This window comes from Agelaius tricolor, unplaced genomic scaffold (assembly GCF_023055355.1).
Source record: "Agelaius tricolor isolate 1412-34295 unplaced genomic scaffold, bAgeTri1.0.p SCAF_31, whole genome shotgun sequence".
NCBI classification, from domain to species: domain Eukaryota; kingdom Metazoa; phylum Chordata; class Aves; order Passeriformes; family Icteridae; genus Agelaius; species Agelaius tricolor.
The window spans coordinates 3,463,465-3,601,754 of record NW_027269291.1 but is presented as its reverse complement, the minus strand read 5'-3'; the positions used below and the strand labels follow the sequence as shown (position 1 = coordinate 3,601,754).

At 45.3% G+C, this 138,290-nt stretch overlaps 13 protein-coding genes and 1 gene segment (V, D, J or C); 4 read left to right on the top strand and 10 right to left on the bottom strand.

The window, feature by feature from the left end:
* The first annotated feature begins 22,187 nt into the window (after positions 1–22,187).
* On the top strand, positions 22,188–32,012 carry LOC139601520 (T cell receptor alpha chain constant-like). The segment is given in 5 exon segments: positions 22,188–22,246; positions 26,268–26,531; positions 27,817–27,864; positions 30,539–30,648; positions 31,093–32,012. Coding segments are annotated over 4 exon segments (369 nt in total).
* Positions 32,013–40,848: 8,836 nt separating this feature from the next.
* DAD1 (defender against cell death 1) lies at positions 40,849–43,388 on the bottom strand. Its single transcript, XM_071450652.1, has 3 exons — positions 43,132–43,388; positions 41,531–41,681; positions 40,849–41,036 (listed from the first exon to the last, which is right to left on the bottom strand). The coding sequence occupies exons 1-2, from the start codon at positions 43,340–43,342 to the stop codon at positions 41,551–41,553; spliced, it is 342 nt and encodes a 113-aa protein (XP_071306753.1). The 5' UTR covers positions 43,343–43,388; the 3' UTR covers positions 40,849–41,036; positions 41,531–41,550.
* Positions 43,389–48,075: 4,687 nt separating this feature from the next.
* LOC139601542 (olfactory receptor 6E1-like) lies at positions 48,076–49,015 on the top strand. The gene is given in 2 exon segments (XM_071450670.1): positions 48,076–48,534; positions 48,536–49,015. Coding segments are annotated over 2 exon segments (939 nt in total).
* Positions 49,016–56,027: 7,012 nt separating this feature from the next.
* LOC139601611 (cathepsin G-like) lies at positions 56,028–58,899 on the bottom strand. Its single transcript, XM_071450755.1, has 5 exons — positions 58,598–58,899; positions 57,994–58,147; positions 57,354–57,495; positions 56,983–57,237; positions 56,028–56,444 (listed from the first exon to the last, which is right to left on the bottom strand). The coding sequence occupies exons 1-5, from the start codon at positions 58,746–58,748 to the stop codon at positions 56,265–56,267; spliced, it is 882 nt and encodes a 293-aa protein (XP_071306856.1). The 5' UTR covers positions 58,749–58,899; the 3' UTR covers positions 56,028–56,264.
* A 4,676-nt stretch (positions 58,900–63,575) lies between these two features.
* Positions 63,576–66,744, bottom strand: LOC139601670 (cathepsin G-like). The gene is made up of 5 exons (XM_071450848.1): positions 66,149–66,744; positions 65,542–65,695; positions 64,904–65,045; positions 64,530–64,787; positions 63,576–63,987 (listed from the first exon to the last, which is right to left on the bottom strand). The coding sequence occupies exons 1-5, from the start codon at positions 66,297–66,299 to the stop codon at positions 63,808–63,810; spliced, it is 885 nt and encodes a 294-aa protein (XP_071306949.1). The 5' UTR covers positions 66,300–66,744; the 3' UTR covers positions 63,576–63,807.
* A 1,072-nt stretch (positions 66,745–67,816) lies between these two features.
* On the top strand, positions 67,817–76,978 carry LOC139601667 (olfactory receptor 10A5-like). Of its 2 annotated transcripts, XM_071450846.1 has the most exons (5): positions 67,817–68,300; positions 73,122–73,243; positions 74,681–74,765; positions 75,069–75,167; positions 75,982–76,978. In XM_071450846.1, exon 5 carries the CDS (start codon positions 75,982–75,984, stop codon positions 76,930–76,932), a length of 951 nt encoding a protein of 316 aa, XP_071306947.1. In that variant the 5' UTR covers positions 67,817–68,300; positions 73,122–73,243; positions 74,681–74,765; positions 75,069–75,167; the 3' UTR covers positions 76,933–76,978. The 2 variants fall into 2 exon arrangements, with proteins under 2 accessions (XP_071306947.1, XP_071306946.1); XM_071450845.1 differs by lacking the exon at positions 67,817–68,300 and adding an exon at positions 68,638–69,045 and having other exon boundaries at positions 75,069–76,978.
* Positions 68,302–70,567, bottom strand: LOC139601668 (cathepsin G-like). The gene is made up of 4 exons (XM_071450847.1): positions 70,378–70,567; positions 69,626–69,924; positions 69,252–69,509; positions 68,302–68,713 (listed from the first exon to the last, which is right to left on the bottom strand). Exons 1-4 carry the CDS (start codon positions 70,526–70,528, stop codon positions 68,534–68,536), a joined length of 888 nt encoding a protein of 295 aa, XP_071306948.1. The 5' UTR covers positions 70,529–70,567; the 3' UTR covers positions 68,302–68,533.
* Positions 76,979–79,642: 2,664 nt separating the features above from the next.
* LOC139601686 (olfactory receptor 4D9-like) lies at positions 79,643–86,532 on the bottom strand. The gene is made up of 4 exons (XM_071450874.1): positions 85,248–86,532; positions 81,405–81,780; positions 80,885–81,031; positions 79,643–80,285 (listed from the first exon to the last, which is right to left on the bottom strand). The coding sequence occupies exons 2-4, from the start codon at positions 81,769–81,771 to the stop codon at positions 79,774–79,776; spliced, it is 1,026 nt and encodes a 341-aa protein (XP_071306975.1). The 5' UTR covers positions 81,772–81,780; positions 85,248–86,532; the 3' UTR covers positions 79,643–79,773.
* Positions 86,533–88,119: 1,587 nt separating this feature from the next.
* Positions 88,120–93,622, bottom strand: SDR39U1 (short chain dehydrogenase/reductase family 39U member 1). Of its 3 annotated transcripts, XM_071450768.1 has the most exons (6): positions 93,564–93,622; positions 93,016–93,122; positions 92,604–92,686; positions 91,472–91,593; positions 90,287–90,430; positions 88,120–90,069 (listed from the first exon to the last, which is right to left on the bottom strand). In XM_071450768.1, exons 1-6 carry the CDS (start codon positions 93,592–93,594, stop codon positions 89,654–89,656), a joined length of 903 nt encoding a protein of 300 aa, XP_071306869.1. In that variant the 5' UTR covers positions 93,595–93,622; the 3' UTR covers positions 88,120–89,653. The 3 variants fall into 3 exon arrangements, with proteins under 3 accessions (XP_071306869.1, XP_071306870.1, XP_071306871.1); XM_071450769.1 differs by lacking the exon at positions 91,472–91,593; XM_071450770.1 differs by lacking the exons at positions 91,472–91,593; positions 93,564–93,622 and adding an exon at positions 93,480–93,502.
* Positions 93,623–96,781: 3,159 nt separating this feature from the next.
* LOC139601541 (olfactory receptor 9S13-like) lies at positions 96,782–97,726 on the bottom strand. The gene has a single exon (XM_071450668.1). It carries the CDS (start codon positions 97,721–97,723, stop codon positions 96,782–96,784), a length of 942 nt encoding a protein of 313 aa, XP_071306769.1. The 5' UTR covers positions 97,724–97,726.
* Positions 97,727–99,744: 2,018 nt separating this feature from the next.
* LOC139601540 (olfactory receptor 6Y1-like) lies at positions 99,745–103,310 on the bottom strand. The gene is made up of 3 exons (XM_071450667.1): positions 102,397–103,310; positions 100,377–100,426; positions 99,745–99,797 (listed from the first exon to the last, which is right to left on the bottom strand). Exons 1-3 carry the CDS (start codon positions 103,308–103,310, stop codon positions 99,745–99,747), a joined length of 1,017 nt encoding a protein of 338 aa, XP_071306768.1.
* Positions 103,311–105,884: 2,574 nt separating this feature from the next.
* On the bottom strand, positions 105,885–111,056 carry LOC139601687 (olfactory receptor 6B1-like). Its single transcript, XM_071450875.1, has 3 exons — positions 110,959–111,056; positions 108,208–108,283; positions 105,885–108,120 (listed from the first exon to the last, which is right to left on the bottom strand). The coding sequence occupies exon 3, from the start codon at positions 108,029–108,031 to the stop codon at positions 107,072–107,074; it is 960 nt and encodes a 319-aa protein (XP_071306976.1). The 5' UTR covers positions 108,032–108,120; positions 108,208–108,283; positions 110,959–111,056; the 3' UTR covers positions 105,885–107,071.
* A 3,691-nt stretch (positions 111,057–114,747) lies between these two features.
* LOC139601539 (histo-blood group ABO system transferase 2-like) lies at positions 114,748–123,860 on the top strand. Its single transcript, XM_071450666.1, has 5 exons — positions 114,748–114,894; positions 116,931–116,999; positions 118,862–118,900; positions 120,588–120,722; positions 123,143–123,860. The coding sequence occupies exons 1-5, from the start codon at positions 114,803–114,805 to the stop codon at positions 123,858–123,860; spliced, it is 1,053 nt and encodes a 350-aa protein (XP_071306767.1). The 5' UTR covers positions 114,748–114,802.
* Positions 123,861–134,950: 11,090 nt separating this feature from the next.
* On the bottom strand, positions 134,951–135,994 carry LOC139601688 (olfactory receptor 10C1-like). The gene has a single exon (XM_071450876.1). It carries the CDS (start codon positions 135,992–135,994, stop codon positions 135,056–135,058), a length of 939 nt encoding a protein of 312 aa, XP_071306977.1. The 3' UTR covers positions 134,951–135,055.
* Positions 135,995–138,290: the final 2,296 nt, after the last annotated feature.

Below are 138,290 nucleotides of genomic sequence, written 5' to 3'. Positions count from 1 at the left end.
TTTTTGCTCAATGTTGTAGATAGAAAAAAGATGAAAAAGATCATACTAGTGATATGAGCTTATCATTGTTGTTGCTACAATTGAAGGGATGGGACTGTAGTGAAGTTAAGAATTATTTATTGCTTAGATAAACATTTATCTTAGAGGCTGTGAGATTTTGGAGGATTAAGTATTTGGCTATATTTCAAGAGTAGTCACAAGTTTCTTTTTTACAGGGTAATATAGAACTTTCTAAATTCATACACAGTTGCCACAGAATTTATTTTACTTTTCTAACCTATTACCTTTACTTGCTTTTGTTGTACTGCAGATACTTTTATTTAATGGGCTGCTAACTCACATGCACACAGTGGCTTCTATTCTAACCTCTAAACTCTGAGTTTACTTTATACAATTACAATGCTATAGACTCTTCACTATCTTACTCAATACAGTTTCTCACTTACTTAAGGCATATTCTCACCTACAACTATAGAAATATAAACTTATTATTTTGCTGCTTAATATCTCTGTATTGTATCTCTACATCAATCTAAGCTTCTTCTAGGGCTGCAGATCAAACCCTTCAGTGTCTGTGGATATTTCTGTTTTTCTGATTCCCACATGAGCTGAAGACAAGTCTAGTGGAGAATGTCTTCAATTACCCTGTCAGTGATCTGTCCTTCCTTTCAGATACCAGTGTGGGCTCCTGGCCACATTTTGTGCCATGGCCATGCCAGCAGGGGTTGCTTTTCTCTCTCAGCTTGTGCATGAGCTGAAAACTGCTGTGTGAGCTGTGGCACAAGCTCACATTGGCAAAGGGACACAGATTCCAGTTTCAGCTGAGAAGTGCACAAATTTCTTATTAACTCCTTCCATGTGGGTCAAAACTGTCCCATGGCCAGTGAGATTTTCAGGATACCCTTTCTAGGCTGGAGGTTCTTCAGTTATGGGGTGACATGTCCTTTCTCTATTCTCTCTTCTCCTCTCTCTCTCTCCTCTTTCTCTTCTCCTTCTCTCTCCTTCTCTCTCCTTCTCTCTCCTTCTCTCTCCTTCTCTCTCCTTCTCTCTCCTTCTCTCTCCTTCTCTCTCCTTCTCTCTCCTTCTCTCTCCTTCTCTCTCCTTCTCTCTCCTTCTCTCTCCTTCTCTCTCCTTCTCTCTCCTTCTCTCTCCTTCTCTCTCCTTCTCTCTCCTTCTCTCTCCTTCTCTCTCCTTCTCTCTCCTTCTCTCTCCTTCTCTCTCCTTCTCTCTCCTTCTCTCTCCTTCTCTCTCCTTCTCTCTCCTTCTCTCTCCTTCTCTCTCTCTCCTTCTCTCTCCTTCTCTCTCCTTCTCTCTCCTTCTCTCTCCTTCTCTCTCCTTCTCTCTCCTTCTCTCTCCTTCTCTCTCCTTCTCTCTCCTTCTCTCTCCTTCTCTCTCCTTCTCTCTCCTTCTCTCTCCTTCTCTCTCCTTCTCTCTCCTTCTCTCTCCTTCTCTCTCCTTCTCTCTCCTTCTCTCTCCTTCTCTCTCCTTCTCTCTCCTTCTCTCTCCTTCTCTCTCCTTCTCTCTCCTTCTCTCTCCTTCTCTCTCCTTCTCTCTCCTTCTCTCTCCTTCTCTCTCCTTCTCTCTCCTTCTCTCTCCTTCTCTCTCCTTCTCTCTCCTTCTCTCTCCTTCTCTCTCCTTCTCTCTCCTTCTCTCTCCTTCTCTCTCCTTCTCTCTCCTTCTCTCTCCTTCTCTCTCCTTCTCTCTCCTTCTCTCTCCTTCTCTCTCCTTCTCTCTCCTTCTCTCTCCTTCTCTCTCCTTCTCTCTCCTTCTCTCTCCTTCTCTCTCCTTCTCTCTCCTTCTCTCTCCTTCTCTCTCCTTCTCTCTCCTTCTCTCTCCTTCTCTCTCCTTCTCTCTCCTTCTCTCTCCTTCTCTCTCCTTCTCTCTCCTTCTCTCTCCTTCTCTCTCCTTCTCTCTCCTTCTCTCTCCTTCTCTCTCCTTCTCTCTCCTTCTCTCTCCTTCTCTCTCCTTCTCTCTCCTTCTCTCTCCTTCTCTCTCCTTCTCTCTCCTTCTCTCTCCTTCTCTCTCCTTCTCTCTCCTTCTCTCTCCTTCTCTCTCCTTCTCTCTCCTTCTCTCTCCTTCTCTCTCCTTCTCTCTCCTTCTCTCTCCTTCTCTCTCCTTCTCTCTCCTTCTCTCTCCTTCTCTCTCTCTCCTTCTCTCTCTCTCCTTCTCTCTCCTTCTCTCTCCTTCTCTCTCCTTCTCTCTCTTCTCATCTCCTCCTTTGGACTTCCAAGCAGGATTTTCATCCACAAATCCCAGAGTGCTGGCATTCAGCCCTATCTGCTGGGTGCCCAGTGGTGCCAGGAGCTGGGCAAGGTTTTTGTTAGGGCAGGAAATGCTGTGTGAGCTCAGGATCAAGAGGTTATGCCCCAACCTTTGGCTCTGGCACCAGGCTCACTGTCAGGCCACGTGAGTCCAGCTCTGCTGCTGTGCTTTCTGTGCTTTCTGCTGCCTTTCAGCTCATTCCTTGGGGGCTGAGAGCAGCAGCCTGGCTGGGCCTTTGGCAATCTCTGTGTGTCCCTGGCCAGGGGTGACTTTGCCTTCAGGGAGTGCCCAGACCAAGGCTCCTTGCTCTGCCTGTGACTGTGGGATGACTTTGGGATGATTTAGGGATGCACCCAGTGGCCACACTCCTGCTCCTACGGCTCCAGCTGCCCTGGTCAGGCTGTGCTGTGCCACTGCAGCCCAGGGAGGCACAGGAGCCAGGACAGGGCTCTGTGTCCCCTCTGCTGCCCCTGTGAGCCAGGCCATGGCTGGGCAGAGCCTGGGGCAGAGCTGCTGCTCTCAGGAGGCTGCTGGGGCTTTTTGTTAGGGCAGGAAATGCTGTGTGAATTTGGATCTGGCAACAACAAGCTGACCTTTGCCTCAGGGACCAGACTCTCCATCCAGCCCAGTGAGTGCTCAGCTGCCAAAACAAACCAACACACTCCATTTTCAGAAGGCTTCAAACTGTTTTTATTGTAGCCTGCATGCTTTTTGTATATTGTTACAAAGCTCATACCTTCACCCTTTACTCATTGGTCATGAGAGACAAAATGCTCATTGGAAGAGGCAGTTGCAGGTTTCTCTTTTTTATCCTTCTTTCTTCCTTGGTTTCTTGTCTTCTGTGTCTATGTCTTGGTTTTCCTACTTTGGTAGGAAATTCTTTCAGGGGTAAACATGGATCCTCTTCTCAGAATTCTCTCTGCCTCACAGAAGTCACTGTGAAACTTCTTGAACATTCCTGTTCTTCTGCACTTTCAGATCATGCAGAGCAGTCAGGGCTGTGGGATAGAGACAGGGAGGGTTTGTGTTTGCCCAGCTCTGGCAGGGCTGGGCAGAGCCTGGGGCAGAGCTGCTGCTCTCAGGAGGCTGCTGGGGCTTTTTGTTAGGGCAGGAAATGCTGTGTGAATTCAGGCTCTGGCTCCAAGCTGACCTTTGGCTCAGGGACCAGGCTCTCCATCCAGCCCAGTGAGTGCTCAGCTCTCTGTGTGTCCTTTGTCCAAAGTCCTGGAGTGTCCCCTGCACAGTGCTCCACACATCCTTGGTGTGTCTGAGCCACCTTTGTGAGGGCAGGGAGATTTCAGCTGCCATTTCATTGCCTGTGGGTGCTGCAGGGCCGTCTCTGGGATGGGAACCTGCAGGAGATCCCCACTCCTTGAGCCCAGAGCAGGAGCAGCAGCCCCTCAGCCAGGGGCTTGTCCTTGCAGCTCCAGCAGTGCCCTTGGGGCTGCAATCAGATCCTGGTAGTTCTTCCCTTCAGGCTCTGCCTGCATCCTCCTGGCATTCAGCAGCTTCTGCTGGGCCCTGGGTGCCCAGTGCTGCCAGGAGCTGGGCAAGGTTTTTGTTAGGGCAGGAAATGCTGTGTGAATTCAGGCTTTGGCAACAAGCTGACCTTTGGCTCAGGGACCAGGCTCTCCATCCAGCCCAGTGAGTGCTCAGCTTTCCTGGGCCTCCTCTGGCCCAATCCCTTCCCTGTCCCCTGGGGCACCCTCTGGGCTCTGGGGCTGTGGGAGGGACAGAGCAGATTGGCAGCAGAGCACAGAGGCTCCTTCATTCATTGCTGCTGCTGCTGCTGCTGGGAACCTTCAGCAGAGGCTCGGAGATGCTGGCAATGCACAGAGACTCCCCTTGCACAGGGAGCTGCACTTGCAACAAGGGTTCAGGAGTGGATTTTCCCTTCTTCTGGGTACCAGCAGAGCCTCTGAGCCTGTTCAGTCTGACAGCTGTGCCAGGGCTTGGTCCAAAGGCATTTGGGGGCTGACAGGGACAATTTGTGATTCAGTGTGCCCAAAATGATGCTGTGCACAGAAATCCCCCCTTTCCCTGTGCAAAGGGAGCTGTGCTTTCAGTGGGATCCCACAGCCAGCCAGTGCCTGGGGAAACTGGGGTGAAATGCTCAATGTAGTTTCTCTTTTTGTTGGAAAATCTCCTGGATAATTCATGCTTTGAATCTGTGCAAAGGATTGGACAAACCCAGAGGCAAAACAATTTGCTTTCCTTGCTTTAAAACCCGGGGAATTGAGCTTTCTTCTCTTTGGGGTTTTTTTTTTTTTTTTTTTTTTTTAATCCTTCATTGATTTTATGTAATTATTCTGGGAGAGGAATGCTGTGGTGTAATGACTGCTCTAGACAGGCTTGAAAGACTGCCTGGCTTCTCTTTGCTTGCCCTGCAAATCCCAGACTGCAGAGCAGCTGAGGCAGAAGGAAAAGCTGGATTGGGCACTGAAACAGCCCCAGCCCCATCTTTCCCTGAAGCAGCTGCTGCATTTTTGGGTCTTTTCTCAATGACTGGGGCACACAATATCTGTGGATTTGACTGCTGGCCTGCAGGGTGGTTTTTGTTGGCTCCTTTCTCACTGTGTGAATGATGGCTACAAATTCACCTTTGGGAAAGGGACAAAGCTGCTCGTGAAACCAAGTAAGAAACAGGTTTATCTGGATTTCCCTCATTGATGGTGGGTTTAGGGTTTGAGCAGCAGAAGGGCTGACAGGGACAATTTGTGATTTATGTGAGCAGGGACAATTGGAGATTTAGCTGAGACAGGGACATTTTCCAATGTAGAGTCTCAATTTTGAGACCCTCATATACATAAGAGCTAATAAATATTTAAGGCCACACAAGAAATACCATCTCACATATTTAATTCAGGTGAGACAGGGACAATTGGTGCTTTAGGTGAGCCAGGGACATTTTGTGATTGAGGTGAGCCAGGGACATTGTGTGCTCTGGCTGAGCCTGGAGTGTGGGGCAGGATGGCCCAGCTCAGCAATTGCTGCTTTCCCTTCCTTTCACTGCCTCATTCAACTCTGCTGGGAGAGCCAAATGTGCCTGGCAGGGCTGGGCAGAGCCTGGGGCAGAGCTGCTGCTCTCAGGAGGCTCCTGGGCCTTTTTGTTAGGGCAGGAAATGCTGTGTGACTTCAGGATACAACAAGCTGACGTTTGGCTCAGGGACCAGGCTCTCCATCCAGCCCAGTGAGTGCTCAGCTGCCAAAACAAAGTAACACACTCCATTTTCAAAAGGAATCAAACTGTTTTTATTGTAGCCTGCATGCTTTTTATCCATTCTTACAAAGCACTTTACTCATTGGTCATGAGAGACAAAATGCTCATTGGAACAGGCAGTTGCAGGTTTCTCTTTTTTATCCTTCTTTCTTCCTTGATTTCTCGTGTTCTGTGTCTATGTCTTGGTTTTCCTACTTTGATAGGAAATTCTATCAGGGGTAAACATGGATCCTCTTCTCAGAATTCTCTCTGGCTCACAGAAGTCACTGTGAAACTTCTTGAACATTCCTGTTCTTCTGCACTTTCAGATCATCCGGAGCAGTCAGGGCTGTGGGATAGAGACAGGGAGGGTTTGTGTTTGCCCAGCTCTGGCAGGGCTGGGCAGAGCCTGGGGCAGAGCTGCTGCTCTCAGGAGGCTGCTGGGGCTTTTTGTTAGGGCAGGAAATGCTGTGTGAATACAGGATTCAACAAGCTGACCTTTGGCTCAGGGACCAGGCTCTCCATCCAGCCCAGTGAGTGCTCAGCTTTCCTGGGCCTCCTCTGGCCCAATCCCTTCCCTGTCCCCTGGGGCACCCTCTGGGCTCTGGGGCTGTGGGAGGGACAGAGCAGATTGGCAGCAGAGCACAGAGGCTCCTTCATTCATTGCTGCTGCTGCTGCTGGGAACCTTCAGCAGAGGCTCAGAGATGCTGGCAATGCACAGAAACTCCCCTTGCACAGGGAGCTGCACGTGGAACAAGGGTTCAGGAGTGGATTTTCACTTCTTCTGGGTACCAGCAGAGCCTCTGAGCCTGTTCAGTCTGACAGCTGTGCCAGGGCTTGGTCCAAAGGCATTTGGGGGCTGACAGGGACAATTTGTGATTCAGTGTGTCCAAAATGATGCTGTGCACAGAAATCCCCCCTTTCCCTGTGCAAAGGGAGCTGTGCTTTCAGTGGGATCCCACAGCCAGCCAGTGCCTGGGGAAACTGGGGTGAAATGCTCAATGTAGTTTCTCTTTTTGTTGGAAAATCTCCTGGATAATTCATGCTTTGAATCTGTGCAAAGGATTGGACAAACCCAGAGGCAAAACAATTTGCTTTCCTTGCTTTAAAACAGGGGGAATTGAGCTTTCTTCTCTTTGGGTTTTTTTTTTTTTTTTAATCCTTCAATGATTTAATGTAATTATTCCATGAGAGGAATGCTGTGGTGTAATGGCTGCTCTAGACAGGCTTGAAAGACTGCCTGGCTTCTCTTGCTTGCCCTGCAAATCCCAGACTGCAGAGCAGCTGAGGCAGAAGGAAAAGCTGGATTGGGCACTGAAACAGCCCCAGCCCCATCTTTCCCTGAAGCAGCTGCTGCATTTTTGGGTCTTTTCTCAATGACTGGGGCACACAATATCTGTGGATTTGTCTGCTGGCCTGCAGGGTGGTTTTTGTTGGCTCCTTTCTCACTGTGTGAATGATGGCTACAAAGTCACCTTTGGGAAAGGGACAGAGCTGCTTGTGAAGCCAAGTAAGACACACGTTTATCTGGATTTCCCTCATTGATGGTGGGTTTAGGGTTTGAGCAGCAGAAGGGCTGACAGGGACAATTTGTGATTTATGTGAGCAGGGACAATTGGAGATTGAGGTGAGACAGGGACATTTTCCCATGTACAGTCTCAATTTTGAGACCCTGATATAGATAAGAGCTAATAAATATTTAAGGCCAAAGAAGAAATACCATCTCACACATGTAATTCAGGTGAGACTGGGACAATTGGTGCTTTAGATGAGCCAGGGACATTTTGAGATTGAGGTGAGCCAGGGACATTGTGTACTCTGGCTGAGCCTGGAGTGTGGGGCAGGATGGCCCAGCTCAGCAATTGCTGCTTTCCCTTCCTTTCACTGCCTCATTCAACTCTGCTGGGAGAGCCAAATGTGCCTGGCAGGGCTGGGCAGAGCCTGGGGCAGAGCTGCTGCTCTCAGGAGGCTCCTGGGCCTTTTTGTTAGGGCAGGAAATGCTGTGTGAATTTGGATCTGGCAACAACAAGCTGACGTTTGGCTCAGGGACCAGGCTCTCCATCCAGCCCAGTGAGTGCTCAGCTGCCAAAACAAACCAACACACTCCATTTTCAAAAGGAATCAAACTGTTTTTATTGTAGCCTGCATGCTTTTTATCCATTCTTACAAAGCACTTTACTCATTGGTCATGAGAGACAAAATGCTCATTGGAATAGACAGTTCAGGTTTCTGCTATTTATCCTTCATTCTTCCATGGTTTCTTGTGTTCTGTGTCTATGTCTTTTCCTACTTTGGTAGGAAATTCTTTCAGGGGTAAACATGGATCCTCTTCTCAGAATTCTCTCTGGCTCACAGAAGTCACTGTGAAACTTCTTGAACATTCCTGTTCTTCTGCACTTTCAGATCATCCGGAGCAGTCAGGGCTGTGGGATAGAGACAGGGAGGGTTTGTGTTTGCCCAGCTCTGGCAGGGCTGGGCAGAGCCTGGGGCAGAGCTGCTGCTCTCAGGAGGCTCCTGGGGCTTTTTGTTAGGGCAGGAAATGCTGTGTGAATTCAGGCTATGGCTTCAAGCTGACCTTTGGCTCAGGGACCAGGCTCTCCATCCAGCCCAGTGAGTGCTCAGCTTTCTGTGTGTCCTTTGTCCAAAGTCCTGGAGTGTCCCCTGCCGAGTGCTCCACACATCCTTGGTGTGTCTGAGCCACCTTTGTGAGGGCAGGGAGATTTCAGCTGCCATTTCATTGCCTGTGGGTGCTGCAGGGCCGTCTCTGGGATGGGAACCTGCAGGAGATCCCCACTCCTTGAGCCCAGAGCAGGAGCAGCAGCCCCTCAGCCAGGGGCTTGTCCTTGCAGCTCCAGCAGGGCCCTTGGGGCTGCAATCAGATCCTGGCAGTTCCTCCCTTCAGGCTCTGCCTGCATCCTCCTGGCATTCAGCAGCTTCTGCTGGGCCCTGGGTGCCCAATGCTGCCAGGAGCTGGGCAAGGTTTTTGTTAGGGCAGGAAATGCTGTGTGAATTTGGATCTGGCAACTACAGGCTGACCTTTGGCTCAGGGACCAGGCTCACTGTCAGGCCACGTGAGTCCAGCACTGCTGCTGTGCTTTCTGTGCTTTCTGCTGCCTTTCAGCTCATTCCTTGGGGGCTGAGAGCAGCAGCCTGGCTGGGCCTTTGGCAATCTCTGTGTGTCCCTGGCCAGAGGTGACTTTGCCTTCAGGGAGTGCCCAGACCAAGGCTCCTTGCTCTGCCTGTGACTGTGGGATGACTTTGGGATGATTTAGGGATGCACCCAGTGGCCACACTCCTGCTCCTATGGCTCCAGCTGGCCCTGGCCAGGCTGTGCTGTGCCACTGCAGCCCAGGGAGGCACAGGAGCCAGGACAGGGCTCTGTGTCCCCTCTGCTGCCCCTCTGAGCCAGGCCAAGGCTGGGCAGAGCCTGGGGCAGAGCTGCTGCTCTCAGGAGGCTCCCGGGGCTTTTTGTTAGGGCAGGAAATGCTGTGTGAATTTGGATCTGGCAACAACAAGCTGACCTTTGCCTCAGGGACCAGACTCTCCATCCAGCCCAGTGAGTGCTCAGCTGCCAAAACAAAGCAACACACTCCATTTTCAGAAGGCTTCAAACTGTTTTTACTGTAGCCTGCATGCTTTTTATACATTGTTACAAAGCTCATAACTTTACCCTTTACTCATTGGTCATGAGAGACAAAGTGCTCATTGGAACAGGCAGTTGCAGGTTTCTCTTTTTTATCCTTCTTTCTTCCTTGGTTTCTCGTGTTCTGTGTCTATGTCTTGGTTTTCCTACTTTGGTAGGAAATTCTATCAGGGGTAAACATGGATCCTCTTCTCAGAATTCTCTCTGGCTCACAGAAGTCACTGTGAAACTTCTTGAACATTCCAGTTCTTCTGCACTTTCAGATCATGCAGAGCAGTCAGGGCTGTGGGATAGAGACAGGGAGGGTTTGTGTTTGCCCAGCTCTGGCAGGGCTGGGCAGAGCCTGGGGCAGAGCTGCTGCTCTCAGGAGCTCCTGGGGCTTTTTGTTAGGGCAGGAAATGCTGTGTGAATTCAGGCTATGGCTCCAAGCTGACCTTTGGCTCAGGGACCAGGCTCTCCATCCAGCCCAGTGAGTGCTCAGCTTTCTGTGTGTCCTTTGTCCAAAGTCCGGGAGTGTCCCCTGCACAGTGCTCCACACATCCTTGGTGTGTCTGAGGCACCTTTGTGAGGGCAGGGAGATTTCAGCTGCCATTTCATTGCCTGTGGGTGCTGCAGGGCCGTCTCTGGGATGGGAACCTGCAGGAGATCCCCACTCCTTGAGCCCAGAGCAGGAGCAGCAGCCCCTCAGCCAGGGGCTTGTCCTTGCAGCTCCAGCAGTGCCCTTGGGGCTGCAATCAGATCCTGGTAGTTCTTCCCTTCAGGCTCTGCCTGCATCCTCCTGGCATTCAGCAGCTCCTGCTGGGCCCTGGGTGCCCAATGCTGCCAGGAGCTGGGCAAGGTTTTTGTTAGGGCAGGAAATGCTGTGTGAATTTGGATCTGGCAACTACAGGCTGACCTTTGGCTCAGGGACCAGGCTCACTGTCAGGCCACGTGAGTCCAGCTCTGCTGCTGTGCTTTCTGTGCTTTCTGCTGCCTTTCAGCTCATTCCTTGGGGGCTGAGAGCAGCAGCCTGGCTGGGCCTTTGGCAATCTCTGTGTGTCCCTGGCCAGAGGTGACTTTGCCTTCAGGGAGTGCCCAAACCAAGGCTCCTTGCTCTGCCTGTGACTGTGGGATGACTTTGGGATGATTTAGGGATGCACCCAGTGGCCACACTCCTGCTCCTATGGCTCCAGCTGGCCCTGGCCAGGCTGTGCTGTGCCACTGCAGCCCAGGGAGGCACAGGAGCCAGGACAGGGCTCTGTGTCCCCTCTGCTGCCCCTGTGAGCCAGGCCATGGCTGGGCAGAGCCTGGGGCAGAGCTGCTGCACTCAGGAGGCTCCCGGGGCTTTTTGTTAGGGCAGGAAATGCTGTGTGAATTTGAATCTGGCAACAAGCTGACCTTTGGCTCAGGGACCAGGCTCTCCATCCAGCCCAGTGAGTGCTCAGCTGCCAAAACAAAGCAACACACTCCATTTTCAGAAGGCTTCAAACTGTTTTTATTGTAGCCTGCATGCTTTTTATGCATTCTTACAAAGCACTTTACTTATTGCTCATGGGAGACAAAATGCTCATTGGTACAGGCAGTTGCAGGTTTCTCTTATTTATCCTTCTTTCTTTCTTGGTTTCTTGTGTTCTGTGTCTATGTCTTGGTTTTCCTACTGTGGTAGGAAATTCTTTCAGGGGTAAACATGGATGCTCTTCTCAGAATTCTCTCTGGCTCACAGAAGTCACTGTGAAAGTTCTTGAACATTCCTGTTCTTCTGCACTTTCAGATCATGCAGAGCAGTCAGGGCTGTGGGATAGAGACAGGAAGGGTTTGTGTTTGCCCAGCTCTGACAGGGCTGGGCAGAGCCTGGGGCAGAGCTGCTGCTCTCAGGAGGCTGCTGGGGCTTTTTGTTAGGGCAGGAAATGCTGTGTGAATTCAGGCTTTGGCAACAAGCTGACCTTTGGCTCAGGGACCAGGCTCTCCATCCAGCCCAGTGAGTGCTCAGCTTTCCTGGGCCTCCTCTGGCCCAGTCCCTTCCCTGTCCCCTGGGGCACCCTCTGGGCTCTGGGGCTGTGGGAGGGACAGAGCAGATTGGCAGCAGAGCACAGAGGCTCCTTCATTCATTGCTGCTGCTGCTGCTGGGAACCTTCAGCAGAGGCTCGGAGATGCTGGCAATGCACAGAGACTCCCCTTGCACAGGGAGCTGCACTTGCAACAAGGGTTCAGCAGTGGATTTTCCCTTCTTCTGGGTACCAGCAGAGCCTCTGAGCCTGTTCAGTCTGACAGCTGTGCCAGGGCTTGGTCCAAAGGCATTTGGGGGCTGACAGGGACAATTTGTGATTCAGTGTGTCCAAAATGATGCTGTGCACAGAAATCCCCCCTTTCCCTGTGCAAAGGGAGCTGTGCTTTCAGTGGGATCCCACAGCCAGCCAGTGCCTGGGGAAACTGGGGTGAAATGCTCAATGTAGTTTCTCTTTTTGTTGGAAAATCTCCTGGATAATTCATGCTTTGAATCTGTGCAAAGGATTGGACAAACCCAGGGGCAAAACAATTTGCTTTCCTTGCTTTAAAACATGGGGAATTGAGCTTTCTTCTCTTTGGGGTTTATTTTTTTTTTTTTAATCCTTCAATGATTTAATGTAATTATTCCATGAGAGGAATGCTATGGTGTAATGACTGCTCTAGTCAGGCTTGAAAGACTGCCTGGCTTCTCTTTGCTTGCCCTGCAAATCCCAGACTGCAGAGCAGCTGAGGCAGAAGGAAAAGCTGGATTGGGCACTGAAACAGCCCCAGCCCCATCTTTCCCTGAAGCAGCTGCTGCATTTTTGGGTCTTTTCTCAATGACTGGGGCACACAATATCTGTGGATTTGTCTGCTGGCCTGCAGGGTGGTTTTTGTTGGCTCCTTTCTCACTGTGTGAATGATGGCTACAAAGTCACCTTTGGGAAAGGGACAGAGCTGCTTGTGAAGCCAAGTAAGAAACAGGTTTATCTGGATTTCCCTCATTGATGGTGGGTTTAGGGTTTGAGCAGCAGAAGGGCTGACAGGGACAATTTGTGATTTATGTGAGCAGGGACAATTGGAGATTGAGGTGAGACAGGGACATTTTCCAATGTAGAGTCTCAATTTTGAGACCATCATATAGATAAGAGCTAATAAATATTTTAGGCCAAAGAAGAAATACCCTCTCACACATGTAATTCAGGTGAGACAGGGACAATTGGTGCTTTAGGTGAGCCAGGGACGTTTTGAGATTGAGGTGAGCCAGGGACGTTTTGTGATTGAGGTGAGCCAGGGACATTGTGTGCTCTGGCTGAGCCTGGAGTGTGGGGCAGGATGGCCCAGCTCAGCAATTGCTGCTTTCCCTTCCTTTCACTGCCTCATTCAACTCTGCTGGGAGAGCCAAATGTGCCTGGCAGGGCTGGGCAGAGCCTGGGGCAGAGCTGCTGCACTCAGGAGGCTCCCGGGGCTTTTTGTTAGGGCAGGAAATGCTGTGTGAATTCAGGATTCGACAAGCTGACCTTTGGCTCAGGGACCAGGCTCTCCATCCAGCCCAGTGAGTGCTCAGCTGCCAAAACAAAGCAACACACTCCATTTTCAGAAGGCTTCAAACTGTTTTTACTGTAGCCTGCATGCTTTTTATGCATTCTTACAAAGCACTTTACTCATTGGTCATGAGAGCCAAAATGCTCATTGGAATAGACAGTTCAGGTTTCTGCTATTTATCCTTCTTTCTTCCTTGGTTTCTGGTGTTCTGTGTCTATGTCTTTTCCTACTTTGGTAGGAAATTCTTTCAGGGGTAAACATGGATCCTCTTCTCAAAATTCTCTCTGGCTCACAGAAGTCACTGTAAAACCTCTTCCCCATTCCTGTTCTTCTGCATTTTCAGATCATGCAGAGCAGTCAGGGCTGTGGGATAGAGACAGGGAGGGTTTGTGTTTGCCCAGCTCTGGCAGGGCTGGGCAGAGCCTGGGGCAGAGCTGCTGCTCTCAGGAGGCTCCCGGGGCTTTTTGTTAGGGCAGGAAATGCTGTGTGAATTCAGGCTATGCCTCCAAGCTGACCTTTGGCTCAGGGACCAGGCTCTCCATCCAGCCCAGTGAGTGCTCAGCTCTCTGTGTGTCCTTTGTCCAAAGTCCTGGAGTGTCCCCTGCACAGTGCTCCACACATCCTTGGTGTGTCTGAGGCACCTTTGTGAGGGCAGGGAGATTTCAGCTGCCATTTCATTGCCTGTGGGTGCTGCAGGGCCGTCTCTGGGATGGGAACCTGCAGGAGATCCCCACTCCTTGAGCCCAGAGCAGGAGCAGCAGCCCCTCAGCCAGGGGCTTGTCCTTGCAGCTCCAGCAGGGCCCTTGGGGCTGCAATCAGATCCTGGTAGTTCTTCCCTTCAGGCTCTGCCTGCATCCTCCTGGCATTCAGCAGCTTCTGCTGGGCCCTGGGTGCCCAGAGCTGCCAGGAGCTGGGCAAGGTTTTTGTTAGGGCAGGAAATGCTGTGTGAATTTGGATCTGGCAGCTCCAGGGTGACCTTTGGCTCTGGGACCAGGCTCACTGTCAGGCCACGTGAGTCCAGCACTGCTGCTGTGCTTTCTGTGCTTTCTGCTGCCTTTCAGCTCATTCCTTGGGGGCTGAGAGCAGCAGCCTGGCTGGGCCTTTGGCAATCTCTGTGTGTCCCTGGCCAGGGGTGACTTTGCCTTCAGGGAGTGCCCAGACCAAGGCTCCTTGCTCTGCCTGTGACTGTGGGATGACTTTGGGATGATTTAGGGATGCACCCAGTGGCCACACTCCTGCTCCTATGGCTCCAGCTGGCCCTGGCCAGGCTGTGCTGTGCCACTGCAGCCCAGGGAGGCACAGGAGCCAGGACAGGGCTCTGTGTCCCCTCTGCTGCCCCTGTGAGCCAGGCCATGGCTGGGCAGAGCCTGGGGCAGAGCTGCTGCTCTCAGGAGGCTCCTGGGGCTTTTTGTTAGGGCAGGAAATGCTGTGTGAATTCAGGCTCTGGCTTCAAGCTGACCTTTGGCTCAGGGACCAGGCTCTCCATCCAGCCCAGTGAGTGCTCAGCTTTCCTGGGCCTCCTCTGGTCCAATCCCTTCCCTGTCCCCTGGGGCACCCTCTGGGCTCTGGGGCTGTGGGAGGGACAGAGCAGATTGGCAGCAGAGCACAGAGGCTCCTTCATTCATTGCTGCTGCTGCTGCTGCTGGGAACCTTCAGCAGAGGCTCGGAGATGCTGGCAATGCACAGAAACTCCCCTTGCACAGGGAGCTGCACTTGCAACAAGGGTTCAGGAGTGGATTTTCCCTTCTTCTGGGTACCAGCAGAGCCTCTGAGCCTGTTCAGTCTGACAGCTGTGCCAGGGCTGGGTCCAAAGGCGTTTGGGGGCTGACAGGGGCATTTTAGGTGATTTAGGTGAGACAAGGACATCTTTTATGTGTAGTCTCTATTGTGAGACTGTAATATAGATAAAAAGTGATAGACATCTAAGGCCAAACAAGAAATGGTTGAGCAATGCTGCCAGGCGGTGGGGAAGGTTTTTGTTAGGGCAGGAAATGCTGTGTGAATTCAGGATCTGGCTATGGCAAGCTGACCTTTGGCTCAGGGACCAGACTCTCCATCCAGCCCAGTGAGTGAGCATCTATTGTATTTGTGGGGTGCCCTGATGAAGGAAGGAATGCTGAATCTGACTCCATCAGAAGGCTAATTTATTACTTTATAATACTTTATTATCATAATGAATACTATACTAAACTATACTAGAGAATATAGACTTGGATACTTACAGACTGCTAAAAAGATAATTATAAAATTTGTGACTCTTTCCAGAGTTCCAGTTTAGCTTGGCCCTGATTGGCCAAAGAATCAAAACAACTCACACAGGAATCTAATTAAACAATCACCTGTGGGTGAACAATCTCCAACCCCATTCCACAGGAGCAAAACAGAGGAGAATCAAATGAGATAAGAATTGTTTTCCTTTTCTCTGAGGCTTCTCAGCTTCCCAGGAGAAAAATCCTGGGCAAAGGGATTTTTCAGAGAATGTGAATGCCACAAGAAGCTTTCTGGGAAAGCCTTGCCATGGCTGGCACTTGTCTCTCATGGCTGCCCAAAATTCAGAAAGGCAAAGGGAGCTGCTGCTTTTCATACAGGAGCTGGGAACAGATGTTGCCTCGGGCAGGGAATGGAGCCTGGTGTGTCAGGAAGCTTTGCTGGTGCCTGGAACTGCAGGTGCTTTGTGCTTGAGATCAGGTGCAGGGCTGGCAGAGGAGTTTTTGCAAGGAAATGTGCCAGGGTGTAAATGTGGCAGCCAGAGTCAGTTTTGGCAAGGGGACAGTGCTCTCAGTCCTGCCAGGTGAGCAAGCCCTTGGCCTGGGAGGTGGAATTCCTTCATTTCTCTCTTGTTTTTGGTTGTTTGGAGTGGCACAGCTTTGGGAAGCACAATGTTGGCAGCCCTGCCATGGATTTGGGTGACCTACATGGGCCAAAATTGGGATGTGCCAGACTTGTCTGCCTTTTTCCCCTTGTCATTGTCTGTCTTGTAGAAAGGGAAAAAAAGTCCATATGATATAGATAATAATTGTAACATTTCCTGGTTTATAAGCAGCAGAGGATTGTATCTTTCAAAGTCACGGAATGGTAGAAAATAGAAATGGAAAAGGTTATCCAGTCAGTTTTGCTCACAACATGAAATCCAGCCATACAAAGCATCTTTCAGGCCTTTATCTGATTTAATTTTAAGTACTAATGTGGCTTTTATCACTTGCCATTGGAAACCATCTTTAGTGGTGTTTGTGCTGTGGATGAGGAAGGTTTTCCTTGCAGTGCTGGAATACCCCTGGCACTGCCAAGATCCCTCCTGGAGCTGGGATCTGGGCTGCTGGCAAGGTGCCCTGTGCCAGGGACCCTGCTCCAGGGGGTTCTTCCCTTCCCTTTGCCCTTGCAGGGCAAGCAGCCTTTGGGGCAGGGATCCCAAACTGCCCCCTGATAACTGAGGGGGAGCTTCTCCCCATCTCTGCCAGGTTTGGTGACCCCAATCCAGTGCAGTTCTCCCCAGGGATTGAACAGAGAAACGGGGTTTGGGCAGAGAGAGGCCAGAGGAGATCTCTGGAAATCTGCTCAGAGCCCCTGGCAGGGGCAGCCCCGGGGCTGAGGGGATCCCAGCCCATTTTGTAATGAGCTCTCACACTGTGTGAGCTCTACAAACTGGGGAAAACCAGTCTGGGGGAGTGGAACCAGACTTCTCATTGCCCCAGGTGAGTTGTCTCCCCTCTGAGCCTAGGTGGACCCAACAATGTAGACATTGACACAGACAACGCTGAGCTGCACCAAGTACAGTGGATTTGTGGAGAAATTTGGGCTGGTTTTAGTGTTCTGAGGAAAGAAGTGGGAGACTTTGTGCTTATCCAGTGTGTTCTGGAAATGTGTGAGTGCTGGGGAAAATCATTATTGGAAAAGTGACAACATGTAGGTGAAATGCAAGAGCAGGGATGTGTAAGACTAAATAAGATTTCTGAGATTTGAGACACTGAGATTTTCAGCCCACTCAAAAATAGGGGTAATGTTTGCAAAGGGGGAGGAAAATGCAGTTCAGGCTGTTGCAGCAGCTCTAGCAGTGACCTCTGGGTTACTGCTGGGAGCTGTAGAACTGGAGCCACAGCCCAGAGAGAGAAATGGGAATGACACGAGCTGTGGGTGTTTCCTGTTAGTTGTGGGGACTGGGAGGATGTGTTTGGACACTCCTTGCTAAATTTAATGGTTTAGGGGTGAACATAGCACTGCTGGGGTATGGGCTGGACTTCATGGTCTTAGAGGGCTTTTCCAACCTTGTGGTGGCGTTCACAGGGGTCCCAGAATGAGGGAAGAGATGAGAATCTTGACTCCATGTTTCAGAAGGTTGATTTATTATTTTATGATATATTAAAAGAAAATGATATACCAAAACTATACTAAAAGAATAGAAGAAAGGATTTCATCAGAAGGCTAGCAAGGAAGGGAATGGAATGGTAATAAAATCTTGTGACTGACCAGAGAGTCTGAGACAGCTGGACTGGGATTGGCCATTAATTAAGAACAACCACATGAGACCAATCACAGATCCACCTGTTGCATTCCACAGCAGCAGATAATTATTGTTTACATTTCCTTTCTGAGGCCTCTCAGCTTCTCAGGAGAAAAGATCCTAGCAAAGGATTTTTCAGAAAATACGTCTGTGACATAACCTGAACAATTTTGCTTGAGATCAGGTGCAGGGCTGGCAGAGGAGTTTTTGCAAGGAAATGTGCCAGGGTGTAAATGTGGCAGCCAGAGTCAGTTTTGGCAAGGGGACAGTGCTCTCAGTCCTGCCAGGTGAGCAAGCCCTTGGCCTGGGAGGTGGAATTCCTTCATTTCTCTCTTGTTCTTGGTTGTTTGGAGTGGCACAGGTTTGGGAAGCACAATGTTGGCAGCCCTGCCATGGATTTGAGTTTCCCACATGGGCCAAAATTGGGATTGGGAGGATGTGTTTGGACACCCCCTGCTAAATTTAATGATTTAGGGGTGAACCTGGCATTGCTGGGGTATGGGTTGGGCTTCGTGGTCTTGGAGGGCTTTTCCAACCTGAACACTTCCAGGTTGCTAAGATTCCAAGTGTGAATCATTACAATATGAAGTGCAGCCTGCACTTCATGATGGAGGGTGGACATTGCAAGAAGAGAGAGCAGGAAGGTGACACAGCCTGGTGGGACTCAACAGCAGCAGTCAGGAGGCTCCAAACACAGCCTGGGAGGTTGTGTGTGCACACAGGGATGGACACAGGTGCTGCTGCTGCCCGGAGAGAGGGGACAGAGCACACAGATGATGAATTAAGCAGGCAGAGGGAAGGGGCTGATTTATGCTGAGGTGGTAGAGGTTCACCAGTAATGGTGAACATCACCGGATCACCAGCCAGTAATGTTGGTGAGCATGTGGGGAGCTGCTGGAGGGTAAGAGGGCAGGAGGGCTCTGCAGAGGGATCTGGACAGGCTGGATAGATGAGCCAGGTCCAAAAAGTTGAGGTTTTGGTTACAATGCATTATTTACTTTTCTTTGCTGAGCATCTCCATACAGTAGAACCAATCTATACCTTAACTATTATCTATAGCCCATCATAATTACTGTAATTACCATATTCATGGTACTGTTCTCCAATCACTCAAAGTCAGTACATCACAGTTTAAGCTGGAAGTTGTTTTTCAGTTTTCTTGCAGTGGAAAATTCTGAGACCTTTTTTCTACTTGCCACATCGGCAGGCTTGTTTGCCTATGCTCTCTTTCTGCTTGGTAAAAACATCTTCTTGTTTGGGGTGGGCTTATCCTTTGCTCTAAGCCATAAAAACCCCTGGGCTGGATTGGGAATGGTGTGGCCAGCAGGAGCAGGGCAGAGATTCTTCCCCTGTGCTCATCAGTGATTGGGCAGCACCTCGAGTGCTTTGTCCAGTTCTGGACCCCCAATTTAGGAAGGACATGGAGGGGCTGGAGCGTGTCCAGAGAAGGGCAACAAGGCTGGGGAGGGGTCTGGAACACAAGTCCTATGAGGAACTTGTGTTTGTTTGTCCTGGAGAAAAGGAGCCTCAGGGGAGACCTCATCACTCTCCACAACTCCTGACAGGAGGGTGCAGCCAGGTGGGGTCAGGCTCTGCTCCCAGGTGACCACAGACACAAAGAGAGGACACAGCCTTAAACTGCACCAGGACAAGTTCAGGTTGGAAATCAGCAAAAAATTCTTCACTGAAAGAAGAAAAATTCTTCACTGATTGAGCACAGGAATTGTCTGCCCAGGGAGAGGGTGGTGTCACCATCCCTGGAGGGTTTAACAAAGCCTGGATTGGCACTCAGTGCCAGGGTTTAGCTCATGAGGAGATGTTGGGTCACAGGTTGGACTTGATGATCTCCAAGGTCTTTTCCAACCTAATTTATTCTGTCATTCTGTGAGCTGCTTCCAACAAAACCTTGCCATGTTCTCCAGCCTTCACCCAGCACACACCCATCCCAGGGCACCATTTTGCAAAGGGCTGTGTCACAGTGTAATTCTGATGGTTACGGCAAGTTTACCTTTGGAGCTGGAACCAAACTGGTGGTTTCTCCAGGTATGTCTGAACCCAGGTAGAGTTCGCGTAGAATTCAGGTAGCAGTTCTTCTTTCAGCTGACAAATTATTTTGCCTATTTTGCCAACCCACAATGTTTTAGCAACAGGACAATGAATTTTCAGTTGGTGTTAAATGATTTCCATGGCTGCAAGGATATTTTCCCCTCTCTGCTCCTGAGAATGAACATGGCAGAGGTTTTACATGTGCAAGAGGATTTGTCTTGGGAATTCAACAGGAATTGGGCTCCTACATCAATCTCCTCAAGCAGAGGAGAAGTGAAATGGTGAAAACTGGCACAGACCAACAAAATTCAGAGGGGTGAAGCTGGTTTCAGAGGGTGGTGTCACCATCCCTGGAGGGTTTAACAAAGCCTGGATGGGCACTCAGTGCAAGGGTTTAGCTCATGAGGAGATGTTGGGTCACAGGTTGGACTTGATGATCTCCAAGATCTTTTCCAACCTCATTTATTCTGTCATTCTGTGAGCGGCTTCCAACAAAACCTTGCCATGTTCTCCAGCCTTCACCCAGCACGCACCCATCCCAGGGCACCATTTTGCAAAGGGCTGTGTCACAGTGTAATTCTAGGAATTATGGCAAGTTTACCTTTGGAGCTGGAACCAAACTGGTGGTTTCTCCAGGTATGTCTGAATCCAGGTAGAATTCAGGTAGAATTCATGTAGAATTCAGGTAGAATAAGTTCTTCTTTCAGCTGGCAAATTATTTTGCCTATTTTGCCACCCCACAATGTTTTAGCAACAGGACAATGAATTTTCAGATGGTGTTAAATGATTTCCATGGCTGCAAGGATATTCTCCCCTCCCTGTTCCTGAGAATGAACATGACAGAGGTTTTACATGTGCAAGAGGAATTGTCTTGGGAATTTGTCAACAGGAATTGGGCTCCTACATCAATCTCCTCAAGCAGAGGAGAAGAGAAATGGTGAGAGCCAGCACAGACCAGCAAAATGGAGGTGATGATCTCCAAGATCTTTTCCAACCTAATTTATTCTGTCATTCTGTGAGCTGCTTCCAACAAAACCTTGCCATGTTCTCCAGCCTTCACCCAGCACACACCCACCCCAGGGCACCATTTTGCAAAGGGCTGTGTCACAGTGTAATCCTGGGAATTACAACAAGCTTACCTTTGGAGCTGGAACCAAACTGGTGGTTTCTCCAGGTATGTCTGAATCCAGGTAGAATTCAGGTAGACGTTCTTCTTTCAGCTCATGAGTTATTTTGCCTATTTTACCACCCCACAATATTTTAGCAACAGGACAATGAATTTTCAGATGGTATTCAGAGCAAGTGATTTCCATGGCAGCAAGGATATTCTCCCCTCTCTGCTCCTGAGAATGAACATGGCAGAGGTTTTACATGTGCAAGAGGATTTGTCTTGGGAATTTTTCAACAGGAACTGGGCTCCTCAAGCAGAGGAGAAGTGAAATGGTGAAAACCAGCACAGACCAGCAAAATGCAGAGGGGTGAAGCTGGTTTCAGAGGTGGTGTCACCATCCCTGGAGGGTTTAACAAAGCCTGGATGAGCACTCAATGCCAGGGTTTAGTCCATGAGGAGATGTTGGCTCATAGGTTGGACTTGATGATCTCAAAGGTCTTTTCCAACCTAATTTATTCTGTCATTCTGTGAGCTGCTTCCAACAAAACCTTGCCATGTTCTCCAGCCTTCACCCAGCACACACCCATCCCAGGGCACCATTTTGCAAAGGGCTGTGTCACAGTGTAATTCTGATGGTTACGGCAAGTTTACCTTTGGAGCTGGAACCAAACTGGTGGTTTCTGCAGGTATGTCTGAATCCAGGTAGAGTTCGTGTAGAATTCAGGTAGGAGTTCTTATTTCAGCTGACAAATTATTTTGCCTATTTTGCCAACCCACAATGTTTTAGCAACAGGACAATGAATTTTCAGTTGGTGTTAAATGATTTCCATGGCTGCAAGGATATTCTCCCCTCCCTGTTCCTGAGTATGAACATGGCAGAGGTTTTACATGTGCAAGAGGATTTGTCTTGGGAATTCAACAGGAATTGGGCTGCTACATCAATCTCCTCAAGCAGAGGAGAAGAGAAATGGTGAGAGCCAGCACAGCCCAGCAAAATGCAGAGGGGTGAAGCTGGTTTCAGAGGTGGTGTCACCATCCCTGGAGAGTTTAACAAAGCCTGGATGGGCACTCAGTGCCAGGGTTATTCCATGAGGAGATGTTGGGTCACAGGTTGGACTTGATGATCTCCAAGGTCTTCTCCAACCTAATTTATTCTGTCATTCTGTGAGCTGCTTCCAACAAAACCTTGCCATGTTCTCCAGCCTTCACCCAGCACGCACCCATCCCAGGGCACCATTTTGCAAAGGGCTGTGTCACAGTGTAATTCTGGGAGTTATGGCAAGTTTACCTTTGGAGCTGGAACCAAACTGGTGGTTTCTCCAGGTATGTCTGAATCCAGATAGAATCTACATAGAATTCATGTAGCATTCAGGTAGAATAAGTTCTTCTTTCAGCTCACAAATTATTTTGCCTATTTTCCAGCCCCATAATATTTTAGCAACAGGACAATGAATTTTCAGATGGTGTTAAATGATTTCCATGGCTGCAAGGATATTTTCCCCTCTCTGCTCCTGAGAATGAACATGGCAGAGGTTTTACATGTGCAAGAGGATTTGTCTTGGGAATTCATCAGGAACTGGCCTGCTACATCAATCTCCTCAAGCAGAGGAGAAGAGAAATGGTGAAAACCATCACAGCGCAGCAAAATGCAGAGGGGTGAAGCTGGTTTCAGAGGGTGGTGTCACCATCCCTGGAGGCTTTAACAAAGCCTGGATGGGCACTCAGTGCCAGGGTTTAGTCCGTGAGGAGATGTTGGGTCACAGGTTGGACTTGATGATCTCCAAGATCTTTTCCAACCTAATTTATTCTGTCATTCTGTGAGCTGCTTCCAACAAAACCTTGCCATCTTCTCCAGCCTTCACCCAGCACGCACCCATCCCAGGGCACCATTTTGCAAAGGGCTGTGTCACAGTGTAATTCTGGGAATTATGGCAAGGTTACCTTTGGAGCTGGAACCAAACTGGTGGTTTCTCCAGGTATGTCTGAATCCAGGTAGAATTCATGTAAAATTCAGTAGTTCTTCTTTCAGTTCACAAATTATTTTGCTGACCCACAATATTTTAGCAACAGGACAATGAATTTTCAGATGGGATTCAGAGCAAGTGATTTCCATGGCTGCAAGGGTATTCTCCTCTCTCTGTTCCTGAGAATGAACATGGCAGAGGTTTTAGATGTGCAAGAGGATTTGTCTTGGAAATTTTTCAACAGGAACTGGGCTACTCAAGCAGAGGAGAATTGAAAAGGTGAGAGCCAGCACAGACCAGCAAACTGCAGAGGGGTGAAACTGCTTTCATAATGCTTTAGGAGGTAAAAAGGACTTTTCTTGTATGTGGATAGAAATATTTGGAAATAACCAGGTGCATAATATATTTGGACATAAAAAATGCACATATTGGGTCAGTGCTGTGGAGATCCTTGAGCTGTAACTGTGGAGGTGGGTTTCTGTTTATAAACAGAATATAAAGAGAATATAATTCTATAATCACGAGGTAGGGAGCTCAGGAGTGACACCAGGTTGATGTCACAGCCAACTTGTGTTGATTTACCTTGTCCTGCAACATCCAAATGAAGCTTGGAGCACATTAGAAGTGAGTGGAACTGGTGGAGAGCAGCAGGACCAGCCTTAAAACTGAGGGTGGGAGAAATATTTGGATCGAGGGGAAATAGGGCAAGAAGCAAAGTTAATTACTGAATGGCTTTAGTGGAAGGATGGAAAAGTGACCCTTACCTCATTTATTTTTTCTGTAGAAAAAAGGATGGATAGAAAAATGTGCTTTGACTGTGGCTGCCACAAATGTATGACAAAAAAAAAATTCCCCCAAAATCCTACACCTCTTCTCTTGTTTGAAACCCTTTGTAAAAGGAAAGTCACACTTGCCAAGATATTGATATTTGTTGTAAATGTACCAAATTTTCCAAATTTCTTTACAGTATATTTAGGATTGTTTAATATCTAAATTGAGTGAATTTACACCTGAAAAGTAATGTTTCCATTTTTTTTTTAAATGGCAGTGATTCTAAAATCATCTCATGGCATGATTTTATTCTGAAAGTTAAAAAACAACAACATAGGGAAAGAATTCCTTCTGGAACCTGTGAGGAAAATAATTTTATTTTAAATGACCCTCCTGACCATCTTCAAAAACATCTGAGAGAAATGGGAATCTCAAGTTTATATGGAGCCATCAGCAAGCTAAAGGAGCCATAAATCAGAGCTCTGAGTTCATGTAGGTGTCTCCAGATTTTTTTGTGGTAAATTTACCATAGATTTACCATTATTTACCATATCTGTGTCCAGCTGCTCCAGAGTCCCACTGGAGGAACATTCCTAACATATCCTGAAACCTCAGCATTCAGTGGCAGAATGAGCAACGAAATTGCTCAAAGAAATTGCTCACCAAAAAGAGCTTTTTACTCAAAAACTTAAATGGCAGCTTTATTGGAATCACTCTGGACTAATTCAGATGGCAAATCCAAGAGAATGGGATGATGGAGGTTTCACTGCACCATCAGTCCCTAGGGGATCTGTGCAGTAAAACAAATAAATAAATTTAAATAAATAAACTAAATTTTGTAAATAAATAAATTTTAATTTTTTCTGGTAAATAAATTAATTTTTGAGAGAGGAATCTGACTGGCAGAATAAATAAATGAGGAGTAAGATGGAGAATAGAAGTTGTGGTGCAGGTGGCTTTCTGGAAACAGTGGGACAAATATGATTGAGGGGAATATTAAGGAGAGTGTGTTTGGGAGAGCAAAATGCAAAATACCACAGGAAAAGAAAGTCAGGAGGTGGAAAAGTCCCAGGTAGATGGATCTGTGCGTTCACAGAGATAAACAGGATTTTTGGTGGAGCATTTAATTGTTGAATGCTCCATTTAATGATGTTCTGGATATTGTAGAGGCCTTTGCTATTGTGTAACTCTGGGGGTAATTACAAATTCACATTTGGATCTGGGACGAGGCTTCTGGTTTTGCCAGGTACATTTACCCTGATTTTTTTACTAATTTTCAAGTTTGTTAATACACACCAAGATCTGGGGAATGGCAGCTGTCAAGGGCATTGCCCACCTCTAAACCTCAGGAGGACATTGCTATGATGTCCCTTCTCTTCCTTTCAACAATGTTAAGAAAATATTTTGGGGGTCAGAAGGAGCAATTCTGCCTATCTAATCCACTCTCTGAGATGGATTAACCCAGCTGTGTGACAATTTCAAAACAAAAAGACTTCAAGTGGCTGCTCAGGAACCTCCTGAGAACCTTTGTCATTTCCACAGCCTGCTCTTCCACCTGGAAGAATTTATCCTTATCCTTTATCCATCTTTATCCTTCAGTAAAGATGAAATTGGGCAGCATGGAAAGCTCAGAGCATCATTATTTACTTCTCACTTTCCTCTAAAGAGAGGTGATAAATAGAGGTGATAAATAAACAGCATCTCCAGCACAGGCACCAGTTCATCAAGCCAGAATAACAGGTCACAGGGCTGTGGTTAAAGTAGATGTTTTTTTACCAAAATTATCTCAAACCTTCATAGCAGTGGGCAAACAAACCAAGGAACTTACAGGAACTGAACTGCAGCACCAGAGCAGAGGCAGCCACCACTCTGAGTAAGAACAGGAAACTAATATTTTGCAAAAGTGCTGAAGCTTCCTGTGAAAAACAAGACTTTATTGTTTTGTGTGTTCAAGATCAAAGCATTGCACAGATTGAAAAGGAGAAAAACACCCTAATTCGGAGTGAGGTAGATATTTATCTCTTCAGAAAGCACAGTACTGGTGATGAGAGAGAAAGAGAGCAGGCTGACAAATTCGTCCTCTTCTCTTTCATTTCCATGTACCCCATGGCAGTGACCTGCCCTGGCTCATCTGTGTTTTATACAGGGATTTATCATCAGACTTTTTACAAGCTCCTGCCTTCCTCTCCCTAACAAACCGTCAAAAAATTTCTAAAAACCAACTGGGAGCAGGGGAGGTGAGGGAGTTCCCAGCAGACATCAGGCTGGGATGATTTTAGGCCATGATTTAGTCCTGGCCTGGTGACAGTCTAAATCATGGACTAAAATCATCCCTAAATCATTCCTGGCCTTTTCAGATGCTCCAGGAATTCTGCCTGGCCTCTCTGTGTCTCCCACACAACAGAAGCAGCTTCTGCATCATCTGCTGTAGATGCTTTGGCTCTCTAAAGGTGTCCTGGCACGAGATCCCAGTGATCAGGCAGCTTCCCACTGGAATTATGGAGAATCTCCAGCTCAGGGGCTCTCTCCACTGTCACACACACCATGGTGACAGAATCCAGTGAGTTGTCCCCAAGAGGAATGGCTGGGTTGGGTATGGACATCCAGGTGTGGATGTCCATGAGCCTTTTCAGGTGTTCCAGGGATTCTGTTTGGCCTCTGTGGCCTCTGTGTCCCCCACACAATAGAAGTGTCACAGACATCTTTTATGGAAAATCCTTTCCTTAGGATTTTTCCTCCTGAGAAGCTGAGAGGCCTCAGGAACAAAATGTAACCAATGGTTATCTGCTGCTGTGGAATGCAACAGGTGCATCTGGGATTGGGCTCATGTGGTTGTTTCTAATTAATGGTCAGTCACAGCCCAGCTGGCTCGGACTCTCTGTCCCAGACACAAGCCTCTGTTATTCATTCTTTCTTTTTCTATTCTTAGCCAGCCTTCTGATGAAATCCTTTCTTCTATTCTTTTAGTATAGTTTTAATATAATATATATCATAAAATAATAAATCAAGCCTTCTGAAACATGGAGTCAGATCCTCATCTCATCCTCAGACCCCTGTGAACACGGTCACACAGAGGCAGCTTCTGCATCATCTGCTGTAGATGTTTTGGCTCTCTAAAGGTGTCCTGGCACCAAATCCCAATGATCAGGCAGCTTCCCACTGGAATAATGGAGAAATCCTGCATTTCCAAGTGGCTGTATGTAAGATTGTAGGAACTATGGATGTGTAATCTGACCTAAATCTTCTTTTCTCCTCTTTGCAGAAGTGACTCCATCTCCCTCGGTCTACAGGCTGACCTCCAAAGATGCCCAGGGTCTGGAAATGTGCCTCATCACAGATTACTCCCCTGAGAAGCTCACTCTGAGCTCAGCTGAGCAGCAGACATCTGCAGTGGTGGGGGTGGCCACTGATGGGGACAGTGAGGAGTCCAGCTACCTGTGCACCTACTGGGCCACGAGGGATCAGCTGCACTGTGCTGCCAGCCACGAGGGCTTTGGAGAGCTGGAGGGAGAGGACCCTGAGAGTGGTGAGGGCATTTCTGGGGCTGTCAGCAGGGTTGAGCTGCTCTGTGCTCCCACAGGACAGGGGAATGTTGCTTTCTTGCCTCTTTCCTTGCCAGATTAATCCATTTTCTGACCCAGAGATGGGGCAACTGAGAGGTGTTTTAAAAGCTTTTATTCTATTTTCAGTCTCATGTGAAGGGTGAGACAATACAGATGTTATAATTCACATTATGACAATCAGAAGCTAATTATTTCCTAATTATAGTACATTATAAGTGTTTCTTGGCCTATCAGCTTTTGCCACACCACACTCTTTGTAGTAAGACCCACAAAGGGTAATTTTAGATTATTTGCTTAAATGCCTTAAAGCAAATAATCTCAAATTACCCCTCGTGGTTCCTACTACAATATATCTTTCATAGTTCTATTTCTGTAAAGTATCCAGTCTTTTTTGTAAGGCCACCTTTTGAAACTTGTTTGGAGAATTTTCTATAAATTCATTTCCCGCACTGTAAGCCTCTGGCAAGCAATAGTTCCTTCTCCCAAGAAATTTAAGTATTACTTAATCTCTCAAGGCTGAATTGGGATTTTTCAGCCTGGAAAAGGGAAACATGATAAGCATTTCTTGGGGAATCAGGTTTTTGCCACACCATGCTGTAAATGCCTTAAATCCAATCATCTAAAATTACCCCTTGTGGGTCCTACTACAATGCATTTTTCATAGTTCTATTTCTCCAAAGTATCTAATCTTATTTATAAAATCATCCTTTGAAACTTGTTTCTAGTTCCATTTCTCTCTCAGCAATGTCTGTCCTGTCCCATGGCATTTCCAAGTCAGCATTTCTCACCTCCAGGTTTGCACACAGATTCCCACTGTGTGAGCCTTCTGCCAGGCTTGGAGAATTCCCTACAAATCCATTCCCCACATTTCCCCCTCTCTCGTGAACAGAAAAAGCTTTTTTGATGGTTTTGATTATTGTCTCTCCTTTGTTTATTGTCTCTCCTTTTTTTATTGTTTCTTCTTCCTCCTTGGTGGAAACAGGATTAAGGATCAGCAGACTGGTACAGTCATGGCAGAACACACTGTGGGGGGACAGAAAGCTTGAAATCCCTTTGTCCAAAGGGACATTGAAGTTTAATTAGATCATGTTTTATGCTTGCCCTGAAAAAAAAAAAGAGAAAAGAGTGTTTATGGGAGGGTTTGTTGGCCAGAAATCCTAATTTAGTCCTTCTAAGCAGAGCTATCACCATAGACCTCTGAAGAAGTACATTTTTGTTATTAATCAAATTTATTGTCCCTCTCTGCAGGTGCCAGTGCTGTCTGTGTCACAGGGCTGTCCCTCCACTTCAGGACAGGTATGTAACACAGCATTTTAGGAGAAAAGTTTGCCCTGACTAAAGTAAATGTCTTTCTGTCACCATTGAGTCAGAGATGACACAGAGTTGTATCAAAAGGCAAAATCCCATTTATTTTCTCCTCTCCCCTTTTATACCTTAGTTAGCTACAGGTGGAACTGATTGGTCATTAATCAACAGTGTGGAAAGCCGGGGCATCCAGGGAATATTTCTGTGTCTGCTCTGGGCTGCCCCAGGGGAGCACTGACTCTGACCCTCATGCATGGAGAAAGTTTCCTGAACATCAGCATGGACTGGAATCCACAAAAGTGTGGAATAGATTATAGAGAGCAGTGTGGGTGCATCACTTGGTGAGATATTGAGGTTTTTAGGATTTTTAGTGTGTAGTGGATGGAAGGAAGATGGAGGGCACAGGGTGTTGTCCTGGGTTTCTTCTTCATGCTGCTTCTTCCTCCTTCTCCATGGGCTTGGGTGGCATTTTGTAATTGGGCGGAAAAATCCACATTGGGATCAGTTATTGGGTTAAAAAGGAAAACAATCCAGGTGTCAGTTCTTAATTGGATAGTTTAGTCTTAAAAGATCTTGTACCAAGAGATTGTTGGCCATTTAGTGCTTTGCTAATGAAAAGCTGCCGAGCTCACAGTGGTGAGACTGTTTTACTGATAAGAAATAATAAACACCTGAGTTTGAACATTAAATACCATCTCAAGTGCCTTCAATCCAGACCCAGAGAAACCAATAAATACATTTCACATGATTGGCTAGTTAACAAGACACCCATTTGTAAACAACCTTATGAGGAAAACAGCAAAACAGATTGTTAAAAATCACCACCTGCAGATTGTTTCATATCTGACTATCACTGCTTTTCCCCAGCTCCCTAAAGCTTCCCAGGCCAATTCATGGGAAATTATTATATACATAATATAATATATTATATACATTTTATATATATATAAAAAATATATATAATATAATGTAATATAATAAATATAATATAATATAATATAATATGTTTTAATATATGTATATATAATACAATATGATATATGATATTATATAATATGATATATAATATAATATAATATAATATAATATAATATAATATAATATAATATAAGCTTATCTGGCTTACTCTCTCTCTGACCAGACTTCTCTCTCTCATCTTCCCAAGTTTTTGCTGGTTTTCCCTGCTTGCAGAATTCTTTCTGAAGCAGCAAAACGACAGAAAATTTCCCCAAAAGGGCCCCTACAGATTTTAAACATCAAGGCTGAAAGTTGTGGTGTTCGTGCAGCCTTGCTGATCCAAGCTGATAATTTTATGCAGTGTAGTCATGCTTTTGCTCTGACTCACCACAGAGCTGCTGCTGCTGCTAAAGGTTTAAAATCTTGAGAAAAACATCATTCTGCTGCCCACCCCAGAGCAGTTCCAGGTTCTGCTATGAGTCAGCACCGCTGCATTTCAGCTGTCAGAGGAGCTGGGTGATTTTGGGTGCACAAACACCTCGTGGAACAGCAGCTCACAGGCGGTTTCTGTGCTCAGGGGTGCTGAGGGCTCTGGGGATGCTCACAGTTCAGTCCCAGAGAGAGAAAAAACAGATAAACTTTCCCAGGAATTGTTCTGGGGAGTTTTGAGAAGGCTGAGAGAAAGAATTGAAACAATCTCGCAGCTGGTGTTTGGAACAGTTGATTTCTCGTAAGATGTTTTCCAAAGGCTGTCGTCTTAATTAGCCAAGGGTGTTGATTAAATGACCAATCAGGGCCACCTGTATCAGAATGGTGTGTAAAAGAATGGATTTCTAATGAAAAATGTACAAAAGAATGGGTTTCTAATGAAAAATGTACAAAAGAATGGGTTTCTAATGAAAATGTATAAAAGAATGGGTTTCTAATAAAGAAGATATAAAAGAATGGGTTTCTAATGGAGAATATATAAAAGAAAGGGTTTCCAATGAAGAATATATAAAAGAATGGGTTTCTAATGGAGAATATATAAAAGAAAGGGTTTCTAATGGAGAATATATAAAAGAAAGGGTTTCTAATGGAGAATATATAAAAGAAAGGGTTTCTAATGGAGAATATATAAAATAGAGTTTCTAATGAAGAATATATATAAATATATATTTAAAATAAATATATAAAAGAAATAGAATCTATTTCTTTTATATTATTATATAAATAATATCTTTAAATATTATATAATTGTATATTTATATATTATATCATGTATATATTTATACAATATATATTTTTCTATAATATATAATATAGATTTATATTATTTTCAAATACTAATGGTTTTGTAACTTCAGATTAATATAAAATTCAAATAAGATTGTGTTGTATGATTAAAATCTGAATTGTTTTCCCCCTGCCCATCTTCAAGAAAATTTAGCAGGGGGAAGGAGAGCTCCCCAGCATCCTGGGTTCACAGTGCACAGTATTTAAAACCAGAGTGGCTTATTGGATAATTAAGTGGTTATTGAATGGAAGAAATTAAAGTTTCTGAGTCCTCCTCCCTCTCTCATTTCCTGCCCTACCAGCTGACTCCATGACACAATGGAACAACTTGGTTAAAAAGAGCTTTTAAGTCCTCTCAAAAGGACTTAAAATGTGGGACATGAGGATGTCTCAGTGCTCTTTCAACTCTCATTTTCTGGGTTTTTTTTTCCAGATGAGCACTTGAACACCATGTCTCTGTCACAGCTGGGCCTCAAAGTCGTTTTAATGAAGGCAATAATTTTTAACGTGCTGATGACCGTGCTTGTGTGGAAGAAAAAAAAGGTGAGGATGCTTGGAGGGGGAGGTCAGAAAACATCTGGATTGGCTCTTCAGCTGTGAATGCTCCTTCCCTCTGGAACAGCTATTTTTGCAGGCTATCCAGACTTCTTTTGTCTGCCAGCAGTAAAATTCCTCCCTTCCTTTGGCCACACCATTCTCACCACCCCTTCAAGTTCTGTTCCTGGTCCATAAGAAAATATTTTCCCTTTCAAGACATTTCTCCCTTCTGTTGGTGCATCCATCCCTTCCCTTGCCTGCATTCACCCATCAGATTTCTCCCCTCACCTGCCTCCAGCTGGGACAGCTCAATGATTATTGACTTTAATATAAATTCTAATATATCAGCTTTTCCCAGCGTCTGTTTTACTCTTGCCTGGACACTTCAGCTCTGCAGTTGTGCAGCTGTCACCTAAATAATGATTTAACAAACCTTTGTTTTTGTTACAGGACTGAGGGGAACCAGCTGGGGCAGTCCTGAAGTGCCAAACCCATCAGCTTTGAGAGAGCATCGTGAGCAAGAGGGAGCCCAGGGAAATTCCTTGTGCAAGGGACACCCCCCTGCTGCTCTTACACATCACACCAGCCATCTGGTTCTAAATTGCTTCATTTGCATTGCTATAAAAGTGCTCAAAATGAAACATTTCCAGCGTTCTGCCCTCTAGATGTCTGGGTCATTCACCATCAAGTGCCTCCTTTGCATGAAGCACACTTTGCTATAATTTTACATTGCCATTAAAATGGCAACTTCTGCCTGGAGCAGTGCTGTGTGTTAAAAACTGCAAGCTAAATATCACCTGAATGGGAAATTTTCCTATTTTGGTAGCTTTAGGGTGCACCCCCAGAAACCTTTCCAGGTGCAAAAGAAACCCTTTGAAAAGCAAAGGGAGGCTGACTCAGGATGCACTGTCCTGCCACCCTTTGCTAGATCAGAGCAAAATATCCCATTTTTTCCCTAAAGGATGAGCTGCAAGTTTCCCAGAAGTCTCAAATTCAGTGAAATTGGGACTTCAATGTCACGGAAAAAAAAAAAAAAAAATTAATTATTTTTTAAAGTCTATCTGACCATAACATCTTATTTTAAACCAGTTTAAGATGCTTTGTGTTTAGTAAAAATACAAACCACTTTTGTTCTTTTTGTTTACTTCTAACAACCTGAGGTTTCCCAAGCTCTTTTTGTAACAATTGCATAAAAATGTACTGAAATATTTCCCTGTCCATGTGTGCCCACCTTGGAACTGTGCTTGCCTGTGGCATCTGCATGCTGCTAATCCATGAACTGTCCTGGCACCCATCGGATGTCTTGGCATTTCTTGAGGCTGTTATCAAACAATTCTTATAAAAAATGAGAAACTTGTTTGTCTTTTTTATTTGTTGTTTGAGGCATTGCTTCACCCTTCCAGCTGAGCTTTTTTTGGGGCGGGAGGGAAGGGATTGGATCCAGCATGGAGGGTGGGAATAAAGTGAATAAAGTCCTTAGGTAGGACATCTGTGCTGTGGGGAGAGAGAAGGGGGAGCCCCTCTGCCCCAAGGGGAGGCTGGGCTGGTTGGAGACAACAAAATCATGGCTTGGTCCCACTCAGGGTCACACTGAAAGAACAGGAGAAAGGATTTCATCAGAAGGCTGGGATGGAATGGAATGGAATGGAATGGAATGGAATGGAATGGAATGGAATGGAATGATGATGAAATCTTGTGACTGACCAGAGAGTCTGAGACAGCTGGACTGGGATTGGCCATTAATTAAAAACAACCACATGAGACCAATTGAAGATGCTTTGGGGTGGAGACAACAAAATCATGGCTTGGCCACACTCAGGGTGTGGTGGTGTTTGCAGGGGTCCCAGAACGAGGGAAGAGATAAGAATCTTGACTCCATGTTTCAGAAGGCTGATTTATTATTTTATGATATATATTTTATATTAAAATAAAATGATATACTAAAACTATACTAAAAGAATAGAAGAAAGGATTTCATCAGAAGGCTTGCAAGGAAAAGAATGGAATGATAATAAAATCTTGTGACTGACCAGAGAGTCTGACACGGCTGGACTGTGATTGGCCATTAATTAGAAACAACCACATGAGCCCAATCCCAGATGCACCTGTTGCATTCCACAGCAGATAATTATAGATATATATTATATCTATATATTATATATTATATAATATATTGATATATAATATATATTATATATATTATATATATTATATATATTATATATATAGATATATATAGATATATAGAGAGAGATATAGATATTATATATTATATATATATATTATTATATATTGTATATAATATATACAGATAATTATTGTTCACATTTTGTTCCTGAGGCCTCTCAGCTTCTCAGGAGGAAAAGATCCTGGCAAAGGATTTTTCATAGAAAATACCATGGTGGCACTCAGGGAGCTGGTCCCAGGTCCAGCTTGGTGCTGCTGTGGGGTGCACAGGGCCCTGAGGGGATCCCGTGTGCTGTCCCCCACTCTGGGGGCACCTGCTTTGCAGTGGTGACACCAATGGGCCCCCCTTGCCTCCAGGTTCTGTCTGTCCCTGGCAAAGCTGGAGGGGAAATGTTCTCCTTTTGTGACATCAATTTCTGCAACATCTTCTGATGCCTTTAGGACTACCTAAACACAGAGGCCAGACAAAATCAAGGGAATAAAAAGTGGTTCTATTTACTGAAGGTACATTTTGGGCCCCCAGGTGCTACACCCAAAAATGGACCATGGGCCACAGATTTTCACACTTTTATAAGTTTGGTCCATTTGCTTATTGGGGGTTAATCTTCCAATTACAGCTTCAGCTAATGAAGTCATTTACCCCCAGTTTTCTCCCCCAAATCACTTTTGTTCACATCTCTCATGGCCTGAGGCAGTGAGGTGTCCTTGATTCCCAATTGCTGTGTCTGACCAGAATGGGAGAGCAGCAGCTCACACTGGATGATGGAGTTTAGAGTTCTACACTAAAGAACTGCAGGATTACAAATCGGTGAAAAATATAAAAGCTAAAATCCTAAGGTGTCATACTTGAGACAGAGACAACACAAAGCCACACTCCATTTTCAGAAGGCTTCAAACTGATTTTATTATGGCCTGCATGTTTTTCTACATTCTTACAAAGCTCATAAGTTTACACTTTACTCATTGGTCACCAGAGACAAACCAAGTGCTCATTGGAACAGGCAGTTGAATTTTCTCTTATTTCTCCTTCTTTCTTTCTTGGTTTCTGTGTCAGTGACCTTGGTAGGAAATTCTTTCAGGGGTAAACATGGATCCTCTGATCCAACTGCTCTGTGGCTCACAGCAGTCACTGTGAAACCTCTTCCCCATTCCTGCTCCTCTGCACTTTCAGATCATCCAGAGCAGTTGGGGCTGTGGGACACAGGGAGGGTTTGTGTTTGCCCAGCTGCCCAGACCATATTTGGATTATATAACAAGTCAGAAGTCATTGTATTTCACGGATTTCCAACCAATTCACCTCATCCCAGAAAATTTCAGGGATGTGAAAGAAAACTTTCCATACTCACTTTTAGCATCACTTTTTAAAATTAATCACCATAGTAAATTTTTTATGTTGCACTTCAACTCACTCCCAAATGAAAGGGCAAGACTTAAGGACTGTGCTGCTTCTATTTCCACACCTGAGGTTTTCCTCTTCCAGGTTAAACTGATCCCAGGGACAGGATTTGCCAAGTGGGAGATGAATTAAATATTTTGACTAAAATGGCTCCAGGCATGTGACCTGCAAAGCCCTGGATTTGCAAGGTCTGCTCCAAAGCTGTGAAAAATGCATATTTTATTATTGGCTTTTGGCAAATATTAAAATGAATATAATATTTGCTTTATGTTAGAAAGTAATGCAGTATTAATTTTCTTAAGTAGTGTGCTAAATATAGTTTTAAGTTATAACAAAATGTTAAAATATGTAAGAAACTTTATTTAAATAGACACCACTATGCTATGTAAGATACTTTATTTAAAGAGAGGACTCACACCGAGATAGCAGCCACAGGACACCTAAATCTTTCAGAGAAAAAGAATTTATTTTATTACTATTAAATTTTACAATTTTAAAACCAAGTGATTGGTGTTTTTCACAAAAGCCACTTGCAGATATCAAGCTGCCAATCTCCCACCACCACAATGTGCCCCCCCTTCCCTTCATTTTCTTGTTTATTTCAAGCTACAAAAACCACAGAGCAAAGCAAAGCCAGGAAATAACCCAGCAGGACAGGATGTGTGTGAAAAACACCAATCTCTTGTTTTTGAAATGTTAAAAGTTTAATAGTAATAAAATGGTTAGAAAAATAGTAATATATTTAGAGTAATAAAAAATTGGACAATTTGGATTAGGACAATATGACACAATAAAAACAAAGAGTTATGGACAGTCTGGGTACCTCTTTCTGAGCAAAATAAGCCTAAAAAGGGACCCACGTTAACAGAGGATTAACCCTTAAAAACAACAGCCTGTTGCATATTCATACACCTCATCCATGGTGTATAAATTCCATTCAAATACAGGATTCTGTCTGGGCAGTGTCAGCTTCTTCCTCTGAATCCTAAGGTGTCTTCAGGGCTGAGCAAGGTGGGAAGAAGTTCATTTCTCCTGATAATGGAGCAATCAATTCCTTTTCTCTGAAAGATTCAGGTGTCCTGTGGCTGCTATCTGGTGCGAGTACCTCATTCCTTTCTTTAAAAAAATATCCCACGTACATAGTTTCTATTTTAACATTATGTTATAACCTAAACTCTATTTAACACACTACCAAAAAAAATTAACGGAGCATAACTTTTTGACATAACAGAACATTTGCAAAATATTTGCAAAGCTTGAAAAAATATTTGAAAAAAAAAAATTGAATGTTTGCAACGAGCCAATCACAAACCACCCATTTTTCACAGGGTGGCCCAGCTGGGGCAGGAAGAGGCCACAGCACGAGTTCCATGACGCCACAATCGAGATCTGGGTCACCACTGGTGCCCGCCTGCAGCCCACCACAAAAACCACTTCCTCTGGAAAGTGCAGCACCAAGGGCCTGGGGGCGGCACGTGGCAGGCAGGGGAGAGGCTGTGGAAAAGAACAGCAGACGTTAGACCACAAGGCAAAGTGGAATGAAAACTCACCACAGCCTGCGCCTGCGGAGTTGTTTTGGGCACAGCAGGAAGGATGGAGCTATGAATAGAGTGGGCAGGAAAAGGAGGGCAGAAATGCATTATAAAGTGTGTGGGGGGGTGATGACTCTGGTTTTAGCTTTTCTGGTTTTCAGTGGTACTTCTGTGGTAGTGCTGGAAACAGAAATTTTGAATAAAAGGCAAAATAACCAATGTGAAAAATGTGTATTTTATGATTGGCTTTTTGCAAATATTCAAATGGATATTATATGTTATGTTAGAAAGTTATGCTGTATTAATTTTTTTAGTAGTGTATTAAATAGAGTTTTAGGTTATAACATAATGTTTAAATGGAAACTATGTATGTAGGATATTTTTTTAAAGAAAGAAATGAGGTACACTGAGATAGCAGCCACAGGACACCTGAATCTTTCAGGGAAAGAGAATTTATTTCTCTATTATCAGAAGAAACGAACTTCTTTCTGCCTCACTCAGCACTGAAGATGCCTCAGGATTCAGAGGAAGAAGCTGGCACTGCCCAGCCAGAATCCCGTGTTTGAATGGAATTTATGCACCATGGATGAGGTGTATGAATATGCAACAGGCTGTTGTTTTTAAGGGTTAATCCTCTGTTAACGTGGGTCCTTTTTCGGGCTTATTTTGCTCAGAAAGAGGTACCCAGACTGTCCATAACTCTTTGTTTTTATTGTGTCATATTGTCCTAAATCCTAATTGTCCAAATTATTATTACTCTAATTATATTACTATTTTTCTAACCATTTTATTACTATTAAACTTTTAAAATTTCAAAAACAAGTGATTGGCATTTTTCACACAAAACTCTTCACAGAGAAAACCTGAGCCAGGGGTAAGAGGTTCTTGCTCCTGCTAAAACACCCCACAAAAGTGATTAGTTCCTTTTGTTTTCTCTTTTTCTAGTGAATTGCTCAGGCAGGACCTTTTGGCCTAAGGATAGCCTTAAGTTAGAGGTGAAGTCCCCAAGGTCCTATGAGGTGTCTTTTTACTAAATTGAGCAGAGAAACTTCTGGGCTTTTCTTCCTTTTTAAGGAGACAAAGGATGATTTAGTCACTCTGTCAACAGGGGACACATTCCTACACATGAGGGGATAAAAGGTTTAGCCAAAGAATAAGAAGGGCCAAGGTTTGAAACCTTCTGAAGTGCTGTGGTGTTACCCTGTATGGGCTGAAGCTTTCTGATGCTCTGTGCTGATATTCTGTGTGTCATGGTCATCTCAACTGTGACATGGGCTGTGACAAGTCCCTGCCTGCTGTCCCTGCCCTGCTGCCACTGCAAACAACTCCAGGAGTGCTGGCACGAGTTCTTGTCCCTGACACAGAGCCAGACTCCATCACCCAGGACAGTGAAAACCCTGACCCCTCACATCTCACAGCCTGTGTCAGGAAAGAGGTTTTGGCTACAGGTTGCAAAATCAACCTGGAAATGTTAAAAAGGTGATAAAGAGGAGCCAAAATAGAATTCTGAGAGGTCCTGAAGCCATCAGAGAGCCAAAGTTCCAACTCCTCAGTGCAGCACACAAACATTTCCATGCCATGGAGCCTCAAGGCTCTCAAGGTTTTACCTCCCCAGCGTTTCAGCTGCAGAGAAAACCAGACAAGCACAAAGCAGCATCAGCTTGAGAACAGAACCTCCTGAAGGTTCTAGAGAGGCCTGAACAGACTGGATCAGAGGGCAAAGCTCCAGGGCATGAGGTTCAAGGGCTGCTCCTGCACTGGGGTCGCAGCAGCCTCTGCAGCTCCAGGTGGGGAGGGGAGGCTCAGGAGCTGCTCAGGAGGAGGGACCTGGCAGTGCTGGCTCCAGCTGCGAGCCAACAGTGAGCCCAAGCGGCCAAGGGGGCCAACAGCAGCCTGGCTTGTACCAAAACCAGCGCAGTGATCGCCCCTGTATGTGCTGGGGAGGCTGCGGTTCCAGTGCTGCTCTCAGTTCTGGACCCCTCACTTTAAAAAGGATTTTTTTTGAGGGGCTGGAGTGTGTCCGGTGAAGAGCTGTGGTGGTACCAGTTGTTGGCTTTTCTGGGTCTGGATTGAAGGCATTTGACACAGTAATTCGTGTTCAGACTCAGGTGTTTATTACTTCTAATCAGTAAAACAGTCTCACTGCTGTGAGTTGGGCAGCTTTTCATTAGAAGGCACAAAATGGCCAACAATCTTTTACAAGGTCTTTTAAGACTAAATTGTCCAATTAAGACCCAACACCTCGATTATTTTCCCTTTTAACCCAATAACTGATCCCAATGTGGATTTTTCTGCCCAATTACAAAATGCCACCCAAACCCATGGAGAAGGAGGAAGAAGCAGCATGAAGAAGAAACCCAGGACAACACCCTGTGCCCTCCATTTTGCTTCCATCCACAACATACTAAAAATCCCAAAACCACAATTTCTCACCAAGTGATACACCTACACTGCTCTCTATAATCTATTTCACACTTTTGTGGGTTCCAGTCTATCCTGAAATCTGGGAAACTTTCTCCATGAATGAGGGTCAGAGTCAGTGCTCGCCTGGGGCTCAGGGCACCCCAGAGCAGACAGAGAAACAATCCCTGGGTTTCCACAAAGAGCAACCAGGCCCACAAAAGGACTAGAAAATATTTCTGTTCTGGGGGGTGGCTGAGGGAGCTGGGGTTGCTCTGTGGAGAAGAGGCGGCTCAGGGGGGCTCACATCACACCTGTAGTGAGGTGGGGTCAGTCTCTTGTGCTGTGCCTGCAGTGAAAGGACCTGGGAATGGCCTTGAGCTGAGACAGGAGAGATTCAGATCAGATCAGGGGGGTCAGGCCTTGGAAGGGCTGCCCAGCGAGGTGGTGGAGCCACCACCCCTGGGGTGTGGCCACATTTCCCTTCCCAGAGAAAAGCAAGGCACGAGTTTGTGGTGGTGTTTGCAGGGGTCCCTGGAGGAGGAGGGAAGAGATGAGAATCTTGACTCCGTGTTTCAGAAGGCTGATTTATTATTTTATTATATATATTATATTAAAAGAAAATAATATATTAAAACTATACTAAAAGAATAGAAGAAAGGATTTCATCAGAAGGCTAGCAAGGAATGGGAAGGAATGATAATAAAATCTTGTGACTGACCAGAGAGTCCAAGACAGCTGGACTGGGATTGGCCATTAATTAGAAACAACCACATGAGACCAATCCCAGATGCACCTGTTGCATTCCACAGCAGCAGATAATTATTGGTTACATTTCATTTCTGAGGCCTTTCAGCTTCTCAGGACAAAAACCCTAGCAAAAGGATTTTTCCGAAAATATGTCTGTGACCACTTCCCAAGGATATTTCCTGGGAATCACAGCCAGGAACCTCAGAGAAAGAAAATCCAATTCTTATCTCATTTGCTGCTCCTGTGGAATGTGTTCTGGAGATTGTTTACCCAAGGTGATCACTTGATTGGATTCTGGTGATGGTGTTTTGTTTCATTGAGCAGTTGGATCCATGTGTGGGTGTCAGGACTGTCAGCAGATGGGGTTTTGAGCAGTTAGTCAGAAATAAGTATGATTTATGGTTATAGTATAATGTAATATAATATAGTTTTAATAAAGTGAGTGTGCAGCATTCTAAAGCCTTGGAGTCAGATGCCAATCATTCCCAGAGTTGGGGTTCTCTGATTTTACCACACTGGGCTGTTCAGGAGGTGCCAGGATCTGGCACTGGGTGATGAGGTTTGATTACAGTGGCACTGCTGGGTGTCACAGGCATCTTCTATGAAAAATCCTTTCCTTAGGATTTTTCCTCCTGAGAAGCTGAGAGGCCTCAGGAACAAAATGCAAACAATGGTTATCTGCTGCTGTGGAATGCAACAGGTGCATCTGGGATTGGGCTCATGTGGTTGTTTCTAATTAATGGCCAATCACAGCCCAGCTGGCTCAGACAGAGTCCAAGCCACAAACCTCTGTTATCATTCCTTCCTATTCTAGTCTTAGCCAGCCTTCTGATGAAATCCTTTCTTCTATTCTTTTAGTATAGTTTTAATGTAATATATATCATAAAATAATCAGTCAAGCCTTCTGGAACACGGAGTCAATCCTCATCTCTCCCCTCACCCTGAGGGGGATGAACAGGGTCACAGGTGGGTGCATGGCTGGACTGGACAATGCTCCAGCCCTGGCTCTGTGGTTCTGAGGGGGCAGCTCCTCCCTGGCCCCAGAGCCCTGCCAGCCCATCCCACAGCCCTGTGTTTGTCACAGTGCAGGCACACTGACCCCACACATCACCCTCAGGGAGCCTCAAAGGCCAGCTGGGACACCCAGGTTAGAGAAATGCGGTTTTTGTTGGCAAAAGTATCTTTTGTCCCCTTAAAAAGGAAATAAGCTTAGCAGTTTTTCTCTTCAATTAGGTGAAAAGACATTTCATAGGGCTTAGAGGACTTCACCTCAAACTTAAGGATGGCTAATTGGACAGGAACCAAAAAGTTTCACCTGAGCAATTTACTAGAAAAATAAGAAAACAAAGAAAAAAAATCACTTTTGTGAGGTGTTTTACCAGCAGCAAGAACCTCTTGCACTTGGCTCAGTTTTTCTTTGTAGTTTCGTTATTTTGCCTTTTAATAAAACCTTTTTGTTTCCAACACTACCACAGAAGCCATCCTGCTGATTTTATGCCTTCTAAAGTAGCTGAGCTATCTTGGGTGTGAAATAGATCTCCAAGAGCTTATGAGACCTGGCTCAAGAAGACCCCTGTTTCTCCAGGTGTGTCCCCTGTGTCTCTGAGGCTCTGCAGAAACTGGGGATCTGCTGGAGGACACTTCCCTCCCTTTGTGACCACCAACCACAGCCTCAGCTGAATTTTCCACAGATTTGAAGCCCAGGGCCAAGATGGCAACAGACTCTGGGAGATCAAAAGGCAGGAAAGAGGGAGATGAAAAGGGTGGATGACAACTGAGTTTCCATGACCACTTGTTTCTTGCTTTCCTCCAAAACTGGGGCACAGGAAAAAAAGCCTGTTGGGTAGAAAGGAAGGGAGAGAGGTAAAAGCAGGGAGTCATGCCTAAGAGGGAAGCAGGATGCAGGAGAAGCTCTGTGTTTGTCCCCAGAATGGAAAAGGCTGCAGTGTCATAAAGGTTTTATTGATGGAAAGGATCACAGTTACACAATGAGGCTGCAGACCCCTCCACAGGACACTCTGAGGGGGGGAAATCTTGAGCCCTGCATCCCTTCTTCCATCAAAGAAGAAGGTGAGAGTGAGCTGGGCACTTCCCCATGCCAGGCTTTGCCATCAGGAGCAGTTCAAGACCTGGAAAGAGAGGAGACAACATCAGCAATGTCACTGCAGAGCAGAGGGGACAGAGCTCCCCCAAGCCCCAGTGATCCTGTGGCACCTTGCAAGAGAAACAACAGGGAATGTCCCCACTCCCAGCACCCAACTGTCCCTGTCCCCTGCTGCCCCATCTGCAAACAACTCCAGACCTGAACCCCAGCCATGCCTCAGCCTCACAGAGCCCAGGACTTGGAGCTCCCAAAGCTTCTTCCCAAAGAAGAATGGGGAATTTCTCTCCTAAGAGAGGAATGTGGGTAGGTTTCTGTAGCTGTCTTAGTTAACTCTTTAATTACAAAATCCAAAAAAGGGTTAAAATCAGAGATAAATCCTCACTCTGTGCCAACCCAGAGGCCAACAGCTCAGCTATGATTGGCCAGAGGAGCTCAGGGGACTCCTGGATTTACTCTCATTCTAGCTCTCCCCAAAAGCACTGCAGTGCTGTGGTTGCCCCTTTTGTGACCCCTCAGTACCTGTCAGGCTCTCCCAGAGCTCAGCCAACAAAATTGATGACGACGAGATGGAGAATGGTGTTGGCAAAGAGGAAATCAGCAAAGGCCCGCTCGGGGGAGATGCCCTGGAACTCGCCCTTGTTCTGGGGGTTGATCTGGATCCGGAGGCAAACTGCACAGCAGAGCAAGAAGGAGCCATCAGTGAGCACAGGAGGAAATCATGGAGGAAAGAAAAGCCTTCCTGGGGCAGCCCAGCCCAGGATGGGTCACTGTTCCCTCAGGGAGAAGTTACTCCATAGATCCTAGAGAGGAGCAGGACACTGGCAGGGAATTTGGATGGGGCTGTGGTGGAGTCAGTGCTCCCACAGCACCACACACACCACAGGGCACCCAGATCCTGAGGGGAACAGGCTCAGAGCAGGCCTGGACTCACACAAGAGCGTCCATATTCCTCTGTTCTCTGCTGGGTGTGCCAGAAACACAGAATGATTTGGGCTGGAAGGACCTTAGAGATCTCATTCCAATCCCAGGGACACCTTCCACTATCCCAGGCTGCTCCAAGCCCCACCTAAACTCACCCTGGATGCCTCCAGGAATTCAGGCAGTCTGGGCACTTTGTGCCAGGGCCTCTCCACCCTCACAGGGAACAATTCCTTCCCAATATCCCACTATCCACCCATCCCTGCCCTCTGGCAGTGGGAAACCATTCTCCCTTGTCCTGTCACTCCAGCCCTTGTCCAAAATCCCTCTCCAGCTGTCTTGGAGCCCCTTTACGCCGTGGAAAGGGCTCTCAGATATCACTGCAACCTTCTCCTGTCCTGAACACCCCCAGCTCTTCCAACCCTGCACAGAAACAGGGCGGCTTTGGGGTATTCTGGGCAGCAGCACCGTGCAGGTGCCCCAGCGGGACTCTCAGTCCCTCTGAACTGCAAGGACAGCCGGGGGACAACGCTCCGGGCCGGCCCTGCAGCTGCAGAGCAGGGGAGCGGAACGGGGAGCTGGGAAAGGCCGGGGGTGCTGAGGGCCCCGGGGCTCCGCGGGCAGGGGAATGGGGAGCTCGGGAAAGGCCGGGGGTGCTGAGGGCCCCGGGGGTGCTGAGGGCCCCGGGGGTGCTGAGGGCCCCGGGGGTGCTGAGGGCCCCGGGGGTGCTGAGGGCCCCGGGGGTGCTGAGGGCCCCGGGGGTGCTGAGGGCCCCGGGGGTGCTGAGGGCCCCGGGGGTGCTGAGGGCCCCGGGGGTGCTGAGGGCCCCGGGGGTGCTGAGGGCCCCGGGGGTGCTGAGGGCCCCGGGGGTGCTGAGGGCCCCGGGGGTGCTGAGGGCCCCGGGGGTGCTGAGGGCCCCGGGGGTGCTGAGGGCCCCGGGGGTGCTGAGGGCCCCGGGGGTGCTGAGGGCCCCGGGGGTGCTGAGGGCCCCGGGGGTGCTGAGGGCCCCGGGGGTGCTGAGGGCCCCGGGGGTGCTGAGGGCCCCGGGGGTGCTGAGGGCCCCGGGGGTGCTGAGGGCCCCGGGGCTCCCCGCTACAGGGCCAGCTCTGAGCGCTGCTGATTCCTGAGGCTCCCCGCCACCTCCGGGCGGAGGCTCAGGGTGAGCCCGACCCGCGCCACGGCCGTGAGGGGCCGGCACTGACCGCCCAGGATGAAGCTGCCGACGGCCGAGATGAAGCCGCTGAGGAAGGAGTTGAAGGGGAAGGTGCCGACGCCGAGGCAGTATCCGAACTGCAGCGCGCCCGTGAGCAGCACGTAGAGCAGGAAGGCGTCCAACGCCTTGAGGCGCCCGGCGGTGCCGCCGCCGTACTCGGACAGAAAGCGCCGCGCCACAGCCCGCACCGAGCCCGCCATGACCGCCGCCTCTCGCTCTGCGCATGCGCCGCGTCGCCCGCCCGCACCGCGCAGGCGCGTACTGACGTGGCGGCGAGCTATAGGGGAAATTGCGCATGCGCTCAGGTGTTCGCGGTGTCCGCACCCCTGTGCTTGCAAAGAGCCAATAAGAGCGTAGAGCTGGCTGTTGCTGGGCAGATTAGAGAATTTTTCTTTCCAAAAGCCAATCAGAGCCCGGCGCTGCTGCTGGGGGCGGGGCTTTGCCTGAGGCGGCTCGGCTGAGGGGGTGTCAGGGATACCTGGCTGAGGGAATGTCTGGGGCTCCTCGCCGAAGGAATGTCCAGGGGGATTCCTGGCTGAAGGAATGTCCTGGTGTTTGTGGCCGAAGGAATGTCCAGGGGGATTCCTGGACGAAGGAATGTCCTGGTGTTTGTGGCCGAAGGAAGGTCCAGGGGGATTCCTGGCTGAAGGAATGTCCTGGTGTTTGTGGCCGAAGGAGTGTCCGGGGGGGGTTCCTGGCTGAAGGAGTGTCCAGGGGACACTGATTCCCCTCCCGGGTAAAAGCAAAACGATCCCAGTCTGCCTCCTGCTGTTGGAAAATGATACGAAATTTAAATTTTTTTTGTAACTTTAGTCAGTTTTTTGTTCCCCTTTGCCGGGGGAAAGGAGTTGAAGTTTCTTTTCAAAGGATTGTCACTCAAGGTGTGATGAGCTTAACATCTCAGCAGGCTGGGAGCAGCACAGAAAAGACACAAAAGATAATGACCATTAATGAACATCAACTCAAACCTCACCCCGGCATGGTCAGAGACACCTGGTCTGAGAAAAAATGAGAGAACCAAGGAATGAGGACCTAATTAACATCAGAGCCCAACAGATCCATAACCAATGGGAAACCAAATGCTAAGAGCTGCATAACTTGAAACCAACGAACACTGAACAATGAATTTCCATGGGGTTTGACTGTATAAGTATCTGAAAAATCCAGTAAAAAGTGATGTGTGATGGAAGGATTTTCTCTGCACACCCAGACAATACGTTGTTGAGATATTGGATGCAAGACAGATGATCAACTTTGGACCTGGTTGGCATAAGAGATTTGATAACAGGATGCCTTGGCAAGAGCAAACAGAACTTTGAGGATTAAATGAAGATTCAATCAGAGAGGTTTACCAGAAAAGAAAATTTCATTAAACTCTGCAAGCAAGAAAAGTTGTAATATGCTTGTGTATGCAATTTTAACCTAATCATTGTAGTAAACATTGCTAGTCTTCCTAAAAAAGTATATAAGCATTGGTAGTCCACAATAAATTTGGATTCTGATCACCAAATCGGTATTTTCTGTCTCTCTTCATCACCAACAATGTGTGGATGAAATTCTTTCTGTTGCACATCCTGGCCAGATTAAAGTAATGCCTTCACTCTCTAACACTAAATATGTTGTTGGAGGGTTTTTCTCACAGTTTCAGTGACACTGCAAGGAAACCATAAAAAAAAAGTCTTTGATCCCAACAGTCACACAGATCTGATGGGCCTGAGGCTGGGTTGTGGAAATCACTTTGGCTGTGCGAGGTACAGCAGCTGTTCCAGGCCAGGGTCAGCTCTGAGGCGTTGGCAATTATCACAGAATTATTTTATGAAAAATCCTTTGCTAGGATTTTTTTTCTCCTGAGAAGCTGAGAGGCCTCAGAAACAACATGTAAACAATGATTATCTGCTGCTGTGGAATTCAACTGGTGCATCTTTGATTGGTCTCATGTGGTTGTTTTTAATTAATGGCCAATCACAGTCAGCTGGCTCAGACTCTCTGGTCAGTCTCAAGATTTTATTACCATTCCATTCTATTCCTTTCAAGCCTTCTGATGAAATCCTTTCTTCTATTCTTTTAGTATAGTTTCAATATATTATTTTCTTTTAATATAATATATATCATAAAATAATAAATCAGTCTTCTGAAACATGGAGTCAAGATTCTCATCTCTTCTCTCGTCCTGGGACCCCTGTGAACGCCACCCCAGGCAATCCTCTGTCAGCCACCACTCCCTGCTGAGTTTATGTTGGATCAATCCATTTTCTGACCCAGAGATGGGGTAACTCAGAGGTGTTTTAAAAACTTTTATTCCATTTTCAGTCTCATGAGAAGGGTGAGACAATACAGATGTTATAATTCATGCTATCACAATCAGAACCCAATTATTTCTTAATTACAATACACCATAAGCGTTCCTTGGCCTATCAGCTTTTGCCACACCATGCTGTAAATGCCTTAAAGCCAATCATCTAAAATTACTCCTCATGGCTCCTACTACAATGCATCTTTCACACTTCTATTTCTCCAAATTATCCAGTGGTATTGTCACTGGATAATTTGGAGAAATAGGACTGTGAAAGATGCATTGTAGTAGGAGCCATGAGGAGGATGTCAATGCCATCTTCTGAAACTTTTTCCTATTTCCATTTCTCTCTCAGCAATGTCTGTCCTGTTCCATGGCATTTCCAAGTCAGCATTTCTCATCTCCAGGTCTGCACACAGATGCACACTGGGTGAGCCTTCTGCCAGGCTGATCTGGCACTAAATTCTTGCTGCTTGGCACTTGTGAGAGTGTATTGGGACAGCTGTGCACAATATTAAAAAAAACCCCAAAGGTGTTATTAGGATGGTGTGAGTCCAGTGGAGGACAAGCAAGTTTATCAGAGAACTGGGGCACACCACACCTGAGGAGAAGCAGAGAGAAGACAAAGTCAAGAGGAGTCCACTGAAGGGGACTCAGAGACGAGTTAGAGCCAGACCACTCACAAAGGGCTTCAAGTAAATCTTTTCTGCACAAAAATCACAAGGGGAGTTGTGGCACTGCAGGGAAGTTTATACATGCTCTGTTTGGAGATATCCACACTTACTGAGAGAAGGGCATGAGCAACCCTGTCCTGCTTTGATTTCAGCAAGGACTGGACCTCCAGAGGTCCTTCCCAATCTCATTTTCTCTGTGGTTTGATTATACTCTTGCTGTTCCTTCACGAGTGTTTTCCCACAAGGTGTTTTTTCAGATTTTGATACCTAATTGGTCCCTGAGGTTTGGCACAGTGAGGAAACACAGGACTGTAATACCCTGCCACTATTATATAAAGGAGCTGAAGAGAGAGGAAATTTTTTTTTGCCAGAAATCAATTGTAAGACTAAGTTAAGGAGGAACAGAATCAGACTCAGAATTCTCTTTGTAGCATCCTGGATTGTGGTGGATATACTGGTAACTACCTGGAGCATTTCTTAGAGTTTGGGTGTAGTTTTCTGAAGAAGAGGGAAAGTTTAAAGGAGCATTGACTTGGAAAACTGAACTTTTAATCTTCAAACTAAAGTAAAGGCCTTTAGCTGTTACTGAGGGAGTTTCTTGGCTTAGGGGACCTCTCTCAATTTCAAGATAATATCAGTCCATCTGTGGCATTGAAAATATGTCCTATATTTAATATAGTTTGTTAGAAGGAAGTTTTCTATTGGTGTTTTTTGAGAAACAACCATAAGATGATGGAAATAAACTCCTGTGTTTTGCTTGAAAAGGGCTCTAAGGGGAAAGATTTGGTGGGAATAGTGCATTAAGAAGAGTTGTACCATCCCAGTTTCTAGCTATCCTTTTGTTGAGCATTTCAAGAGGAAAATTTGAGTGTCTTGTTTGATATGGGTTATCAGCTAAATAAGATGGGCTTGCTTTTCCTGGAAATTCATTGTGTTGTTGTTTACTTCAGTCATTCAGAAATATCTGCAATGAGCCTGAAATTCATCTAAACCCAGATTAAAATATCCAGATAACATAATAGATTATATGAGTGCAAAACAAGACAGGGCAAGGAGGGCTGGTGACTGGGAGGAAGAATTGAAAAACCACAGATGGGATCTGGCAACCTGCAAGAACAAACTGTGCTTGAAGGGGATCAGACAGAGGTTCCAGGTCTCCCTTCAGGAGGTGATGCCATGGTGGAGTTTGGCAGCAGAGCCACGGACAGGGTCACTGGGCAGAGAACACTGAGCTTGGGTGGGGGGCTTGGACACAGGGGCTCTGAAGAAGAAGGATCAGCAGCAGAGCTGATGCACTGCAGCTGTGGAGCTGAGGGTAAGCAAACAGGCAATGCCCTCACAGTTGTTGCCATTCCCTCTGTGCCACTGGTGCCTGCTGTAACATCCAGCACTGCTCTGTGCATTTTGCCTTCTCTCAGTGGTAGCCAGAAGCCTCAACTTTACAGCATTGCTGTCTGTCTGCCTCTTCTCTGAAGAGTCTCTGCCTCTCTCTCTTTCCCTGCCTCCTTTTAACTGCAGTAATTTGCTCTTTTTACAATATTAATGTTTCCTTGCACCAATCTGACCTGCTTCAGAGTCAGTCTGTGAATGATTGCATTCCTCTGTGGTAAGTCTCTGGACACAGCAAAGTTCCCATTCTGGGCATTTGGCTCCTTTTTTTGGTTTGTTGGAGGGTGGATGTTGTCAGATCATTCAGAGAGACCCAATAACAGCTTCTGCACCTCTCAGGAATTGTTTTAACTGGAGTGAGGACTCAGTCTTACAAATGAAGCTTGGGACTCCTTTGACATGACCACGATTTTTAATATGTGGTTTCTGTGGCTGCTGCAGTCTTTTACAAGAGGTTTGTTGCTGGTATTGCCCTGTAATGTTAGCAAAGCCAAACTGACACATGTTCAGCTGTTTTCCAACAGTTCCCAAAACAGGTTTTCTTCTTTTTCTTGCCAGCTTTTTCAATGGTGTCTCAATGAACCACACAGCTGTAGTGGAGTTTGTCCTCCTGGGACTGGCTAACAGCCGCCAGTGGGAGATCACCCTCTTTGTGCTCCTTGGCATTGCCTACCTCTTGATCCTGCTTGGAAACATTTCTGTCATCAGCATCACTCTTACCAATAACTTCCTCCAGACCCCCATGTACTACTTCCTCAGGAATTTTGCCCTTTTGGAAATCACCTTCACCTCCACCTTCCTTCCCAGCACCCTGTACAGCCTCCTGACAGAGAGGAAGACAATTTCCCTGCCTGGCTGCTTCCTCCAGATGCTGCTTTTCTACTGCCTGGGTACCTGCACCCTTTTCTACATGGCAGTGATGTCCCTGGACCGCTATGTTGCCATCTGCCACCCCTTGCACTACCCAGCCATCATGAACAGCAGATTCTGCCTGCAGCTGATCCTGGGCTGCTGGGCACTGACTTTTCTCCTGATGTTTTCCCCCCACCATCATGACAGTGCAGTTGCCATTCTGTGGTCCCAATGTCATGAATCACTTTTACTGTGATGCTTCCCTGTTGCTGCAGCTGTCCTGCACAGACACAGGCTTCATCGAAGAGCTGATGTTCATTATGCTCATCATCATCCTCCCGGGTACCCTGATAGTAACTGCTGTTTCTTATGGCTGCATTATTGTCACCATCTTGCTTATTCCATCAGCAGCAGGCAGGAGGAAGGCATTTTCCACATGCTCAGCTCACCTCATCGTGGTGATGGTGTTTTACAGCACCTGTATTTACAGGTACATCCGCCCAGCCCAGCGAGGTGGGCAGGACTCTGACAAAGTTCTGTCTTTGTTCTTCTCCGTGCTGACTCAAACAGTCAACCCTTACATCTACTCACTCAGGAACAGGCAAGTCAAGCAAGCTTTAAAGGAGAAAATTCTGAAGTTTTCTGGCTCTCTGAGGCAGATGTGAATGGTGGAGTCTTGTGTTTTCTGATAATAAAATAATAATTATTCTGATAATAGTAATTTCTCATCATAAAATAAATATAAGCCAAGGTTTGCTTATCCCTCTCTTACTAATGGTTGCTTCATATGATCCCACCTTTGTCCAGAGTGGCTGCTTTTCTTTTATACTAGATGTGCTCTAACACAAATTTCACTGTGATATATCCAGGTTTTGACTGCCAAAATCTGTTCCTATAACATAGATCTTCCCAACCAGCAGTCTGGCTGTCCTCCAGTATGTTTGCAGGAAAGATATTCAAGGGAGAAGCTGAGAAGCAATAAAGCTGCAGAGAGCAGCAGTAGTAAGTCTGGTGTACAAGATCCTCATAGACATTGTAAGTGGCAAGAGAGCTGGGATCATCTATTGAAAAGTTTGAGAGGATTGGTAGAGAAATTAAGAACAAGTCAGTTGGAAGGAAATGAAGGAATCTGACCCCATGTTCTTAGAAGGCTAATTATTATATTATATTGTATTGTATTATATTATGTTATACTAAAACTATACTAAAGAATACAGAAAGGATACAGGCTGAATGATACTAATGAAAAACTCATGACTGTCTCCAAAGCCCTGACACAGTTTGACAGTGGTTGGTCATTAAGTAAAAACAATTCACATGAAACCAATGAAACCATCACCTACCACATTCCAAAGCAGCAAAACACAGGAGAAGCAAATGAGATAATATTGTTCTCCTTTTTCTCTGAGGCTTCTCAGCTTCCTAGGAGAGAAATCCTGGTGAAGGGATTTTTCCAGAAAATATGATGGTGACAGTGGAGTAGCCCATCCAAGTATCTGAATTGTTTCCCAGGTGCAACATCTGTATTGTGAATTAAAGATGCTGATTTCAAATGGTTTGTGCTTTGTAGATGTTATGTAATTCCTCCTGTTGGCAATGAAAATATGCCAGCACAGAAAGGATTTTCTGATCTTCTGTTCCCTGGTGTCAGCTTTGCCTCAGCGTTTCCCCCCTTGCTGGGATGGGTTAGTCTGAGTGAGTAACCAAATTCCCACTCACACCTTCCACCCCACAGTGGGAAAAGAGGAAAAACAGAAACAAAAACTCTCATAGATTGAGATAAATACAGAGAGATGGTTTGCTAATTTCTACCAGGAGTGAAACACACTGGTTTTGGGGATGACCAATGTAATTTATAGCCAACTAAGATAGTTTAGATTGTGAGAAACAAAATGAAATACTAAACACCTGAATAAACAAGTTTGTTCATTCATTCCAGAGTACTCCAGCACTGTGCCCAGCACACAGGGTGGGTGGGGAGGGTTATGGTCAGTGCATGTGGGTCCTCCACAGGCTACAGAGATCACATTGAGCTACCAAGCCACAAAACAAGTACAGAAATACCATTCTTATTAATATTCTTGTTTTTAGAACTTCAGCTTCCACAAAGCTGTGTTTACAATCACTACCACACACACTGAACCCATCAACAGAATTCCTTGTCCTCCCTCTAATTCAGTAGAGATAATCCTTGATCCCAAATACAATAATCCTTGATCCCAAGCACAATTCATGGAACATTTTGTTTCAGTCTTAGCTGTAAAGGCATTTCCAGGTTTGGGGCTGGCTTTGGCTGTGTGTAGTGAATCCAGGAATCTCCACCAGTAATTTTGACAGATGTGTGGATAGTCAGGGGAACTTGGAATGGTCCTTTCCACTTTTCCTTGAGTGGTTCTTCACTCCAAGTCTGGACATATCCCCAATCTCCTGGACAGTGCGAGTGTGGTTCAACATCCAAGGTCACTGATGATGCCAAAACAATAAACCTATGCAAGGATGAGAGTGTTCTTTCCCAAAGTTTCCCAAACCCCCTCAAATTGTGGTTCCTTACTGTATGTTTTCCCCTGGGTATAATTACAGCCTGACATGTGCCAACAATTAGGGCTCTCAAAGCACTGAATAATCTTCTCAGGTTTTTACGCTGTTGCTCCTCCACTGCTCATCTACTGTCTGACAAATAGAGAAGTGAAGGATACTCTGAGCAAAGTGATCAAGAAATGTGAATAATTCCTAAAGCTTAGGGAACTGTAAGCATTTTTTCCCTAAAAGACAATGAAAGAAAATAACATTCTTGAGGAAAACTTCTCATTACATTTTTAGCCCTCAGAGCCTGTGACTAATAATACTTACCCTTGACTCTTTACTATCAAATTGGCTAATCTGAGTGACTTTAACTGCCCAAAGTGAGGATGAGGCACTTTTCTGTGGAAAAGGGTTGTCTCTTTATGAATTGCACCAGTTGCCTGGGTGTCCAGTTCAGATTTCATCTCAGCAGTGATTCCCCAAATCAGCCGATTGCAATCCCACTCCTCTGCACAGTGTCCCATTTCACTCTGTGATTCAGGACAGCTGAATCTTTAGATTTAAGGAATAGTTTTTTTTAGACACCTAAAGATAGATCTAAAGATGAATGAAATCAAATTCAGAGGGAACAATCCAATCTCTTGTCTAAAGTAACTATACCAACATGACTAGAATTGTCTCAGTGGATGTGAATGCTACACAGCTGCAAGTGGGCATATTTTTTCAAAAGTTAAATTACATGTGGTAAGTCTTAAGTGGTTCCACACTTTTATACATTTCATATTCATATTAGTTTGTAATTGACATCTCAGCTGTTTTCAGCCATTTATATGAACTTCAAAACTTTTCTTTTCTAGGCCAAACACTGATGGCAGAAGTTAACACAAGTTCTACAGACATGCAGAATTTACCAGCATCCTCTTTAAGGTTTATCTCACAGAGCAGAGAGGGATGGGACAGAGGACAGGGTCTGGGGTGCTGCATTTAAACCTGCATGTTTGAATGCAGGGCTCACCCAGAGCAGGGTGCAGGGAGGGAGCTGGGAGCTGGGGTGGCTGCTGGGTCCAAAGGGGTCGGCACTGTGTGATGCAGTCACTGGGTTGCAGTGAGTGATGCAGTGACAGGGATGCAGTCACTCTGTGCAGTCACTGTACATTGCAGTGACAGTGTTGCAGTCACACTGTTGCAGTCACTGTGTTGCAGTGACAGAGATACACTGTGTGTTGCAGTCACAGTGTTGCAGTCACACTGTTGCAGTGAGTGATGCAGTGACACTGATGCAGTCACTGTGCAGTCACTGTGCATTGCAGTGACAGTGTTGCAGTGACTGTGTGTGTTGCAGTGACATTGTTGCAGTCACACTGTTGCAGTGACCGTGTTGCAGTCACTCTGTTGCAGTCACTCTGTTGCAGTCACAGTGTTGCACACTGTTGCAGTGACAGTGTTGTGGTGACAGTGTTGCAGTGACTGTGTTGCAGTCACACTGTTGCAGTGACTCTCTTGCAGCCACACTTGCAGTCACAGTGTTGCAGTCACAGTGTTGCAGTGACTCTCTTGCAGCCACACTTGCAGTCAGTGTTGCAGTCACAGTGTTGCAGTGACTCTCTTGCAGCCACACTGTTGCAGTCACTGTCTTGCAGCCACACTTGCAGTCACAGTGTTGCAGTCACTCTCTTGCAGCCATGCTTGCAGCCACACTGTTGCAGTCACTCTCTTGCAGCCACACTTGCAGTCACAGTGTTGCAGTCACTCTCTTGCAGCCACACTGTTGCAGTGACAGCTCTGGGCTGAGCCCTGCAGCTGACACCTGCAGAGCAGGCTCTGCCTCTGCCCATGGCTTGGCAGAGCAGGTTTGTGTCCATGCCATTTCCTTTGCCCTGCCTGGGGTGATGCTGACAGAAAGCACCACCTTGGCACTGCCTGGGCCCTGCTCTTTGACTTCTGAGAGGGAACGCTGGAGCAGGAGACGTTTGAGGCTTGCTGAGCTGTCTGTAATCAAAGTCTGAGAGTCTGTGCTCTAATGAGCCCTGCTGGGAACACTTTGTCCAACTCTCTCAGCTCGCACTGGGCTCTATTAAAGCTCACAGTAAGTTTGTTCCTGCTCCTGCCTTGTCATTTCCTCAAGGCACTTTGCCAGCTTGTGCCACAGCCACGAGGAACTGGGAGGTGGCACCACGGTCCTGCAGGGGCTCATTAAAAAGCTGACAGCCATAATGAGCTCTGTGGTTGTTCCTGTGCTGGAAGCATTGTGTGGTTAATTAGGGAGCTCCCAGCGGTGTTTCAGTGAATACCTACAGCTTAATTTCTGTTTGTCTTTTGTTCTAATTACCTGTGACAGGGAGAATGGAAATGGAAACATTTTAATAGGGAATTAGTCCTGTTTATACCCTGGTGGGAATCAGGCAGAGAGAGGAAAATATCTTTGGGACCAAGCAGGGAGAGACCTGAGTCAAAGTTTGATTCATGTGCTGGCAATAAGACAATTCTTATTCCAGCCTCTTCTCCTGTTTACTGCAACCCACAGAAGTGCCAAAGGCTTTGTTTGTAAAGCCTTTCTCTGCTCTAATTAGCACTACCTTTACTTGCTGTACTAATTATACACAGAGACAGAAGCAATATTCATCGCCATTGCAAAAGGCTTTCAAGGTCTTTTGCAATGAGTGAAAGAAAAAAATTCCTAATTAACAAATAATGTCATATATTTTACTTTGATTCCCCTGCACTCCAGTTTTCCCAGGACATGAACCCTGAAAAGAACTGGCTCAGTGGGAAGATGGACAGGTCATAGAAATTTTCAGGCACAATTAAGAATAAGAAATATTAAACAATAAATGAAGAAAAACCAAATATCTACCTGGTGATCAAGATGAGTTGTGTGACTCAAATGTCTGTACTGGGGCCTGTTGCAATACTGCAAGGCTAATAAAATAAAATTATTCTTTTAAATTAAAAGACAGTAGATAAACCACTTAGTTATTAGAATATATATAAAGAAGATGATTAGCATCTTAATTATTAGATTAGATATAAGAAAGAAATGTTTGATGATGAGGGTGTCAAAACAATTAAATGGGCTGCCCAGAGAGCTTTAGATGCCCCATCCCTGGAGACATTCAAGGTTGGGTGGTGCTCTGAGTAACTTGGTCTAGCAGAAGGTGTCCCTGCTCATTGCTTAGGGGTTGAATTAGATGATCCCTTACTACTGAAATTATTCTAGGATGCTGTTTCCAACAGCTTGAGGGAGGTGATGCTTCCCTTCTACTCAGTACTGATGAGATGGCACCTGGAGTACTGTGGGTCCTGAGCTCCCAGTAAAAGAGACTCAGATGTGCTGGGGAGAGTTCAGCAAAGGGGCCTGGAGATGATGGAGGGACTGGGACATCTCTCCTACAGGGAATGCCTGGTACAGCTGAGTTTTTACCCTGGAAAGAGCAGGTTGTGGTGGGACATTACCCATGGATGTAAATCTCTGAAAGTAGGATATAAGTAGGAGAAATACAGGAGTGGTGTGCAGTGACAGGACAAGAGGCAATGGGCACAAACTGACACTTGAGAGGCTCTGTCTGAGCATCAGCAAACACTTTTATCTGTGAGGGTGACCAAGCACTGGTACAGCTTGGCCAGGGAGGTTGTGGTGTCTCCATGCTTAGAGATGTTCCAAAACCACCTGGAACTGGTCCTGAGCAATTGGTGCTTTAGGTGGCCATGCTTGAGCAGGGGCATTGGACCAGACAACAGCTGAAGGTCCCTTCCCATCTCGATCATTTGGTGTGACTCTAGGGCAGTGTCAGTGTGCAGCAGAGTAGAAAACAGCTCCAGTTGATGCTCTGGTGACCATCTGCATGCAAGGTTTCCTGTCCATGACCAGTTGTTTGCAGACAGTGTCTTCAGGGTGAGGAATGCTACAGTGGTTGCACCACAAAGGCTACAGTGGTGACAGCTCTGGGGTGATACCATCAGAGCAGGAAAGGGAGCTGGTGGTGAGCAGGGATGTGGTGTTCAGCAAAATGACCACCAGAGCAGGAAAGGGAGCTGGTGATGAGCAGGGATGTGGTGGTGAGCAGGGATGTGGTGTTCAGCACAGTGACCACCATGAGAACAGACCAAGGGCTGCCTTCACACTGCTCTGACACCAGACACAGTTCCAGAGGTGTGACCCACCTCAGGCCAGGGTTAAGCCACTCAATGAAGCTGGTGGTGCTGGACACAGCACCCCAAGTGTGCCTCACAGGGCTGAGCAGAGGGGCACGGTCCCCTCCTGTGAGCACACTCTTCCTGATGCACCTCAGGATCCTTTTGGCCCTCCTGGCCCCAAGGGCACACTGCCAGCTCATGGTCACCTTGTCACCCACCAAAAGCCCCAGGTCCTTCTCTGCAGAGCTGCTCTCTAGTAGGTCAGCCCCCAGCCTGGTACTTGGGGTCATTCCTCCCCCAGTGCAGGACCCTACACTTGTCCTTGTTGAATTTCTTTAGGTTTCTCTCTGCCCAACTCTCCAGCCTGTCAAGATCTCACTGAATGACAGAACAGCCTCCAGTTCTGCATCATCATCAAACATACTGGGGGTACATTCTGTGCCTTCTTAGATAAATGATCAGGAAAAAAAACCCTAAAAGAAATGCAACTCTTCCTCACACAAGTGACCAGGCTTGTTTCTGCAATACTGCTTTGACCTCATTCATATTTGACATTTTCTATCCCATCACCATCACCACACCACAAGGGCACCTCCTGGCCCAGCCAGGTCTGATCAGCTGATCCAGTGGGAGACAGTTTCCAGTTCTACCCACAGGCATTTTAGAGGTGTAAAGAAAATGCTTCACCTGGGGTTCAAGGAAATTGAAAGGGAAACAGGGTGTAAACAGGCTGGCTGGTCTTCATTCTGTCTAAGCATCCTGAGAGGGTTTCAGGTTGGTACTAGAAACCCACCTGATCTCCCCTTGCATGTGGAGATGCCTGTTTCTGAAAGGATAAATGTTCTGTACAGGCTGTACCTGCTGGCTGGACTGCAAGGGGCTGATGGAGACAAGGGGAGCATTTGGGGACTGAGACTTGTCCTGCATGTCCCACCTATGCCCAGGTTCCCCCAGAATGTCACCTCCTCATTCTCACACTCAGGGTTTGAATCCAGCTCCCAAGAAGGCTGCAGACACAAGTGAGTTTGAACATGCTTTTATTGATGGCCAGAAGCAGAGCTGGAGCAGCAGTGGGAGGAAGGGAGCAATGGGAAGCTGGGTGTACTTGGGAGCTGCATTTGTAGCTTGCCACGGAGACTCAGTGCCAAAGCTGTGCCTGCACCACAGGGGCTTCTCTGACTCCACTCCAGCTGCCCCTGGGAGCTCCTGAGCACCAGCAGGTGTTGGATGCATTGTGGAGAAGGGGCACTGAGCATTTTAGTCAGAGAATGGAAAGCAAGAAATTGCCTTGCGTGAAAACTTCTTCAGCTGCTTACGGATCCAGGGCTCAAAATACGAGATCCTGGTGAATACCTCAGGGAAGAGGTCCTCATCATATCCATGAGAAACAATGCCATGAGCCTTCTCATTGCAGACTAATGGGCCACCAGAATCACCCTGTGCCATGAAAGGAGTGAGAGGGGTCAGACATGCCACAGCTCAGCTCTCCCTGCCTTAAGCAGCAAGTTTCCTCTTCCCTCCCTCCAGGGGAAGAACCTCCTCTTCCAAGCACCTCCCTCCCTCCAGACCCAGCTCCCAGCCTTTGTAGCTGCCTCACTGCTCCTCTAAGCCACCCATGAAACAATTCAGGCCTGGAGGCTCTCAGAGATTGAAAAGCTCTAAAAGAACATTGACTTTGGACATGGGGAAATAGCTAAGCCATCAGAGCAAGGATATCACAAGGAATTTACACCCCAAAGCACTGGTTAGGCTGGGTAGAACATCCCCAGGTAAGTAAAAAAGCAACTGTTGCTGATAGTTGGAAAATGCACCCCAATCCAGGGAGCACATCAGCTTCAGAGCTTCTGTGAGGACCCTCAGCTCATCATTCTGAAGGTCCTGGTTCATTGGGGTGTCCTTTTATTTTCACCTGGGAACTAAGCTGAATTTCCATTGCCAACCTCCTCCCAAGCTTGCAGCCCAAAACAATACTTACCTTGTAAGATGATTTTTCACAGTTTTCATCACCAACACAGATCATAGAGTGACGCTCGTAGTCACTGGAAAAATGACATCTTTTCTCATTTTGCACCTCCAGTTCCACCTCCCTCAAGACATCACTCCCCGGTGGTTTCGTAGATGTCCAGCCCCAGCCAGACACATTACATTTAGTTCCTTCTCCCACACGTTCATTTTTCTTGGGAATGGAGATACATTGCACATTCTTGTTGATCTTGGCTATTTTCTTCAGCTGTCAGGCAGAGAGAACATGGGGTGAGAACCAGCAAAGGATTAGGAGCAAGTCCAGAGTTTGGGGAGGTGAGCAGGGGGAGATCCCTCAGGCAGGAAGGATCTGTTGGGCCATACCTTCAGCAGCACAATGTCATTTTTGAAGTCATCAGGGCAATATTGAGGATGGATGACCAATCGTCCAACAGGAATCTCCTGCTGGCTGTCTTCTTCGTCCATTATGTTGTGGGCTCCCAGAGTCACAGTGACGCTCACTATGCTGCCAGGAAACACCAACACATCCCAGCTGCATTGACAGGAACAGCCCCAGGGCAGGTGGCTGAGGGAGGTGGTGTTTGAGAAACCCCCCCAGAGCAGCTCTCAGCAAGTTCTCCTCTCTCACCTGGGCTCCTTCCAGAGCCCAGCTCAGGATCCCTCACCCCACACTGACACAGGTGGCAGCTGCCCCGTGCTGAGCACAAAGGGAAGCAGGGCAGGGGAGGCACTGGAGCCCTTCTCCAGCAGCAGCAGCAGCAGCAGCTCTAAGCCATGGGAGGAACCATGACCCTGGAGACCCCTGTGAGCATTCCTGTCCCCAAGGACACTCAGCCCCAGTCAGGCAGACAATTCCTGCACTCACAGAGGAGAGCTCAGCTCCAGAGATCCCTGCTCTGCCTCAAGAGACACAGGGCACTGTTTCAGCCCAGAGCAGGGCTGAGACCTCAGGGACAATGTGAGACTGTGAGAAATCACCTGTGCAAGAACAATGGAGTCTTACTCTTTTTCATCCACACAGTGAGCTGCTGAGAGCACTGCGTCTGGGCGAATCAGGAACCCTCCACAGTAACTGGGTCCTGAGCCACTTTCAATTTTTAAATAAGCCATGTAGGGTCTGGAGTGGGCTTTAACTTCTCGTCCACCAATGATCCTTCCTGCAACAGAGATAGGAAATGTTAATATGAATGTTAAATATGAATGTTAATATAAATGTTAATATGGTGGTGTTTCCTGTCAAGTTTGGGGCTGCATGAAAGGAAAGGCTCATCCTCTAATGCCAGGTGCCAGTGATCCCAACAATTCTCCTTCCTGGGACTGTCCAAGGCAATGGGGCTGCCCAAAGGAGAGAAAGACAAGCAGCACTGACTGGGGTCTGACCAGCCCTGGCTCTGGATGACTCAAATGCCATCAAGGGCACAGCTCTAGTGCCTCTAATGCCTCACTGGCTTCAGGCCCAGGCTGAGCTGGGAGATGAGAGGAGAGAGGAAAGTGGGAGAGCAGAGACAGGAGAGAAGGTGAGGCAGGAGCCTTGCCTGAGACTGAGTGCTCAGAGCCCATCTGTGCCCTTGCATCTTCCTGCCCAAGGCCCATCTCTGTGTACTCACCAGCCCCAGCCCAGGGCAGAAGGACAAAAGCATTTGTGAGCAGGAGGAGCAGCAGCATCTCCCACCACTGTCCTGATGAGACAAAGCAGTAGCTGTGGCCAGGCAGGAGACAGGTACAGAATGGCAGGTCCAGAACCTCTATATATGTCATGTGGAGCTGACACAGGAAACCTCAGCCTGCCTCTAGCTGTGTCATTTACTGTTTTGTTCTCACAACCCCCAAACTGTGGCTTGGTGAGGGGCTCATGTCACGTTCTCTGCGCTTTTGTCACAATCTTCTCAAAAAGCTGGAGAGATCTGGGCTGGTTCAGAGCACCCACAGTGCACAGGGAAAGGGTTGTCTGTTGAATGCATATCCCATCAGAGACCTTTGGAGAGAGCCCCTGGGACCCTGCATGTGGGGTGCTTCCACCTGGATTTTATTTTCTTTTTGTTTTTTGTTTCCCCCTGTCCTCTGATAGCAATGGGGAGAATTGGCCAGGGACAGGCAAAGTTCCTGTTTTTTATCAGAGGGGCTGACTGCCATCAGAGATGTCCTTGGGAAATCAGAAACCACCAGTCAGGGTCACTAAGGGACAAGGCCAGTGGAGCCCCATCACCTCAGCCCTGGTGTTCTAGGGAATCTATCACTTCCATGGTGATGAGCAAGTCTGAGGTGCAGCTGGGGAGTCATTCTGTGAGCCCAGTCCAGAGCAGCAGGTGCTCTGGGCAGGTGCAGTGTGGTATTTTTGGGGTCCCCCGTCATGGGGAGGAAATGATGAATCTGACTCCATGTTCTCAGAAGGCTAATTTATTATTCTATGTCACAATATTATATTAAAGAATGCTATACTGAAACTTTAGTACAGAATACAGAAAGGATACTTACAAAAGCTTAACAAGATAATAATTAAAAACTCATGACTCTTTCCTCAGAGTGCGACACAGCCTGACCATGACTGGTCATTAAATCAAAACAATTCAAATGTTGGATAAACAATCTCCAACCACATTCCAGGGCAGCAAAACACAGGAGAAGCACATGAGATAATATTGTTTTCCTTTTTCTCTGAGGCTTCTCAGCTTCCCAGGAGAAGAACTCCATGTGAAGGGTTTTTTCCTGAAAATATGACAGTGACATTTCACCCTTTTTGTATAATTAAACTGAAAAGATACTGTGTTTGTAATTCTTCTGCTGGGCCCTTGCAGAAGAGAGAACAAACACGTCTCGAGAGGTTTATCCATTGCCAATCAAAACCTCCATCAATTGCTGATGTGGAATCATCACGGAGATTCTTTACATGTAGAACATCAACTTCTATCATATCACTAAAACAAGGCTTACAATATAGAAAATGCAAAAGACAATGTAAAGAACTGTTCATTGTTTCAAGTCCAAAGAGCTGAGTTTCAGGAGAAAGTCCATTGACTGGAGATGTTGCTCTTTGACATCCCTGAAAGGTCCTTTTGGTCATGAAACAGACTTGCAGAATCCTGAAACAAAAACTGCTAAAGAAAATCAACAATTATTAAAAATCCATTGATAATTGTCAGCCAATATTGAGAAAATTTCTGGGATGCCGTTGTTATAAAATTGACTCAAAACGAGCAATTTCCAATCAAAGAATTTATTAATTATTGAAGCAGTTATACTAAGTAAGCAAAGGCTCAGCGCTGGGCGACAGGGGAGTCTCAGCTCCACCTACTGCTGCACCAACTAGTTTCTGATTCAGTCCTTTTATCCTCTCCATCCTTCAGGAGTCCATGTTATCTTGGAGTTCTCTGCGCCTGTGCTGGTTGTTGCTAGAGGGTCATCCTTCTGTCTCCTGGTGGTCGGTGATAAAAGGCTGCGGAGTCTTCCTCAGCTGCGTCTTCTTCACCCTATGTCTTTATTTGGTGACTTCTCCGTGGAAAATTACCAAAATCTTATGATTAACGCAATATGTGTCCTATCAAGCTTAAGCAAGCAAATATCCTACCTTGCAGACTGTTTATCTGCCCCTGCCCCTTCCCCAGCTTTTCCCTGGTCGTTATCTCTGTGAGTTATCTGCTTGTACCATTTGTCAGCGGGAAAGGTTTCCCTGCTGGGTGTTAATCTGCCCCTGCCCTTTCCCCAGCCTTTCCCTGGTCGTTATTTCTGTTAGTTATCTGTTTGTACCATTTGCTGGGTGGGACTATGTGTGGGCTCCTGCAACTCCTTCCCTGGTATCCTTGTAACTCCTATCTCATGAAGTAGTACAGAAATAGTCAGCAGACAACTCTTGTAACACACTGGTCTCTTTTTCGTGATGAACAAAATGTAGTCCTTCATCTCACCGTGGCCACAGCCCTTAATTGAACCACTTGGGCTGGGGCTGATTCATGGCTTTGAATACTTTGACCTGATAGCTCTTTCCACCTATTTTATTTTATTTTATTTTATTTTATTTTATTTTATTTTATTTTATTTTATTTATTTTAACGTAGAATGATCAGCAGCAGCAGAGGTTTTAGGACCCTGCAGGGGCCCCGGTCCTGCTGGATGGACCAGGAATCCCAGACCCGGCCCACAGAACGGTGGCCCCGGTTCGGTTACGGGGATCAAAGCCCCCAAACCCGGCAGCGGTGGGGCGGAGGCCCCGGCCCAGAGAAACGACCCAAGCGGCCCAGAGCCGGCCTGCAGGGTGGGATCTGTGTTCTCACAGCCCGCCCCCACCATGCTGCCAGTGCCTTGGCAGCAGCAGTGACCGAACACCTCCTCCCCGCAGAGCCACTGGTGCACGCCGGCGGCTGGGAAGGAGAAGCCTTCCCGGGGATCTCCATGCCGGATCTGGGGTCGTCTTTCCCCAGAACAAGCGAACAACGCTCGCTTTCCGCTGTTTCTCTCGCCCCCGCGGTGCAAACATCAGTGTTGCTGCTTTCTGCCCCTCAGCACCACCGCCATCCCGTCCGGCCTTGGGGCCAGAGGCAGCGCCTCAGGGAGCCGCCTCCCTCACGCTGCCGGGGCGCACAGGGGGAGAGTCAGGCATTCCAAACGCCAGCGAGACACCCCCGACGAAACACGAATCACCCCGCGTCAAACACTGTGTCCCAGAAAAACACCGAGTTGAAAGTTTTCAGCAATCAGCTGTCGAGCTGTGCTGCCTGCACTGAGGCACAGGCCGGCCGCAGGGTCCGACGCAGACGCTGACAGGGAGGACGGAGTCCCTGAAGGCGGTGGGACCGCCGGGGGTGCTGGGGGTGCTTCCCCTGCCAGGCTTGATGCAGAGAGAGCGGCCACCGCAGACACGGAGGCGGTGGCCACGTCTTCTCCTGGTTACGGGAGCAGCAGTGCAGGCACAGTTTGTCACACGGCTGAAGCATTGCTTAGGAGCACACCAGAATCTCTGAGGGGCCGCAGGGCCGCGGGCAGGGCCTGCAGGCGGCTCCAGAGATGGTGGAAGCGGCAGGGCAGGCGGCGCAGCCGTCAGCGGGGCCTGTGGGGCTGGCGGGGCAGGCGCTGCCGCAGATGGAGGGTGTCTGTCTCAGCCCTGGGAGGGGTAAAGGAGGTGGCAGAATCGGTGCAGGGTCGGTCCCCACCAGCACCATCTGCACTGTTGTCATGAATGCAATTCCCGGCTGCGATGCACAGGGACGGGGCCTGCTGTGCAGCGTGGGGCTGCCGGCTGCCTCTCTCGGTAGGGGTGTGTTAAAAACGCCAATCACTTGTTTTTAAGATTTTTTAAAGTTTAATAGTAATAAAATAGTAATTAAAATAGTAATACAATTATAATAATAATAATTTCGACAAACTGAATTAGGACAATATGAGACAATAAAGACAAAGAGTTACACACGTCCGGGTACCTTTCTCTGGGCAGCACAAGCCCAAAAAAGGACACCCGTTAACAAAGGATTAACCCTTAAAAACAATAGCCTGTTGCATATTCATACACTTCATCCATGATGCATAAATTCCATTCAAATACAGGATTCTGTCTGGTCATCGTGAACTTCTTCCTCCAAATCCTAACAGCGCCTTTGAGGTGGGAAGAAGTTCATTCCTTATGATAAGAGGGCCATAAATTCTTCTTCTCTGAAAGATTCAGGTGTCCTGTGGCTGCTATCTCGCTGCGAGTCCTTTCTTTTTAAAAAGAGTATCCTACATAGCGTAGTTTCTATTTTAACAATTTTTATAACCTAAAACTATATTTAACACAGTCCTTAAGAGAATTAATACAGCATTGCTTTCTAACACAACACATATAATATTCATTTAAATATTTGCGAAAAGCCAATCATAAAATACATGCATTTTTCACAGGTGGGAGCGGGTCCGCACCGTCCCAGAGTGGGCGCAGGGGAATTCCACAGTAGAGCCGGCCGGGATCTCCCTCCGTGGCCGCTGGGGCATCCTCAGGCGGGCAGAGAGCAGCGGGGGCACGGCCCCTCTCTGAGACAGGCTGCCGTCACTCACTGCTGCGGTGCCTGGCACCCGGGGCAAAACAGTGAGAGACTGCGCTGCCGCCGGAGCTGCACATGATCCACAGAAGCAGAAACAAACTTCTCCTCAGCCGTGGGCAAAGCCTCACCTCCCCGGGATGCAGGGGCGATGGGAACCAGCAGTTTCTCTCCTTGGATGGATCCTTCTTCTGCTGGCTCTGGTGGGGAGGGTGGTAACTCCCCACACGAGGTGAGGTGCCCCACCAAATGGGCTCTCTGCCACAGAACTGAGAAAAGCGCTGTAAACGCTGGATAAATTCAGGGCAGCCCAAAGCCCCATTCATATTTCTCCCAGAAATAGGGATCCATGGACTCCCAGACTGGTAGGTCCAAGGAGCATGTCAGATCTATAAAAACCCCACAAAATTTTGCCCATCTGATAAACTGATAGAAATATCTTTTCACCATATGAAGAGATACTCAGGGACTGAGACCTGTCCTGCATGTCCCACCTATGCCCAGGTTCTCCCAGAATGTCACCTCCTCATTCTCACACTCAGGGTTTGAATCCAGCTCCCAAGAAGGCTGCAGACACAAGTGAGTTTGAACATGCTTTTATTGATGGCCAGAAGCAGAGCTGGAGCAGCAGTGGGAGGAAGGGAGCAATGGGAAGCTGGGTGTACTTGGGAGCTGCATTTGTAGCTTGCCACGGAGACTCAGTGCCAAAGCTGTGCCTGCACCACAGGGGCTTCTCTGACTCCAGCTGCCCCTGGGAGCTCCTGAGCACCAGCAGGTGTTGGATGCATTGTGGAGAAGGGGCACTGAGCATTTTAGTCAGAGAATGGAAAGCAAGAAATTGCCTTGCGTGAAAACTTCTTCAGCTCCTTACGGATCCAGGGCTCAAAGTACGAGATCCTGGTGAAAACCTCAGGGGAGAGACGGCCACCACATCCATGAGAAACAATGCCATGAGCCTTCTCATTGCAGACTAATGGGCCACCAGAATCACCCTGTGCCATGAAAGGAGTGAGAGGGGTCAGACATGCCACAGCTCAGCTCTCCCTGCCTTCAGCAGCAAGTTTCCTCTTCCCTCCCTCCAGGGGAAGAAAGAACCTCCTCTTCCAAGCACCTCCCTCCCTCCAGACCCAGCTCCCAGCCTTTGTAGCTGCCTCACTACTCCTCTAAGCCACCCATGAAACAATTCAGGCCTGGAGGCTCTCGGAGATTCAAAAACTCTAAAAGAACATTGACTTTAGACATGGGGAAATAGCTAAGCCATCAGAGCAAGGATATCACAAGGAATTTACACCCCAAAGCGCTGGTTAGGCTGGGTAGAACATCCCCAAGTAAGTAAAAAAGCAACTGTTGCTGATAGTTGGAAAATGCACCCCAATTCAGGGAGCACATCAGCTTCAGAGCTTCTGTGAGGACCCTCAGCTCATCATTCTGAAGGTCCTGGTTCATTGAGGTGTCCTTTTATTTTCACCTGGGAACTAAGCTGAATTTCCATTGCCAACCTCCTCCCAAGCTTGCAGCCCAAAACAACACTTACATGGGAAGTTATATTTTCACTGTTTTCATCACCAACACAGATCATAGACTGATGCTGGTAGTTTCTGGAAAGCTGCTCACATACTTCCTCATTTTGCACCTCCAGTTCCACCTCCCTCAAGACATCACTCATCACCTCTTCCTCAGATGTCCATCCCCAGCCAGACACTGTGCATAAATCTCCTACTCTCACACGTTCATTTTTCTTGGGAATGGAGATACATCGCACGTTCTCATTGATCTCGGCATTTTCCTCCAGCTGTCAGGCAGAGAGGACACGGGGTTAGAACCAGCAAAGGATTAGGAGCAAGTCCAGAGTTTGGGGAGGTGAGCAGGGGGAGATCCCTCAGGCAGGAAGGATCTGCTGGGCCATACCTTCAGCAGCACAATGTCATTTTTCCCAACTTTACGGGAATATTTAGGATGGATGACCCATTTTGCAGCACAGATCTTCTGCTGGCTACATTCTTCGTCCATTATGTTGTGGGCTCCCAGAGTCACAGTGACGCTCACTATGCTGCCAGGAAACACCAACACATCCCAGCTGCATTGACAGGAACAGCCCCAGGGCAGGTGGCTGAGGGAGGTGGTGTTTGAGAAACCCCCCCAGAGCAGCTCTCAGCAAGTTCTCCTCTCTCACCTGGGCTCCTTCCAGAGCCCAGCTGAGGATCCCTCACCCCACACTGACACAGGTGGCAGCTGCCCCGTGCTGAGCACAAAGGGAAGCAGGGCAGGGGAGACACTGGAGCCCTTCTCCAGCAGCAGCAGCAGCAGCTCTAAGCCATGGGAGGAACCATGACCCTGGAGACCCCTGTGAGCATTCCTGTCCCCAAGGACACTCAGCCCCAGTCAGGCAGACAATTCCTGCACTCACAGAGGAGAGCTCAGCTCCAGAGATCCCTGCTCTGCCTCAAGAGACACAGGGCACTGTTTCAGCCCAGAGCAGGGCTGAGGCCCTCTGGGACAATGTGAGACTGGAAAAAATCACCTGTGCAAGAACAATGGAGTCTTACTTTTTTATATCCATACAGTGAGCTGCTGAGAGCACTGCATCTGGGCGAATCAGGAACCCTCCACACTTACTACTATTTGTCTTATTTTGAACGTCTAAAAAAGCCATGTAGGGTCTGGAGTGGGCTTTAGCTTCCTTTCCACCAATGATCCTTCCTGCAACAGAGATGGGAAATGTTAATATAAATGTCAAATATAAATGTTAATATAAATGTTAATATGCTGCTGCTGTTTCCTGTCACGTTTGGGGCTGCATGAAAGGAAAGGCTCATCCTCTAATGCCAGGTGCCAGTGATCCCAACAATTCTCCTTCCTGCAGCTGTCCAAGGCAATGGGGCTGCCCAAAGGAGAGAAAGACAAGCAGCACTGACTGGGGTCTGACCAGCCCTGGCTCTGGATGACTCAAATGCCATCAAGGGCACAGCTCTAGTGCCTCTAATGCCTCACTGGCTTCAGGCCCAGGCTGGGCTGGGAGATGAGAGGAGAGAGGAAAGTGGGAGAGCAGAGACAGGAGAGAAGGTGAGGCAGGAGCCTTGCCTGAGACTGAGTGCTCAGAGTCCATCTGTGCCCTTGCATCTTCCTGCCCAAGGCCCATCTCTGGGTACTCACCAGCCCCAGCCCAGGGCAGAAGGACAAAAGCATTTGTGAGCAGGAGGAGCAGCAGCATCTCCCACCACTGTCCTGATGAGACAAAGCAGTAGCTGTGGCCAGGCAGGAGACAGGTACAGAATGGCAGGTCCAGAACCTCTATATATGTCATGTGGAGCTGACACAGGAAACCTCAGCCTGCCTCTAGCTGTGTCATTTACTGTTTTGTTCTCACAACCCCCAAACTGTGGCTTGGTGAGGGGCTCATGTCACGTTCTCTGCGCTTTTGTCACCATCTTCTCAAAAAGCTGGAGAGATCTGGGCTGGTTCTGAGCACCCACAGTGCACAGGGAGAGGAAAGGGGTGTCTGTTGAGTGCAAATCCCATCAGAGACCTTTGGAGAGAGCCCCTGGGACCCTGCATGAAGGGTGCTTCCACCTGGATTTTTTTTTTCTTTTTGTTTTTTGTTTCCCCCTGTCCTCTGAGAGCAATGGGGAGAGCTGGCCAGGGTCAGGCAAAGTTCCTGTTTTTTATCAGAGGGGCTGACTGCCATCAGAGATGTCCTTGGGAAATCAGAAACCACCAGTCAGGGTCACTAAGGGACAAGGCCAGTGGAGCCCCATCACCTCAGCCCTGGTGTTCTAGGGGATCTGACAAGTCCATGGTGATGAGCAAGTCTGAGGTGCAGCTGGGGAGTCATTCTGTGAGCCCAGTCCAGAGCAGCAGGTGTCCTGGGCAGGTGCAGGGCTGGCTGAGACACAGCTGGAGCTCAGGTGAGGACCAGGCTCAGGGTGTCCCCATGAGAAGGGAGCAGCCCTGCCTGGGCCCTCTCTCAGTCCTCCCTGGCAGCTCTGGTTCGGTGCTACAGCCTGGAAGGGACTCAGCCCCTGTTTCCATGAGCCTCCTTTGGCCATGAGCCAATGAAACCTCCAGGATCTGGGGCTTTCCCGCTCTAGGCTATGTTTACATGTGTCCCCCCAGAGCCCTCCTAGCTAGCCCGACAGTCCCTCCCTGGATTCCATCCCCTCTTGCGTTAACGCCACTGTTTTTCTCTTTTGCGCACTCTCTGCCACTGCCCCCTCTTTGAGCCTCGTGGCTCCGCCTGTGTTCTGCTGGCACCTGCATGGGGCAGCTCTTTGCAGCCAGCACCGCTCTCTGCCGCGGGAAAGAAGAACACCCACGGGGTGATGTCCCCGATCCTGGCCTTATCACCGAGCGATGCAGGACAGTCCGGATAGCTCAGTCCCTGTGGGAGACAGAGTGCCCGGGTACCCAGTCAGCTCGCAGCCGCCGCAGGCTGCCCTGAGCAAGCTCAGTGATTTCAGCTCTTTAGTGATTCTCAGCTCTCTCAGGATTTCAGCTCTTTGCTGCCTTGCTAGGGCGCCTTTGGCTGAGGCAGAAGCAGAGGCGAGAGAGGAGAAGGAGAGGTCCTGGCGGTTCCACAGCGATGGTTTATTGAGGAGTCTGCGAAGGGTTCCAGCGACGGCTCTTCTTCTGTTGAACGGGCTAAACCCGCCCCTTTTTATAGGGTATGGGGGGATCCAAACCTGTCCAATGGTAAGGGTTAGGGAAAAGCGACCTATGAGGTTACAGAGATAAGCATTGGGGTGAGGGGTAGAAGAAGACAGAAGCTTATTTTGCTGTCTCATCATGACTCAGCAGCTCCTGCTGTTAAATCTCAATCCTCCGTGGAGCTCTCCTAAGCTCCATGGCGTGTGCTACAGTGTGGCATCCGCTGCCCCGCTCCTGCCCTGGGAGAGATCGCTGCCGCTGCCGCTGCCCACGGCTGTTGTGTCCCTGCCTCGCCTCGGCGCTGCTCCTGCCGCGGGAAGGAGCAGCTCCTGTGCCGCGCTGCCGATGCCACGCGGCGCCACCCCGGCACCGCTTCTGCGTGGGAAAGAACTAAAGGAGCTCGAAGAAGAAAGAAAGAGTCCTTCCTTTTTTCCTTTGCACTGTTCTTCGGGGTTGGGTCCACATTTACCGGATGCCTCTGGTGGTTTAGGACCCCAGCCAGTGGCTGCACCGCGATCCTGGCTGCCAGCAGCAGAGGCAGGGCACGGCCACTCCTGGCACGTGTGCCAGTCAACCCCCACGACCAGGACACAATGTCAGTCACCTCCTCATTCTCACACTCAGGGTTTGAATCCAGCTCCCAAGAAGGCTGCAGACACAAGTGAGTTTGAACATGCTTTTATTGATGGCCAGAAGCAGAGCTGGAGCAGCAGTGGGAGGAAGGGAGCAATGGGAAGCTGGGTGTACTTGGGAGCTGCATTTGTAGCTTGCCACGGAGACTCAGTGCCAAAGCTGTGCCTGCACCACAGGGGCTTCTCTGACTCCAGCTGCCCCTGGGAGCTCCTGAGCACCAGCAGGTGTTGGATGCATTGTGGAGAGGGGGCACTGAGCATTTTAGTCAGAGGATGGAGAGCCAGGAATATCTTGGAGTGAAAACTTCTTCAGCTGCTTACGGATCCAGGGCTCAAAATACGAGATCCTGGTGAATACCTCAGGGAAGAGGTTTTGTTCACGTGCATGAGAAACAATGCCATGAGCCTTCTTATTGCAGACTAATGGGCCACCAGAATCACCCTGTGCCATGAAAGGAGTGAGAGGGGTCAGACATGCCACAGCTCAGCTCTCCCTGCCTTAAGCAGCAAGTTTCCTCTTCCCTCCCTCCAGGGGAAGAACCTCCTCTTCCAAGCACCTCCCTCCCTCCAGACCCAGCTCCCAGCCTCTGTAGCTGCCTCACTGCTCCTCTAAGCCACCCATGAAACAATTCAGGCCTGGAGGCTCTCGGAGATTCAAAAGCTCTAAAAGAACATTGACTTCAGACATGGGGAAATAGCTAAGCCATCTGAGCAAGGATATCACAGGGAATTTACACCCCAAAGCACTGGTTAGGCTGGGTAGAACATCCCCAGGTAAGTAAAAAAGCAACTGTTGCTGATAGTTGGAAAATGCACCCCAATTCAGGGAGCACTTCAGCTTCAGAGCTTCTGTGAGGACCCTCAGCTCATCATTCTGAAGGTCCTGGTTCATTGGGGTGTCCTTTTGCTTTCACCTGGGAACTAAGCTGAATTTCCATTGCCAACCTCCTCCCAAGCTTGCAGCCCAAAACAACACTTACCTTGTAAGTTGATTTTTTGTGGTTTTCATCACCAACACAGATCATAGACTGACGCTGGTAGTTAGGGAAAAGCTGCTGACACATTTTCTCCTCTTGCACCTCCAGTTTCGCTTCTCTCATCACATTAGGCTTGTTTCCTGTCACAGATGTCCAGCCCCAACCAGACACTGTGCATAAAGCTCCTTCTTTCAAACGTTCATTTCTCCTGGGGATGGAGATAAACTGCACATTCTTATTGATCCTGGCCCTTGGCTTCAGCTGTCAGGCAGAGAGAACACGGGGTTAGAGGCAGCAAAGGATTAGGAGCAAGTTCAGAGTTTGGGGAGGTGAGCAGGGGGAGATCCCTCAGGCAGGAAGGATCTGCTGGGCCATACCTTCAGCAGCACAATGTCATTTTTCAAGTCATCAGGGGAATATTTAGGATGGATGACCCATTGTCCCACACGGATCTTCTGCTGGCTCCGTTCTCGGCTGTTTATATTGTGGGCTCCCAGAATCACAGTGACCCTCACTGGTCTCCCTTTTTTATGCACACAGTGAGCTGCTGAGAGCACTGCATCTGGGCGAATCAGGAACCCTCCACAGTAACTAGGTACTGAGCCATTTTGAATTTTTAAATAAGCCATGTAGGGTCTGGAGTGGGCCTTAACTTCTCGTCCACCAATGATCCTTTCTGGAAGAGAGATGGGAAATGTTAATATGAATGTTAAATATAAATGTTAATATAAATGTTAATATGCTGCTGCTGTTTCCTGTCAAGTTTGGGGCTGCGTGAAAGGAAAGGCTCATCCTCTAATGCCAGGTGCCCGTGATCCCAACAATTCTCCTTCCTGCAGCTGTCCAAGGCAATGGGGCTGCCCAAAGGAGAGAAAGACAAGCAGCACTGACTGGGGTCTGACCAGCCCTGGCTCTGGATGACTCAAATGCCATCAAGGGCACAGCTCTAGTGCCTCTAATGCCTCACTGGCTTCAGGCCCAGGCTGAGCTGGGAGATGAGAGGAGAGAGGAAAGTGGGAGAGCAGAGACAGGAGAGAAGGTGAGGCAGGAGCCTTGCCTGAGACTGAGTGCTCAGAGTCCATCTGTGCCCTTGCATCTTCCTGCCCAAGGCCCATCTCTGGGTACTCACCAGCCCCAGCCCAGGGCAGAAGGACAAAAGCATTTGTGAGCAGGAGGAGCAGCAGCATCTCCCACCACTGTCCTGAAGAGACAAAGCAGTAGCTGTGGCCAGGCAGGAGACAGGTACAGAATGGCAGGTCCAGAACCTCTATATATGTCATGTGGAGCTGACACAGGAAACCTCAGCCTGCCTCTAGCTGTGTCATTTACTGCTTCTGTTCTCACAACCCCAAACTGTGGCTTGGTGAGGGGCTCATGTCACGTTCTCTGCGCTTTTGTCACCATCTTCTCAAAAAGCTGGAGAGATCTGGGCTGGTTCTGAGCATCCACAGTGCACAGGCAGAGGAAAGGGTTGTCTGTTGAATGCATATCCCATCAGAGACCTTTGGAGAGAGTCCCTGGGACCCTGCATGTGGGCTGCTTCCATCTGGATTGTTTTTTGTTGTTGTTGGGTTTTTTGTTTTTTTGTTTCCCCATCCCCTGATAGCAATGGGGAGAGCTGGCCAGGGTCAGGCAAAGCTCCTGGTTTTTATCAGAGGGGCTGATTACCATCAGAGATGTCCTTGAGAAACCCTGGGCAGGTGTAATGTGGTATTTTCAGGGTCCCCCATCGTGGGGAGGAAATGATGAATCTGACTCCATGTTCTCAGAAAGGTAATTTATTATTTTATGTTACTATATTATAGTAAAGAATGCTATACTTAAACTATACTATAAAGAATAGAGAAAGGTTACTTGCAGAAGGCTAACAAGATAATATTTAAAAACTCATGACTCTCTTTACAGAGTCCGACACAGCGTGACTGTGATTGGTCATTAAGTCAAAACAATTCACATGAAACTCAGCAAACAACCATCTGTTGGATAAACAATCTCCAGCCACATTCCAAAGCAGCAAAACACAGGAGAAGCAAATGAGATAATTATTGTTTTCCTTTTTCTCTGAGGCTTCTCAGCTTCCCGGGAGAAGAAATCCTGGCAAAGGGATTTTTCCTGAAAATGTGATGGTGACAGGTGCAGGGCTGGCTGAGACACAGCTGGAGCTCAGGTGAGGACCAGGCTCAGGGTGTCCCCATGAGAAGGGAGCAGCCCTGCCTGGGCCCTCTCTCAGTCCTCCCTGGCAGCTCTGGTTCGGTGGTACAGCCTGGAAGGGACTCAGCCCCTGTTTCCATGAGCCAATGAAACCTCCAGGATGTTCCCAATTTTACATGGCTTTGATCTAGAGAAAGCCCACAAATAAATCCTCCAGAGCACACTGGCATTGCCCCTTACCCTGTGTTCTAAAAGGACCATGGGCTGTAGTGCCTGTCCTGGGGATCCTCCTGGAAGCTCTTTGGGGGAAGGTACAATTTCAGAAGGAATGGAAGATCTGGAAAATTCACATGAAGTCCATCTTCAGAGTGATTTTTTCCTCTCTGCTGACCACACAGGGTGATTGGCTCAGGAGATCACCAGCATTTGCCTGCCATCAGATGGCTACAGAAAAGAAACCTCTGTTTGCTACCCTCTCTTGTGTGGGTAAGAAGCAAATTCTGCGAAATTGAAAGGTTCAGTCACTGATACCGAATGAAGAAGCTTAATTTCCCCTCTCACTTCAATCTCCTTTTTGTTATTGATTCTTTTTCCTTTGATGTAAATTTGGTTCTCATATCAGTCTTTTCCCAGACCAGTTGTCTCTGACCACATCAGAGGGTGATGCTGCTCACAGCTGGAAGGAAGGAAGGAAGGAAGGAAGGAAGGAAGGAAGGAAGGAAGGAAGGAAGGAAGGAAGGAAGGAAGGAAGGAAGGAAGGAAGGAAGGAAGGAAGGAAGGAAGGAAGGAAGGAAGGAAGGAAGGAAGGAAGGAAGGAAGGAAGGAAGGAAGGAAGGAAGGAAGGAAGGAAGGAAGGAAGGAAGGAAGGAAGGAAGGAAGGAAGGAAGGAAGGAAGGAAGGAAGGAAGGAAGGAAGGAAGGAAGGAAGGAAGGAAGGAAGGAAGGAAGGAAGGAAGGAAGGAAGGAAGGAAGGAAGGAAGGAAGGAAGGAAGGAAGGAAGTCACTAAAAATTGAAGAATGAGCTGTGAGAGGCTGGAGTTGAATGCAAACTCTCCCAGCAGAGACAGCACTGCCTCTAAAGGCACCAGTCCAATTAAACAAAGGCAGCACCAGGCTAATTCTGCCCTTGGAGTCACACATCCCTTGATGCTGCTGCTCAGCCCTTTCAGGTTAACAATCAGTCCCCAGCTGGTGAGGATGCAGAGCTCACAGCCCTGGGCATGTAAGAGAGGAGATGCCTGTGTGTGTGTGCAGGAGTCCCTCGGGTCCCACTTTGCAGACAGTGAGCGAGGGCTCCATCCAGAACAGCATTTCAGTGCTGGTGTGAGGATGTTTGCTACATCCCCTTGCCCACAGAGGGAGCACAGCTCTGAACAACCATCCCTGACAGCTCTGGAATCAGATTAAATCAACCCCACCTCTAGGGGATTTAGGGATTTCAAGAGACTCTATTTAAGCAGCAGAGGCAGCTCAGCTGTTCCCTTTATGGGCAAAAAATAGAAATGCTTTGAGGCCTCTCAGCTTTCAACTGAGTTGAAACAAATCTAACAAATTCCCTTTCCTCCTCTCTGTGAGACAAGTCCTTGGCTGACTTTCTATGGTATATGCCATGTGCTAATGTCAACAGATTATTCCAGTTGTGACAGAAGACTGTCTGCATTTAAAATAATTTGAAATCATTTATAAATAATTAAAATAATTTCAAATAATTTTTAATCTGCAGTGTAAGCTGACAGTAGGAATCATCAGCCCAACACCTTTCCCAATGTAAGAAAACAAGGGAAATACTTCTATCAAAATTGGAATGAGCCATTTTGGAGGCACTGGATAGCAGAATTGCTGCAGGTAGGACACTTTGCTTCAACATGTCTACTGTGAATGAATAAAGGAAATCCAAGGAAGAGCTCAGGCCAAAACTTACTACAAAAAGAAGTTTACTTGTTTTTACACAAATTACATAAATTGAGGGTTGTTTCTGGGAGGTGTTCTGAATTAGGGAATAAAAGATGAACTGTCAGTAAAACAGTGGCTGCTGTGAGTGTTTTTGACTTTATTAAAGAGCTAAAGATCACAGCAATAGTTTAAAACTTTCACATGGGCTTGGAGGGCAGAATTAGGTGGTTTCCACTTCAGCTACATGGATCTAACAAGTTAACAGCAGTGGGAATGTGTGCTGATAGAGACTGCAGGGAGCTTTTCATGTCATTCTCTATCTGTCATGCACAGGCTCTGTTGAAATACCACTCCAAAAGTGTCCTTTCATCCCTGTGGTAATGGAAACAGCCAAACCCAGAAAGATCCCTTTAAAATACATCAGAGCATCCAATATCTGAGAATATTGGGAGTTGCCTTATTGTGCTTGTGTGTTTTTAAGTAATCTGTGGCTCCAGGATCCACAGCTTTGTGTTTAGGTCATAAAACCCAGGGGTGGAAGATGTCCTGTGTCAGTCACAGACAGAGCGGTGCCACCACATTTCTCCTCACAGAGAAGAGCAAGGCACAATTCTCCCCAAGAATATTTCTGGGTTTCACATTCTCTGAACCTCAGAGAAAGGGAAAACAATTCATATTATTTGCTGTGTCTGTGTTTGTGCCAGAGTAGAATGCAATGTGGAGATTGTTTACCCACAGTGATGGTGATTTGTGTCCTTGGCCTGTCAGAGCCAGGTGTGTGTGTGTGTGTCAGGACTGTCACTGACAGCCACGAGATTCTGTGCAGGGTGTGCAGAGTGAGTGCTTGGCAGGTTCACTTTAGATGTAATGTTATATAGTGTAATATAGTATAGAATAATAAAGTATAATAATTGATTAGCTTTCTGATAAGATGGAGTCAGATGCATCATTTCTCTCTCCTTGTCAGGGGGAGGGAATATAGTGTAATATAGTAATAATATAATGTAATATAATAATAATATAGTGTAATATAGTAATAATATAATGTAATATAATAATAATATAGTGTAATATAGTATAAAATAGTGTAATATAGTAATAATATAGTGTACTGTAGTGTAATATAGCAATAATGCAATATAGTGTAACATAGTAATTGTGTAATATAGTATAGAATAATATAGTGTAATATAGTATAATATAGTGTCATATAGTATAGAATAATAAAGTATAATAAAGTAATTAATTAGCTTTCTGATAAGATGGAGTCAGATGCATCATTCCCACCCCTTGTCCGAGGGAGAAAGTATAGTGTAATATAGTGTAATATAGTACTAGGGTAATATAGTATAGAATAATACAGTATAATAAAGCAATCTCTTTGCCCAGGATTTTCTCCTGTGAAGCTGGGAAGCCTGAGCTTCACCTGTGTTTGCTGCTCTGGAATGTGGTCTGGAGATTATTTATCCAACATGTGAGTTGTTTTAACTTAATGGCCAATCATGGCCAGCTGTGTCAAGGCTCTGAGGAGTCACAAGTTTTTATTATTCATTCTTGTTAAGCCTTCTGTCTGTATCTTTCTCCTTCTTTAGTATAGTTATAATATAATGTAATGTAATATAATGTAATGTAATGTAATATAATATAATATAATATAATATAATATAATATAATATAATATAATATAATATCCTTCTAAGAACATGGAGTCAGATTCACTCATCTCTCGCCTCATCCTGAGGACCCTCACAAACTCAACAGATCTTTTCTCTTTCAGTGCCTCAGTTTCCCATCCTGGGCAGTGAGAAAACAGAGCAGGTCCAGCACTTTGTGATCATCCCTCACACTGCAGCACTTCTCAGGGTAACAAGGCCATGTGAGTCATGAATGGCTGGTCCTGAGCTTCTCCCTCTGCATTTCCTCATCATTCCCCATGGGTACCTCTTGCCTCGAATGATTCCTTCTTCCTTTGCCTGCCTACAGACAGGATTTTTTGTTTGGTTTACTTTGGTGCTGGTTTCTTTGCTCTGTGGGTGTTTTTGTGGATGGGAGCTGGCTTAGGGCTTCCCTTCACAGCTTCTGCTTGCTCCATTTGGGAGTGCTTTGCCCACAGCTGGGCTCTTGGAAGCATTTCTGTCCTCCTGGCAGCTGGGGGTTGATGTGAATGTGAGCCAAAGCCTCCCACAGCCTGAACTTCCCTGGCTCTCATCTGAAGTTGGGTTGCTCTGAGCTTCAGATGTCCTGGAGGGAGGCTGCCTGCGCTGTCAGCCCACTCAGGAGGAGAAACAGAGTGCAAGGAGCACTGCCCACTGCTCCCTAAGGCAGCACAAGGGTTTTTCTTTCTTTCTGTGGTCTGTGGGTGTTTCAGTTGTCACCTGGGCGTTCCCCTGACTGCAGGAAGTGCCTGTGAGCACAGACCTGACATGTGGGGGAGAGCAGATCCTCAGCAGCGAACCCTGCACCCAGGATGGAGCCACCCCTTCAATGCCAGCTCCTCTTGGTCAAAGGCTTGGTGACACCACCAAACAATGACACTTGGAGGGCACTGGCACCACTTCCTTCTCAATGTGCTCAGCCCAGCCTGCTCTAGGCTTCCTCCCTTTGATCCAGCAGATCTCCAGGCATCCCCAGGAGGCTCCTGGCTGGAAGCAGTGTGATCCTGGTCTGACAGTCTGTCTGATTCCTCCCAGATGGAGCCAGCAGAGGAACAAGATGCAGGAAACCACACCCTGCTGAGTGAATTCATCCTCTCTGGGTTGTCCAGCCACCCAGAACTCCAGCACCTGCTGTTCTTCACAATCTGCTTCATTTACAGCATGACTCTCATCGGGAACCTCCTCATCTGCATGGCCACAGCTCACCCCACCCTCCACACGCCCATGTACTTCTTCCTCCGCGTCCTGTCCTTCCTGGATATTTCCACAGCCTCAGTGGTCGTCCCCAAGATGCTGGTAAACATCCTGTCAGAGGACAGGAGCATCTCCTACCTGGGCTGTGTCACACAGCTCTACTGTGTGGTTTCCTTGGCATCCACTGAGTGGTACCTGCTGGCAGCCATGGCCTACGATCGCTGCGTGGCCGTGTGCCGCCCGCTGAGGTACCCGGCCATCATGAGCACCAGGGCTTGCCTCTCCATGGTGCTGCTCTCCTGCTGCAGTGGCCAGGTGGTGTCGGTGCTGCAGACAGCCTGGGTGTTCAGCCTGTCCTTCTGTGGGCCCAGGAGGATCAACTACTTCTTCTGTGACATCCCGCCGCTGGTGCTGCTCGCCTGCGCGGACACGTCGCGCTACGAGCGGCAGCTGATCTCAGCCACGGTGCTCGTCATCTTCACGCCCTTCTGCCTCATCCTGCTGTCCTACACCTGCATCATCTCCAGCATCCTGAGGATTTCCTCTGCAGAGAGCAGGCACAAGACCTTCTCCACCTGTTCCTCACACCTTACTGTGGTAACGCTGTACTGCGCCAGTGGGACTTTGATTTACTTACAGCCAAAATCCAGTAATTCACAGGAGGCTAAGAAAGTCCTGGCTCTCATATACACAACTGTCATTCCCACTTTAAACCCCCTGATTTACAGCCTGAGGAATAAAGAAGTGAAAGAAGTACTAATCAGAGGGATGGCTGTGTTGATGAAGAAATAAAGATTTTCTTGTCCATGAATGTGTGGATTAAAAACCTTATTTCCAATTTTGGTGAGTTCTGATGGTTTACTAGCTCAGGGGAAACTACAGGCACAAAGTTCTGTTTCACACTTGTAAATGTTTTGCCTTTATTCTTTGCTTCAGAAGCAAATAATTTGGAATTTCTATCTCCATCTCTTCCTTAGGAGTACAATATATATACCAGACATTTCTTCTGAAGCAGAGCACTTCCCATGTTGTATTCAGGTATCCAGGCTGCAGCTCCTCACTTCCATTGCAGGAGTTCTCCTCACCCTCTTACATTTTTTTAAAGTGAATTTTCCAGGCTAAGCACACACGAATTGATAGGGACTCCATGTTTTGCTCTGCCTTTTTTTCCCCCCTTTTTATATGTTTTCCATTCCTTCTGGCAGAAAAGAGATCCACTGAATGACAGTGATGAGGAAATCAGTTCACTTCTTTCAGAGCCTTGTGTTTTTCATTTAAGGTGTGGGGAAAGGGAAAGAAAGGAAGATTAACTGATGGCCATTCCTTATTTCCAGCAAGAACTCAGCATTTAATGCCATGCAGTGCCCACACCCTCCAAGCACTGCGGAGTCTGAGCCATGGGATAAGAACATTCTGCAAGTCCCAGCTGGAGAAATTCATCCAGGCATGAAAAGAAGCATTTCCAGAGGATTAGCTGAGCCACAGGATTAGCACACAGAGAAAAGGGCTGCTACAACCTGGGAGTATTTATTTGGGAGGGTTTTGCAGTTTATTCTGGATACAAGAAGTGCTCTGGCTTGGTGAATAGCCTGGGCCAGAGCCTGCAGCATTCAAACTGTGCTTTCCATACTGAGGTCAAGAAAAAGAAATCTTCACTACCAATGTGGCCATGCTGACCTCTGAGGCCTCTCTGTTTCATCTGACTGGCCATAAAGGCAGAAAAAGGCACTAAAATTGAGTCTAATATTCTTTTTTTGGTTTAGTTTGCTTGTAAAAGAGGAAGGCAATGTAAGACATCTCAGGATGAAGTCATTGCCTGACTTCAGAAACTTCACAACAACGAGTTAATGACAGAGTGTTAATTGCATTTGGCAATGTTATTTCTTAGACTCCTCTAGGGAACTTAACTTGTCTCTGGATTGTTGAAACACTTTTTCCTTTATAATTGGAACACTGGAGAAAGAGTTAATGAAACTTCATTTACATTTCTACAGACTTTGCTTCTGGGAGCTGATTTACTTTTACCTCTCTAAAAACAGAGAATATTTTTTTCTTGTTTTATTACTCAAAAAGATAACACTGAAAAAAAGCATTTCTTTTAAAAAGTAGTTTAATCACTAGTATAATAACAGTAGTGTTAATCACTTCAAGGGACACTGCATTCCAAATGGTTAAAGCTTTTAATTTGCCTTTTTAGAAGATGTTTCAGACTCTGGTCCAAGGAGAAAGAGACATCCACAATCACTCATCCATTTGGAACAAACCTTTTTTATTCCTGCTGCAGTGCCCTCTCACCAAGCACTATCAGCACCTTTCTGTTTTTCCTGAATTCATCTCTTCTCTTTCCTGTTTCCACGTGTGCACGAAGGATGCCCCAAACAGAAGCTGGGGTGGTAGGAAACAAGGCTGGTTTCTGGCTGGTGTAAATCAGAATTTCACCCCTAGCAAGGAGCCCTGATTTTTGGTCCCTAAGAAGCACAGCCATGGGTTTTGCTAGAGCTGAGCTCACACTTACACCATCCTGTCTCCTCTATTAAAAAAGGGAAATTCTGGTTAAATTGTGTCATTCAGTGCATCACAGCTTCACAAACAGACCAGGGCAGAAGTTTGTGCCTGGGTTCATCTCCCCAGCCCCAATATGTGAACTATTGATTCTAGCACTTTTATGGAAGACTGCATTTTAAAAAAATCATATATTTTAACATGTTAATTTCTTTCTATTAATTATTTTCAGAAGTCTGTGTGAAGGGGTATTTAATAACTAATTAATTCACTTTTTCTGGCAAAAATTGGTACTGATTTAAATGGGTTGCTGAGCTCAACATGCTGCCACAGTTTGTGGTTCTGTCAAATCACCTCCTGCCATGGGTGCACTTGATCTCCTTAAGGAAGCTCCCAGAAAACAGCTGAATTAGTCATTAGTTGTGTGTTGCTGGTGCAGTACTTGATTCTTCACTTTAGAACCACATAATGAAGTTTGAGCATTGTTGGAATGTGCTTCTTTAGTTCAGCTCTTGACAATAAAGGTCAGCGTTGAGCTTAATTTTTTATTTGCATTACAAGGGGATTATTAATATACATGTATCTATGTAGTATAGAGAAAGAAAGAAAGAAAGAAAGAAAGAAAGAAAGAAAGAAAGAAAGAAAGAAAGAAAGAAAGAAAGAAAGAAAGAAAGAAAGAAAGAAAGAAAGAAAGAAAGAAAGAGAAAGAAAATTGTTGGATTTATTGAATTTTTGAATGAATAAATGATCTGGAGAATTCTAGCAATGGCTTCTAGAGACCACATGGTTCAGGAATTATATAAGTTACAAGAAATAATAAATACAATAAATAATTACAAATAAATTCACGCATCTTAGAGCTTTAACTAAGGCACCTGAGTTAGCACTCCAGAGCCACAGCTGATGCCACAATTCTATAATTATCCCCCCTGGAGCCAGAAACAACCAACACACTGAAGAGACAAAGAAAACTTTATTTAATGTAATATAGTATAGTTTATTAAAGCAATTGTTCAGCATTCTGAATCAATAGAGTCAGATACCAATCATTCCCAGAGTCAGGGGCACCCTACATTCTTTTATACAGGAATATCAGTGATGAACTTATGAGCATCATGAGCACCAGTTTTGTCATGGGAACACCAGATTTGATGACTTTGGATCTACTGTCCGCTCTGGTTTCTGTTTTCCTGCTGACAGAAACATTTTGCCCAGTGTTCTCCTGATGGCCTTTTTCATCTCAGTGTTTCTGAGTGTGTAGATCATTGGGTTCAGCATTGGAGTGACCACAGTGAAAATGACAGAGGCCACCTTGTCCCCAGGGGATTTCTTATAAGGCTGGGCATAGGTGAGGATGCAGGGGATGAAGGTTAAGCTCACAACAGTTATCTGTGTTCCACAGGTAGACAGAGCTTTTTGCTTCCCTTCTGTGATGCACGTCCTTATCTTCAGCAAGATGCCAATGTAAGAAATAATCAAGATTACAAAAAGGCTGATGAGGATCACTCCACTGTTAAACACCATCTGCAGCTCAGCCACGCGAGTGTCAGTGCAGGCCAGTTTGATGACCTGGGGGATATCACAGTAGAAATTGTCCAGTACATTTGGGCCACAGAATGGCAGCTGCAGGAGAGGTGTTGTGGCTTGTTTTATGTCTGTTAAGTTTTCCCCCCAGTTATTATGTTAATGGTTCTGCCCAAAGTTCCAGTTTATGTCAATCTCTGTACCCCTCCCACGTTACTATGGTTTCCCTAATGTATCTGGTTTGTTCCCCTCCTCTGGCTACCTGCCTGTCACTCAGCACCCCTGCCTCTTTTTCCAGAAGCTTCTGGCTAGGGTGTTGGGTGATTGGTTCAGGGGCCAGGGCCCCACCCGCAACTGTCTCCTGTTGGCTCCCTGCTAGTGTCAGTCTCAAATGTATCTTCCCTACCCCTCTTCTGATTTGTTGTCCCGAACCCCTCCCTTTCCCTTTATAACCTGAGGTTTTCCCTGCCTTGGGGCTCCGGACTTCTGCTCCCTATCCCTCCGCATTCCCTTTCCAATAAACCTCCTACCCTAAGAAGCCGAGAGTCGCCCCTTCTTTGTATCCTGCAGCCTTGGGGTTTCTACACGCGGCCACCCGCCCTCAAGCAAAACATCGCTTAGGCACAGGGCCTGGACTTAGTGTCTGGGAAGTGCCTGACTGGCTGGAGGCTGGCTGGACTCTCTCTCTAGCCTGGGCATTCAACTATCCACCGGCCACCGCTCCAGAGAGGGCCGGTTTGTGTAATGGAATGAAGAAATCCACCCAGCCATGCAGCTGCCACCAGCCCTGTGCAGGTGCTCCAGTTCATGATGGCCACGTAGCGATCCACCACTGTCGTGAGCGGCGGGAGAAATGCGACACACCATATGCGTGAATAGCAAATCCCAAAGTTTATTGAAAACCCACACATATTTATATTGGTGTTAATGAAGCTTATACATATTGCAAAAGCTGAGCTCATTATTGGTTAAAGCACACTTAGCTCAACCACACCTTCTATCTTCTAACAATTATTTTGCTTCTATGTTTGCATTCTTCTAACTTCTCTACCTAAGATAACTACATTTTCTGGCAAGCGATTTTCTCCCCCGTCTTCCCGTTTCAGGGAAGGTCACTGTGACCTTTGTCAGTAATTGGGCACTGGTTGCTCAGTTCCCAGCTTGTATCCCCTATCCTTATCCATTGGTATCACATCGAAATGTCCTTTCCCAGCTTACCAATTATCCAAAAAGCTCTCTACACACCACCATTGCCAGGAGCAGAAACGCCAAGGCACCCGCAATGAAATGGAAGAAGAACATCTGGAGGAAACACTGGTGGAAGGAGATGACTCTGTGCTGGGCGAGGAGGCCTGACAGCAGCTTGGGAGTGTTGACTGAGGAATCACTGACGTCAAGGAAAGCGAGGTTGGCCAGGAGAAAGTACATGGGGGTGTGGAGGTGGTGGTCCACAGCCACAGTGGCCATGATGGTGACGTTCAGCAGCCAGGTCAGTGCATAGATGAGAAAGAAGATCCCATAGAGACAATACTGCACCTTGTGGCTCTGTGTCAGGCCCAACAGGACAAATTCTGTCACAGTGGTGGTGATGTTCTTTGATTCCATTCTTTATCCCTGCACAAACAAGAGCACTAAAGATGAGTATAAATGGGTGTTGGACTATAGAATTATTAGAACACAAAATCATAGGATAATTTATGATTAATCCAGGAGGGATTTCTGGAAGTCATCAAGTCTCACAAATTCTGTGAACTGTTCAAGTATATAACCAAACAAAACAAAACAAAGCAAAACAAAAAAACAAATTCCCTTACATTCAGTGAGAACTTAGGATGTTCCAGTTAGTCTCCAGTTAGTTGCCTTTCATCTTGTTGTACATCTCCAGGAAGGCTCTATCTCCTCTGTATCCTCATCTCATCAGCTAGTTATACACAGAAATCAGGTTTCCCCTCAGCCTTCTCTCCTGTATGGGTGAACAAACCCAGTTCTCCCAGCCTCTCCTTGAATGCCATGTACCCAGCCCAGTGATTAATTTGGAGACCCTCCAAGGACGTCAGTCCAGTGTATGTATGACTGTCCTTCTTGTCCTGGAGTGCTGGCCTTGACCCAGTCCTGCACTGGGCAGGACTGGGATCATTCCCTGCACTGAGCAGGGCTGGGATCAGTTCCCTGCTCTGAGCAGGGCTGGGATCAGTTCCCTGCTCTGAGCAGGGCTGGGATCAGTTCCCTGCTCTGAGCAGGGCTGGGATCATTCCCTGCACTGAGCAGGGCTGGGATCATTCCCTGCACTGAGCAGGGCTGGGATCAGTTCCCTGCACTGGGCAGGACTGGGATCATTCCCTGCGCTGAGCAGGGCTGGGATCATTCCCTGCACTGAGCAGGGCTGGGATCATTCCCTGCTCTACCTGGCCAGACCTTTGCTGGCAGAGCTGAAGCTGTCCCCTTCTATGACAGAAGGACACATTCCCATCTCCTGTTCAGCTGCTTGTCTGCCAGGGTCATTATCTGTGGAAGAGATTTGACAGCAATTTCTGTGAGCCAGAGAGAAGTTTGAGAAGAGGATTCATGTTTACCCCTGAAAGAATTTCCTACCAAGGTCATTGACATAGAAACCAAGAAAGAAAGAAGGATAAATAAGAGAAACCTGCAACTGCCTATTCCAATGAGCACTTTGTCTCTGGTGACCAATGAGGAAAGTGTAAACTTATGAGATTTGTAAGAATGTATAAAAAACATGCATGCCATAATAAAACTGGGTTTGAAGCCTTCTGAAAATGGAGTTGCTTTGTACTGTCTCTATCTCAATTATGACAATTATCTACAAAGCTGCTTCCTGGCCTCTGGCCTCTGCTGATTGCACAGGCTTGTCCTTTCCCAGAAGCAGGATGAGATATTTACTTATGTCAGACTTTATAACATTCACACCAACCTATTTCTCCCAACTGTCCCTACAAATACCAGCCCTGCCATCCAGTGTACTGACTCCTTTCCCCCATTTTCCTGTCCTCAACTCCTATCACCACATGAATTTGAGTAAAGTCCCTCTCTATTTCTTTTGTAGGCCACTTCCTGGTGCAGGAAGGCTGCTGAGAGGTTTCCCCAGAGCTTTCTCTTCTCTCCATACATTAAATAACCCCAGCTCTGTTCTCACAGGGGAGGTGCTCCAGCCTCCTGACCATATCTGTGGTTCTCCTTGATCAGCAGGTCCATGGTCCATCTGTGCAGGTCCATGTGCTCCTTTAGCTTGGGGCCCAGAGCTGGACACCATTCTGCAGGAGGGGTCTCAAGAGAGGGGAGCTTGGGGGTGGAATTATCTCCCTGGACTTGCTGGCTTTTGATGCAGCCCAGGGTATGATTAATTCCTGGGCTGTGAGTAGACATTGACAGGACACACTGAGTTTTTTATCCACCAAACACCCTTTAAGTCCTCCCTTTCAGGGCTGCTCTCAATCCCTGCACTGCCCAGCCTTGGGATTGGCCTCACCCCCAGCAGGACCCTGTGCTTGCCCTTGCTGAACTTTCTGAGGTTTGCCCACCTCTGTCCTGCCAAGGTTCCTCTGTAGGAACCCTTCCCTCTGGAGCATCAACCACAGCACTGAGCTGGGGGAGCAGCACCTCTGCCTGGAATGCACCTCACCCAAAGCAAGGACCTGCAAGTTAGGCTGGGCTGAAGCTTCTCCAGGGAGCTGCAGGGGCTCTCTGTGTAAATACAGACAAGAGTCACCCACACAGGACCTGCCTTTGCTAATCCTCCTCTCCCACCTTTGGGCTGGCTGGGCAGGTAAGCCCACATTAGGCCAGGTGATCTGTGCACTAAAAAATAAGTCAGGATAGGGGCGGTGGCTGTCTCAGCTCCCATCAGAGTCAAGGAGTTTGCAGAGGGAGTGGGAATGTGCTCACCCTAAAGGTAACATCACTGTGGCCATGCTACTCCTCCTTATGGCCCCATGGACAGCTCAGTCTCAACCCCAATTTCTTCCCAAGTTCTGGTCTTCCCTTATGTTAGATTATTACAAAGATCTCTGCATCACAGTGCTTTTTCAAACCTCTTTTCAGTCAGATAAATGGCATATGGATAAATGAGTTAAAAATCACAGTGTCTCAGGTTTTAGAAAATGAATGTTGTAATATTCAGTGAATTTGGAGACACTGGGGAAGTTCTAAGAGAAGATGGCAGCTGCTCACCTGCACCCACAGCCCAGGATGACTGAGCCATTTCCCTGATGGGAAGTTACTACCTCTACTTGGCTGCTGAAACAAAAATCCGATTTCTTACAATAAACCACAACTTTTTTATTTTCCCCTATAAACTGTTAAACTATTCCCAAAATGGAATTTCAGAGAATTGTAGAAACAAGAACTTTCTGCACATTTCCATTGCCTTTGGTGAATACTCTGCAGGGATACTGTAATTTTTTCCATAACAGTTTCCTCCTTAATGTCAGTGAATAATTCCATTTTAAATCCTTACATATTTAATCCTATTTTCTGCTTGAAAATTGCAGATTTTTTTTTCCCCAGATCCAAAAAGGAAAACCACTTTTGGTAGGAAATCACATTTTCTAACAATCCACAGTTAATGCTGTGGATTCTTTGTTCTCATTTTCCATTACAACAATAGTATTTTCACAGAAGCTTGGGGGAGAGAAAGAGCAATTTGCTTTCAACTCTAATCCAGCCTTTCTCTTTTGCCTCAGTAATCCCCCTAACACAAAAGTGAGATTGAGCTCCAGCAAAACCTGAAATACAGAAATGCTGAGACAGGTATGATTCATGCCTGCCTTCCCTCAGACCTCTCCCAACACATGGGGAGTGTCTCTGAAGCTGACTCTGTTAAGTAAGATTATATATTAAAAAAGATAAACAAGCATTTTCAGGTCATTTCCTCTTTCACAATATAATCATTGCCACAGGCAGCAAGTGGAATTATTCATCCTTCCAGTATTTTTGGCAGAAAGAGCAAATACCTTCAGCAAACTCCTGTTTCTGTGATCCAACTTCACACAAGCTACAAGAAGTCATTCTCAAATTACAAGATAAAACAGCACAGCTCTACTCAGAGGAGATGATTGCAAACCTACCTCCAACAGAAGACTCCAACAACCTTCCCTTATAGGATTCATGATGCCTTTGTTAAGGGAAATGATGGGATTCAAAAAGAAAGCAAAATCCCAAATCACCTTGCACTTCTGGTCATTCAAAAAAGAATAACAATAATATAATTAGCAAAACTAGATTTTCTCACCATGGGGCTAATTAAAAAGTTCTTGTAGTGCTTCATGTCATGTGCATCAGGACACGAGCAGTAGTAGGAACCTTGTGGTAATTGGAGCAGAACTAAAATGGGAATTTTCATGGCAGTGTAGTCACTCCTCCCATTTGCAAGATGAAAAAATGCAAATTATGACTCTCCCAACCACAGACTCTCAAGTTATAACTCTCACAACTTGCTGCCTGGAGCTTGTGTTCAACTGTGCTTTGAAATAAAAAAGTTCAGTCATTGCTACAGGATTGTTTATCAGTAAAGCCTTCAGGGCAGTGATTAAAACACTTCTCTGCTCCTTTACAAAGAGAATTTTTCTGGTTATACAATAAAAACTTGGTCTACACATACACAAAGGGGCACAGGTGCCCACCAGCAGGTAGAGAAACCAGAGAGAAACCCAACCAGAGAAATGGACACTGATCCAGCTCTTCAAGGGCTGTCCCAGGAGATCCAACAGCCCTGGCTGGGTGTGGGACCTGTTCCAATGGGAGCAGCTTTGGGGTCAGCTCACAGCCTGGGGCAGAGTTAATGCCCAGGAGATAAAGGACCCATTATGGGATGGAGGGAGAAAAGCATCTGAGATGGCTGCAAGGTTTGCTAGGGATGTTTAGGGGAGGAACCACACTTGTCTGGCCATGCCCTGCTGCTGCTCAGTGCAGGATTTCCTGCCTGGGTAGGGATCTCTATTCTGTGTGTCCATGGTGCCACTGGGCTGCTCGGCCACCTGGGCACACTGAGCCATTGTCACCCAGCACGCCCAGGTCCTTCCAGCTTTCCAGGCCCTCCTCCCTGAGCCTGGAGCACTGCATTGTTGCAGGGTGATGCCATTTCCTGGTTCACCTATCCCACCCCCCCAGGTGTGCCAACCTTTCCTTTCCCCTTTGCCCTCCTGCTGAGAGCTGCCCATCAATCTTAACATCCCAGCAGGGTCGTGGTGTGCTTGGCAGGAGTTCAAAGGTGCCCCTCAGGTCCGGGCTCATTGGCCTGTCCAAGTGTCTTTGTCCCTTGAGCCTTCCCCTCCTCACACCTGGCTGGTGGCTCACCTGTGCCTTCCCCTCACCTGTGCCTTCCCCTCACCTGTCCCTTCCCCTCCCCCTGTCCCTTCCCCTCACCTGTGCCTTCCCCTCACCTGTCCCCTCCCCCTGTCCCTTCCCCTCACCTGTCCCCTCCCCTCACCTGTGCCTTCCCCTCACCTGTCCCCTCCCCTCACCTGTCCCTTCCCCTCACCTGTCCCCTCCCCTCACCTGTCTTCTCCTCCCCCTGTCCCTTCCCCTCACCTGTGCCTTCCCCTCACCTGTCCCCTCCCCTCACCTGTGCCTTCCCCTCACCTGTCCCTTCCCCTCACCTGTCCCTTCCCCTCACCTGTCCCCTCCCCCTGTCCCTTCCCCTCACCTGTCCCTTCCCCTCACCTGTGCCTTCCCCTCACCTGTGCCTTCCCCTCACCTGTCCCTTCCCCTCACCTGTGCCTTCCCCTCCCCCTGTCCCTTCCCCTCACCTGTGCCTTCCCCTCACCTGTGCCTTCCCCTCACCTGTCTTCCCCTCACCTGTCCCTTCCCCTCCCCCTATCCCTGGGGCTTAAAATCCAGACCATGGGGTCGGGATTCTGTTGGGAGCTGTTACCAGATTCAGAGTCTGTCATCCTGGAATAAACTCTGGATTAAAACTCTACGATAGAATCCTCTCCTTCCTCTTCACCGTCCCCTGAACCTTTTCCACCAGAGGTAAACTGAGTTCCTATTTTGCCTGGATTTGTTCTGAGTGCCCAGCTGCAGCACCCAGCTGGCCAAAGGTGTCTCAGGTGAAACCACCACAGCTGCCGCCTTCGGTCCAACAGCAAGGGTCAGACAGAGCCAGGCAGGACACACCCAGAAATATTGGGATTAATATTTCATATAATGCATGGATTTGCTGTGACCCAGGTGCAGGACCCAGCTCTTGGCCCTGATGAGCCTCCTAGCACTGGCCTTGCCCCATGGGTCCCCAGACCCCTCTGCAGAGCCTTCCCACCCTCCCAAAACCACCATCCAGGCTGGTGGCTGCCAGCTTACCAAGAGTGCACTCCACCCCCTGTCACTGTGATATTTTATGGAAAATCCCTTTGCCAGGATTTCTTCTCCTGGCAAGATGAGAAGCCTCAGCTTCTCCATGTTTTGCTCCTCTGAAATATGATTTGGAGAATTGTTTACACAGCATGTGAATTGTTTTAACTTAATGACCAATCCCAGTCCAGCTGTGTTGTGACTCTGGTCAGTCATGAGGTTTTATTATTCATTCTTGTTTAGCCTTCTGATGTCTCCTTTCTCTTTCTTTAGCATAGTTTTAGTAGATCATTTTCTTTTAATATAATAAAATAATAAAGCAGCCTTCTGAGAACTTGGAGTCAATTCTCATCTCTCACCTCGTCCTGGAACCCTCACAACACCACAATTGGTGAATACAACCCCCCCTTCCAGATCACTGGTGAAAGACACAAAAAAGGACTGGTGCCAGTACTGAGCCCTGGGGAGCAGCAGTTCTGATGGGCCACCAGCTGGGTTTAACCCTTCCCCACCTGGCACTCAGCTGGCCAGGCTGGTTTGTACCCAGGGGAGGGAATGCCCATCCAGGCCAGGAGCAGCCAGGAGAGCACTGTGGAAAATCGAGTCAAAGGTTTTACTCAAGTCCATGGTTCAGTGGAAATTAAGGGGTACAAGGAAGGGAAATACCAACTTTAATTAGGGAAATCAGTGTCTTACAATTAGTGATAGAATGTGTAAAGCAGATTAACAATACAAATGGTGCAGAACTACCACTGCTACAGAAAACTCTGAATTAAGCCTTGCTGTCCTTAATACCATGTTGCAATTTAGCAGTCAGGCCAGAGCCAGCCCCAAAGCAAGGCAGCAGTGCAGAACACTCAGCTCTGCCAGAATGAGACCCAAACTCCAGGACCAGCCTGCTCACAGATGTCACACAGATGTCCCCAGCATGTACTGAGCAGAGACAGGAGGGTCATCTACACTTCACCAAGACTGATCCTTCAGCTGCTCTGACTACAGCATGGCATAAACCAGGAATGAGTGGGCTGCTGTTGTTGTGGATGGCAAAGAGCAGGTCTTTATCTGCCTCAAGTGCCTTTTCATAGAATCTTCTAGCCCCAGCTTACATCACAATAGGAGAATTTCTCCAGAAGTACTGCTGTAATAAACTTCACTGCTCTGTGGACTTAACACCCTGCAACCCACTTTGGGATATGGAAGTGGGTCAAGGGAAGCATGTGGATACATTTTCTGTCACTGTGAGGTGATGAAATTGCAATTTGCTGTACAAGGGAAGAGGTACTGCTTCCCAAGGCAGAGCAGGCAGCTGGGATATCCTCAGTGCCCAGGGAGGGAACACCTGAACACCAGCACCACCTCATGGGATCAGTGAAAGAAAACCACCCTGGTCTGAGGTGAGCACAAGGAAGGGAATAGAAATGCTCCTGTGGACTAAAGCTGAGACTAAAGCTCACACAGGCATGTACCACCCAGCTTTCCTGAGCTCAAGCTTAGATGGGCACTCAACCAAGGCAAAGCAGTCCAGGGGGCACAATCTGATTGTCACCCTTTCCTCTAGAGGCTGGCAAAGCAAGGTTCTCCCTCATCCCTGCCACAGCACAAGGGGAATGGAACCCTGGAAGGGTGTAACTCTTTGGATTAGACTCAGCTGAAGGTACTGACACATCAACCTGCTACCAGCCACAAGAGAGGGCAGAGTCTCCAAGCAATTTGTATTCAGCACCCTAAGATGCATCTTCTCCCACAACCACCAAGACCAAGAAAGAGACTTTAGCTCTTCTGCTTTGCCTGTCATCATGGGGAAAAACAGGAAGGGCAACTTCCAGTACCATGGAGGAATTCCAACAGCATTAGGACCTGTTTCCTGCTGCCACATCTCTCAGGGGAGAAGACATGACACCCCCAGCTGATTTGCCAGACCATGCAAAGGGAAGATGGGCAATTCCACAGCCACAGTCCTGTGAGGGGCTCCTGCCCTTCCCCAAATGCAGGTGATGTTAACATTCAGGTGGCAGTAAGAGGGATGATTCCTGAACTGGGGATGCACACAGTGAGATACGGGGGAAAGGACTGCTCACCCCTTCTGTATGTGGATGGGGAAGTGGCAAGGGGCAGGGCTCCCCTCTTTGATGGGCAGCCACATGAGCTCACACCATCAGGGCCCAGCCCAAGCGGGGAGGCCTCAAGCCACAATGTCCTTCAGAGCTGCAGGCAGCTCAGGGAAGATGAAGCTGTAGCCGCTCTCCAGGGTGCGTTTGGGCAGCACCCTCTGTCCCTCCAGCAGCATGGCTGCCCTCTCTGCCCCAAACACGGCCCGCACGGCCCAGGCGGGCACCGGCAGCAGCGCCGGCCGGCCCAGGGCTGCCGCCAGCTCCTGGGCAAAGGTGCCATTGGAGGTGCCAGGCGAGGATGGGGCAACGCCGTTGAGGATGCCTCGCACAGACTCCTTCTCCAGGGCGTGGCACACGATCCCAGCCAGGTCCTGGATGTGGATCCAAGGGAAGGGCTGCAGTCCAGAGCCCATGGGGCCTCCGAGTCCCAGGCGGAAAGGCAAGAGCATCTGAGAGATTGCGCCGCCATCGCGACCCAGCACTACACCTGTGGGGACAACAGAGTGACACCAGGTGCCCCTGCCAGAGGGCAAAACCCCCTCCACACCCACACCTACCAGCAGGAGAATCCTTAAGGGGCTGACTGGCTGGAACAGCACCCCAGCAAGGAGAGACAGAAGAACTGGTGCCCCTTACCCAGCTCTCCCCACTCCTGCCCCAGCAGTAAAGCAATCACCATTAATAAGCATGATGACCCATCTCACCTGATCTCACCACAACACCACGAGTTGGGCTCCCAGGGATGAGAGCTGCAGCCTCCCACGAGCTCACCAGGCGGGAGAAGAAGTCAAAATCCCCTCCTGCACTGTCTTCAGTGTACTCAGCTGTGGGGCTGGGGCGGTAAAAACCTGCAGGGTGACAGCAGAAAGGGGCTCAGGGTTGAACGGGCACACCAAGCCCCCCCTTCCCCATCAGACCATCTTCTCTGCCTCCAGGAGCCCAGAACTCCTGTGAGGAAAGGCTGAGAGAACTGGGATGGTTCAGCCTGGAAAAAGAGACCAAACTGCAACCTTCCAGTGCCTGAAGGGAGCCTACAAGAAAGCTGGAGAGAGACTACAAGGGCCTGGAGTGCCAGGACAAGGGGGAATTGATTCAAACTGAAAGTCAGTTTAGACTGGCTGCTAGGAGAGAAATCTACCCTGTGAGGGTGGGGAGGTCCTGGCACAGGGCGCCCAGAGCAGCCCTGGCTGCCCCTGGATCCCTGGAAGTGCCCAAGGCCAGGCTGGATGGGGTTTGGAGCACCCTGGGATAGTGGAAGGTGTCCCTGTCCAAGGCAGGAGGTGGGACTGGATGGGCTTTAAGGCCCCTTCCAACCCAGCCCATTCTGGGATTCTGATCACTCCACCAGGGACATCCTCACATCAACAGCACTGGGTCTCTGATGGCAATGCTGGCAAGTTTTTGGAACTACAATGTGCTCTAAAGGTTCAGCAGGATGCACTAACACTCAGGCAGCCCCAAAACCCAAACAGGCCTGCAAGCAACACACTGAGCTGGCTGGAAGGTGCCTGCTTTAGTATTGGGCATCCCAGAGGATAAAGCATGGCAGCTTTAATGATAAACCTCAGGTTTAAAGACTGCAGCAAGCAGGAAGTTGGAGATTATGCAGAAGGCTTCAGCTGAGGCCTTACTGACATAAATTGATTCTACAAGATGCCTAAAGGCTTTCACAGGAAAACACAGAACTGCCCTAGCCAAAGCACAGGGAATCAAATTCCTCTCCAGCAGCACTAAAAGCTTATCAAGGCTTGCCTAAACACAGTGACACTGATGGCAACAAAGCTGACATTTCAAGGCAAGAAGGTGCTCCTGAGGAATTGTGTTTCTGTCTGCAGGTAAGGCCTCTCCAGGTCACCAAGAGTGCTGTCTTGGCCAAGCCCAACCAATACCTACGCCAGTGACGAGGACCCAGGCACGGGGAGGCTGCTCAGCAGCAGCGATGGCTTTGGCCAAGGCCTTGGTGGTCTCCACCCGGCTGCTGACGACCTCCCTGCAGAAGGCATCATTCCACCTGGGAAAGGGAGAGCCAGGGATTAACCAGCTCACAGGACACCCCAGGGAGCACTGCCACCCAGGGGGCCCCGGCCAACACCAGCTCACAAGCTCAGGGTGATGCCTCAGGTTTTGGCTTTTCTATTTTTCAGGTTCTGTGCTGCTTTAGTGGGTGGGTCTGGGTTCACATCAGGGGATGGTGAGCTCTGTGCACAGAGCAGGGAGACAAAACAATTCCTGCTCCAGCTGGGGACCAAGGACAAATGATCCAAAGCTCAGCCCAAGAGCATAAACAGCTTGGGCTGAAGAGAGAAAAACAAGCAGGATGGGGCTTCATGGGTTAAATCTGTGATGGACAATTAATTCCAATATGCAAATGGTGCAGAACTTATAAAAGTGAGAGATCCCGTGACCAGTGGGGCATTTTGTCACTATTTTGGGTGCAGCCCTGGCTGGGCCCTTGTGCTGCCCAAGGTGGACCCATTGAGGCCTCCTAATAAATCTCTGCTTTATTCTTGAGCTCTGTCCAGTCTCTGTTCTAGGCCAGGCTTAACAAGGCATTAAGGAGAGGTCACAGGAACTCCCCTCACCCCTGAGCAAAGGGAGGACATGTTTCAGCACAAAGGCAGGGGAACTTTGGGAGATGGTGGCTCTTGACTTTCCTTACAAGATTGTGGGGTTTGGACTGGCTTCAGACAAAGTCAGCAGAGGAGCTAGACACCAAAGCTGGTGTTCTTCCCAGAAGTCAAACTCTGGATGTAGGCATGCCACCCAATGTCCTTTTGGAAATGTGGAACTAATGTTTCTGGCCTCCAGCTGTAGATGCAGGAGGAAACCTTTCTTCCAAAGATCTCTCAGAACCTACCAGGCCCACAAAAATGTTCTGGTTACTTGAGGGTGCAAATGTCAACAGCTAGTTAACTCAAGAGCTTTGTGGTCATGTTGTTTCCTCCCTTTCCACATTCCCTGACAACACTGGCCTGTCTTGCCTCCACCTTGTGCCAACAGCACTATGGAACATCAAGTTACCTGCGGAAAGGGTTGAGGACATTTTCACCAGCCAAGTTGACCACAGCTTCGCACAGGGGCAGCCCGGAGTGGGACAGCTCCTCCTAGGCAGGAGTGACAGAGACATCACACATCAGGCCTCCCCTCTGCTCAAGCCTTCCCTGCAAACAAGCAGAGCAGGCTCCCAAGAACTTCAGCCAGTTTCTTCCTGACATTTGCAGAGACAAACATGAATGGATAAGGCTTTGCTTCTTGGTGCTACAGCAGTTACCCATTCCAGTGACTGTGACCCATTTAACACCCAGCAAAAGGACATCCAGAGGGGCCAGACCTCCCTTGGCAGGGTCCCTCCATGCCATGGAAAACCAGGGCACGCAGCCTGCTTTCTCAGCCCTGTCACATTCCCCCTGCTGTGACCGCTCTCAGCTCATACCCAGCTGATCCGATCCTTGCCCCCTCTTCGCGACACATGGGTCACTTGGTGCCCTCGGCTCCGCAGCAGCTGGGTCAGGGCTCTGCCCACGAAGCCTGTCCCACCACCTGGTGAGAGAGCCAGATAGACAGACCGTCAGGGCTGTGTTCCTGTGCCACCACCCCTCTGCAGCACAGGCGGCCCGTGCCTGGGGCCGCATCACCGCAGCACCGCCCGCGCACACGGCCAGCCCCCATACCCGGGGGGAAGCGGCGGCCTGGCTCCAACCCAGCGGGCAGCACCCACAACCCAGGCCCGCCTGGCCCTTCTCCAAAACTCCGTTCCACTCAACACTCCCGCTCCCTCACGGGACCCGCTCCCTCACGGCCCTCGTTCCCTCAGGCGGCAGCTCCCTCACGCCCCACTCTCTCCGGCTCCCGCTCCCTCAGGGCCTCCGCTCCATCAGGGCCCCCGTTCCCTCAGACCTCCGCTCCCTCACGGGCTCCGCACCCTCACGGGCCCCGCTCTCTCTCTGTCCGCCGCTCCCGCTCCCCCAGGCCCGCACTCACCCACCACCACCCGCATGGTCGCGCCGCGCATGCGCCGAGCAGCGCCCCTCACGCGTGCGCCCCGCGCCGCGCACAGCGCCCCCCAGCGGCGCGGAGGCCCTTAAAGGGCCAGCGCATCCCAGCGCCGGGGCCGTGCTCGGGAATGGGCGGCGAACCGGGCTGGAACCGGGCTGGGGACACTGAGGGCGTCCCAGGGCTGAGGGGACACTCAGGGAACGGCCCGGGGCTGAGGGAACACTCGGAGAACGGCCTGGGACCAAGGGGACACTTGGGGAGCGGAGCAGAGCGGGGCTGAGGGGACACTCAGGGAACGGCCCGGAGCTCAGGGGACACGCGCGGAGCGGAGCAGCCCGGGGCTGTGGGGACACTTGGGGACCGCCTGGGACTGAGGCGACACTTGGGGAACGGAGCAGAGCGGGGCTGAGGGGACACTCGGGGATCTCCTGGGCCCCTGTGCCTGGCTCGGAGCTGAGCAGGGCAGCACCCGGACACAGCAGCCCGAGGAACTGTCAGGGCACTTGATGAGTTCGCTAAAAGCGCAGGAGTGAACGCCCAGAGAGGCTCTGGCTGCTCCATCCCTGGCAGTGCCCAAGGCCAGGTTGGACAGGACTTGAGCAGCCTGGAACAAGGGAAGGTGTCCCTGCCATGGCAGGGGTGGGGCTGAGTGAGTTTTAGGGCTCCTTTCAACCCAAAACAGTCTGAGATTCTATGATTCTGTTATTCTATTAAGCGTTTTTAATATTGCTAGTAGAAAACAAAGAATGGTGCATTTGGGGCTGTTCTCATTGACCCTGAGCCTCCCTTCTCTCTCACACCCACTTGCATGTCTCCTTGGGGTCATGGGAAAATAAATTCATTCAAGGATGCGATTCTGCCACTGGGCTTGAAATGTCTCTTCTGAGATGCCATGAAGCACACATTGGAGACACAGCCTCCCACCTGCAGGCAGCTGGAGCAGCCTTTGCTTCATGCAGAGTTGCCCGTGTTGTCAGCTCCTTTTAGCTGTGTCCTGTGAGGAACGGAGGGTGACAACAGCCTGTAGGCAAGATGTCTACACACTGGTGGCTCTTCTGGAGCAGGAACAAATGGCAGAGATATTTCCACCTACCTATCCAGCTTAGTCCATCCATCCATCATCCATCCATCCGTCCATCCATCCATCATCCATCCATCCATCCATCCATCCATCCATCTCTGCATCATCCATCCATCCATCCATCCATCCATCCATCCATCCATCATCCATCCATCCATCCATCCATCCATCATCCATCCATCCATCCATCCATCCATCATCCATCCATCCATCATCCATCCATCCATCCATCCATCATCCATCCATCCATCCATCCATCCATCATCCATCCATCCATCCATCCATCCATCATCCATCCATCCATCCATCATCCATCCATCCATCCATCCATCATCCATCCATCCATCCATCCATCCATCCATCTCTGCATCATCCATCCATCATCCATCCATCCATCATCCATCCATCCATCCATCCATCCATCCATCCATCATCCATCCATCATCCATCCATCCATCATCCATCCATCCATCCATCCATCATCCATCATCCATCCATCCATCCATCATCCATCCATCCATCCATCCATCATCCATCCATCCATCCATCCATCCATCCATCCATCCATCTCTGCATCATCCATCCATCCATCCATCCATCCATCCATCCATCATCCATCCATCCATCCATCCATCCATCCATCCATCCATCCATCATCCATCCATCATCCATCCATCCATCCATCCATCCATCCATCCATCATCCATCCATCATCCATCCATCCATCCATCCATCCATCATCCATCCATCCATCCATCCATCATCCATCCATCATCCATCCATCCATCCATCCATCCATCATCCATCCATCCATCCATCCATCCACCATCCATCCATCCATCCATCCATCCATCCATCATCCATCCATCATCCATCCATCCATCCATCCATCCATCCATCATCCATCCATCCATCCATCCATCCATCCATCCATCATCCATCCATCCATCCATCCATGCATCATCCATCCCTCCATCCATCCTCCTTCCCCCAGCCCCAGTCTGTCACTCACTCACAGAACCATTAAGGTTGGAAAAGACCTCCAGGATTGTTGTATTTGACTGAACACCACCATGAGCTAAATCATGGCACCAAGTTACTTTTTGGGCACTTCCAGGAGTGGTGTCTCCCTTGCTTCACTAAGCAACCACAGCTCTCCTTATCCCTCTGGCCACCAGCTCTATGAAAGTGCCATGTCCTGTGGTTAGGAGAAGAAGAAATGGGTTTTCTGCAAGGAGCCAGCCTGGAAATTTGAGATGTAAGAGTTATTTGCACAGGAAGGCACATCTCTGTGCTTTACTCTTGTCTGACTTAATTTAGCTGTGGATGTTCAGAGTGAGAATGCCTCCACCTGAACTGGCTGTGTTCCAGTGCACAGAAATAAGTGCCAGAATTTGAGTTTGTGTCCTATTTTTACATGTTCAGTACACTTAGGTGTGGCAGCAGATTCTGCTGCCAGAATCTGAGTTTGTGTCCTATTTTACATGTTCAGTACACTTGGGTACTCTTCAATTTGTCCAACCCATCGTGTTAATTATGGCTTTAAAATGCTGGTATATTTTGAATGGCTATAAGAGGCCCCTAAATTATAGATCAGATGGATTGTAAATGTCTAATTATGGTTAAATGAAACCTCACTATCATCTGCTCTAGAAAAGGAATAAAGCTAGCCAGAGAAGAATAAGAAAAAAAGAGATACTTTTGTTCACAGTAATGTAAAAGAAAATGTCAAAATTGTGTTTCACTGTGATCAGCCATTTAACAGATGTATGGTCTTGACTAACTTAATTGACCTTACTTTTAAATTCTTATTTTTATTCTGGTTTTATGTGTAAGCATCAATGATTTAAGTGGAATAGATGTAAACATATGAAATAATTTCATAGAAATCAAACATATTGCCCGTTGAAGGATATCCTATCAGAAATTGTTTAGTTGAAATAACAATCACTAGAGTCTCATAGATTTGTTTATATATCCTGCTTTTACTGACCATCTAGAAACACAAAAGACTCTTGATAGCAGGTCCTGATGTCCTTTACCTTACATCCTGTCCTTTGTTTTACATTCAGGTCCTGATGTCCTTTATTTTACAAATTGGACACCGTGCTCATTCTTGACTTCAGGAAAGGTGCTTAAAAAACCCTTTTCTTTTAAACTGTTTTTTCAGAGCCCCTTTTACCTCCCTGTTTCGGAGGGTGTAAATGAAAGGGTTCAGCATGGGAATAACCACAGTGTAGAAGATGGAGATGATGTTGCTCTTGCTGGGTGAGGATGCAGCTCCAGGCTGAGCGTACATGAAGAACACTGTCCCAAAGAACAAGCAGATTGTTACCATGTGAGAAGAGCAGGTGGAGAAGGCCTTGTGCCTGCTTTCAGCTGAAGGCATTTGGATGATTGTGGCGATGATATAACCATAGGAGACAAAAACCACCAGGGCAGTGCCCACAATTATTGGTCCACACACAGCCAGCATTACGAGCTCATTGACAAGAGTGTCGGAGCAGGAGGTGTGGATCACTGCAGCAACTTCACAGAAGAAGTGATTTATTTCTCTGTGCCCACAGAAGGACAGCCTGAAGGTGAAGCCTGTCTGGATGGTGCAGTTGATGCAGCCTGACAGATAGGAGCCCACCACCATGAGCACACAAAGCCTCCTGCTCATGATGACCTGGTAGAGCAGTGGGTTGCAGACGGCAGTGAAGCGATCGTAAGCCATCACAGCCAGGAAAAAAGCTTCTGTCGTGCCAAAGAGAGAGAAGAAGAACATTTGGGAAGCACAGCCAACGTAGGAAATGCTCCTTCTGCCCAGCAAGAATGCCAGTGCTGCCCTGGGAGTGATGACAGAGGAGTAACAGATGTCCAAGGTGGACAGGTTCTCCAGGAAGAAATACATTGGGCTGTGCAGGTTGGGGTCCATCCTGATGATGAGGATCATGCAGATGTTTCCCACCACAGTGACAAAGTACATTGTGCAGAAGAGAACTGAGAGGAGGACTTGGGATCCTGGGTGGGATTTGAACCCCACCAAAATGAACTCACTTATCCTGGTGTGGTTTTCCATCTTTGCTTTCCAAAAGGAAACAAGGATGCAGTGGATTGCAGATAGTTTGCCTGGAGAAGCAATTGTACAAGAAGACAACAATATATGATATCATTATATATTATATCAAAATATATTATATCAATATATATCTCAATATGTGATATCATTATATATTATATCAAAATATATTATATCAATATATATCTCAATATGTGATATCAATACATATGATATCAATATATATGATATCAATACATATGATATCAATATATATCTCAATATGTGATATCAATATATATATGATATATGAAACATAAGAAATATAAGTTAATAAAATTAATGCTCAGGATAAATTATATGTATTTATTATAATTATTATATAATTATATGTATAATTATATAAAATAATAGAAAATAACATTTTAGTATTTAAAATATTAATATAATGTAAATAATATTTATAACTATAATATTATAAGAATTATTAATTAGATATAATTAATTAAAATAATATAGAAGATATTAACATAATCATTCATATTAGTAATAATTATAAATAACAAATTCATATATATCAATATTTTTATAATAATTATTATTGATATATAATGTAATATATTTTATATAGTATATACCGTTATATATTAATTATATTCTACTTATATTATTATAAAATAATTATTAATTAATAAATTAAATGGGATATGGAAAAAAGTATAAAATTTATTGATATATCATATCTGCAGATTTTTGTCAACTATTACAGGGTAATTTGTCAGCTAATAATCCTGTAATATTATCTTCAGTATAAAGAAACATTCTGCATGCAGCTTATCCAACCTATTTTAATTTAATAAACTTTACAACCAACTAGGAACAGACATTTCATTCTACAGTTGAAGACCTATTTCAGATTTAACTGGCACAAAAAAATTTCACCCTAAGATTGCAACTAACCCACACGATTACTCTCCCCTAAACAAAAGAACCAGGAAAAATGCTACTTCAGATGATGCAAAACAATTGAAAATATGAGACAAGAAATGTTTTAATGTAGATAATTGTTTAAAAAAATTCCAACTCTATTATTTTCTAAAAAGCTGAGTGACAGAAATGGTATTTTATTTGCTTTGCTGTCATTTCCATTAGATCCTTTTTCTTAACCAGCATGTACCTAATCTTTTAAAAGCATTGAATTAATTTTTAACAATTTCTCCAGCTATCCCTCCATGGTCCTTGAAATGCAACCTCACCTCTAGGTACCCTCAGAAGGTATTTAATATATTTAATCCTTTGTTCTATTTAATCCTTTGTTCTTATTTACCCACAAGTCTTAGAAAAGGGAAATAAATTTGGAGAAAGAATTTCTCTTTGCATAACTTTGCTCATCAAATATTTTTGCTACTTTTCCTGGGGATTTTTATGTGCAGAGAGCTCAGGTTTAGGCAGTCAGCTCAAGTATCCAGTCAAAGCCTTTTCAAGCTTGTTGGGATTATTTCACAATCCCTAAAGCTTCCCATATTGTCAAAAGGGAGAAATAGATGTATCCACATTGTGATTCTTCTAGTCTCACCCTGCCTCTTCAAAACAGGGGAAAAACTGTCCCTTAGAAGTAGCTGGTTCTGATAAAAAAATTAATAAAGCCAGCCAGAAGAGAATAAGAAAAAAAGAGATACTTTTGTCCACAATAATGTAAAAGAAAACATCAAAATCCTGTGTCATTGTCATCAGCCATTTAACAGATGTGTGGTCTTGGCTTATGTCATTGACCTGATTTTTAAATTCTTATTTTTGTTCTGGTTGTATGTGTAAGTGTCAATGATTTAAATGTAGTAGGTGTAAACTTATGAAATATAATTTCATAGAAATCAAGCATATTGTCCATTGAAGGATATCCTACATCCTATCCAAAATTGTGTTGAAATAACAATTACTACTGCTTTAAGACAATGCTTTTTTAAAGAGGGTAACAAACACCTCAGCTAAGAAGGAAGATGCTGGAGATACTTTTTAGCCAGTGAAAAAGGAAGATTTTTGATTCACCTGAGAAGTCTCTGGATCTGTCTGCCCCTTGGTTGATCAAACAGAAAGTCTAGAATGCAGACACATTAAAAACTGGCTTCCTGATAATGTCCTTAATTTCCAGAAGAACTAACTGTATACATAAGCCCTGATTACTACATTCTATACAATGAAAAAAAGAGCAAACAGAAACTCTTAATCCAGTTCTGTCACCACAATTAACAAAGCAAAGCTCAGATTTCACACACCACAATACACACATACCTTGCAGTACAGTTATTAAAGCCAGGTTTGGTTTTTTTTGGAATTCAGGTTTCTTGAACACATTGCCAAAAAATACTGAACATTTTTTCTACTCAGCTGATTTTTCTCTTGTAACCAATACATCACTGGCCTTTCCTCTGGCTGCTTCTAAGAGCATTCTCCCTAGCATGTTGCTTATATATACTTTAATAAGTGTACATAAAAAACACCAGGGATTCAGTTTCCAGAGTCCTGGACCTTCACAGCAGACATCTGAAATCTCAAATGAGATATTTTTCCCTTGTGCCATTTTCCTTTGCCTGCAAAATAAGAAAAATATAAGGAATAAAATAACAAACACAAACCATAAAGTGTAAAGCTGTTTCTGTGTGTCTTCTGCCCCTACTTTTTTCTCTGCTTCTTATGCAGAACCCTTCCTGCCCCTTGTAGATTTTTTTTTTTCTGCTAAGCAAAACACTGTGGACCTAATCAAGACCTCATTAACCATTAGAATCTGCTTCCTTGTGTTGTAGTTGAGACAGAGACAACACAAAGCCACACACTCCATTTTCAGAAGGCTTCAAACTGGTTTTATTATAGCTTCAAACTGGTTTTATTATAGCCTGGATGCTTTTTATACATTCTTACAAAGCTCATAAGTTTACACTTTACTCATTGGTCACCAGAGACAAACAAAGTGCTGATTGGAACAGGCAGTTGATGTTTCTCTTATTTATCCTTCTTTCTTTCTTGGTTTCTCTGTCAGTGACCTTGGTAGGAAATTCTTTCAGGGGTAAACATGGATCTTCTTCTCAAGCTGCTCTCTGGCTCACAGAAGTCCCTGTAAAACCTCTTCCAGATTATCAAAATAGAACAGACACCCTTGCCTTCTCCCCAGGCAATAATGCTTCTTTTCTCTGAACAAAAGCAAGTTTTCACACCATGTGTTCTCTTCTCTGCCTCCAGGAGTGCACTCACCTCTGACACTGAGCAGTCTGGTCCAGGTGAGGGCCCAGCCTCTAAGGGAACCCTGCTCTGGGGTGAGCAATCACCCCAGGAAGGGGAAAACATCTCCCAGCTCCTGTTTGGGTATCTCACACACCCAGGACATGGCTGCTTTCCAAAAAGCAAACTCGCATTCTTCTCAGCACTGGAGTGTCACGTTTAGTTACAGCAAACTGTATTCAATTTTCTTTGTTTTGGCATGTGGTTTTAAATAAATCTGCATGAAATAGATGTTTCTATTCTTGATATAACGGCTTCCCAAATGTTGTGACTGACAATTGATCAGTGTCTTCTAAACCCAGACTATCTCACATTTGCATACATTCCTATCAGTATATCTTATCTGCAGGCAGAGAGTGAGATTAACAGAAAAGTTTCTCAAAAGCTGAGATTGGACTTAGTTTTACCTTCTTCACTTGTGGGTAGTGACTTATTTGCAGTACTTTAAAGGTACTTGACTTTCTGAAAGTGTTTATTAGGAAAACTTCCAGAAATAAGCCTAGATGCAAGAGGGAACTTGCTTTCTCAAAAGGTTTGTGTCAGACTTTTCTGTATTCTCTCCTTCCCTAAGGAACCCCTGTTGAATAGGTTATGAATTATTTGTTTCAGGTTATCTAAGAATATTATTAATAGTTTACATAAAGCCCATAATAATTGGATGGTAATCCTCTTCACAGTGTATTTGAAGGATTTCCCTGACATTATCTCAAAACAATCACTTCAGATCAGTGCTTTAAAACCAGTCAATGTGTGTAGAGAAATCACTGCATTCAAGGAACTTCAAACCTTGCAAAATTTCAATTAAAAACTCATGAAGGAGTTGTGGAGCTGAGACAGAGGCCAAGTGACAATGCAGCTGTAGCATGTGAATATTCACATTATACCTTCTCTAATGCCATATTAGAAACATTTTCCTCTTCAGAGGATCCTTTTATCCTACACCAGGAATCTAAGAACGTTACAATTCTCCATCCTTATCTGCTGCCTATTTCTCTCAAGGGATAATCACAAAATCTTGGACTAAATAAATCACATCTAGCTGATTTTCACATGCATTTTACAGTGTTTTCTGGACTCTATTCTATCTAGAGCAAACAAATCTGGGCTTTATTTTCCAGCATTTCCAAACACCTTTAAAAACAGAGCAGTCATTCAGCTGGAGACTTTTAAGAAAGGGTGACAGCATAGATTCTTAGGGGGAAAACAAGCAAAAAAACCCCAAACCCACCCATCTCATGTCAAAACCATAGTATATACATAAATATATCAAGGTTTAGTTCAAGAAATATGAGCAGTGGTTGCATGAATTAAAGTTTGGACCTCCTGACTTCATCTCCTCAGTGCTCCCAGGGGATCTTCATGAGCAAAGCCCCTTCTGTGGGACTCTCCAGTTGATTTCTTTGGTGTCTCTTCTGCAAGTAAAAGTCTTCCTCATGGCAACCCTGACTTCCTTGTTTCTAAGGCAATATATGAGAGGGTTCAGAAGTGGCACAACCACCGTGTACAGGACTGACACCAGCTTGTTGGCACGGTAGGTGTACATGAGCTTGGGGTGGGCGTAGGTGAAAAGAGTGGTGGAGTAGAACAAAATCACCACGGCCAGGTGGGAGCTGCAGGTGGAAAAAGCCTTTTGCCTCCCCTGGGAAGAAGGAATCTTCAGCACAGTGATCAGGATGCAGATGTAGGAGGCCAGCACAGCGCACAGAGGCAGCATGATGACCAGCAGAGCCAAGGTGAAGTCCACGAGCTCGGCCAAAGAGGAATCGCTGCAGGAGATGTTCAGGAGGGGGGAAATGTCGCAGAAATAATGATGGATTTTGTCCACATCACAGAACGAGAGCCTGGCTATAAAGCTCAGCTTGATGGAGGAGGTGGTCAAACCACACATCCAACAGGCAGCCACCAGCTGGGCACAGAGCTTGTGGCTCATGAAGAGGGGGTACCTGAGGGGTTTGCAGATGGCCACAAGGCGGTCGTAGGCCATCGCGGCCAGCAGAACATACTCAGTGCAAACAAGAGTCACAAAGAAATGCAGCTGTGCCATGCAGCCCTGGAATGAAATCCTTTTGTCACGAGACAGGACATCTGTGATCATCTTTGGCTCAATGACAGAGACATAGCAGATCTCTAAGAAAGACAGATTCCCTAGGAAGAAATACATGGGTTTTTGCAGGCTGTGGTTATTTCGGATGGCGAGAATGATAAGGAAGTTTTCCAACACAGTTAATAAATAAGCCAGAAGTAAAGCAGAGAAGAGAAGCAGCTGCAGTTCACCAGTGGCTGGAAAACCCAGGAGAATGAAATACAGGACTTTGGTTTCATTCCTCCCACCCATTCTGCAGAAGAAAGATGAACCTTATCCACCTGCAATAAATTGATACACCTGACTACCAGGCTTAAATTCATAGCCATAAGTTACACCACCACTTAAAGACTCTGTAAAACCTCAGTCATATTTTTTTGCTGGGTTTTTAGAAATGAACTTTGTGAAATTTATCTGCTCAATTCAGAATGTTTCATTTTAAAAATTAAAGCATCCTTTTTAATTTACATTTCATTGAGATAAATATACATTACAGAACTTTGTGAAATTTATGTGCTCAATTCAGAATGTTTCAATTTAAAAATTAAAGCATGCTTTTAAATTTACATTTCATGGAGATAAATATACATTACAAATTTACATTTCATGGAGATAAATATACATTACAAATCTCACCTTAGACAAATAATGACTGATGCTAATATATTTTTCATACAGTATAAAGAAGTGACAGGTCATGAGCTTATAGACAGACATTCACATTTCCAATGCTTTAGTTTCTACATCTAAACATTTCTAAAGTTATATTTTATATTTTCCAGGAACTCTAGGAGAAGTGTGAAGCACCATAAGGCTATATTCATTTTTAAAATAAAAAACCTCTCCAAACACACCTGAAGGAGCCCACTAGAGGTTTCTATATCTGGCTCTGAGCACACTTACATCTACACAAACCTATTGAGATGGTACACAGAGATCTCAGATACAGCATAAGTGCAAGCAAATTCCAATTCTAGGTCTGGTTTCTTTGCAGCTAACTCAAATTAATCCTTCAAAAATAAGAGTGGCTCAGCCTGTGCTGCTAAAAACAAAACTGTCCTCAACCTTCTGTAGTGGGAATCCAGTGGTCCTGCAGAATGTGATCAGTAGGGTACAGCTGGATGTGGACTGATATGTCAGTGCTGTGATTTCTACCAGCACAGAGAAATCAACTCTTTATTTACCTGTGGTGTCTCAGGAGGTCTGATTCAGAAATTGTAGTAGCCTCCCAATGGAAGCAATCACAGAAAGAGGAGGGGTGTTATTGTTTCCTCTGTGATTCCATGCAGGGCAGAAGAAACTCTGAAGGTTTTTTTTCCTGAGACACTGAACAATGAAAGAATAGCAGCTGTTGTCTGCTCATTTTTATAGGGCAGAGGAAAGTAAAAACACACCCTGAGGCAGAGGATATGGCAGTCTCTTACCAAAACGTAACCTAGAAAAATATTTTAGTGCCCTAATCTAAATCAGTGACCTTAACTGATAATCACATTTGGAGTGAGTGATTTTGGATAAGTGTAGTTTCACCCACACTGGAGTTATGTGTACAATCTTCAGAGGCACAAATAGCCAAGCTATGCATTTTCTGAATTTTATAATACACTGCAAATATGTTCAGAGCAAAAGGAGGATCAGAGTTAACATTGATCTGTCCCCTGATGAGGTCAGCTGCCTCCCAAACAGAGCTGAGGAGCTGCTGCAGGACTCTGTAGCATGAAGAGTACAAAACCTGATGTGGTCCCCTCCATGCTGCCAGGGGGGAGCAGCTGTTTGTAAAACCTCCCTCCACTTGGTCTCATATTAATTAGATATCTTCCTTAAGCCAGAACCATGACTAAAATTGCATTCATACAGTGAGAATATTGGGAGTTTAACATCTAGGAGAGCTGGAATTACAGCAGTTATTTGGCTGTTGGGGCATAGTTTGATTTATTTTGCAAATATGTAAGAATCTAGTGACATTTGACATACCCTATGGTGTGCTGCTGAATTCTAACTTCTGGCCAAAGCCACATGCTCAGGAATGTAAGGGCATCTCATGAAGACAACTTTAAAATAATGTCAGTGCATGGAGAAGGGAGAGTAGTGTTAGTTCTTACCTCATTTCTGTTAGGCTGCTGAGGGTCCAGCTACCATGGACCAATTTTGGGATCTGTAATTCCTGGAAATCTGTAATTCCTGGAATTTCCCTGCAATTCAAGGAAAATGTGGATGAACTAGAGAGGTGCTTACCAAGGCCTGCTAGGATATGAAGATATGACTCAGGGTATATGAAGCATGAAAAGAAGTTATTGGGTTTGCTCAGTATGGGGTTTTGGAGGCTGTGCTGTGTTCTAACAGTGACAAGCTATAAAAGGGGATAAAAACAATGATTTGCAACTCAGTAGCTGCTATTTAGGCCATTAGATGTGAGGTCAGAGCAGTGCTTAAACAGCTTCTCTGAGAGATTTTAGTACCTCTGACATTTTCAGCTCTCAGCTAGACCAAGGCACAGCTGATGTAACAGAGACATGGGCAGAGTTATGCTATAAAAATATAAATTATAAATATATTCACATGTGGAATAGCGCACCCAGCTCTTGGCTCCCCAGTGAAGAGTGACGTGGATCATGTGCAGAGCATCCATTCCCTGGATAGAACTGAACACATTGCTTAATGTTGAAATCTGCTCTGTGGGTACCTACAGCCAAATTCACTTCCCTAAACATCCATTTCTGTTGGATGCCACAGACTTTTCCATTTAACATCCAGATCAAAGAATCATACAAAAACTTGGGTTGGAAAAACAGCTTTAATTCCAGAATATTTTAACTGACTCTGCTGTCACAAACATATTTCAGGGTGGTCAGGTTTTTCAGGGACTTGTCAAGTCAAGCTTTGCAAAGCTCAGAGATTCCATGACCTTTCTGGGACTGTGTTGTGGTGCTTCATCACTCTATCTTATCTAAATTTAATTGGTTGGAACAAGTTCCTGTTGCTTTTGTCTTTTCAGTCATGCCCAATTAAGAATTGCCTCTACCTCCTCTCTAACCCTCTCCAGGTGGTGGCAGACTGCAGCTAAAAACCTCCTCAACGTGGTCTTTTCCAGACTTAAAATACTGCTCCCATCTGTCTCTCTTTGTGTGCTCCCACCCTTCTGTCATTTGGTAACTCTCTGCTGGAATGTCCATTTTGTCCTTCTCCTAGTGGGAAGTGCCAAACTGGACACAATAATGTTGATGTAGTCCTGGGTAACAAACAGAGCCCAGGATCATTTACCATCAGGCCTGCTGGTGCAAGATTTTGTGTCTGTGTGTTAAATTACCTTCACATTCTTCCTGACCCTCTCCTTTGAATGTTCCTTTAGGAAAGATCTGTGTTTAGGCTACTGATTGTTCTCTCAGTGCTTGTATCTCCTTAAGTAATGTAGAAGGACCACAGGAAAACAACATTTAAAAATCAGGAGGCTCATTTAGCATTTAAAATGGAAATTGAATGGTGCAAATTAACCCTCTTCCTCAAAAGTAAATGTTTGGTTTCTGAATCTGAGCTACTTCCCAAAGTTTTATTTGAAGTTAATGAAGAAACTTCTCAGTGGTGGTTCATGGTCTCCTATCACAGCTATCTAAAATGACTGGTTTTATCTGAATTACTGAAATTCCCATCCTCGTTCCCGTGAAGAAAGTTGACATAACTATTTATTTGGTGTCTCAAGTTCTTGAATCCTAGTTTCATATTCAGTTGAATCAAGGTCAGAATGCAATTTATTCTTTGATGCATACCCAAAAAATACATTCAGAGAAGACAATTATGTTTATTGCCTTTTCCACTCCTCGGGAATGATGAGTGATGTGTTCAGTTAGAAAAACCATTTACATTCACATAGATTCAGAGATTTTAGCTGAACATGCAGATTAACTCCAATAACCAGTAACTGGAGAATCCCAATAACCCTTTCTGTCAAAGTAAAAATCTTATTAGGTTTTCATAGGATTCAGACACATTCAGCTGGAAGATCATCCCCCAAGCATTCATTAGTGATCAGAGGCAGAAACTCTGGAGAGAGCAGTCCTGCTACACAAGACCTTCAGTAAAGTGTCCTTCACCTCCTGGTTCCTCAGGCAGTAAATGCATGGGTTTAGCATTGGGGTGACAATGGTGTAAATGATGGAAACCAGCTTGTTGAGATCCCTGGAGCCTGCGCTCCTGGGCCTCGCGTACATGAACAGAGTGGCTGAGAAGAAAATGATGACCACAGCCAGGTGAGAAGCACATGTGGAGAAGGCTTTCTTCCTGTTCTGAGCCTTGGGGATGAGCAAAACAGTTCTGATTATGCAGGTGTAAGAAACGATGATGACAGAGAGGGGGATCAACAGAGTAAACAAGGCCGAGATGAAATCCACCGTCTCGGCAAGGCGCCGCTGGGCGCACGAGAGGTTGAGCAGCGGGCTGATGTCACAGAAGAAGTGGTTGATGACCCCAGAGCCACAGAAGGAGAGCTGGGAAATGAAGGAGACCTTGAGCACAGCTATGAGGAAGCCGAGCAGCCAGGAGGCCGTGGCCAGCTGCAGGCAGGCCCTGTGGCCCATGGCGAGGGCGTAGTGCAGCGGGGCGCAGATGGCCACGTAGCGGTCGTAGGCCATGGCAGCCAGCAGGACACACTCAGTGCACACCAGGGCGATGAAAAAGTACAGCTGGGCCATGCAGCTCGTGAGGGAAATGTTCTTGTTCCTCACCACCAAGGTGAGCAGCAGCTTGGGAACGGTGACTGAGATGTAGCAGGCCTCAAGGAAAGCGAGGTGGCCCAGGAAAAAGTACATGGGCTTGTGGAGCTGGGGGTGGGTGATGATCAGAGTGATGATGACCATGTTCTCGGTGACAGTCAGCAAATACACAGCCAGGAAAATGACAAACAGCACAGCCTGCAGCTCTCTGCTGGTGGGGAATCCCAGGAGGATGAACTCATGGATGTGGGTATCATTTTCTTGTGCCATGATGACCTTGAAGACATGGAATGTTGTAGTATTTACATTTTCTAAGAAATCCCTTTGCTCAGCATTTTTCTCCTGAGAAGCTGAGAAGCCTCAGAGAAAAAGGAAAACAATTATTATTTTATCTGCTTCTCCTGTGTTTTGCTCATCTGGAATGTGTTTGGAAATTGTTTACTCACAGGTGATTGTTTCATTGGATTCTGGTGTGAGTTGTTTTGACTCATTGGCCAATCAGTGCCAAGCTGTGTCGAGACTCTAAAAAGAATGATGAGTTTTCATTATTATCTTTTTAGCATTTGGTAAGTATACTTTCTGTATAATATAATATAATATAATATAATATAATATAATATAATATGATATGATATGATATGATATGATATGATATGATATGATATGATATGATATGATATGATATGATATAATATAATATAATATAATATAATATAATATAATATAATATAATATAATATAATATAATATAATATAATATAATATAATATAATATAATATAAGCCTTCTGAGAACATGGACTCAGATTCATCATTCCTCCCTGCCACGAAAATCCCTGCAAATACAGTAGAATGTATGAGGAGCAAAAAGGAAAGAAATAGGGGAACATTTTGTATTATCTCCCCCAAGCATCCTCTTCACACCTGACTTTCAAATATACAGTTTAACTAGACATTCCACACCAGTTATTTCATTGACATTCCTTATTATTTAACCATTCCTTATAATTTAACTTCTGATTTTTTTTTTTTTTTTTTTTGTGGCCTACAGCAGGATTGGTGATTCAGATCCTGCCTCCAAGAAAATATTTGGGCTTCACTGATTTCTTCACAGACCTTATCTTCACTTAAAACACAGTCAGAGGGGAAGAGACAACATCATTAAATGTGTATTTGATCTCAGTTTGAGCTACCCCCCAGACAAGCACAGTCCTGCACTCATGCACAGCAAACTTGGCTTGAGCTGTTTCACATCTCCCTTGCTCCTGAATATTTGCAGAAGAAAATAAATGTTTGTTCTCCCACACAGAGCACTTTCAATAAGTTTGCTAGGGTTAAGGGATTTATGGATTTGGGGTTTTCTTTTGAAATTGGGAAGGACCTGTGCAGCTGAAAGTTTCTCTCATTTTCAATGGATTGACTAAAATAGGCCACTTCTCCCCCAGATAACAGTTTTTACATAGTTTTAGACTACAATAATTAAAGTAGCCATCCATCATTTTTCTTTTGCATTTATTGATAGAATTAATCCTAATTTTTCACAAAATACCTGAAGTTTGATGTTTATGCCTCTTATTTCCGCTTCTTAGGGAAGATTTCAAACAACTTTTTTTTATCTATTCCTGCACATTCCTATCCAATACTCAACTGACTTTCTTGAATGATATTCAGTATTTGTTATTCACAAAATATTTTTCATATAAAACATTAAGAGAAAAAAATCCATTTATGTCCTGAAGAGAAGGAAATATATATTTTTGTGATATCATTATTCATTTGTCTTTGGGTTTCAAAATATTTATTTCAAATTAGGATTTTTCCCTTTCATATGGATAATCTGTGTAGAATCAATCTGATTACATAATTACTTATTTCATTACGAGTGCATCACTGCTTCCAGATAATAAAGTGACAGAATACTAAATACAATTTCATTTTTAAGGGTGGCTTTCACATCTCCCAGCCTTCCATGAGATTTAAGCTGTGGTAAATTCTGACAGGAAAGGCAGGTAACTCATTTTCCAGTGTAGCCAGTAGAGATTCAAGCAATACAAGGGAAAACCCTAGTTTAAGTGATTTAGCATGCTGTACAATACAAACCATAACTGAAAAGTGCCTGAAGCAAAAGGATATCAAAAAGAGAAAAGAAAAATTATAGTTCCCCATTCTATTATAGGCTTTAAAAATTCCAGATCTACTTTAAAGTACCTTAGAATATTGACTGGCACTAATTTGATTTTAAATTAAAATAATTTAAAGTGTCAGAATTGACTGACACTACTTTTAATTTTAAAAGGGTGATTAACTGGAGCATTTCAGGTTCCTGCCCTCAACTAACAGAATCACTCTCTGGTGGCACAGAAAGAAAATTTCCATGTTTCAAGAATGAACCTTTTCAATGTAAAAATAATGATGATTTTTTTACATTCTAGTCCACTGAAAGTAGAATAGAAATGCCTTTTTTACCACATAAACATGCTCAGAAGCACTGCTATTGCATAGAAAACACAGAGACAGAGTGAGGGAAAGGTTAGATTTAACTTATACTCTCAACAGAGGTTGTAAGATTTTTAAAAGCACATAAAGTACAATAAGAAATTTCCATATTTCTGGTCTTTTATTCTGTTAAATCCAGCTCTGCTTTCCTTTCCAAGCAATCCCTCTCTCTTCTCTCTCACACTTTAACAAACATGCCCATGTTTCTCTTGAAAAGTGCTCACAGCATCCCAGAATCACAGAATCAGAGAATCCTAGAGGGTTTTGGGTTGGAATAATTTTAGAGCCCATCCCAACCCACCCCTGCCATGGCAGGGACACCTTCCACTATCCCAGGCTGCTCCAAGCCCCGTCCAACCTGACCTTGGGCACTGCCAGGGATCCAGGGGCAGCCCCAGCTGCTCTGGGCACCTGTGCCAGGGCCTGCCCACCCTGCCAGGGAAGAATTTCATTCTATTTCTAATCTAAACTTATTCCTTTTCAGTTTGAAGCCATTCCCCCTTGTCCTGCTCCAATTCCTGATAAAAACTGGGGATGCCATTTCCAAGACACTCACAACTTACCTTGGAATTCTTAGAGCTCAGGTGAGATCAGATGAGAAGAAACACCTCTAACAAACCTAAAGAAAAAGAAATTAAAGGCTTTTTGTCTAACAAGAGATCATATCTATGTTTTTCTCTCCTCCATTTAGCTAAACCTTACCCCTGTGCTGTTCTGCTTCTCTCCAGTGGCTGGAAGCTGCTTTGTTGGTGGCTGCTTTGTTAGAAGCAGAGAGCACAAACAGTTCCTGCAGGCTTTTGTCACTTCAGCTGAGCAGGAGATTTCCCAGGATGCTAAAATATCTCCCAGTACATTATCCTTCAAAGCCCCAGAGAGCTGGGAACAGAATTAGAGGGAACAATTTCCCCTCTTTTTTCTAAACCTCATGGAAGGTGTTGCTCTGCTGCTGTTGGTTGTTTGCTTGTTAATTTTTTATGTGCTAACTATTGTAGCACTATTCATATTTTTTTCTCCCTTCTCCCAAGCCACTGCTGTCTGTGTGACAAGGCATCAGAGCAGAGCTCAGGACATTTGTACCTTGCTGGTGGCTCATGATGGAGAGCTCTGACCAAACTCTTCACTTATCAGTGCTTTAGTTTCTCCATACATTAAATTGTGGAAGAGGTTTTACAGCAACTTCTGTGAGCCAGAGAGCAGCTGGATCAGAGGATCCACATTTACCCCTGAAAGAATTTCCTACCAAGGTTGCTGACACAGAAACCAAGAAAGAAAGAAGGAGAAATAAGAGAAACTTCAACTGCCTGTTCTAAACCTCATGGAAGGTGTTGCTCTGCTGCTGTTGGTTGTTTGCTTGTTAATTTTTTTATGTGCTAACTATTGTAGCACTATTCATATTTTTTTTCTCCCTTCTCCCAAGCCACTGCTGTCTGTGTGACAAGGCATCAGAGCAGAATTCAGGACATTTGTACCTTACTGGTGGCTCATGATGGGGAGCTCTGACCAAACTCTTCACTTATCAGTGCTTTAGTTTCTCCATACATTAAATTGTGGAAGAGGTTTTACAGCAACTTCTGTGAGCCAGAGAGCAGCTGGATCAGAGGATCCACGTTTACCCCTGAAAGAATTTCCTACCAAGATCACTGACACAGAAACCAAGAAAGAAAGAAGGAGAAATAAGAGAAACTTCAACTGCCTGTTCTAAACCTCATGGAAGGTGTTGCTCTGCTGCTGTTGGTTGTTTGTTAATTTTTTTATGTGCTAACTATTGTAGAACTATTCTTTTTTTTTTTTCTCCCTTCTCCCAAGTCAGTGCTGTCTGTGTGACAAGGCATCAGAGCAGAATTCAGGATATTTGTACTTTCCTGGTGGCTCATGATGGGGAGCTCTGACCAGTCAAATTCTTCACTCATCAATTCTTTAGTTTCTCTGTACATAAAATTGTGGAAGAGGTTTTACAGCAACTTCTGTGAGCCAGAGAGCAGCTGGATCAGAGGATCCATGTTTACCCCTGAAAGAATTTCCTACCAAGGTTGCTGACACAGAAACCAAGAAAGAAAGAAGGATAAATAAGAGAAACATCAACTGCCTGTTCCAATGAGCACTTTGTTTGTCTCTGGTGACCAATGAGTAAAGTGTAAACTTATGAGCTTTGTAAGAATGTATAAAAAGCATCCAGGCTATAATAAAAACAGTTTGAAACCTTCTGAAAATGGAGTGTGTTGCTTTGTGTTGTCTCTGTCTCAACTATGAAATTAAATTATTATTGCACTGGTGTTGACTATTACTTGAGGTTCCACAGAGACAGTAGTACTCAAGAATTAAGTAGCAATAATATTTTAGGTGTGAAAGCCATCATTCAGAGGGGAAATCCAACTCCTTGAACATGCCTCCAGCTTAGAGTGAGATACAGCCCAGAGAGAAGACACCCAAACATTCAATAAACACATATATTCAATCAATAAAACCACTTTTCATCCCCTTAATTTTGTCTTTTAGGTAACCCACAAATGTTTCAGTGTCAGAGAATAACTGCCTGCTGCAGGTTTCTTGTTGTTTCCCCATTGCTCAGGTGACAGCACTCCCACAAAAGGTGAGGATTTGGGTGGAGGTTCCTGCTGGCCTCGAGCCCAGGGCTGACACACACAGGAGGATCTGGGAGCTGGTTCTGGTTCAGCAGGGCTGGGAGCAGCAGAGAACAGCAGCTGCTGGGGTGTGAGCATTGGCAGAAACACAGGTAAGTGCTGGAACCTGGACACTGAAAATTTCAGAGTTTCTGTGCTGCCAGGCACTGAGCCCCAGGAGAACTCTGCATTGACCTGAGGCCATGGAGAAGCTTCCAAAATGGAGTGACAGAACTGGGATTGTGGGTGTGAAGTTTGAGTAGAAGTGTGCGACATCACAGGGTGGAAAACTTAGAGTTTGGGGTTTGTGAATATAGTAATAAATAAAGAGCAAGATGGAGGTTTGAGGGTGGTGGCTGGTCCTTCTTCTCCTCCTCCTTTCTCCTCCCTCTTTCTTCTTCTCCTTCTTTCTTCTTCTCCTTTCTCCTCCTTCACCTTCTCCTTCTTTCTTTCTTCTCCTTCTTTCTTTCTTCTCCTTTCTTTGTCCTCCTTCTTTCTTCTCCTCCTTCTTTCTCCTCCTCCTTTCTCCTCCCTCTTTCTTCTTCTCCTTCTTTCTTCTCCTTTCTCCTCCTTCACCTTCTCCTTCTTTCTTTCTTCTTCTTTCTTTCTTCTCCTTTCTTTCTCCTCCTTCTTTCTTCTCCTCCTTCTTTCTTCTCCTCCTTCTTTCTTCACCTCCTTCTTTCTCCTCCTTCTTTCTTCTTCTTCTTTCTTCTTCTCCTTTCTCCTCCTTCACCTTCTCCTTCTTTCTTTCTTCTCTTTTCTTTCTCCTCTTTCTTTCTTTCTCCTCTTTCTTTCTTTCTTTCTCCTCCTTCTTTCTTTCTTCTCCTCCTTCTTTCTTCACCTCCTTCTTTCTCCTCCTTTCTTCTTCTCTTTCTTCTTCTCCTTCACCTTCTCCCCCTTCTCCTCCTTCACCTTCTCCTCCTTCTGCCTCTTCTTCTCCTCCTTCCCTTTTCCTCCTTCTCCTTCTTCTCCTCTTTCCCTTTTCCTCCTCCTCCTTCTCCTTCTTCTCCTCCTTCACCTTCTCCTTCTTCTCCATGGGTTTGGGTGGTTTTGTGTAATTGGATCAAAAAATCCACATTGTGGGCCACAACTGGTTGGTTATTGGGTTAAAAGTAAAAATAATTGAGGTGTCATTTCTTAATTGGATAAGTTTTTTTTTCCCCTAAAAGACCTTGTAGAGAGAGAGAGATGGGGCCATTTTGTAGCTTGTTAGTGAAATGCTGTAGAACTCGTGGCTTGTAAGACTGAAATGTAATAAGAAATTAGGCTGAGAAAGGGGTGACAGCAGGAGGAGATGCTGAAAGCTGGGGATGGTCAATATGGACAAACAGAACGCCCCAAAGTCTTTTCAGAAGGCTGCACAAAGGAAGATGTGGCTGAACCCCAGCTGTGAACAGCCCCACAATGGATGGAAAAGCTGGCCCAGAGAAAAGGAGTGTGTGACCTTCAAATTAGGAAAAGAGTGAGGGGCAGAGCAGGAAACACAAGGAAGCAAGGTCAAAAAGGAGAGCTAGACAAAAAAAATAAATAAAATAAAAGAGAGAAAGAAAGAGAGAAAGACAACAGAGAAGGGGGGGAGAGGAAGAAAGAATGAAAAGAAAAGAAAAGAGGGCACTGGCTGGGATAAAAAAAAATAAAACCTGATTCAGAGAAAATCTGAAATGAGAATTATTGCTTTGAACAATTAAAAATGCTTTACTATGCTATTGTAAAATGAGAGCTCAGTGTCGAAAGATGTAGTATGTGTTATAAATACCTAGATGTAAAACTTTCCATCTAGCAAAACTAATTTTTTTCTGTATTATGTCCAAACCTGCAGTGCAAAACAAACTTACCCAGTATTTAATAACTGCAGTGTTTGCTGCCTTTTTGGTTTTGTGTTTGTTTTGGTTTTTTTCCACTTTGCTCTCAATCCAGAGTTCACAATGGTTTTTTTTTGCAGCACTAAGGAGATGGGAATGACAAAATTACACGGCCTGGCTATTCTAGTGACAGCAGGGATCACTGGTGCAATCTGGTGGGTGTTTACCTTTGATCATTATTCTCAACAAGAATTTCTTTCTCTTGCCCAGGCTGAGGCAGGTTTCTTCTAACTAATGCAGATCCTGTGCGAGCATTTACACAAAGCTAAATTCAAAATCCCCTTTTACATTCAAAAGATGAAAATAAACAAGGTGTGGACACTTTTAACCTCTTCTGTGACATTCTAAAAGTCTGATTAATTATCTCTGTGTATTCCTGTGAGTCCAAATGTGTGTTTTCATGTTTACATCCCACACTTCTGTGCTCCAGACCAGCACAAGGATGCTGGAATTCTGTGCAGTGAATTTAGCTGTGTTTGATTTCGCTGTATTTATTTATCATGGTTGGTTTGAGCCTCCCTTGGTTGTTAAATTTGCTGCAAGGATTTTTTAGTCGTTTCACTGGACTGTTCATTCTGAAAGTAGTTTTTCTTCTTCTAAAATAAGGAACAGAAAGTGTGCGTGAACAACCCTTCACCTGGATTTCAAGTATTATCAAGAGTAATATAAAGAAAAAATATATACATATGTATATAAAATATTTTATATATATATATATATATATATAATATTCTATATATTATATATATATATATAGAAAATAATATATATATAATATTCTATATATTTTATATATATACTATTCTATATATTTTATACATATAATATTATACATATTATATATATATATATATATAATCAAGAATATTTCAAATATTCTTCAATCTAAAAAGTTGTTTCATGGTGGTTGCTTTCATGCCAATATTCAAATCTCAGCACTGATTGGTTTGACTACAAACTCCCAAAAACTCACTTCCTTTCACACCAGGACAGGTGTGTATTCAGTGCTCTGGAGCCTGAAATCAGAGCAGGTGGGGTTAATTCAGAGTTGGCTGGAACAATATTGGAGATCTGTTCCAATATTGGAGATCTGTTCCAGTTGGAGGAATTAGGAAAAGTTTTCAGCCACTCTTTCTCCGCAGCAGAGCATCAAATGCTCAAATGTGAGCACAAATGCTCAAATGCTCACATTTCTGTTTAAAATTACACTGAGATCTCACAGACTGGCCAGAACAAAGTGATGCTGTGAACACCTGGCTTCAGGAGGGAGCTGCAGAGGAGTTCTGGCATCAGCTGAGACCGAGCTCTGCTGCAAAGCACCCACATTTCCTTTGGTGCAAGTAGTCCGGGGCAAATTAAATCAATCACAGATCCTCAGAGCTGATTGACCTGCAGATAACTTTAGGCTAAATTCCTGGGTGAAAAACGCCAATCGCTCGCTTTTAAAATGTTCAAAGTTTAATAGTAATAAAATGGTTAGAAAAATAGGAATGTAATTAGAGTAATAAAAATTTGGACAATTAGGATTTAGGACAATATGAGACAATAAAAACAAAGAGTTATGGACAGTCCGGGTACCTTTTCTGGGCAAAATAAGTCCAAAAAAAGGACCCACATTAACAGAGGATTAACCCTTAAAAGCAACAGCCTGTTGCATATTCATACACCTCATCCATGATGCATAAATTCCATTCAAACACAGGATTCTGGCTGGGCAGTGTCGGCTTCTTCCTCTGAATCCTGACTGAGTCTCCAGGACTGAGCAAGGCAGGAATAAGTTCATTTCTTCTGATAATGGAGCAATCAGTTCCTTTTCTCTGAAAGATTCAGGTGTCCTGTGGCTGCTGAGTCCTCTCTTTAAAAAGTATCTTCCATAGCACAGGTTCTATTTTAACATTCTGTTATAACCTAAAACTCTATTTAACACACTACTTAAGAAAATTAATACAGCATAACTTTCTAACATAACACATAATATTCATTTTAATATTTGCCAAAAGCCAATCATAAAATACAGATTTTTCACACCCTGTCTTGAAACAGCTGAGATTTGCAAATCCTCATCACCACACTGACCCCACAAATGTGTGCTCTGTTAGATTTGTTTTATAGTTTCAGTCACAAAGGAAGTGGAGGAGAGGCTGATTTTTGTTTTTTATCATTGACTCATTGTTTTCCTATCCTGTCCAAGGTACCACTACCCTTTCTCCCCAGCCAGAACTCAGGAACAAAAAGCCTCCCCTGGAGAGGATTCACTCCTGTAAGTTCATCCTGCAAAATAAAAAAAGTAATAAAAGAGTTATGGACATACTGGAGAGTGTCACAGACACATTTCATGAAAAATCCTTTCCTTAGGATCTTTTCTCCTGAGAAGCTGAGAGGCCTCAGGAGCAAAATGTAACCAATGGTTATCTGCTGCTGTGGAATGCAACAGGTGCAGCTGGGATTGGTCTCATGTGGTTGTTTCTAATTAATGGCCAATCACAGCCCAGCTGTCTCGGACTCTGAGACTCACAAGATTTTATTATCATTCCTTTCCATTCCTTTCAAGCCTTCTGATGAAATCTTTTCTTCTATCTTTTAGTATAGTTTTAATATATCATTTTCTTTTAATATCACATATATCATAAAATAATAAATCAGCCTTCTGAAACATGGAGTCAGGATTCTCATCTCCCCCCTCATCCTGGGACCCCTGTGAGCACCACCACAGGAGAGAGTTCACCAAAGGATCATTCCAGGCCATGAAGACAACACTCACCTAAAAGATTCATTTTTAGGCACCAGATCCATGCCCTGGAAGTGCTGATTCCCATTTTGATGGGAGCCATCCTGCAGGGCCCTGCAGGCTCAGGTTCCTGAGATTTCATATGGGGAAATGGGAATCCATCGATGCAGCTCCCCCAAAACCAAAACCATGCAGTGAAAAAGGAGCTCAATCCCACCTGGTCTGGACACCTGGGAGCTGCTGTCCCTGAACCAGGACCTCATCCAGGTTTCTGTGTATTAATTAAAACAATTTGGGCCCTTTGGCAGATTGTCTGTTCCCTCTGGTTAGTGTTGCCCACAAACCTGATGAGAAGGAAGAGATTCCAGCCATGGAATTAAAAAAGAGTTTTAACCTGGTAGTTCACCAGACTGAAACTTCCTGGGTTTTTAATGCTTGGTTTCATTTAACTGAACCATATTTTACTATTTTCTTTTTTTTTTAAATTATGATTTGCACTTATGAATTACACTTCTTATGAATTCCACTTTTCTTATCCCCACTGCTTTTTTTACTGTGGTTTCCCCTCTTCATCACTTCTTTTAGAACACACACAGTTGTGTAATTCTCTGGAAATGCTGCTCTAAGGAGTGCAGCACATATGACATGGAGAGAAATAAACTTTAATGCCAGTAAAGCAATATGACAAAAGCAATGCAGTCTTTTTGTAATTAATTTGAAACGTAAAAGATTGCAGTATGAGAATTTTCATACCACCACCCTAAAAAAAAGAAGTTTATATGGCTAGATGTCTTTCTACATGTGATTCTTTTACTTTCCCTCTGTTAGCCTGTTTAATCTGTTACTTTTAGTGAGTGTTTCCACCTTACAGAACCTGTTTTTCCTGGTGGAAAATCTGGGAATCAAGACTGGTGGGTTCCCACTCAGTGACCCATCCACAGGAACCTGCACAAGCAATGAGAATGGAGAGCAGTGACCTCTGCTCTGTGTCCTGTGGACATAAACCTGTCAGAAAAATACAAACTTGGTGCAAAAATATAAACTTGGCCTTACTGGACCAGGCTCTCACTGTGTAGAAGTAAAACTGGATTTTCCAAAGATGCACCAAAGAAAGAGACACGTTGAAAATAATTGTAAAGCTGATTAATTTGCATTCAGCTTTACTTCCACCAGCCTGTTAAATGTAGTTCACATTGTATATGGACTCATATCAGTAATAAAATAGTGTTTGTGGTGGAGTCTGGATGCTCACTGACATTGAACCACACAGAGATCTCTTGTGGGGCTCATCTCTCAGAAAAAGAAAATCTGAAACTTCTGTGCCACAATGCATTTATGCACCTTTTATCTCTCCCTATAGAATATTTCTAATATTTTTTAATTTTCATTTGCAGAAAAGCAGACTTAGATGAAACATCTCTGATGCTTCCATGGTAAGTGCACCTGCTCTGGTACAATGGAATATCATGACCATGAAACAGAAACCATCAAAAACGCATAGAGGAAGAATCTGTAATTTGTTAGTTTCAGAAAGGAAATTATGGTGAATGTTGAAAATATTTTGGTTTAATTTTATCTTAATTCAGTTTTTTGCGTCCTCTGTCACCACTCAGAAGCTAAAAAGCAAAAGGCCTTGGCTGACATTATTTCTAGTGGTGGCAGTCAGCATCATATATGACGTGTAAATGCCTGTGGAATTAACATTTTGGGTCACTGGGATAAATTCTTTTTTGGAATTGCCTATTCTAGAGCCATTTGCAGTAGGAAAAACAAAACAAAACAAAAAGTAATAAAAGAGGTATGGACATACTGGAGAGAGTTTGCTAAAGGGCCATGAAAGGGCTGGAGCTTGTTTCCTATGAGGGAAGGCTGAGGGAGCTGGGACTGCCCAGCACAGAGCACAGCAATCTCCCATCTGCTCTGCAAAGTGTGGGAACAGAAAAACAGAAACTTACATCTATTTATATGATATCATTTTTCTATTTTTATACATTTTATAAAATATATAAATATATAAATATGAGTAAATAAATTTATTTATATAAATGTATTTTAGATAAGGAATATATTTGTACGTTTACAATTATTATTATATATTATAATATATGCACATATATTATAATATATAGTGTAATATATATTATATATTATATATTATATAATATATTATAATATATTATATAATATAAAATATATATTATATTATATATAATATATAATATATAATATAAAATATAATATATAATATAAAATATAATATATAATATATTATATAATATATAATATATAATATATAATATATTGTATATATAAAATTATATGTAAAAATACAATACACAGACATTAAGCAGAAAAATCATAAATTTATATTTCTCTAGTTGTAGGGGAGAATATGCCTGAAGTAAGGGAGAAACTGGACTGATGAAATGGCGAAGAGTTACATAAAATAAAAAGGGTGTGGTTGGGTAAAATAAGCTGAGAGTTTAGAAGTTATCATAGAAACCAATGTGTGCATGTGAGTTAGAGGCTGACTGAGCAAAAATATCCATAGTGCAGCAGAAGTGAGTAAAGGTGATAGGTTAGAAAAGCAAAATAAACCCTGTGGCAACTGTCTGTTGGGTTAAAAAGTTCTATATTGCCTTGGAACAGAGAACTTGTGACTACTTTGAGCTATGGCTGAATGGTTGCTCCTCTAAAACCTCACATCCCCTGAGACTGATGTTTGTCTGAGCAATAAATCATTCTGAGCTTGAAAATGGTCCCAGCCCTTCCTTTCTATCAGCAATAGCTGACCTTATCAGCAGAGCTGTGAACTCCATTCCAGTGGGAAGGAGATGTTCTTCTGAGCTAAGCCAGTAAACAACAGCCTGGGAAGCATCAGGGAAATACCTGTCCATCATCCCAAAGGAATCAGGGAGCAAATTAGGGATCTCCTCCTTCTCCTCTTTCCAAAGGAGGAGGAGATCAACAGCCCAGCTGGAGAGTCTCCATCCACACTCAGGAAAGAGCAGAAACCTGGGCTGTGATTTAAAGTGAGGCTGGAATGATGAATTCACTCTTACATCTGGCTTCGTTTTGATGAATTTCCTCAACTCTGCCTTCATTCCCAACCCCTTGCAGGAGAAGGGATGTGCTGGTGCTGACACCATGGCTGGCTCCAATTGTCTGGGAAGGCACCTTCAGCAGGGACATCCTGGATGCTCAATATCTGCAGAAGAACCTGGTCACTGGAGTGGTCACTTTTGCTGTTGAAAAGTATTGGCTTGTCCTTTATTTCTTGTCAAATAGTTAAACCTCTCTGCAGTGCTGCTGGTGGAGCACTGTTGTATCTGCAGGGGATGAAGGCAGGAATGATGAATCTGACTCCATGGTCTCAGAAGGCTCATTTATTACTTTAGAATTATTATTATTATTATTATTATTATTATTATTATTATTATTATTATTATTATTATTATTATTAGCAATAATTATTATTATATTATTTATATATTCTATTATATATAATATTATTATATATTAATATTATATATTAATTATATTTTATATATTATATATTATATATTATATATTATATTATATCCTATTACATACTATTACATACATACATACTATATACTATTACATACTATATTATATAATATATATTATATATTATATTATTATTTATATTTATTATGTTTATTATTATATTATTATATTTATTATTATATTGTTATAACAATAATAATGATATCTATAGTTTAATATAATATATAATAATAATTATATATATAATTAATTGTTATATATTATATTAAAAAATACTATACTATACTAAAGGATACAGAAAGGATTCTTACTGAATGCTACAAAGATAATAATGAAAACTTGTGACTCTTTCCAGAGTTCTGACACAGCTTGGCCCCAATTGGCCAAAGAGTCAAAACAACTCACACCACAGTAATGGTTGCCTCCTACACCAGGTCTCATAAGCTCTTGGAGATCTATTTCACACCCAAGATAGCTCAGCCACCTTTGGAGGCATAAAATCAGCAGGATGGCTTCTGTTGCAGTGGTGGAAATAAAAAGGCTCTAATAAAAGGCAAAATAACAAAGCTCTTTACAGAGAAAAACCCACCAAGTGCAAGAGGTCCTTGCTCCTGGTAAAACACCTCACAAAAGGCATTAGTTTCTTTGTTCTCTTCTTTTTCTAGTAAATTCTGTCCTTCAGTTTGAGGTGAAGTCCCCCAGGTCCTATGAGGTGTCTTCTCACCTAATTGAGGAGAGAAACTTCTGGGCTTGTTTCCTTTTTAAAGGGACAAAAAATAGTTTTGTCACTCTGTCAACAAGGAGCACATTCCTATAACCAGAATCCAATGGAACAATCACCTGTGGGTAAACAATCTCCAAACACATGAGCAAAACACAGGAGAAGCAAATTAGATAAGAATTGTTTTCCTTTTCTCTGAGGCCTCTCAGCTGCCCAGGAGAAAAACCCTGGGCGAAGGGATTTTTTCACAGAATGTGAATGCCACAAGTGAGAAACATTCCAAAGACTGAATGTGAGCAGCTGTAGACTGGGAGAAATGGGACATTGGCTGGGACATTGCTTGGAATAGGACAAAAAAACCCCTTGGAAATATAACAAGCATTTTGGCCCAGTGAAATAAAAATTATAGCTGCTCCTACATTTCTAAGAACAAGCTTTCCCTCTATCCTGCACTAAAAAATAGAAAAATTCCATGGAGTTGAGATTTTATTGGGTTTCTGTAAGAGTTTAAAGGTAAAATATTAGCTTTAGTAAAAACATTAATCAAGCTGTTACAGCTTGGGGTAGTTCTTCTTTGAGTTTCTGAGCTATACTCTATACCCTCTATCTCCACTGGCATCTTAGAATAACACAGCAACTTCAGCTAATCAAAACTATTTAATTGATAATTTTGACCCTCTCCTATGAAAACAGGCTGAAAGGGTTGGGGTTGTTGAGCCTGGAGAAGGCTCCAGGCAGAGCTTAGAGCCCCTCCTGTACCTAAATGGGCCCTGCAGGAAAGGGGAGAGGGATTTTTTACAAGGCTGGGTGGTGACAGAATGGGGGAGAATGGCTTTAAACTGAAATAAGGCAGTTTTAGATCAGATATTTGGAAGAAATTCCTCACTGTGAGGGTGGGAGGCCCTGGCACAGGGTGCCCAGAGCAGCTGTGGCTGCCCCTGGATCCCTGGAAGTGCCCAAATCCAGGTTGGACAGGGCTTGGAACACCCTGGGATAATGGAAGGTGCTCCTGCCCATGGCAGGGGGTGGAATAAAGTGGTCTTTAAGGTCCCTCCCAACACAAACCATTCCATGTTTTCCTGTTGATTCTATGATTTTCTCTAGGAAGTTAAAATATTCCACTGCAGAAAGAGTGCCAGGGAGGGGTGACAGGAAGTATTTCCATTATGGAGTGACATTAGAGAGCAGCACTGGGTGGAAGGCACCTGTTCTGTGAAAAGCTAAAATGTGAATTTAGTGAAAGCTAAAATGCAAATGTGCAGCAGCATGGGGAAGGTCTGAAGGGCAGCAGCTGTGTTAAATAAAGGGCACTAACATCATAAAAGGAGCAACAGATAGAAAAAGACAAAGAAAATGAGTTTGAAAAGCTGTCATTCCTCAGCAGGAGGAGCCTCTCCATTCTTTTCCTTTCCATGTCTCTTAGCTATGTCCAGTTCATAGAAGGATTCATGAGCTCTGCCAACAAATACTTCCTTGCTGGGCACCCCGTGAACTTCTACCTGTTCACAGACTGTCCTGAGAAGATCTCCCACCTCCAGATGGCCCCTGAGAACCACCTGTTTGTCATCCCTGTCCAGGATGACCCCCGGTGGCAGGACCTCTCCAGGAGCCGCATGGACATCCTCAGCTCCTACATCCAGAGGCAGTTCCAGCACGAGGTGGATTATCTGTACTCCATGGACATCAATGTCCAGCTCCTGGCACACATCGGCGTGGAGATCATCGATGCCCTGGTGGCCACCATCAGCTCCTGGCAGGTCACCCCACAGCAGGACAACAAAGCCTCTGAGACACAGCCTGGGTCACAATCTGCCGTCCCTGAGGGACAAGGGGACTTCTACTACACCGCCAGCTTCTATGGGGGCAGCGTGGCTGAGGTGTACAAGCTGACCAGAGCCTGCTCTGCAGGGCTGGTGGAGGACAGAGAAAATGGCATTGAGGGTCCCTGGCACCACGAGAGCCACCTCAACAGGTACCTCCTGCAGCACAAACCCACCCGGCTGCTGTCCCCAGAGTACTACTGGGACACAGAGCTGAGCTCCAGCAGCATCCAGGTGAAGAGGATGTGCCCTGTGCACCAGCACAGCCAGAGGCAAGCTCCTCAAACCAGGAGTGCCAGGCCTTTCTTCTTCACAGTGTAAGTCTGGGTGGGAACTCAGCACATCGCTCCCGATGTCCAGAGATGCCAGGAGAACCCTTGGGGGGGCTCGGAAATCCTGGAATGTTGCCAGGAGTGTTTGGTGGCTTGATTTTGATCCATCCACAGAAGTGACAGCAGTTTGAGGACATGAGAATCACTTTAGAGTGAAGGATGTAAAAGGGACACATTTATAGGGTGAAATATAAACTTTAAGGTTTTTGGTACGGGGGGGTTATGGAGACAAGATGGAGGGATCAGGGTGTGTCTCGTCCTTCTTCTTTCTTCTTCTTATCTTCCATCTCCTGTGGTGATGTTGGCACTTGGGGATTGGTTCATGGTGAAGGTGCACTTGCCAACATGGGTGAAAAGTATTGGAAAATAAAGGTAAATATCATGTACGTAGATTTTAGTATAAAAAGACATGACCGCCCTGTGGGTGGGCAGAGTGCCCTTGGCTGCCTTGCAGGTCAGACCTCTGCTGGGCAGACAGGAAATTTTGTAGATAAGAAACAATGAACAATCTGAAGATGGAAAAGCTGAAGAGTCCAGACTCGTCCTTTGAAACGCGTCCACCCAAGAACCACCCTGCCCGTGTCGGGGCAGAGACAGACAGACAGACTGACCGGACAAGTCTGAAGTTTCTCTCATCTGCTGTTGGGAAGGATGAAAGTTTGACAAGGAAAGTCTCACAGATATGTGTGCTTAGCAGAAAGATTTGGGAATGTAGAGTTTGATGAAGGAATAGAGATGGAAGCAAGTTTTGATAGAGAGGAAAAGCATTGCTGAGCCAGTCTCACTGGATAACCAAGGAGGCAAAGGGTATTTTATGTTAGTTAGAAGGGGTTTTTATGAATTAAAGCAAAGGATAAACCCACCCCAAACAAGAAGATGTTTTTACCAAGCACAAAGACAGCACAGGCAAACAAGTCAGCAAAGTTGCAAGTAGAAAAAAGGTCTCAGAATTTTCCACTGCAAGAAAACTGAAAAACAACTTCTGGCTTAAACTGTGATGTACTGACTTTGAGTGATTGGAGAACAGTAACATGAATATGGTAATTACAGTAGTTATGATAGGCTATGGATAATAGTTAAGGTATAGATTGGTTCTACTGTATGGAGATGCTCAGCAAAGAAAAGTAAATAATGCATTGTGACCAAAAGAAAAGTATAGAATGCATTGTGACCAAAAGGAAAGTATATAATGCAGTGTAAGCAAAAGTATAGAATGCATTGTAACCAAAACCAAAGGGTCTCCAGGCCTGCCTGCAGCTGGAGCGGAGGGTGACACACAGCCCCACTAAACTGAGCCTAAGGGGCAAAGGATTTCCCTCTGTTTGTAGGACACAAATATTTTCTCACATAAAGTGGGTCTCCTTAGTTAGAGACTACTAAACCCAGAAATTTCTTTTATTAGCAACTTTTACTGAAATTTTATTTCAAATTTTTGCTTTGCAACTGTCCTTTCTGCATGTTTACATGTGGTGGGGTTCACAGGGGTCCCAGGAGGAGGGAAGAGATGAGAATCTTGACTGCATGTTTCAGAAGGCTGATATATTATATTATATTATATTATATTATATTATATTATATTATATTATATTATATTATATTATATTATATTATCTGACAAGGACATGCTCAAAATGACAGTATTTAGGATCTGAATAAAGTCAGTTTGCAAATTTACAAATGGTCCCTACTGATTAGGGTCTACAATTATACTTGTCTTCTGCTGTCTCATATTATTTGCTCAAAAGTTGATAATTTAATATCATCTATTATGTTTCTGTTATGAAAATGTTGTTCTTTGCTCCATAAATCTTGTTTGGCCTTTTCATGGTGTTATGTGTTTTATTGCAGTTGTATTCCTTAAGAGTGGTTTCCCAGATTTGAAAACAGAATAAGAAGACAACATTGTGCTCAAACCTGGTTTGTCCAAAGACTGGGCAGCAAAAGGTTACTTAAAAAGGGCCAGACAGGAGGAATCTGTGAGATATGAAGAGTTTTCAGATAAAGATTGGTGTTCAGGTGAAATTCTGGGGAATTGAGTTAGCACGCTTAGGTGAAAGTAATAAAATAATTTTAGAATAATGGAGCAGGACACAGATTTAGTTGTCAGAGAAAGTCAATTCTGGTATGAACCAGCCCTTTTGAATCACTTCAGAAAGCACAGATGACGATGGTCCCATGAAATCAGAGTGCTGAATCGGCTGAGGGGGTAAATTAATCTTCATTTTTGCAGCATTTCCCCTCTGTGAGGCTTAATCCTCTGCTGCTATCTGATCTCAGTCTCTCTCTGCCACTGCTGAACAGGTTTAACCTGTGAAATTTGACCCCTTGGGAGAAGGACACTGCAGGGCTCCCACTGCCATTTCCAATGCAGAACAAAGACCTGCACAGGTTCTGCAGCCCCTGGAACATCCTGGGCACTGGAAAATCTCTCTTCTCCTGGAGCTTCCCTGCCCAATGCCTCTGGAAACTGGAGTCAGGTTTCCCAGCACCTTCACAGACAGGAGTGAGCTCACAATGCACAGAGAGGAGCAGAGTTGGTAACTCTGAATGAGGGCTACCAAATTCTCTGCCTTAGTAGCCCTCCTCTTACCAAGGTAAGAAAATTTGGCTGATCCTTGCACTGTGCAAATCCTTGCCTTGTGCTGGGGTCAAACCTGGCCAGGAAAGGGGGTTAATTGGGGTGGGTGATGGCAAAATGTACTGGAACAGCATGAATGGGACAGACTTAGCACAGTTCTGTACCTGGGCCAGAGCAACACTATGCAGCAGGACAGATTAGGCCAGAGGAAATGTAATTTTCTGTTATTTCCCTTCAGTCAAACACCTGGCTGCAAGGGATGGTGTAACAGAGTCTGTGCTGAGTTGCAATTTAACTTTTAAGAGAGTATAAAGATTTGTTGTGAGATTTATCCTTATTAGCTTCCAAAATCTAGTCCCAGTGGTGATGAGAAATCAGTCTGTGAAGGGGAACAAAGGGTTTAGGCTCCTGGACAAGCTGAACACAGCACCAGGCCTGCTGCAATGCCAAGGCCTTCCACTATCAGAGCTGGAATGGGTTGTGCATTGTTGGATTAATCCCTTTTCTGACCCAGAGATGGGGTAACTGAGAGGTGTTTTGAAAACTTTTGTTCCATTTTCAGTCTCATGAGAAGGGTGAAACAATACAGATGTTATAATTCACACCATCACAATCAGAAGCCAATATTTACTAATTTCAATATAAGTGTTTCTTGGCCTATCAGCTTTTGCCACACCATGCTGTAAATGCCTTAAATCCAATAATCTAAAATTACCCCTCGTGGGTCCCACTACAATGCATCTTTCATAGTTCTATTTCTCCAAATTATCCAGTGTTATTTATAAAACCATCCTTTGAAACTTGTTTCCAGTTCCATTTCTCTCTCAGCAATGTCTGTCCTGTCCCATGGCATTTCCAAGTCAGCATTTCTCATCTCCATGTTTGCACACAGATCCCCACTGTGTGAGCCTTCTGCCAGGCTTGGAGAATTCCCTACAAATCCATTCCCCACAGTGCATGCAGGAACTCACTGCTGTGGTATTTCCTAACCCTTGTACAGGAAGAGCCACAAGGACCCAGGAATGAGGATGTGTCCAGGTGACACTGAGTGGTTCTGCTTGAGAGGAAGGAACAAAGAACTGGCACAATCTGCCAGGCCAGGCAGTGAGCTGGGATGGCCCTTGTGGTGTTGTGAGATCCTCAGGATGAGGTGAGAGGTGAGAATTTGACTCCTTGTTCTCAGAAGGCTGATATTATATTATATTATATTATATCATATCATATCATATCATCTCATCTCATATCATCTCATCTCATATCATCTCATCTCATATCATCTCATCTCATATCATATCATCTCATATCATCTCATATCATCTCATATCATCTATTATATTATATTACATTATATTATATTACATTACATTACATTACATTATAATGTATTCTAAAACTATACTAAAGAAAGATAAAGGATACATCAGAAGGCTAAACAAGAATGAATAATAAAAACCTGTGACTGGTTCCTCAGAGTCTGACACAGCTGGCCCTGATTGGTCATTACTTAAAAACAATTCACATGATTGCATAAACAATCTCCAGACCACATTCCAGAGGAGCAAAACATGGAGAAGCTGAGGCTTCTCATCTTGCCAGGAGAAGAAATCCTGGCAAAGGGATTTTTCAGAAAATATCACGGTGACGGTCCCTGAGTTGCACTGAGATAATGGGGGAGAAAGAAGCCCCAGAACAGAAAGTTACACCAGTGCACAAAGTCTCCATGGCTCCTTGTGGGAATCAGAAAAGCAGAAACCTCCAGAGACACTGAAGGATTTGATCTGCAGCCTTGGAAGAAGCTTAGATTGATGTAAAAATACAATACACAGATATTAAGCAGAAAACAATAAACTTATATTTCTATAATATAAGAATGGTGAGAATATAATAAGGTGAGAATATGCCTTAAGTGAGAAACTGGACTGATGAGATGGTGAAGGGTTATATAAAATAAAAAGGGTGAGGTTGTAAAAACCACCATTAAAAACTTCTTTATACTTGCAGAAATGTGAAATAGAAGTGGATTTGTAGTCAGGGAACAGAAAACAGGAATCATGGCCTGTTGCCTTCAGAAGTCAGGTTCACTCAAATTGGGGCATTAAATTAGTTCTGTTTCTTACATAAGGTTGTACACTCTGCTTAAAACCTTTACAAATCCATACAAATCCATTACAAACTTTCTTTTACTTGCAGGAATGTGAATTAGAAGTGGATTTGTGGTCAGGGGAAACAATACAGGAATCAAGGCCTGTTGCCTTCAGGAGTCAGATTCACAAATCCATACAAATCCATTAAAAACATCTTTATACTTGTAGGAATGTGAAACAGAGGTGGATTTGTAGTCAAGGAACACAAGACAGGAATCATGGCCTGTTGCCTTCAGAAGTCAGGTTCACTCAATTTGGAGCAGTAAATTGGTGCTGTTTCATACATAATGTTGTACTTAGAGCCTTTACAAATCCATACAAATCCATTAAAAACGTCTTTATACTTGCAAGAATGTGAAATAAAAGTGGATTTGTAGACAAGGAACAGAAAACAGGAATCAAGGCCTGTTGCCTTCAGAGTTCACTCCCTGGCAGACTCTGTCATGTGAGTGTCTGAAGGAAATTCAGGGTGATGCATCCACAAGAACTGCCAAGAATGAGTTTTGTCACTGAGGGACCAGGGGGCTGTGCATTTTCCTTGGCACCTGGAGGTGGCTGAGCCTGTCCTGGGCAGTGGAACCCTGGCAGAGCAGAGCAGAGCAGCTGTGAATGCAGAAGGACTGGCTGGGGGTGGGACAAGTGCCAAGCTGATAAGGTGGAGCAGGCCAGGAAGTCAGAGATGAATCAGGATGAAGTCTGGGATTACCTAAATTCTAGGATGGTAAATCACTGGTTCAGCATGGAAGTTATGGCCTCTAAATAGAGATTCAGGCTGTGGGTCAGGTTTGACAAGACCAGGGCACAGCATATCCACGCTTCTAAAAAAATTGTTATGGACATGGCTGAATAATGAGTGAAAATTGATGTACCAGAATAGGGGAGCAGTCTTTAAATTGGGGTAGTGGGGAAAATATGAGGCCAGAGCAGGTTGTGATGCAGAAGTGAACAGAGCTAAGGAGACAGAGGTCAGCCTTACCCCACTGTTCTCCACTGCCAGTGAATTTGGCAGCTCCATCTCCAGAAATGCCTGCAGCAGTGCTTGTGACACAGTTCTGGAGCTCTGCTGAACCACCCCCACACAGCCTCCCCAGCTCCTCCTCACACAGCAGCAGCTCCAGCAGCTGCCATTTGTCACCACATTTCTCCTCACACAGAAAAGCAAGGCACGATTCTCCCCAAAAATATTTCTGGGTTTCACATTCTCTGAACCTCAGAGAAAGGAAACACAATTATTACTTGCTGTGCCTGTGTTTGTGCCAAAGTAGAATGCAATGTGGAGATTGTTTACCCACAGTGATGGTGATTTGTTTCCTTGGCCTGTCAGAGCCAGGTGTGTGTGTGTGTGTCAGGACTGTCACTGGCAGCCACGAGATTCTGTGCAGTGTGTGCAGAGTGAGTGCTTGGCAGGTTCAGTTTAGATGTAATGCTATCTACTGTACTATAGTATAGAATAATATAATATTTAAGTAATTAATATTAAGTAATTAATATTAAAGTAATCAATGTTAATATTTCTTTAAAAATAATAAATTTAAATATTCTTAAAATTAAAGTTATATAGTATTTTAAAGTAATTAATTAGCCTTCTGATAAGATGGAGTCAGATGCATCATTCCATCCCTTCATGGGGGGGAGGGAATATAGTGTAATATAGTAATAATATAGTACAATATAGTGTTATAAAGTGTAATAGAGTGTAATATAGTGTAATATAGTAATAATATAGTAATAATATAGTGTAATATAGTAATAATATAGTGTAATATAGTATAATATTGTGTAATATAGTGTAATATAGTAATAGTGTTATATAGTGTAATATAGTCATAATAGAATGTAATATAGTGTAATATAGTAATAATATAGTAATAATATAGTGTAATATAGTATAATATTGTGTAATATTGTGTAACATAGTAATAGTGTAATATAGTGTAATATAGTAATAATAGAGTGTAATATAGTGTAATATAGTATAGTAATATAATATAATAAATAATGAATTAGCCTTCTGATAAGATGGAATCAGATGCATCATTCCCTCCCTTCATGGGGGGGGGAGGGAATATAGTGTAATATATATAATAATTACAGTAATTACAATAGTAATAATAATTATAGTAATTATAATAGTAGTAATATAGTGTAATATAGTATAATACAGTATAATATAGTATAATATAGTAATAATATAGTGATAATATAATATAATGTTATATACTCATAATAGAGTGTAATATAGTGTAATATAGTAATAATGTATTATAATATAGTGTAATGTAGTGTAATATAGTATATTAATATAGTACAGAATAATATAGTATAATAAAGTAATTCATTATCCTTCTGATAAGATGGAGTCAGGTGCATCATTCCCTCCCCTCCTCGGGGGTTCCCTGTAAATTCCATAGCATTCCTCTCTCCGGGTGATGCCTGCAGCACAAATCCAGGCTGCTGCTCCCATCTGCTGCCCGTTGTGTTCATTGCAAGCAGCAGCAGCTTGAAACAATCTTCAGGGGTGCTCTGCCCAAAGGAGAGCTTAAACAGAAGTTACACTATGGATGTGATGCCTCAGGTTTCAGCTTTTCTATTTTTCAGGTTCTGTGATGCCTTGGGAATAGCTGAGAATTAAATCAAGATTGCAAGAGGATCAAATCAGACAGGTTTACCAGGAGAAGAAAATGACATCAGACTTCTGCAAGCAAGAGATGTTTAAAATGTATAAGTTTGTTTATGCAATCTTTAACCCAATCATTGCAGTTAAAACATTACTAGCCTTCCTAAAATAGTATATAAGTGTTTGGATCCCACAATAAAATTGGATTCTGATCCCCAAATCAGTCCTCCCCGTCTCTCCTCACCCCTGACAGTTTCCTGCTCCTTCCTGGCCAGCAGGGCACTGTGAGGAGCAGGAAAGGCCTCGGCTCTGTGCAAGCACAGCTCAGCAATGAAAACCCCTGATGCTTACCTGGAATTCTGGGGAGCAAAAGGGAATCAGTATATTGTTAGGAGAGGAAATATCTTCATCTACTTCTTTATGTACTGGTGATGGTGAGAAAGAGGAGGTTTGGTCTGAGTGTTTGCAGGATGTTTTGCTATTTCTGTGCTGGCCATCAAGGTGAGAATATAAAATGGTAATAAAACTACAAAGAGCAAAGGGTGCAAATGAGAGATTCCAGAAAACCCCAGGAGTCTGAATTCACTCCATTTTACACTGTGAGGTACAGGAGGACATCCTGCCCTGCTTTTTCTATTACAAATATTTTTGTTTTACACCAGAGCATGTGGTTTTGAACTTTTGAGCAGTAGCTTTGGTTAGAGGAACTTACACCAGCCAGAAACAGTACCCATGACCTGTCTCTTGCTGGGAAGTGATTCTTGCTGTCCTTTGGTCCTTGTTCCTGGGATTTGTTCATCTCTGGGCAGAGGTAAACCAGGCCTCTGAGGAGGCAGGTGCCTGTTGGCCTCATCGACACAATGCAATGTCCTGACAGCCCCTGGAGCTGTTCTGAAGTTTTTAAAACCTCCTCACTCTGTCCAGCTCTGATGTTACAAGGGTGTAGCACCAAAGGAGAGGAGTATTCCCAGTCTCATCTAGATTTGTGTTGATGGGATCCTGCCATTCCTTCAGAAAAGGAAACATTTGTGTTTGGTTAAAAGCTAGGAGCAATTAGCTGGAACTAACAAGGACTTCTGCAATTAGACTGACTCCTGAGATTCAGAACTTTCCTAGCTGGTGATTTGCCCTCTCCCCAATTCTCTACAGCCCAGTATCTCCCCTGGGAGGGACCCAGCTAAACACAAAGGCCTAGTTAAAACTTGGTGAAACTCTGATGCCTTGGGACATCTGCACCAGAGTCTTGGAAAGAAACTTCATGGAGAAGAGGGAATAGGCAGCCAGGGATGTGAGCAAGGGCACAGGGGAAGAGCTGGGGAAACTAAAAGCCAAATAAGCTCAAGACACTTATAATATCAATGATGCAGACATGCTGCAGTTAGCTCCTATCTGTTCCAATTTACAGTCAAAATAATCTGCTCATTAACACAAGAGTAATAATTGTCTTGTTTCAGAGCAGGTTTGCTGTGAGAGCTGAGGCCTCACAGCCATTCTGTGCAGGGCTGATGGCAGAGGGCAGCTCTGGGAGGACAAATGGGCTCTCAGCAAGGCCACAGAACCACAGAACCTCAGAGCTGGAAGGGACCAGCCAGGACCATCCATCCCAGCTCCTGGCCCTGCACGGGGCACCCCAAGGGTCACCACAGGTGTATGACAGCATTGCCCAGGCACCTCAGGAGCTCAGGTGGACTTGGTGCTGAGCCCAGGCCCCTGGGGAGGCTCTGCCAGTGCCCAGCCACCCTCTGAGGGAAAACATTTCCCTTGATATCCAACCTAAACCTGCCATCAGTCAGCCCTCAGTTTCCTCAAGTCCTGTCACTGCCACGAGGGTGAAGAGATGGACAGATGGACAGATGGACACCTGCCCCTCACTGCCCCTCAGGAGGATGGAGCAGACCACAACAAGGTCTGACCCCGGCGTTCTCTCCTCCAGGCCTACAGAACTCCACAATTTCAAGAATCTTCTCCACAGGAGTAGCACACATGACACACATGATCACAAATTATGTCATTGTCCAGTGGAGGGTCTCAAAGATGATGAGAATCCCTCTTGTGAGGCCAGGCTGAGGTAGCTGGGGCTGGTCAGCCTCCAGAAGACTGAGAGGGGACCTTATCCCCAGGTAAAAGTGTCTGCAGGGAGGTTGTGAGTGATGAGGAGAGACAGGGAAGACTGGTTTGGTGATCAGAATCTGATTTATTGTGGGATCCAAATGCTGAATCTGATTTATTGTGGGATACAAAGCCTTATATGTTGCAGGGTTGTGAAGGTCCCCAGGATGAGGTGAGAGATAAGAATTGAATCCAAGTTCTCAGAAGGCTGATTTATTATATTATATTACATTATATTAAAAGAAAATGCTATACTAAAACTGTACTAAAGAAAGAGAAAGGAGACATCAGAAGGCTGGAAAAGAATGAATAATAAAAACCTGTGATTGACCAGGGAGTCCAACACAGCTGGACTGGGATTGGTCATTAATTAAAAACAATTCACATGGAACCAATCAAAGATGCACCTGTTGGTAAGCAACCTCCAAACCACACTCCAAGCAATCAGATAATTATTGCTGACATTTCCTTTTCTGAGGCTTCTCAGCTTCTCAGGAGAAAAATCCTGGCAAAGGGATTTTTCAGAAAACATCATGGTGACACTTATATACTATTTAGGGAGGCAATAATGTTTTACTACAGTGAATGGGTTAATAATCACATAAACAAACATATATTTTAAACATCTCTTGCTTGCAGAGGTCTGATGTCATTTTCTTTCCCTGGTAAATCCATCTGATTTGATCTTCTTGCAGTCTTGATTTAATGCTCAAAGTTCTGTTTGCTGCTCCCAAGGCCTCCTGTTATCAAATCCCTTGTGCTAACCAGGTCCAAAGTTCACAATCAGTCTTGTGTCCCCCAACATCCCAACAGGAGGTTGTTTAGCAGGGCATTCCCCCCACAAGAGCTTTTCTGGTGTTTGTCAGATAAATCAAACAAATCCTCTTGTAGAGGGGTTCTTTGGGCCCATGGTTATTGCTTATTTTGGGGTTAATACTGATCTGGCATCTCCCAGCTGCCCCAAAACACCTTGCTGTTGGCATTCATGTTCTTAACTTTCCAATATCATTCCAGTTTTGAGGATTTAATACCAAGAATTTTATTAACAGTTACAGAGCTTTACAGTGGTTAGGTTCTTCAAATGCCTAGACTTGGTCTAACATGTTTAAAACAATTACTCTAAAATTAAAGGAATACCTTTGAGGCAGTGGGGCAGGAATGCAATTTTGCACACCTCTTTTCTTTTTTCCCCAATAACAATCTCAGAATTAATAATCAGTACTCATTAATTTCCTGGGCTCCACATTATAGCCTGAATTATGTCCTCTCCTTTCCCCAAAGAAATTTACTAAATATTTTCAGGAAATAAATGCAAATGGATGAAAACGTATTCTTCTCAGTTCTTTCAGTAAAATCAGGCTCCTGAATGTTACACTTCTGTTCAAAAAGTCAGAAGTATGTAAAACACAATTTTAAAGTTTCTGAAAAATAGCAAGGAAAAGAAAGAAAAAGAAAAAGATAAAAGAAACAGAAAAAGAAACGAAAAAGAGAAAAAAAAAAGAAAAAGAGAAAGAGAAAAAGTTTATTTAGTTAAGAATTTCTTAAGTATGTGGAAGAAGTTTCCTTCCAAAATGTTAACATAGCTTCTAACACTCCCTCTTAATGCTGAAAATCTCCACTCTTCTCCCTCTTTCTTTCCAAAAGCTGAAGTGAATCTGGAAATTCATTTCACTGAACAAGAATTTAGAGTGAAAAAATAGCAATACAAACGCCTGAAACACCCCAAATATTCCATTTCATCTCCACACTAAATTAGTTTTTCTCCATTTTTTCTTCAGGGCTCTTTTCACCTCCTTATTCCTCAAGCTATAAATGATGGGATTCAACAGAGGAGTCAGCACAGAATAAGAGAGCGAGAGGAATTTATCCACAGCTGCACAGTAGGTGGATTTTGGCCTCAGATATGTAGAGCCTGCAGTGCCATAAAACAAAGCCACGACCAAGAGGTGTGAGGAGCAAGTGGAAAAGGCTTTCTGCTGGCTCTCAGCTGATGCCATGTGAAGAATGGTGGAAATGATATGAATATAAGAATAAACAACCAGTAAGAAAGGGCTGAGAATAGCAAAGACAGCCACCAGAATGACCTGGAGCTCTCTCGGGAAGGTGTTGCCACAGAGCAGGTCCAGCAGGGGCTGAATCTCACAGAAGAAGTGGTCGATGGCAGAGCCACACAAGGGTGAGCTGAAGGTTATCAGGGTGTGAATGAAGCCCACAGCAGCCCCACAAATGTAACAGCCAAAAACCAGGCTCCTGCAGACCCTGCTGCTCATGATTATTGTGTAATGCAAGGGGTGGCAAACTGCAAAATAACGATCGAGGGACATGGCGGCCAAGAGGAAACACTCAGCAACCCCAAAGAGAAGGAAGGAAAACATTTGCATGGCACATCTTGTCTTGGAAATACTTACTGTTCCCACCATCAGGGTCTCCAGAATGGTTGGGATCATGACTGATAAATAGCAGATATCCAGACAGGACAGCTGAGTGAGGAAGAAATACATGGGGGTGTGAAGGGTGCTATCAGTGTTTATTGTGAAAGCTATCACTGTGTTAGCCACCAAGGTGAGAATATAAAGAGATAATAAAATTACAAAGAGCAAAGGGTGCAAATGAGAGCTTCCAGAAAAACCCAGGAGTCTGAATTCACTCAGTCCACTGAGGTTCCCAAGGATCATCCTTCTTTGTTTTAGATGAAGCTGTAAACAGCCAGGCAAATCTGCAATCAAAATACAACTGCCTGCTTGAACAGACAAAAGGACGGCTGGAATTTATGTGAAAAGATCTTCTGAACAGATTCCAAAAGTTTCTAAAGAAAATAAGGCAGCCTTATGCCTTTATTTTTATCTCTATTTTTGATAGATTCTTCTTTCACAGCATTGCCTTCAAAGCTTGCACATTCACCACTGTCTTCAAATGCTCAGCTAGCATTTTCACCCTGTAGAAAAAGAAAACAAAAATTATGGCAGATATCTTTTTATGGACTAATCAATTCAAGTCCCAAAATCATCAGTGGCAACATTTGAATATAACAAAGGTAATTTCTCTGTTACCTGTTTTGGAGTGTGGTGGAAGAAGAAGAAGAAGGGAAAAAAACCCCTAAATTGTGAGGTCTCCAGAAAAGCTTCCAACTCTGAGCACTCTGCAGTGAAGCAGAAGAGAGGCTTTTCCACAGCTCTTTATAATGTATTTATATGTATTTATAAAGTCCACAGAGACTGGGTAGTGCTGATGGGAGCAATAAGGAACAGTTGTTAGTGGTTGGATAAATATGATGCATTTGTTTGAGCTGACTCACAGCCACCTCTAGTTTTACATAGCTTGGAAAGCATTTCTATATAAACCCAGATTCCTACAGAAATATCAAGATCTGATTTTACTTTGCAGTAATTACTATTATTTTAATGCAGCCAAATTAATGATAGTTACCACACAGGCTTACAATACCTCTGCTTTCTCAATAAAATTCAAAGATGAAGCAAAGATGCAGTCCACATTCTTTTGGAGATAAGGGACAAAAGATTCATTCATGAACAATGTTAATTTTATTTTATCCTATTAAAAGATCTTTTTTATTTAGCTGTTGTTTGGTTTATTGTGTGGCTTCTCACTCAGATCCATCAGCAACCCCACATTGTCTCTGTCATCACAATGTCCCTTTCAGTGCCAAAGAGATTGCTTAAAAGTTGAATTACTGGCTGACACTCCTATTTCCAGTGCTAAGACAACTCATTCAGTCTGATCATTTTTCCCTTGGCTGTTTTTGCCCACTTTTATCCTTGGTCACTGACTTTAGAGTGACCTCTGCATCTCAGTCCTATCCTGTGAACAGCAAAAAGTGATTTTCTAGGGAAGAACTCCCTCATGTGATGTGTCTTCTGTATGGTGACAGCTTGAAAGTGCAGTGTCTTGGTTTAATTAAACAGGAACATCATAAACACAGAAATTATTATCCACAGAGGAAAATCTCTGAGAAATCTGAAGGGCCTATCTGCAGTGGTAGGATGTGTTCTCCCATGGCAGGCCTTTCCTGCACCATTAATTAGAAAATAATAAAACCAGAGTTAGACATGAGTTATTATGCACATGTTCTTTCCTCCTGCAAAACCTTTACAGCCATTTTCCTGTTGCTCTTTGTAGTTTGTCTCCACATCAAATTTTTATCCCTTCATTCAGGCAAGATCAGGCCCAAGATCATGAAATGCCAAAACATAAGAGATTAAAATAGATATGCAAGTGCTCTGTAGGTCTTTCTTTACAGTTTGTTCTAACAGGAGAAGCAAAGAAAGATTGTGCTGTACCCAAATTGTGCTGTACCTAAATTGTGCTGTACCTAAACAATGAGAAGAAAATTACTGACTCCCACAACTGCAGCAGTCAATACCCACCAGCCTCTTTTCCTCTGGGAACACAGATAAAAATGCTTCAGATTTGTGATGTGCCTTTTCCAAAGAACATGAACCACAGATTTCTCCTGGTGGCTGAGCTACTTTATTTTATTTCATGCTTCTGTCTCTTCTTCCAAATGCTGTTGTCCTCTGGCACCTACACAGGTAGGACTCCTCTTTCAGGGAGACTTACAGCCTATGAAGTAAAAATGGATTATTGGAATAGAAGATCATTTCAATAAAAGATCAGTTCAAGACATTTTTGTATTCTTGCAAAAAAACTGCTACACCTGAAACATGCCTGGGACAAATGTTATTTCCTGGGGTGCAATCTACACTATTTAGCATTTTTTTTGCATGTTACTGTGGAGAATATGTGGGATTGTCTGTGTTCATTAGGGAATTCTTCCCTGGAATGGACCCCACCCAGAGAATGACAGCCTGAATTCAGATATTAAACTGTGGTTTAGGGGTATTTATAAAATCTCTCTATTATCCATGTGTGTTGGGTGTGTAGACAGCTTTGTCCCATGGGATTAAAGATGGCAAAGCAAATCTATTTCTATAAATAAAATGAAGTATTTAT

What these genes read in the sequence shown, in the direction of transcription:
- LOC139601539 (XM_071450666.1), top strand. Translation starts at nt 114,803, where the DNA reads ATGGTTTTTTTTTGCAGCACTAAGGAGATGGGAATGACAAAATTACAC. An exon ending in GGGATCACTGGTGCAATCTG is followed by an intron (nt 114,895 to 116,930) that starts GTGGGTGTTTAC and finishes ATCCTGTCCAAG; the next exon opens with GTACCACTACCCTTTCTCCC. An exon ending in ACATCTCTGATGCTTCCATG is followed by an intron (nt 118,901 to 120,587) that starts GTAAGTGCACCT and finishes AACCCCTTGCAG; the next exon opens with GAGAAGGGATGTGCTGGTGC.
- LOC139601611 (XM_071450755.1), bottom strand. Translation starts at nt 58,748, where the DNA reads ATGACATATATAGAGGTTCTGGACCTGCCATTCTGTACCTGTCTCCTG. An exon ending in TCTGCCCTGGGCTGGGGCTG is followed by an intron (nt 58,148 to 58,597) that starts GTGAGTACACAG and finishes TCTCTGTTGCAG; the next exon opens with GAAGGATCATTGGTGGACGA. An exon ending in ATGACATTGTGCTGCTGAAG is followed by an intron (nt 57,238 to 57,353) that starts GTATGGCCCAAC and finishes TCTGCCTGACAG; the next exon opens with CTGAAGAAAATAGCCAAGAT.
- LOC139601687 (XM_071450875.1), bottom strand. Translation starts at nt 108,031, where the DNA reads ATGGCACAAGAAAATGATACCCACATCCATGAGTTCATCCTCCTGGGA.
- LOC139601667 (XM_071450846.1), top strand. Translation starts at nt 75,982, where the DNA reads ATGGAGCCAGCAGAGGAACAAGATGCAGGAAACCACACCCTGCTGAGT.
- DAD1 (XM_071450652.1), bottom strand. Translation starts at nt 43,342, where the DNA reads ATGGCGGGCTCGGTGCGGGCTGTGGCGCGGCGCTTTCTGTCCGAGTAC. An exon ending in CGGCAGCTTCATCCTGGGCG is followed by an intron (nt 41,682 to 43,131) that starts GTCAGTGCCGGC and finishes TCTGCTGTGCAG; the next exon opens with TTTGCCTCCGGATCCAGATC.
- LOC139601668 (XM_071450847.1), bottom strand. Translation starts at nt 70,528, where the DNA reads ATGACATATATAGAGGTTCTGGACCTGCCATTCTGTACCTGTCTCCTG. An exon ending in ATGACATTGTGCTGCTGAAG is followed by an intron (nt 69,510 to 69,625) that starts GTATGGCCCAGC and finishes TCTGCCTGACAG; the next exon opens with CTGAAGCCAAGGGCCAGGAT. An exon ending in ACAAAAAATCAACTTACAAG is followed by an intron (nt 68,714 to 69,251) that starts GTAAGTGTTGTT and finishes TTCATGGCACAG; the next exon opens with GGTGATTCTGGTGGCCCATT.
- LOC139601670 (XM_071450848.1), bottom strand. Translation starts at nt 66,299, where the DNA reads ATGACATATATAGAGGTTCTGGACCTGCCATTCTGTACCTGTCTCCTG. An exon ending in TCTGCCCTGGGCTGGGGCTG is followed by an intron (nt 65,696 to 66,148) that starts GTGAGTACCCAG and finishes TCTCTGTTGCAG; the next exon opens with GAAGGATCATTGGTGGAAAG. An exon ending in ATGACATTGTGCTGCTGAAG is followed by an intron (nt 64,788 to 64,903) that starts GTATGGCCCAGC and finishes TCTGCCTGACAG; the next exon opens with CTGGAGGAAAATGCCGAGAT.
- LOC139601688 (XM_071450876.1), bottom strand. Translation starts at nt 135,994, where the DNA reads ATGATCCTTGGGAACCTCAGTGGACTGAGTGAATTCAGACTCCTGGGT.
- LOC139601540 (XM_071450667.1), bottom strand. Translation starts at nt 103,310, where the DNA reads ATGGGTGGGAGGAATGAAACCAAAGTCCTGTATTTCATTCTCCTGGGT. An exon ending in GTTGCCATGAGGAAGACTTT is followed by an intron (nt 100,427 to 102,396) that starts TACTTGCAGAAG and finishes TAGCAGAAAAAA; the next exon opens with AAAAATCTACAAGGGGCAGG. An exon ending in CATAAGAAGCAGAGAAAAAA is followed by an intron (nt 99,798 to 100,376) that starts GTAGGGGCAGAA and finishes TCTGCATTCTAG; the next exon opens with ACTTTCTGTTTGATCAACCA.
- SDR39U1 (XM_071450768.1), bottom strand. Translation starts at nt 93,594, where the DNA reads ATGCGCGGCGCGACCATGCGGGTGGTGGTGG. An exon ending in GGTCCTCGTCACTGGCGTAG is followed by an intron (nt 90,431 to 91,471) that starts GTATTGGTTGGG and finishes GTCACCCTGCAG; the next exon opens with GTTTTTACCGCCCCAGCCCC. An exon ending in TGGTGTTGTGGTGAGATCAG is followed by an intron (nt 90,070 to 90,286) that starts GTGAGATGGGTC and finishes TTGTCCCCACAG; the next exon opens with GTGTAGTGCTGGGTCGCGAT.
- LOC139601686 (XM_071450874.1), bottom strand. Translation starts at nt 81,771, where the DNA reads ATGGAATCAAAGAACATCACCACCACTGTGACAGAATTTGTCCTGTTG. An exon ending in CCTGGCAATGGTGGTGTGTA is followed by an intron (nt 81,032 to 81,404) that starts GAGAGCTTTTTG and finishes ATTCACGCATAT; the next exon opens with GGTGTGTCGCATTTCTCCCG. An exon ending in AACCGGCCCTCTCTGGAGCG is followed by an intron (nt 80,286 to 80,884) that starts GTGGCCGGTGGA and finishes ACATAAAACAAG; the next exon opens with CCACAACACCTCTCCTGCAG.
- LOC139601541 (XM_071450668.1), bottom strand. Translation starts at nt 97,723, where the DNA reads ATGGAAAACCACACCAGGATAAGTGAGTTCATTTTGGTGGGGTTCAAA.